Below are 144179 nucleotides of genomic sequence, written 5' to 3'. Positions count from 1 at the left end.
TAAAATAAAAATAAAAATAATTACTTTTGCTGCAAAGAAGGCCAGAGAGGAACGTTTGGCAATTTGAGGTAAAAATTTAATTACAATAAAAATAAACTCATACACACATAGAATATGGTTAAGAATTCATCAGGTTTACTTGCAGAGATGTTGAACACAGTGATCAGGTTGGGAGGTTACAGATTACATTAACATGGTAACAGTGATGTGATCACAGGAAAAGACACTTCTTCACCAAATCAACAAAACAAACATTGTCATTAGAATACAAACTGCTTCAAACAATGTTGGCTGATGCTGATTGTGTTTGAAATGATGTGAATGACAGTATTTCAAGTACAGCTCTGCAATAAAATGCTCTTTTACAGTAAATGATTATGCAAAGAAAACTGAGCCATTTTAACTGAAATTCTCCATGTTTTGTTCATGAGTATGAGCAATCCAGCTGATTTCTCTACAGCTGGATTCAATAATCACAACACACTCAGTGATGTCTAAACAGACAAAGCCTTCATTTCACAGATCCATTGGTTTTTGCGAGCACAGTTCCCAGCTATCCATCCCTTAGGTGACCTGTCCTGGACAGAAGCTGCACAGTCCTTGTTGTTATAAGGTTGGTGGATCCAGTAGCTGATGGAAGAACATGATGGTTAGAAAACTGTTGACAGATTTTATGACTCATGGTGTTTAGAAATGTGTCTTACTTTTCAGTCAGATCACTTCCATCAACCCACTTCCAGACCCCACTTGTTCTTCTCAAGCCAATCCAGTAGCCGTATAAATCACTGTCACTGATTTCATGGATGAATTCCTGGTGAATAATCAGAGATGTTTCAGTACCACATTCAAATGGACACATTGTGACTTTTGGACTCTTTTTTTTACTGTTTCAAGCTCAGTTTGTGACATCGACGCTCTTCTCTGTTCCTGTCATGTTCCCTTTACCTGCTCCTGACGGTTTTCTATCACAACCAAATCTGCATTCCTCTGCCTGCAGTCTTCTCCAGCTTCTTCCCAGGTTTTCTTTTCACGATAATAATTTGTTGTTCTAAGAAGATAACAGCTGGAATTGGACGGGGAGAGAAGCCAGCCCTCCTTACAAGGATTACACCGTCTCTCTGAGAGAAATAAGAGAGACAAATCAACAAACATGATTATTAATTTGTGATTTCAGTATTATCACTATAATCATAATATCATTTTTGTGACCATGCTGAAGTGGTTTTCAGATTACCTTCCTTGTCTCCTGTTTTGGGGCAGTAGGCATCAAGGATCCTCTGTGTCCGAGTCAAACTGAGCTCAGTCCTCTCTCTCCTCAGCTTCTCCACTTGTCCCTCTAAGGCGCTCTTCTCCTTCTTTAAGTCAGTGATTTCTGAGCTAAGATTGTTGATGATGTTGGTCAGGTTGTTTTCTTTCAACTGTTGCAGCACTTTTGCATCACTGTCATTTCTTTTTGCAGGAACTGCAACACCAAAATCAGTGAGATAAAGTCTAACATTGGTTTACTTTGTCAGTCACTGTTAATGCTCATGAAACATAAAACCCCCTGATCTACTTTAGTTTACTGCAGGTTCACTTAACCTCCTGCAAGTTTGGCTTTTCTCATTAAATCTCTGTTAAAATTAACTCAGAGACCCACCACTGCTTTGAGTAGCTTTAATGTTTTCTAAATCTAAAATATAAACCAAAAATACACTAATCATGTTCCACTTATGAATATATATTCATAAAGGACAAACAAAGAGCTAGAAATCAAAAATTGGTTTGAAGGAGTGGAGGGAAAACCCCATTCATTTCTCCTGTAGACTGTTTTTGATCTGTAAGTCTTGAAAATCCAAATAACTAAATGGATTCTGTGGTCTATTGTGTGCACTGTACAGTCACAGAAAAATAGACCTCATTAAACTCAATAAGTAGTGCTGTGAATAAAATATTTTGGGACAAACTAGACTACTTGCACATAGGCATTACTGGTGATAGGAAAAAAAAAATCACTTTATAAATCATACATTAGGCTCTACCTCCAAATAAATTAGCTTAAACATCAGAGAATGGCAGTTTCTTTTATCATGTGTGTGTATTCTTACGGTAGAAACAGAGCATTACGATGGCCGTGACCAAGATAACACAAAGAATCCCCAAACAGCACGCTACCAGCTGAACACCGTGACGTCCTCTCACTGGCTTCTTGCCTAAAAATCCTGTTGGTGGCAAACATCAGTGAACAGAAACAGCTTCAGGATATTTTTTAAGGCATTTCTGATTATTTGGCAGTTTATTATGAAGAGAGAAGGGAATGATGTGGGGCTGGGTGGGCTGATTTTAAATCTTTAGTTGCAGTGCACTGAGCTCTCAGTGCCACTGGACTTTGCGTCTTCATTGCCCAATTTAAACCATTTGTTAGAAAAGTATGACTGATTCTTGGGAATTTGGATAAAACAGGTTTTAATTTTGAAAAAAAAAAGTGCGTTAAATTACAAAATCTGAAGGTATATCATTATAGGCCAAGGTCTTGGCTGTTCAGCAATGTACCGGTGCAATCTCCTCATTTTGCATTTTTTTCATAAAATAGGTTTTTCCAGTTATTAGGCTACTTTGTTTTTGTCAACACCGTCACCGTAATGTTTTTTTTAAATTTGAAAAACATATTTTTGTATTAAAGAGACTATTACTTTAATAACTCAACAGCACCAAAGAAACATATTGTAAGCATATTCATTTAAAACCAATATAACTGCCTCTGACGGTGGTGACACTAATCTGACGGTGGTGACAGTGGCCTCATTAAAACATACATTTCCAAAATTTATGCCACTCAAGTCAATGGCTTCTTGCTTAACAACTTTATTTATCTATTTGGTACAAAAAATAAGAATCCTGAGCACTGTTATAAGCATTTTTCAGACTTCAGTCATCACCATCAGACAGAAAACCTGACGGTGGTGACGTCTGACGGTGGTGACAAAAACCTGCTCTTTCACATGATCAGCATGAGTTGTTCACATTAGCCAGCTTGTTTTCGTCCTGTTGCTACCTGCATCAGATCTCTTCTTAAAAAGTATACATTTATTCCATAATCTAATCTAATATTTTTTATACAGAAGTGACGGTGTTGACAATTTATGGTTGTGACAGTAGCAGTGTCCAAAAATATGAAGAGATTTAAGAGAAAATAGAAAACTTCCAGGAGCCTGAGCGGTCTTGAAGCATGTAGTAGAGCTGAAGGTTTGAAAAAGGCTCCTCAGGAATGTAATTGACCTTGTAGTTTTTTTTATTATTATTTTTTAAATAAATATCTGACGGTGGTGACGAATATCTGGGACACATTTTGAGCAGCCACAAAATAATAGTAAATATTGTTCAAAACCCATCGTTTGTAGTTTTTAATACATATTATGATGTACTCTTTCATGTGGTAAAGATATTATTCAATGAAATTATTACTTTTTGTTGTTTTAATCAAGTTGAAATGATTATCTCCTATCCGAGGACAACTGGTTTTGTAGGCCATGGGCCAACATATAATCATTAGATTAATACAAATTAAAAATAAACCTATAAAAGAACCTTACAAATGTGCAAAGGACCCCCTGATTATGGCCTTGATTCTTTTTATTCATTAAAATGTTGTAAATTTCCAACAGAAATAGCATTTTTCTTAGTGGGACATGATTTATCCAAATTCTCAAGAATCAGTGGTATTTAATGTAATAAGTTGCATTACTTTGATGAAGTAATTAAAATAGTTACATTACGTGTTAAATTCTTACCAGGGTAACTAGTAATCTGTAACCTGTTACATTTCAAAAGTGACCTTCCTAACACTGACACTGATCATGAAGCTTTTCCATTGCCTGTTCTCAAAGCTCAGGGTGTGATCGCCCCCTCTGCTACTCAGGAAGTGAAGCGTTTCATGTTTGTGGTTTGTTTGCAATAAACAGAAGTAGAACTGGGCACTCAGCATCATCAGCTGAACAGACAATGAAAAGAGCCTGTCTCTGACTCTGATGGCCAGCTGCTCAATACGAGCCTGAAAATGTCCTGGACGTGGTCGTGTCACTAGTTTTTCTCCCTGTTTTTTCTTGTCCTGAACTTTGTGTTCAAGATTACATTTGCTCTCATGTTTGGAATCTAACCAAGTGTTTTTTCCCGTGCCATAGATTCACTGAAAAAGTCCTTTTTTACCACTTCAGCTGGTTAAGTCTGGATCCAGCATTTGGGTTGACCTTGTTGATTGTGACAGAAAAATTCTTTGGATCTTGAAAAATATGAACAATAACAGTAGTAGTACTTGTAACAGTAGTAAGAGTATTAGTACAACTGTAGTAAGAGCAGCAGTAGTAGTGGTAGCTGCAGTAGCATAACTACCAGAAATAGTAATAATAGCAGCAGCAGTAGTTGGGGAAGTAGCAACAGTAGTTGTACTTGCAGTAATAGTAGTAGTAATATGATTATTCCATTTGGAAAAAAGGAAAGAATTCTAATTATTGAATGAATTCCTTTATATGAACTCACCTTGTGTGTCTGTATTTAGATCTGCTGTGTTGCCCTGAACCTTCACGTCATTGTACACGGTTTCCTCCTCACGTTTAGCTGACAGATAGACAATAAGACAATAATATATTGCAACTGCATAAAAGAAGACATTCGATCCGTATGAAGAGTGGACTCAGTCTTTGTGATCTGCCAAATGTCAAAAATGACTCTTACCTTTGGATGTGGAGGGCTTGTTAGCTTTGAAAACAATGGAAGCGTAATTAAGCTCTCCCTCCATCGCTCAGACTCGACAGCTTCTCTGTCTGTCCAGAAGCTGTGTGGCTTCTACTTGGAGAAGTCACACGTTGTAAAAAAAAAAAAAAAAAAAACAAGTTCCTGCCATGTGGCTTCCTGACTTCACTGCTGCATTAGCAAAATAAAAAGTCCTTTCTCTGATGCTGCTGAGAGGTGGTATTATGAGCCTTGTGAGCAGATAACTGTGCAAAGACACGCTGCTTTGTCTGTTAAAATACAGGAAAAACAAACCACTGTGACTGTGGTTTTGTCTACTGATGGTGCAAAGATGGTTCAACACTTGTCCACTCATCAGCATATTCACACTTTTAAAGTGGACAAATGCACCAGTATGAAGGGTGTGTGTGTGTGTGTGTGTGTGTGTGTGTGTGTGTGTGCTGCTCTCTTAGCCAGGTATCCACTGAAAAAGGACTTTTTTGTGAGGCAATGAGACCAAATGCTGAAATTAATAAGTAAACTAAATAAAATAAATTAGAGTTGGGTGGCCAATCCACCCTCAAGTAATGTCTGAGACAGAAGATGCTGAAGGGAGGATGGAGATGTGACAGGAGGGCCTATTTCAGTCCCAGGCCTTTTATACATCTAACACATTTCACACTGTTCAAAAGTAAAGCAGTTGGAATTTACCAGAAGGGAAGTGCAGCTGCAAAATACAAGACAAATTATAAATAAGAGACATGTGCAGAGCGGGGACACCAGGACTCAGTTTCACAATTTGTCCAATGAAGGTGAGAGATCACCTGGACCTTTAAAGAGCTCGTGAGTGGACTCTTACTGTCTTGATTTGATGTACTTCCTGTTGAAACAGGAAGTTTGGGCAGACATGGTGCAGGGAAGGATCACTCACACTTTCCAGCCACTAGTACAGGGTGTTGTCACTATATGAGATGCTCTGCTTTACAGGAAGTGGAGGTCATGTGAGGTCATTTCATGGAAACTTTAAGAGGCTCATGGAGAACACAGGTGGGTCAGCTTCATCCCTGCTCCTGTGAGTGCTCCTCATGCTGTTGGCAAGCCAAACCAACTTTTTATTGTGTGTTTTCAATCACATAAGGAGAGGAAATGTTTGCTGCACTGCCCTCTAGAGGCTGAAACTGTCAGTCACGTTGCACTGGTGGCTGCACCGAGTCAGTGATGCAGCAGCAGGGATTTTGAGCAGCTGTCAGTGGTTAAATACCTGCAGCTGTACCTTTTATGCCCTTATTCATGACCTTTACATTAGACCATTTTCATCCAAAAACACTGAGACACTAAAAGACAGACTAAGAAAATCTTTGGAGAGTTTGACCCCTCCACTCAGCAGTGGGGAAACTTTGGGACACTTCCTTTACATCAAGAAGTGATGTTAAATAATGAATAATTAAACACAGAAATAAAATGTATCAGTGTGCTGCCAAAAAAAAAAAAGACCACTGATATTGTCTGTCTTCCAAAATCAACAGTTATTGATCTATTATACATAAAAAGTGCAATTAACTGAAATTGTGCAGTGTTGGATATGTCTGCGTTTTCATCAAAGCTTCAGAGAGCTGAGCTGATGTCCTGCTGTGATCTGTCACTATCTGCTGCAGTGTGGAGAGACGGCCACCAGAGGGAGGCACTGAGGTCAAAATCCAACACTGCCTTGATGTAATCGAACCACCAATACTTTCAACAGTACAACTATAGAATATGGGAGGAGGGTTTGGGAATCCTGACTGAGATTTTGTTTATTATTATATGGTAAGGTAAGATATTGTAGTAAAGTTTCTTTTCTTTTCTTTTTTTCTTTAAAAAATGACTTTCTCTTCAGTGTGTGTTCTTTTCACTCTCCTGGTGTGTTGTTATGTGCATAGAGTTGATTTGTTTCTGGAACTGGTTTTAAAGAGCGTTCACTTCTCAAAGATCAGTTTTCACTCAATCAGACTGACGAAAATCAAAGACGCCAGAAAATGAAGATGAATTTACATGAAAACGACGAGGATCACTGAAGAACTTAACGTGGTTCTGTAATAGGAACCTGAACGTGAGAGTATTTTAAAGCCAAAGACTTGCCAGCAGTGCAAGTGTTAACCTCTGAAACTCACCTCACTGCCTTCGTCCTCCTTCCATCTTTTCCACCCCTCTATCTCCACTCCTCCTTCTCTCTCTCCATCTCTCTCTCTCTCTCTTTCTATCAGGCCTCCGTCCTTCAGTCTCCTCCCTCTTCCCTCCTCCCCTCTCGTCCGTCTGCCCAGCCCCTTCATTAACTCCACTATGAAAGGGGAGTCTCTTGCTGGCAGAGGCACAGAGCCTCACAGGAGCTCCACACCCACACCCACCCACACACACACACACATACACACACACCCTCACATACACACACATGCACTCACTCCCACACACACACATACATACACACACAGTGAGTCAGCCGTGGAGAGAGAGTTACAGTTGGCTCCTAAATCCTAATCAGCCCTCTTCTGAGTGAGGTGCCACTTTGCCAAATCTTCCTGTCTTTTTCCTGACATGGAGCTCCACAGCCTGCGTAAACCTTTCCACCACATCCACATGGGCGAAGAGAGGCACCAGATGCTGAACCTGAACCAACGCCTTGAGAGCTACCTGGGCCGGGTCAAACTCCTGGAGGAGGAGAACGTGCAGCTCCACAGGGAGATCCAGGCTCTGAGACACAGCAACCAGGGAACCCCATCGCTCAGGAAGGCCTTGGAGAAAGAGCTGCGGCAGGTCAGGATGGAGGTGGACACAGTCTGGAGGGAGAGGGACCAGACGGAGATGGAGGTTGGGATCCTGGCTGAGGAGCTCCAAGCTCTGGGCCTGCAGAGGCAGAGGGAGGTGGAGGCCACGATGGAGGCGAAGACCAAGCTGAACGAGAGCAGGAAGGAGATGGAGGAGGAGCGAAGGGCACAGATCTGGCTGAGGGAGAAGGTCAACCAGCTGGAGAAGGAGATCCAGCTCCAGACTGAGACCCATCAGCAGAATGTGGCCCACATGGAGGCCACGCTGGCCCACTCCAGACCCACAGTGCCGCCCACATCAGCCCGGATGAGCAACCAGATGCCGAACCTCGTCCAGCTGGGGCAGGAGTACACCCAGAGGGCCAGCAGGGCTTGGCAGGAGGCAACAGAGGCCTACCAGGGCCAGGTGGTACGGCTGGAGGAGTCGCTGAACCAGACCAGCAGCCACTTGAACCAGCTGGCCCAGGAGAAGAGCGAGAGCCAGCTGAAGCTCCAATCCCTGCAGAAAGAGATCAGTTCGGCCCAGAAAGTCAGAGTGCATCTGGAGAAGACCGCGGCCCAGCAGAGAGACAGACACAACCTGGAGATCCAGCAGCTGCAGGTAAGAGCGTGACTGAGACTCCATGATAGGATAGATCATACATACTTTTTTGTTTGGTGTTACTTTAACTACTAGAAACCATGGTTTCATGATTGGATTGGCTCCATGTTTCAGCATCATGTGGAGCAGTAAGCAGAACATGTATAGCTGAAGAACAGCTCTTTTTCCTCACCATGCTTTCATTAGTCTGAATTATTTTGCACATCTTCCTTAAAACATCCAAAGCATCTGACTCCATTGCTCCTCGCTGCTCACATGCTTCAACTTGTTGACTCTGCTTACTGGTTTGTGTGCTGTCGCATTTTAAAATTCACCCAACAAGGTCATCAACTATTGCTTGTGAAATGAGCAATCGGTCACAATGTTTGACAGCTTAGTCACAGCTTCATGTGACACAAATAGACAGTCAGAAATAACACATTGACAAAGCATGAGGTAATGTTGACACTTGATAATCAGATGCAATGCAGACTCAGGTCAGTGTGTCCAATTCAACACACCTAGACTCTGTTCTTATATCAGTCGAGGATCTTTTTCTCCCATTTTAGCTATGCAAGGCCCTTAACAGCACATCTAAATTTCCTCCCTCACTCATTTCATATTCTGATGCAATGAAAACATTTGAGTCTTAAAAGGATTGGAGGACTACATATTTATAGGCTGGGGGCTGATGGAATTAGCTCTGGGTCAGCGTGAGGTCTGGAAGGTCAACCAGCCACATAAAGCGCTTTGAGGGACAATGCTGGTCGCTCTGGTGTGGTCCTGCATGACTTGCAACAAGTTTCCAGCAACTGCTGAGTAATTTGCAAGTCTAATATTCACCCACTGGAGGATTGTGGCGGTACCAGGCAGCTCTAAAGAATGAAGTTGCATGGGAAAGCGGGGCAGAAATTAGAAAACAGTGTATCCTTCTTGAGGTAAAATCAGAACCTAATTCTCTTCAAAAGACCCAGCACTCAGCCATGTGTATTGTTTTCCTATCCATGGCAACGGTTATATTTATCCAACCTCCGGTGCCAAATGCAAACAGGCTCACACTGTTTGTTTCATTAACTGTTGCTCTTAAACCTTTTCCTCTTCCTGTTTCCTGTTTGGCAGGAGCTCTTGCAGGGCCTGGAGGTGCAGAGGGACGAGCTGGGCCAGCAGATTGACCGGCTCGTCCTGGACAACCGGAGCCTGGTGCAGCTGAAGATGTCTCTGGGCCTGGAGGTTGCCACATACAGGTACAGTATTGTTTTATAACAAACCAAACTGATTTACAGAGTACCTTTAATTTAAAAAAATGAAAAAAAAAAAAAAAAAAAAAAAAAAAAAAAAAACACAGACAAAAGCAAGCGAGATATGAGGCCGGTCACCATCTATGCCCTGCCAACATTTACAGTGACAGTTGTTCATATGGATGAGAAAATCATAGGTCACCAATTAATATAGCCAAATATCTGAAATGCCAAAAAAAAAAATCTATTCTTTTTTGGACAATGTTATCCACAGAAAAGAGCCATGTTGTAGGCGAATATTGAAATATCAGCCCATAAAAAATATTATTTTAGAGTAGGTGTCAGGGTTTTTTCTCTGCCAAGGGAGACAAATGATGAAGCTTGATTAATTCAGATATATACTGTATACTGCATAGTACAATATTGCTCAAATTATCTTGTGATTAAGTAATGAGAAAGAATTAGCATTGACGCAGGCCTATTTGTCCATTGTTAGATATATAGAAGTTTACAGAACCAACATTTATCAATATAAAATAAATCTAAGAACAATACAGAGAGAAGTTTTATCTTCTCAGCAGTGTCAGTTTAAACCTTTAATGTCAGGTTGCTGTCGAAAAGGAGAAGTTGTAGTTTCAAAGAGTGAAGTAAAAGTCCTGAGACTTTTCCAGCACAATCTAAGGAAGTAGCCTGTTTTTATGTTAGACAGCTAAGGGATAAAAATTTACTTGGATGCTTTTTTTAGTTTAGTATTTTCCTAATCTAGTCATCAAACATCCTTTTCATTGTTGTCGTTCTTGAGAAAATGAACCAAAATTATAAGGTCAGTTTACTTTATGGCTATACTCACACTGCTTGGTTTCAAGGTCAAATCTGGACTCACATCACATCTGTTTCTACATCCTCACTGCTCTCAGTTATTTCAAACACAGTGGAGTTACATTATATGGCTTCAAGTTTTGACTGAATTTAGAGGTCCCTCTCCTGTCAGCACCCATCTGGTCAGCTACTTTACAGTGTTTCTGCTGTTGAGGCATCAAACACATGACAGTTGTCTCAGGTGAGTAATGTAAGAACAACATACCGTCATGGCGGCTGTGTTCAAATACAAGTCACATGCAGGTTTCATCCCTCAGGATCCAGTTTTCCACATGTATCCAGCTTTGAATTGAAAAAACAAACAAACAAACAAATAAAAAAAACATCCACAGTTTTTTGTTGTCCGCACTGATCAGAAAAGATAAAAAAATTGACTTTTTGGGCCCTTCAAGACACTTAGATATTTTGGATACTTTTATGTGAATGCAGTGCACGAGAATATTCTCTAAAAGCAAATGAAAAGCTGGGTGAAACACCAACTGAGCTATCATTACAGCCATGTCAACACTGATTTATACGATTAGTTTAACCCATTCAAACACGGCTTCTCACTAGCAGCCCAGACGTCCAACTTTGCCCCGTGAGGCAGGCTGACAAAGCAGAGCGGCCCGCGGTCTCCGTTCAACAGGGCACAGCCGTCTGGACTAAAGGTCATCGCATTGAAAATACAGCCCCCTCTGTCTTGGGCAGAGTAACTGATCCATTATGAAGCTCAATGGTGGCGTCTTCTTTCTCCCTCTGCCCCCTCCTCAAAATATTGACCCTCACTCTTCAGCGAGAAGCCACCGATTTATGAGCTATGGGAGTCTAGAGTAACAGGGGCAGGGGGCGGGTGGGGAAAGGGAAAACCTAAAGGACAAATTTCAATGTCATTCACTACACATCATGTTGCTTTTATGCCTTGATGGATATATTGTATTTTATTTTAACTAAACAGGATCCTACAAGCAAATGCAGATATAAAAAAGTGCTAAATGTGCAGCTAATTTTATATATGTGTGTGTGTGTGTGTGTGTGCATTAGAGTAGATGGTGATGTCCACATCTGTGAAAGAAAACAGTGGCATTAGTGCTGCCTGGGCTATTCATAATATCTGTTGTCACTGTGTGTGCATGCATGCGTGTGCGTGTGTGTGCGTGTGTGAGAGAGGAATTGATGGCATAGGTTTGTGCCCTGCAGATGGCTCCTCAATGGCAATGCCATTCCTCCATTACCATAACAAGAGGTCAGTCTGCTCCTGCTGTTCAAGAGCAACAAAAGTGGCTCCTCGCTCCTCTCCCCGCCCACTGCTCTGTGTGCAGCATCATGTCGGCATTCCCCCATTCACAGCTCTTCAAAATCCTAAACTTCACAATATCCATCGTGCTGTGCCACAACTGTGCAACTTCAAATAATAATAATAATACTAAAAAAACTGCGTCTCTTGTCATCTTTCTTTGTAGGGCTTTACTGGACAACGAAAGCTTCAGGGGAGACATATCCTCAGTGAATCAGCCAAGAAAAATCTACATCACAGGTAATTAGGCTAAACAACATGAATCAACATCATATCACGGTGAATTCACTGCTTGTGTTCAGGTTTGCTTTAAGTCACATACATGCTCTGACTTATTATCATTCTTCCTGCTATATTATTAATTCCCATTTCTAACTGTGTAATTTCACAAATAACTTCAAGCCCCTCAATGTGGGGTCTTGTCTTTGTACAGTTTGTAATAATCACATCAGTCTAAGTGGGGAGGGGAGTTCTTGGCTAAGGGGGCTGAGCTAGGCACTTTGCGTATGGTAATTCAAGCTACCTAAGATGGTCCCCAAAGGATATTGAGCCATATGGCTGTGCTTTCCGGTAATTTAGACCACTGGGAGAGGAAATGTTGATCAATATCTCCCCATTAGTGTCTAACCTCCATTGAGGTATTCTAATACTCCATGTATGTTAATAATTCCTTTGGGAGGCAGTGTGCAGTATCTTTGTCATGCTAAAGTAACTGGAGGTGCTTTGAACAGTACTCAGGGCTCTGTGAAGGCAATATGAACTTAATACAATTTAGGAGTATTTATGAGAGATCAGTGGAGTTTTTTTTTTTTTTTTTTATCTGTACAGTAGCTGGGCTTATTGCATATTCATGAACTCTCTCCATGTCACCCACAGATGCATTTTCAAGTCCTCGAGGGGTTAAGGAGAATTACCAGACCCAGCTGTCTATTAGCCGCAAGACTGCTCCCCTGTCATCCGTCCTCAGTGTGAAAGGCAGATCCAAACCAGCAGTAATAACTACACCATCAATCTGGACAAGACAACCTGCAACCCTCAGTGAAACTCCACTGAATCCTTGGAAAACTGTTCAGAATCAAACTGATGAGGACACAGCAAAAACTACAAAGTCAGCAACTGAGTCAACACCTTACCCAAAAGTGCTGCAGAACGGAGCAGTTGAACATTTCAGACCACAGGAGGTTCATGAGGAAGTCACGTATGCCGAGCCTCTCTCTCCTCCCAATGAGCTAGAGTCTCCTGCTGAACCTCTGGTTGCATCGAGCCATAAGGAAACAACTGCAGTGGATAAGGAAGGTAAGGAGGATTGGGGCATTCTAGATGCTAGACCTCCTGAGGAACCGCTAGTTGTGGAGTCAGCTCTCAGTTATCAGGTTGAGTCTGTACTCAGCAGCAAACCACCTTTCAACAATGAAGTTAGGCGGAATCAGCATACCACAGGGAACCTGACACCATACCATGTCCTAATGGCAGAGGAGTCCCTTGGTGTCTCAGATGAATCAGATGAAAATGTGCCTTCTGAAGTGCCTGCTGAAAAAGAAGACATGCCTGAGCCACGTACTCCAGTCGAGGCATGGGTGGAGAAGGAATTTATAACTATGGGCAAAGAAGCCGAGCATGTGCAAGAAGAGAGTTCAGATTCTGAAACCGAGGCAGTGCTTGAACCAACGCCTGGGTCCACCACAGGCAGTCCAGTTTCTGAACATGAGCCTGACGAAAGTATGTTTAACCAAGAGTCAGAGGTACGCCAAGAGGAAAATATCCCAAATGATGATGCAGGGCTGGTAAGCCAACAAACAGGGGGTTCCATGGTGAGAGCAATTGAGAGAGAGTTTGAGGATAAGTTGTACCCTGATGGGGAAGATATGGATACGTGGGACAGTGTGATGGAAAGAAAGGCTGATATGAAGGAAGACAATGGCAGAAAAAATGATCAAACTGAAACCCAACATGCTGAACCAGAGGAGGACATATCAGCAAGAGAACCAGAGCGTGAAGTGAAAGAAATGAAGGAAGAAAGCGCCTCCATTGTTCAGCATGATAACAACATGGCCTTTTTACTGATGGACACAAAATTAGATGACAACAGAGAGCATGCTGTTTCAGATCAAGAGCATGCACAGCTTCCTGGTGAAGGTGAAGACAACGATGAAGAGGAGGAAGATTCTCAAAATGTCTCAGTGTCATGGAGGACCGAGCTGGAAAGTGATAGCTATGCACAAGATAATACACTTGCTGACACTCGACCTCTGATTCGATACAAGAGTGATGAAACTGACGCCAACACTCAGGCATCACACATGGATGAGAGTGAGTCCAGCGATGGTGAAGACGACAAGAAGGTTGGAGGTACAGGAACTGGAACCTGGAGTGAAAACAAGTCAAAGAGATCTGGAACCATGGAGGATCTGTGTGAAGAGGCTGAAGGGGAAGCATTGGATGAGGAATATGATCTAGGATATACTCATATTGAGGACAGGGATGTTGGCCATGATGTGGCTAGGAGTGAGCATGCTACGTTGGAGAATGACGAGAAAAGTGAAGTTGAAATGATTGAGAAGGTCACCGAAGGGAATTCTGAGGAAGAAACAGAACTTACAAAACCAGTGGAACCCACGGTACTCTTGGATGTAGATGACAATGATGAGTTGGAGAGGGTGGACAGGCTTGTGGAACTAGAATTAGAAAGCTTATCCACATTTACCTACAGTGCACACTTTGCACAGCAACAGGCTGATGAGAGAGAGGCGGTGCTAAATCAGCAGGCCATGTCTGCTGAGGAACTGCCAGAGCAAGAAGAAGCAGGCACAACAAGAATAAGAGAGGGCACATTGTCCTGTGCAGAGCCTGAGGTGGCAGTGCACCACAAACTTACATCTTCCTATACAGATTCTGATCAGCCACATGAGCACCCATATGTCAGTGATACTTCAGTAGCCATGCCTCATGCAGAGGATTTAGCTGAAGAAGAGGTCCAGCAAAAAGAACAAGAAACTGTAGATGCTGCAGAGAAGAAGGAGGGAGAAGATGAACACAATCTGTCAATGGTGACTCATGTTGACATGACAGATGATCATTCAGTCTGTAGTGACCTGAACAGCAGGCCTGAGAGTCAGATCACCATGAATAATTCAGACATAGAAGAATCCAACATCTCCGAGGACGAGTCACCAAATGCTAGTCTGTGCTCCGCAGTGCATTTAGCAGCAGATATGGAAAACTTGTTGGATGTGGCTGAGCGAGACAAGGTTAAAGAGGCTGTGGAAGAATCCAGTGCTGCACTACAACATACCGTGGAGGAAGTGACAGAGTGTCAGGCATTTCCTGAAATGCCAGAAACAACTGAATGGGAAGTTCTAGACAACCCAAATGAAGACCTGGAAAGCAGAGGTCAGAATGAAGATGGCCAAACATGGGATAACACACCTCAGTCAACTCAAAGTTTTCATGATGAAGGCAGCACTCATCAAGGTGCTGTAACAAAGAGGGAGGAGTCTCCTGAGATTTCCCCTGACAGCATCCCGGCCGAGGAAGACATATTTCTGGTGAAGGATTCAACAGAACCTTTGAACACCAATGGCAAAGACAAGGGCCTCCATGGCTTCTTCACATCTGGTGTAAGCAGTGACCTCTGGGCCTCCTCCTTGGACACAGGTGCCACTTACCTACCAGACGATTCCTACAATGAGGCAGCTGAGAAATCCAATCAGAATCTAGGCTTTGGTGACAGCCTCGTCTGGGGGAATCTGGAAAACTCAAATGCAGCAAATGGTAACTCCAGGATGGCTACTGACTCCTTAGTCGGTAAGGAAGAGGAGGAACAGAGGCCTTCAGAGGTGAAGCAGTTTTTACATCAAAAGATCAATGATGGGGACTCAGTCCATTCTGAGGACTCTGAAAATGAGAGAGAATCCTGGTCATCTGGAGAGGAATAGATATACAGAATAGTGAGAAATGAATGTTTAGAATTAAAGAGAAAAAACAGACATCGTCAGTATTAGTGAAAGGAAAATGAATAATGCATTTGTTCTAAAAACCAAAGTTGTGCCTTGGTGTGCACCCCAGTGCCGCTACACACCAGTATGCCAATTCTATCTAAAGACACTGAGCACTTGCCCTGTTCCCTTACACTGGCATATTTGACTAACCCGGTCTTTTTCTTGTGTTCTAATTATTCTAAGTGTTCAATCTTGGTGTGCACATTACAGAGGAAAGTTTGAAATTGCTGCATGTGGGGAATAGCATGATGACAGAACAAAGGGTGACATTTGAAAGTCAAAGCATTCATTGATCGTTGGCTAATCTGATTGTACTGATTGTTGGAAATCAATGAAACCTAGTATTCCCTGTAGGAGCTGCTATTTCACAGTGCATAAAAAAGACAGGTAGTTGTTCTAGTAGCTCAGTTAGCCCATATCACTGGACGACAGTTGACTCACTGTGCATGTTGTACGTGTGTGTGTAGAAATAACAGTTTTAAAGGGTGTTATTTATGTTAAATAAAGATAACATGTAGTCAGTGTGATTTGCAAACCATGTTATGTTTATATTTGTTTTGTAGGAACTGATTTTACTTTTTTGCCCAATGCCTTTTCATCAAGTTTAATTCTGCCTTGGTACCATTTTGGTTCAGAATAAACTGTAGATGCAGCATATACTCTGTGTCTCCTTGTTTGAACATTTCTTCTTTGCATGCACAGTGAACCTGTTTTTTTTTGTTTGTTTTGTTTTTTTTAATATCACAGCCCCCACAATAGAGACAGAATTAATGTAGGTGCAAAAAGATTGCTAAGGATTCCCTATGGTCAGCATAAAATACATCATTATAACTGTGAATGAAACCATTGCACTTTGTATTTTCTGGAGAAAAGTTGGATAAGCGTGAGGCCCTATTGATCACTAATCAAACCCCCGTTCCAGTACATAACGTTTTCAGGCCAGAGTTTTTGTCTCGCACAAATTGGCACTGGTCCTCCTGGTAGCATTTGTTAGCAATGGAATCTGCTGGCAAGTCAGTGAGGTATGAAGCCATTACTCTCTCATTACACTGGAGTCACACAAGACCTTTCATGTAGTTGTGCAATTACTGTAGGACAACTGTAGATGTTTGTGGATTGCATTGTACAATAGCAGTGTTAGCTAATACGAGGAGAAGACTGGTGCCACTTTGTCACTGTCAAAGCTGCAGTGTTGGAAATTTTTAAACGTCCTGCAGAAAAGGTCTGATTGAGTTTAGTTAGTGGTAAAGAGATCAGCTTGGTTAGAGATGTGATCAATGCGGCCGTCCTCTACAATCTAGAACGTTCTCTTTAAGAAGGGGCTTTGTTAGTAATCAATAAAACAGGCTTCAAAAACCTTTGAACCCCTCCTTTAGCTCAGAAAACAGTTGCGTCCTTAAGACAAGGTCAAGAAACCAGCTGCTTGCTGCCTTCCAGCAACATCCATCTCTCTTTCCTCCGGGGTTTGCACTGAGGAAGACCCACAGCCTCAGAGTGTGTGTGTGTGTGTGTGTGTGTGTAGGAGGGATTGGCCTGCCTGGACTTGGCAGCATCCCAGTTTCGCTGCCCTCAAAGCAGCAAGCTAACAAAGCAGCACAGGGGCCCTGCACAGCAAATAAGCATCCCATGGGAAGGCCGAGGAAAAAGTCCGAAGCAGCGAACAATGGGTGACCTCACCTCCTCCTCTCCTCCTCGTCCCGCTTCACGGCCGTCCCCTCCCCCTCCCCTCCTTTCATTTTGTCATTCATTAGTCAGTTTGCTGAACAATGACGGCTATTTTAGTAGGCGCTCGCCTCCTCGCTGCCCAAATCTGCCCACTAAGAGATTAAGTGAGGAAGGAAACCGCAGACGCTTGTATTCACTGAGAAGGCCTGAGTGCTGGAATGGCATTACGGCAGCTGTCTGGCATGCTCTTGTTCTCTGCCCGCCAAGACTCTCACTAGATAACCACTCTAGCTGTGTTACGATAAATTTTTACTTAAATAGGATATTGATTAAAAAAGAAATACATCGAATTTAATTTTGAAGATGCTGCATCCTCATTGTGTGAGGAAAGATTCATCTTTAGTGCATCTGTAAGTCCAGCATTCTGGAAAGACCTGATCTACAGGAAATAAGTTCCTTGTTGGCCTATGAATGATCTGTTCAATACAGTAAAGACAACAAATTCTATGAAATATTTGTTTTTTCTCTTTTATTGCTCTCACTGGAACATGTCATTTCAAAGTGTTTCTGTGTCTATTTTGGAACAACAGACATTTGTAATAATAATGAACCCAACATGTATGTAATATTTTGTACTAATAAAATTCAGTTCATATTAACATACACTAAACAGTAAAACAAACTTGTGTGGCCCCAATCGTGTATTTAGTGAATATGGACTTGCACTGGCCCTTTACATGCTTTTGATTGTGTTTCAGTTCATGCACAGTCTGGGGTTCATCTTCTGATGCACCAATAATTTAATTTTCCTTTGTAATGTAATAAACCCCCTGCATTTATTTACAAACCAAACTGAACACTGCAGAAGTCAAGTAAACCACCTCGAGTGTGTTTGGTGTGAAGATGCTCTCATGGTTCAGCAGTGACTAATGACTTCATTATCTCTATGCTCTTATCATGGCATATTGCATGCTTTTATACACCGTTACACTTGTCAACAAATTCTGCATCTCGTGTGCAGGCTCTGTTTACCCCACAATGCAATGCATGACGACACACAGCAAGAAACACCTCCAGAGTCTCGGGTTCATCTGGTAAAGAGAACAATGAACCGTCTCGGGGCTGAAACGAGTCTTTGCATCATCGTACGATCTGAGATGTGCAGAGTATTGACACGGGTAATGGTGTGTACAGGCTCGCCATACAAGGGCAAATACATGAGATAATTTAGAAAATGAGGGAAGTGGTTGTTTAACATGGGAGGAGCTGTGTGTGTGTGTATGTGTGTGTGTGTGTGTGTGTGTGTGTGTTTGTGTGTGAAGGGATGTAAACCTCTTCCAGCTCTTTGTGGGAGTGTGTGCGCTCTCCTCCAACAGCCATCTGTCATCCATTATCCTGTCGCCATTGATTTACTCCTCTTGTCACTGCGGTGAGTGATGGAGGAGCGGAGGAAGGAGGAAGAGGAGGAGGAGGAGGAGGAGGAAGAGGAGGAGGAGGAGGAAGAGGAGGAGGTATCTGATCAGATCAGTTTTCCTACTTCCTCCATTTTTATCTCACACCGGGTCTCCCCTGCAAACAGAAAGAGCATACAGTTACAGATGGAGCATTGGAGAAGCTATAACATGGTGTCATTAATACCCCGATTCTCTTTCTCTCTCTCTCTCTTTTTTTTTTTTTTTTTTTGGTTCATATCCGGATTGGCTGTATCCATGTACAAATGGATAAATGCTCTTAAGATGCATACAAGATACTTCAAATCTGGCCTCATTTCACACACCTTATGTGTGGATTGTATCTGGATACTCTGGTATTCACTTTATTTATTTTTTTATTTTCTCCGTCTCTTGGAGAGCAAATCGTAGCCACGTCCAACAAGTTTAAGTTTTAATTGCTTTAAAGTTCAGGTGAAATCCTCAGCGGTCCAGACTGAGCTCGCTGCCGTGGTCGATCTGATCCAACATCCTCTGCTGGACTTTCTCTGCCAAAAACACCATTTTCCTGTTTGGCGCTTTTTGCTTTTTTAGTGCAATTTTGGAAGCAAATAAAAAGATGGTTGACAGGAAGTGGGCTGTCCTTATTTTTAAATTGAAAATAGCAATCAGACTACAAGAGAAGTTGCATGAAATGACTGGGGGGAAATACTGTCTCGGTTAAAAAACAACAACAACAACTAAACAAAATAAAAGAATATAAAAACCAGACCTGAGCAGCTCTATCATAACCTCATGAAACCCCTCCTAAACATTATTTTTAAACCTTTTTTTCCCCGGTTCTTCATGTATCACATCTTCATAGGTGGTGTTAGGTCACAGAGAGGTTCGTCACATCTGCTGACACCTTGACCTTTGACCTCTGTTAATCTGTTAATGCTGGTAATCTAGGAACTGAGGCTGATTCCACTGTTGCACTCAGAGAGAGAGAGAGAGAGAGTCGCTCGGGTTAAAAGCATTAGCTGGATGTTTCAAATGTAAATGCAAACACACACACACACACACACACACACACACGCTTGTACATCAGATGCCATTCAGGCCGGCAGCTTTGAGAAGTGACAAATGGCGAAGCGAATGACGAGCGAGCGCCGGGAAGTCATGAGTCCATCTGGCAGATCTGGTGCCTCCGGTGCTCGCCCGTGAAATCTGAACGTCTGAGTCATTCCCTCGTGACGCCGGCGTGGGAGTGACAAACCACCTTTACTCTCATCACTGTAACAGAGGAGTCCTTTTGTGCACTTCTCCTCTACTTTTTATTATTATTATTATTGTTATTTTGAACACAGTCATTTTACTTTTTTATTTTGATTTACGTGTCTTCTTTTGCTGCATTTTATGTCACATCCATATTTATTTTGCTTTGCAGGCATGCGGTCAGAAACTGCCTGGTCATAATGTGTTGATTCATTCTTTACTTTGTTGATGCTCTTTACATTGTGAAGATTTTATATTTTGTTTCATTTTTAGTTTGAACTCTCTAACTTCCTGTCCGGTTTGTTTTGAATGAGAAAAATTATGAGCAGCAAAGTGACTTTCACTTTCAGCACAACTCAGACTTTCTGCTTAGATTTCTTCAGCTGTGCTTCTGCTTTTGCATCGAGGCTATTATTAGTGAATGAGAGCTGATGAAATAACAAAAATTAGGTATGAAAAAGCATTTTCATCAGCTGAAATAAAAATAAAACTGAGGCTTTAGAAAAAAAAACTGTACTGTGTGTTTACAACGCTAACTAAAATAAAATAAAATCATAGAGAAAATGTCAGGTTATTTGGCTGTTCATCTGTCCTGAGTGATTTTATTTATTTTTTTTTAATGGTATATGATGTCTTGTTGGGTTTTTTTTTTACACAATACTTTTTCTGACTTTTTTGAATCATGACCTTGACAAATCCACATATTACAATAAAAGACGAAAAATGGCACTGAAACTAATAAAAAACTAAACTCAAACTAAGCCTTTTCCAAAAAATAAAAGCTAAACTACACTCACAATCCCACTTTAAAAACCAAAACTGAAGTTGTAAACAGAAATAAAATACAAACTGATGAAAAAAGTGTAACAGAAGTGTAACAGCCCCGGTGTGCACGAGGCGGCTGCCTGCATCCTGATGCCGTCAGGGCTCATCTTTAGCCACAACCGACCAGCAGCCGCCTGTTAAAATAGAGCGGAAGTTGCAGCGCGATGTGCAATCTGCTCATGACAGTGCAAGGTGGGTAAAGTGATCTGGGATCAGCGAGGTCTCTGGAATGATTTGTGAGTGGAAATGAATAACAAATAAATAAAAAATAAACCCCTAATCCTCCATGACAAGAATATCTGGAAGGTCACAACCCGGATGTTTGAGCTCACACTCATCCATCAGAATAGAGACAGGAAGTGTGTCTGTCTCATCTCTATCAATATGCCATATTCACATGGTAATGCTACACTCTCAGAAACCAGGGTTCTCTCTCGGGGTTCCCTCTCGGGGATCCTCTGGGAGCGTCAGAGCCATTCCAGTCAGAGGAACACCTTCTCTTCTGAAAAGGTTCCACACGGCGTCTTCTGTCAGAAAAACAGATATGTTAAGAAACGTTCTCACGTGAGGGGTCGTTTTTGGACGAGACAGTTTCAGCAGGATCCTCCGGAGCAGGGCCGGATCCACCGTGGTGCCCTGGGCCGGCAGCTGCCACCCTGAAAACAGGCCTCACCCCCCCCAGTTTGGGCAACCTGATAGAAACATTTTTTACAAGACTGAAAATCATCAGTGAACGCAGCGTAAGACGACATGGCGGCAGGAAGCACTGCTCTCGTTTTCCTGTCTGGATTTCACCAGAGACAGAAGGAGAACCGCTGATCCAACCAGAAAAAGCTCTTATTTTATTTTATTTTATTTTTTCAGCTCTGAAGAACCAGGCCTTGTTCAGACTGCCAACCCAAAACCGTTTTTTTGTCAGTTCCAAACCACATGTGGAGGTTTGAAATGCAACTCCAGTCTGATTTCTACAGACGTGCACTGAACCACACAAATCTGATCTGATCACTTGCAAATAAACAGTGTGGATGGTCTGTCTTAAAGATCAGATTTGAGAAATAAATCCGGTTTGCCTGCAGTCTGAATGTGACCTCAGAATGAGTTGAGAATATTGTATATTGAGTTGAAAATATTGTAAAATTTCCATTCCACCTTTATCCCTCCCATGAATATTTCTCTGGAGCCACCCCTGCTCTGGTTTTTGATAGAACCCTCTGAGAAGTCAAGGTCGGTAAAACCCTGTAAAGGTTTTCTCTGGAACCTCCGGGGATCCATCTTGTTAAATATATCTTCTGTAACTTTATAGTTTTTATATCTTATTATTTATAGTACACTTTGTGCATCTTGTCATTGTCACCTTTTACTTGAACTGGAAAGCACGTTTTAAAGCACATTTTTAAACTTGCTTAAACTTAAAATGCTGCACAAACACAATTAGAGATGCATCAAAATGCTTTTTTTCTCTTCTTTAGTATGATACCTGATATCATCACATCCATACCAGCCAATACTGATATGCATTTTTGAAAGAATCACAAATGATTCATTAGAAATCAGGTTAAAAAAGCAATATAATAAATATTGGGTCAGTAACGTCTTGTACTCTGCAGCTACAAGCTAATTTGACACTTAAAGAAATAAACATAAGTCAACAAAATGGTAATTCCACAAAAAGCCAAAATAATGTTGGACTGATACCAAAATGACTTTTTAAAACTAATATCAGCTGATACCAGCAGTCTGAAAAATGTTCTTGTTGTTAGAACCTGAGGAACATGTGAGGTTCTTTTTTTTCTGCAGATCCTTCGATAGGGGGCGCCACACGCCACCGCTCAGGAAAACCCAAACCGGTCTGCCTGGACCTTTTCTTTCTAACAGCGTAGGTGTGTGAAGTGATTCAGAGCAAATGAGATTCTAGGAACGACAAGAATAATAATAATTAAAAAAATAAATCAGAGGCTAATCCTCCGTCAGAGGCATGTTTGGAGGAAAGGTCGCGACCCGGATGTTTGTGCTCACCGGCGTCCATTTGAATAATGACGCTCATCCATGTCAGCATGACATGTTGACATGTAAGCAGGGCTAAACAAGAGGTGGATTAGAGTCCTTCTGCTGCCGGTGTGTGTGTGTGTGTGTGTGTGTGTGTGTGTGTGTGTGGGAGGGGGGGCGGTCATCCACCAGATGCCCACACAGTAATCTAATCCTCAACTGGAAACTGAGTTAGTGCGGCGCTGGCAGAGCGGCCACGCCCGTCCTGCCCGGCTGCACAGGAAAGACACACACACTGCAAAACACACAGGAAGTGAGGGGGCATGTTTACCACACACACACACACACACACACACACTTAAAATCTGAGAGAGAGAATGACACAGAGAGGCAAAGATCGCCAAAATTTTTAAAGCCGATCTTTCTCACGTTTGCATTATTACACTTGTGTGAACTAATTTCCAGTCCATCTCCATTCCACACTGATTATTAACCCTCTGGTTATCTATATCTATATCTATATCTATCTATCTATATCTATATCTGTATCTATCTATATCTATATCTATATCTATATTTTTTTTGATTTTATATATTTAAAGATTTTTGTTTGCTATGTCTGTTTTATTTGACAGAGACAGAGGAGAGAGGGGCTGACATGCAGTGAGGGGCACTGAGGACTCAGCCTCGATGTACCAGCTGAGCCACCGGGAAACCCCAGCTCTTTATGTTTACTGAAATACTTGTACAAGTTTAATACACAAAAAAAAAAAAAAAAAAAACAGAAAAAAATGCAACAGTAAGCCTTCCAATAGCACCTCAGTCACAGGAGAAGTAAAGAAACCTTAAATGTTTCTGTCCAGTTGATGAAACGTTGATTTTAAGGTAACTACCTGCTCTTTCAATTCATATTTTTTTTTGCCAATGATAACATGAGATTGTGCATGCGTTTATGAGTCCCAGTGAACCTTCATCAGAGGGTTAAAAGCTCCGTAACCGTCTGATGAAGGTCGGCTGGGAGTGACTCATGTGTGAGCAAATGTCTTTCTTTGAGGCGTTCACGTCCCGCTGTCCTCCACAGCCGCCAGCAAGACAAAAATCTGCATGTGTGAGTGTAAATTTAGAAATACCAGCGGGCCGGTCACTTTGTCTTCAACTGTGAAGAAGTCCATCTCGAAGGGCAGGAGTCCATGAAGGAGACGGTAAAGGGCCGGGACAGTTTAATTCTAGAGGTTTAATTCTAACTTTATATTTTAAATGTAAAACTAAGCTCTTTAAGAAGTGGGGAGTGGCAAAATATGCTGCTTTCCTGTGGCTTTGTGCTCGCATGAGGATGTTGAGCCTCAGAAATGCAAGAACACACACACACACACATACACCCACACACACTGTTTGTGCGGCTCAGTGATCATCGCCCGGAAATGCAGCCGCCGCAGGCCGGACAACGCCTGGCCTGTCCAGCTGGAGGGCTGACTGACTGTCTGAGTGTCTGCCTGTTCATATCAGCGGCCTGTTGAGTCACAAGTGTGTGTGTCTGTGTGAGACGTGAGCTGAGCGGCTGCTGTGGACAAACCAGCTGACCGTCGCAGCTGACAGCCGGCACTCAGTCTGCCGGCCGCCGTCCGTCCCCTCCCACCGCGCCGTCCACCCTCTCTCCCTCAGAGCCGAGGAACAGACTCTGAACAAAACATTCACAGGGAAATGAAAACTCCTAATTATCTGCTAAAACTTAGAGACTGATAATGTCAGAAAACACTGAGGCGATGCACTGAGGCTTCAAATCAGGGCAGTGTGCATTCTGTCGTGTGTATTGTGTTTTCAGATTTTGATGTGTTTCCTGTGAGAATCATCAATCAATCAAATCAATTAATCAAAAGTGTAAAGGCAGTTTTATTGGATGAGAAGGGCAGGACTGTTTGAAAACGTGGCTTCACTGGCTGAAGGTTTTGTTGAGGATATAAGTCACCTGGTGCACCACGTGAATTTATGAGTTTTGTTTACATGAGCAGAAGAAGCTGCTACACATGCAGTCGTCTCATTTTTAGCAGAAATTAAAATAAAAAAAAAAAAAAAAAAAAAAGAAATTAAATTTTGGAACTCAGTGAATAAAACAGAAAACTGGAAGCTGCTTGTGTGTGTGTGTGTGTGTGTGGAGAAAACTGCAGGTCTTACAGTAAACTAATCATTGTTCAGCGTCTCCGGGATCGACTTTCCCCCCAACACTGTGTTTGTTTGCTTTTAATAAACAGTACAAAATACTACAACATATTTTATGAAGTGGACCATAGAATTGTTTTGACTTCTCTGAGTTTGAAAAGTATTTCCAAAAACTACAGACAGCACCTTTAATACGACAGAATATTAGTGCCAACTCAGAATTTCTGAGATTAAAATTGCAAATTTATGAGAAAAATTGTTTTCTTTTACTTTTTGGCCGAGGAGCCACGTGCACTTTGTAACTCAGGGATTCAGTAACGAGGAGATCCTGCTGATTTGAGCCCAGAATCACAAGATTGTTTTCTTCTGAATCGGCCCGAGTCACAGTGACGTCTCTTCAGAGTCCAGATGCCGAGGAGAAGATTGTGGTTCTGGGCTCAAACCAGCAGGATTTCCTTCTGACTGAATCCCACAGGAGGAAAACAGCAAGTTTTACCAGGTTTTTCCTCTTAATTTCACAAATTTATAACCTGTCAAAATAAAAGCCTGCCCGGCATCCTGCAGTTCAGATTAAAAAAGTGCCTTTGCTTACTGACTGGCTTGTTTTCTTACTCTGAGCTCATTTATACTCTTTTGGGGCGTATTAATTATTTGAATCCAGCAGCTCATCTGCCTGCCTGGCTGTTTGTAACACAGTGAAGGTTTCCAGTCTTACACCACAATACTAAACTGACCGCAGCGTCAACTAAATGCCATGAATATTAATATTGTGAACTTGATTTTTTTTTTTTACAATAATGTGAAACTCTCTTTTGAGCTGTCCATGTACATGATGAGCAGCGAGCATCACTTTATCCCCTTTTCTAGACTGAATGTGGTGGTGTTATTTATTGCTGTGCATCTTTCAACTTGTCAAATCATAATCACTTCTCATGATTTATTTATTTTTTTATTTTTTCCATGATTTGAGTTCTTCACTTTGATGTTCCTCTATGTGTTGAGGGATTTGGTGTCTCACCTCCCACTGCTAAAGGGAAAACAGGATTTTAACACTGAAGATGAAACAATATGACTTTTTGCAGCGAGGATGCTTTTCTTACTTCCTCAAAGCTAAAAAAAAAATAATAACTTTCAAATGACAATAAAAAAAACAATATATTGTTCAGTGTTGTGTGTAATTGTATATTTTCTGCTTTGCAAACTGGTTTTCCTCTGGATCATAACTGATATTGCATCCAGTTTCCCTGTTGGAAAACATTAGGGCGACATCTGGTGGTCAAACCGTGGCGGTGCATGTGACAGACAAAAAGCACACAAAGCAGAGCTGCGTGTAGGTCAACTTGTCTATTTAATATATAAAATACGGTAAAACATACGCAAAAAGGGGAGGGTAAGAGGGGACCAATGGATACTTTGGTACAATAACAAACACTTTTTTTTGTAAAAGCAGTATAGAATTTGTAATAACATATCAGTGCATACTTTATTTATGAAAATATACACAAATTGTATATCATTCTCCAAAAACAAGAAAAAAAATTATCTTTACAACAAAACAAAAAAAGCAGACTAGCCGAACACAATATATTAGCTATAATTTATTTTAAACTTTTTTCTTCAATTTCAGTTTTTTTTTCCTTTTCTTAAATTTATTTCTGTGTGATGTATATTTGTGTTGATATTATTTTATTTCCTATAACATGATTCATTCTTCGCTTGTTGTTGTTGTTTTTTTTTTTTGTTTTTTTTTTCGTAACGCCCATGCATTGACATCGTTGTGCCTGGTCAGAAATAAGTTAGACGTGTCACGCCGCCCCCCCCCCCCCCCCCCGCCCCGCCCCCCCGACGTCATCGTGTGTGGACTGAAGGTTTTTGTACACTGGACTAAAAACTGCAGCATTGAACTTGTCGCCGCCGCCGCCGCCGCGCCTCCGTCCACGGCCGCGTGTTCACTAATATCACTACGCTCGTGTTTGCTTCATAAAAATCGTGCAATATTAGTAACACCCTTTTTTTTGAAGAAAAAAGAAAACAAATCTCAAAAAAAGAAAAGAAAAAATATTTATAGAATTTCATGTCATAATAATATTAATAATAATAATAATAATAATAATAATGATAACAAAATTCCAAATAAAACAAGGTGCCTAACCTACACAAAAAACCGCAGAGAAAATAAAATAAAAATAAATTGCCATTTCTATATCATCGTAACAGTTGCCACCGTCGATGCAACGTGATGATGATAATAATAATAATTATAGTAATAATATCAATTATCAGAGAACAGTTAGAATAAAAACAGACAATAGAACTGTCACCAGCACAAATTAACACTGGAAAGTGAGTGAGACTTCTAAACATCATTATACATGAGGAAATATTTTTTTTCTGGGGGGGGGAGGGGTGGTTGTGTGTGTGTGCGTGTGTGTGTGTGTGCGTGTGTGTTGTTTTTGCTTCATTTAAGCCATTTCTCATGACGATTGTCTTTCGTGATTACAGCGACCCCTAGTGCTGCTCTGAGGAACGTGTCGGGGTTTTGTACAACACTTGGCTCGGCGTTATGGCGAACGCACCCACGCCACCCCCACCCCCACCCCCACCCCCCCGGAGCATCGCCAGCATACAAAACTACATTTCCCATGAGTCCTTGCACAACAGGTGGCATTTTTGTTACAATTTTTTTGATTCTGAAACCCGGCTGCCACGAGGAGAAGCCATCGGTGGGGGTCAAGTTTTATTTTATGAGTCGTTTTTTTGGAGCTCGGGGCACAACAGTCTAACAGTCTGGAGTGTGTGTGAGGTTACACACACGCGCACACACACACACACTCCGGGATTTTGACGCTCACTCTGTCACTCTCTCTCCGAAAAACAAGCCACACACTCCCAGGCTTGAGTTAGTAGATGTGTGTGAGGAAGAGAGAGCGAGACGGAGCGAAAGGAGAAGAGAAAACAGAGAGGAAGATGATGGCGGTGGTGTGTGATGAGGTGTGTGTGTGTGTGTGTGTGTGTGTGTGTGAGGCGAGGGCGGGGGCCATCTACACAGATATAAGAAAGCAAAATAAAACTCAGAGTACAGTGAACACCCGCTTGTCTGGACGGAGTAAAGAAAAAAACAAAAGCGCGTGTGTGTGATTTGAGCAATGTGTATATTTGTGTGTGTCACATTAAGATTAAACTGGTAAAAAAAAAAAAAAAAAAAAAAAAAAAAACGATGAAAAAGCAGACTGGCAGGGGTCGGCTGGAGGTGAAAATGCCGGCGCACGTGGCAGCGATGTGGTAAAAACCAAAAGTGGACGAGTCTGCGTTGGATTTGGGAGGTAGTCATTAAAAGATCAGACCGACTCTGAGTACGTCCGGCTTAAAACGACAAGCGATACCCAAACTCTGCCTCCAAAGCTTTTAACAAGCACACGGATAAAGACTGAGTGCTTTTAGAAAACAGGAAGGAGAAAAAAAAAAACATTAATTTGCACTCCTGACCTGTATTTTTTCCTTTTTTTTTTCTCTTTTTGAAATCCATCCGCTAGGCCCCGAATCACATTCCCCCCCCCCCCCCCCCCCCCCCCTTACATTTACAGAGTACAAAAAATGACATCCTTCATAGTTCACAAAATGCACAAAATGCACTAAAACCACTGATTGATCTTTATTGACCTCGCCGGGATATAAAACTGTAGCAGGGGAGGGAGAGGTCGTCTGGACACACACACATGGCTTCTGGAAAGGGAAAGGGGACAGGGGACATCCTTGGCTCGTTTTTATATATATATATATATATATATGTGTGTGTGTGTGTGTGTGTGTGTGTGTGTTAGGGTTGACGGAAATTGGGTTTTCGAGGCATGATGCTGAGATTTGTGCTGTGAAGCTGCCAGTACTCAATCGTTTCATGCCCCCCCCCCAAAAAAAAATACTTAATATTTTACAATTTACTGCTTCCAGGGTGAAAATGTCTTTGAAGCAGCTCTTACAACATTTTGAAATGTTTTAAATGTTAATTTAGCTCTTAAAACAACATTTTTTTTTAATGTTTTAGCAGCAGAGTGACCCACTCGCTGATCCAATAGTCAGTGGTGGGAAAACTCTGGGACACCTGAAACCTTCAAAGGAGTTAAATGACAATTACGTCAAAAAATAAATACATAAAAAATCTAATTACGTTTTTTTTTTTTTTTTAACAATTGCATGTCAGGGTTTCCGCTCTGTTGGTGGAAATAGAAAGTTGGTTGACTTTTCCGTAACGATCCATGATTATGATTTTTAACACCTCAGATTCAGGGGTGTCATTAAAAATTGATTTATTATTCTGATAATAATACATTCGTTTTTTTTTTTTTTTTTTTTTTTAAACATGAGCCTGAAAAAAATCACGTGGAATTACATGATTTGTCCGAAGAATTTTTTGATTTTCCACCTTCAAATCCCAATATCGGCCTCATGTATCGGTCTAACCCTGGTGTGTGTGTGTGTGTGTGTGTGTGTGTGTGTGTGTGTGTGAGGGGGGCGGGGGGGGGGGGGGGGTGTCAGGCGTTGAGCAGGGCTTGTCGGGGTTAAAGTGCGCTCCATCACTGACAGAGTACTAACCATTGCTCACTCGAAAAAACAGTCCAAGTCATCACGACTAACTCTACTGTACGTCTTCCCTTTCTGCCTCTAGAGCTCCCTCTCTTGGCTCGTCGACATATTACACTTTATATATACACACGCATAAATAAAAAAAAGACAGATCCACTGAGAATTGATGCGTTTGCTTTTTTTTTTTTTTTTTTTTTAAGGGATATCCTGCCGAATATATAGTTATCTTATGTACAATCCCTGTCGTCTGTTGTAGTTCTCCTGCCTCAGAGTCACTTGCTACCGCCTGAAGCTTTTTAAATATATATTTGTATACGATCTATTTTTACGTTTTTTTTTTTGTTTGTTTCTTTTTTTTTAAACCTTCAAAACACCTGTCACACAAAAGCCACAAAGAAAGGTTCGAGATTGCTTATATACATGGTACCTCACGTTTTATCCCCTTCGAACGGCGGCCGCTCGGCTCCGTTCGAAACGCGATTCGTCCGACAAAAATACGTGTGTGCACGGAGGAAACCCCGCATGAATTCGCCAAATTCACTTGGTTTGAAAGAGGAAAAAATAAGAGTAGTTGAGGTAATGAGCACGCATACACACACACACACAAACACACACGTGCACCGACACACCAACCGCTCACACACTCCTCAGCATCTGTGGTTGACACGATGTGGGCGAAAGCAAAGAGGACCTGTGTCATGTGTTGTTGAGCTGTCGCAGCCCGTCCCTGATTAAACAGAAAAATAGTCTTTTTACCTCGGCAAACAATTTATGTTCCTGGTTTTTACAGCTAGTCTGCGCCGTTCGGGTTGCACGAAGACCGCGGGCCGTCAGTCTTGAGCGGGGCGCGGCGCCGGGCTGCCAACGTGGCCGCCGGCTCGGCTCGGCTCGCCTCGGCTCACCTCGGGGATGAAGGTGTTGTTTTTTTTTCATTTAGTGTCTTCATATTCAAAAGTGAAACGAATCCAAACTCTAAAGATCAAGAAGGACAAAACTCCACGCATAAAAAGAGCAAAAGAGCCCAGTCTCTTAGAAAAAAACAAAAAAACAAAAACAAAACAAAAATAAAAAGAAACCTGGAGCTAGAGCGATGAAACCGCGGTCGGGCCGACTGTGGACAAAGACGTGGACTCATTTCGGTGAAACTGTCTCACAGCAGAGCAGCTGACTGAGACCTACTGTGGATCAACAGACAGACAGGCAGACAGACAGGACACCAGGGTGGGAGACCGCCACCGGCCGCCAACCACAGGCAGGGCATGCTGGGAAACCGAGGCTGGTTAAGTTTGTCTGCTCTGCCGGCCGCGTCGGACTCGTAGGTGCGGCGCTCAGAGCGGCGAAACGCTTTTTGCAGACGAACAAGTCGCCTTCCTGCCCCGCGGAGCTTTTGCGAGTCTGTCGTGAGAAGCGGCGTGTCGCACGGAGGCTGAAGAGCGACCCGGCGAACGCCACGGCACGCCGAGGGTCTCCTTCCATCTACGGCGAGGATTAAAAACTAACCCATTCACTTCAATTCAAATGCACTCAAGTCCAACCACAGAACTGTATCGACGAAATCCCTGGTTTCGTGGTTCAACCCCTCGGGGTTTTGTGTGTGTGTGTGTGTGTGTGTGTGTGTGTGAGAGAGTGAAAAGAGTACATTAGAGTACAAATGTGTATGCACATTGCCATATGATTGTGCATCGGTGTCCACACGTGCGGCATGAGAAGAGTGTGTGTCAGCATGCTTGTTATGTGTGTGTGTGTGTGTGTGTGTGTGCGTTTGGTGGATGAGATGGTGTGAGGTCAGCATTTCCTGTGTGGACAGTCGGTTACTAGGTAGATGGCAGGGATGTGTGTATGCACAGGGAAGGACAAAAAGGGGGGTTTCAGGGCTGGTGGGGGCATGTACACAAGCCACAAGTACACATCTCCGTCCTCCATCCGTCCGTCCGTCCGTCTGTCCATCCGTCCTTCCCTCTCCGGTCACCTCTCTATGTCACCCAGGTGTCCAGTCTCATTCTCTTGACGTTGGCCCCGTCCTGCTCCTGGGGCTCGGCCGACGAGGGCCGCAGCAGGAGCATGGTGGGCTGCCCGGCCCCGCCGCCGGCCTGATGGTGGAAGTCCGGGGCCCCCGCTCGGCCCTGGGCCCCGTCGTCCCGGTCGCTGCCCTCGTACGAGCTGCCGTTGCTGCTGAGGCTGTCGACGGGCGAGCGGCCCTGGGCTCCGGGCTCCAGGCGCAGGGTGCCGGGGTAGGCGGCGGACCCCAGGCCGGAGCCTGGACCCGGGCCTCCTCCGCCCGCCCCGGCGCAGCTGGTGGAGCTCGGGGTGCTGCGGTCACGGTTGGGAGACACGGGCTCGGACTTGATGTTGATGTTGGGGTTGGTGTTGACGGTCAGCGTGGCGCCCTGAGGTATGTGGCCCACCGGCCTGGAGGGACGGATGAAGAAAGAGAGAGATGCAGAGAGAGAGAGAAGAGGAACAAGGGGAGAGAAAAAGGCGAGGGTGAGACATCTACTGGAGAAACAAGGTAACTACAAACCTGTTTTGAACCTGATGGCCTTTAACATCATACATGATCAAGTCTTCATCATGTGACTCGGTGTAAAATGCTGGATGGCACATACATATCGCAAAAACCTAAAACAACAGCTGCTGGCGAACGGATGCTCCAGCGCCTCGATATGCAGATACACATCAGGCGTTTTCAAGGACACACAGCGCCGAGCCAAGCCACTCCGCGACCACGATGCCATTCACCAGAGCAGCGGGGGGGAGGAGGAGGACACACAAATACAGACGGGACCGCACGAACGACTGGTCACATCAAAGCACAGGGTTCATGAAGCCATGCAGCCCAAACCTCCACGCCGTGTTCACGTGTGTGTGTGTGTGTGTGTGGACACGGCCAGCAGCAGCGCTCCCCACGGCCCAAGACTGAGAAGCTGCTTGTCATCCTGCCAGGGTAACTTAAGCTCAGCATCATGGACTCTTCTCTGCTCTTTTGCTGTACAGTGGTCCCTCGTTTATCACGGGGGTTACGTTCTAAAAATAACCCGCAATAGGCGAAATCCGCCAAGTAGTCAGCTTTATTTTTTACAATTATTCTGGATGTTTTAAGGCTGTAAAACCCCTCACTACACACTTTATACACTTTTCTCAGACAGGCATTAACATTTTCTCACTTTTCTCTCTTGTTTAAACTCTCAAAGTTCAAACCTTCGTAGAAAAATAAGTCCAGTATGATAGAATGAACGCATTCTGTACTGTACAGGAGACACGGCACGGAGGAGATTGATTGACAGTGGTCTACAGTCCCTTAGCCAATCAAGACGCAGAACACGATGCACTGTTAAAAAAAAAAAAGCATGCAAAATTGCACTAAAAACAATCCGCGAAACTGCGAGGCTGCGAAAGGTGAACCGCGTTATAGCGAGGGACAACTGTAATTTACTTTCTGTTAAGGCGTAATTAAAGCGTGACATTAAGGCGTAGATGAATACACTGCAAAAACTCAAAATCTTACCAAGATTATTTTGTCTTATTTCAAGTCAAAAATGTCTTATTCCTAGTCAAAATATCTCATTACACTTAAAATAAGACATGATCACCTCAGAAGTAACTTGTTTTTAGACAGTTGTCTCTTGTTTCAAGTGAAAATTTGCTTGAAACAAGTGAAAATTTGCTTGTTTCATTGGCAAAATTTGTTTCTTGTTTCTAGCTAATTTTCACTTATTTCAAGTGAATTTTCACTTTTTCCACTGGCAAATTTTGCCAATGAAACAAGCAAATTTTCACTTGTTTCAAGTGAATTTTCACTTGAAACAAGTGAAAATTGTCTAAAAACAAGTTACTTCTGAGGTGATCATGTCTTATTTTAAGTGTAATGAGATATTTTGACTGGAAATAAGACATTTTTGACTTGAAATAAGACAAATAATCTTGGTAAGATTTTGCGTTTTTGCAGTGTACAGGCATCATCCAGACTGTAGTTTGGCCTTGGAATATAACCTAACCCTCTCCTTGATGGTGCCTTGTGTTCGGGTTTGCTTCCTGTATTTGCTCCAGATTCCAGTCTATTCCATATCAAATCTACTGGAAGAGGAACGACACTCGCACATTTTCAGCTGGCGAGGCTCTTTGATGCCACCCAGGTTCAGATGGCACCGCTCTCACCTTAAAAAAACGAACGGAGCTCCGGCCGTGACCGGCTCTCTCCTGATCAAACAAATCAAACCCTCGGGGGTGCTGCTGGTAACAGAGAGAGAGAGCGAGCGCTTTAAAGGCACAAGGAACATTACATCAATCTCGTTGCTATGCAACACGTCTGACAGCAACTTGCAAGCGGCCTAATTAGGTTATCTAGCTAACCTGAAGTAACGAAAAAAGAATGAGGGGAAGATGTGCACCTGCTGTGACCAGAGCAGCGACAGCAAATGAAGAAGAAGGTGCAGGTGTGTTCAGAAAGCTGTCCGCTGTGATTACGGACCCTGAGAGGAAATGATCCACGATTCAAGTAAATTGCGGAGACGCTGTGGACATCAGCCTAACTTGTGCCCGGCAGTTTCGATGTCTGCGTCTGCATCTCCGCCTCCTGAACCAGCTCCGTCACACGTCCATTAACTCATTAACCAACCCAACACCCATAATCCTGCAGCCCCCCGCCGCCGCCCCCTCGCCGGCCAGCCGCGGTCGGGCCTGTCACCGGGCCTGTCACCGGGTCGGCTTGCTCTTGATGATGTCGACAGGATTTTCGGGACGCCGCTCTCTCTCCCCCAGCCTGACATGCAGAGCGGGATCGATTTGAATTTGAAGCTCCCAATTAGTGCGTTTTCGCCCCTCGGGTGTGTTCTAATATGGCACATCATGAAGCAGCCGTAGCATCTCTAATATCCCCTCAATTACTGGCAGAGTCGGAGAGGGGAATCTAAGACAGGACTCCTCCAGGCAATTTGGCTCTGTGGCACGCAAATCTGCACGCCGTCTTCCTCTGTCTCTCACACACACACACACTAAAACTCATGCAGCGACACATATTGCACACATCCTCACACTCTCTTGTATTCTCTCTCTCTCTCTCACACACACACACACACACACACAATGTCAAATCCCCAGGCGGCGCGGCTCACTCCGTCCTGGTGTGCCCACTTCATCAAACCCTGCGCGTCGTGGCGGAGGCCGGCGCAGGTAGATGGATTGCGGTGCCACGGGGGCGCCGTGGCTGCGGCGGGGGGGGGGGGGGGGGGGGGGGGGGGGGGGGAACGGCTGAGTCAGCGGTGCCGGTGACAGTGATGAAGGCGAGAGCGGCAGGCTAGCCCCGAGCGCTAACACAGCGAGCGCAGCCAGAAGCAGCAACACTTGGTTACAGTGCGGTGTGTGTGTGTGTGTGTGTGTGTGTGTGTGTGTGGGGTGCAGCCGTGTTTCCCCAAAACACACTGCTCGCCTGAGCCAAAACCACTTCCTCTATTAAAACCAGGTGAGACGCATTGCGCTCTTGTAGGCTAATGCACATTATCATGGGTGTTCATCACTGTTTTCATCAAAACAGTGAGGAAAAACTGCATCATTTTAGTAATTTTTGATTAATTTAAGCAAGAAAACCCAAAATTCAGTTAAACATTTAAACTTGAAATATAATAAAACAGTGAGTTTTAACAGGGTATTTAAAGATACACAGCTAACAGGCTGTATATCCACATTGGAGGAAAACATCATCACCTCAAGTTCCTCATTTTGTAGATTTTTAGGCTCCAATATGTAAAAAATGTCTTTTTGCCAACTAAAAGACTTAAATGTTAATTTTTCATAAACGTATTTTGTTTTCATTTAAGCCATCAGTCATTTTCTATGAGGCAGGTGTCACTGACTTTAAGCGCATGTACGAGAAAAGATGGGTTTAACTTTAATTAACTTCTATTAACGTAATGTCTGATCAAAGACTTTATTGAAATCTGATTTTATTTCACAGGAAAAGCATCAACTGCTAATTAACTGCTCAGCTGCTTCCAATCAGGCCAGTTTGCAGCATCATAAGTAGAAAGCCGCTCATATTATATGATTATATGACCATCTTGATGTGCTCTTGCATTAAGACGCTGTTGGCTGTGCCCTGTTGTTGTTGTTTGCGGCTGCGGCGGCCAAGTTTTCTCACAGCGATCATTCAAGTTTCACTTTGTTTTTTTTTTAAATTCCAGACGCTGGGCATCTCAGCGTTGGTGGCTCGGTTTCTGAGTGAGATTTGGAGGCTGGTTTTCATCAGCAGCCTGGAAGCGTTGAGGCTCTTGGGTGCAGCAGATTTTTTTGGGGGGAAACAGGCTCGGCATACGTGTGTGTCTGAAGGAGGAGGAGTACAGTACCAGCAGAGGCCCTCCTCCCTGCCAAAGAGCAAGTTGGACTGAGAGGCCAAGCTGTGGAGGGAGGTGGGAAAAAAAAGACACAAGCAAGTTTAAAAACGAACACAGCAGGAGGAGGAGGAGGGGGTGGGGGGGGGACAGACATGTTTCCTACAGACATCAGGCTGCCTCGGTCACACTGGGGGCTGGAAACGTTCCCGATGCAAAAGCTGGAGCCGATACACATTCGATAACCGTCGTCACGCCATCCACGTTACGCCGGCTCGCTCGCCTCGATGAGATCAGAGCGCACCGAACTGACCTCCTCAGCGCTAATTATCAAACAGCTGGAATAACTCAAGTTCTCATTATTAAGAATCCAGCGTGTTGAGGCCTTCTGAGGAGACGCGTGTGTGTGTGTGTGTGTGTGTGTGTGGTATTTGCACGGTACACTGCAAAAAACATCCATTTCAACAGCTAATTTAGTCTCATATTCAGTCTTAAGATCTTTGTTTTTCTTAAATTAAGGTAGAAATCTGCCAGTGGGATGAGATAATCTCACTTGGTCTCGCTTGTTTCATGGCTTTTTTTTTTTTTAAGGAAAAAGTAAAACTACATTAAAACAAAGCAGAATGAGGCAGATCAGCCGACTAGGATCAGGAAAATGACACTTGATTTTCATGTTTAAAGATTTTCACACCGGTGACGAGACTAAACTAACTGCAAAAACTCAAAATCTTACCAAGAATATTTGTCTTATTTCAAGTCCAAAATGTCTTATTACTAGTCAAAATATCTCATTACACTTAAAATAAGACATGATCACCTCAGAAGTAACTTGTTTTTAGACAATTGTCTCTTGTATCAAGTGAAAATTTGCTTGTTTCATTGGCAAAATTTGTTTCTTGTTTCTAGCTAATTTTCACTTATTTCAAGTGAATTTTCACTTTTTCCACTGGCAAATTTTGCCAATGAAACAAGCAAATTTTCACTTGTTTCAAGTGAATTTTTACTTGAAACAAGTGAAAATTGTCTAAAAACAAGTTACTTCTGAGGTGATCATGTCTTATTTAAGTGTAATGAGATATTTTGACTAGAATAAGACATTTTTGACTTGAAATGAGACAAATAATCTTGGTAAGATTTTGAGTTTTGCAGTGAATTACTAGTAAAGACGGAGGTTGTTTGCGGAGCCCTGACTGTTTTAATCCCCGGCCCTTGCTCTGCTGTGAAACACGACATAAAGTACAGACATATAACCTTCTGCACACCTGCTGCACTAAATAAGACGACTCTTCATTCTTTACTGTAAGAAATGAAGTATCGTTTCCGTCCTCCAGGTAGGTAAACGCGGCACAGCCTAATGAAGTCGCTGCTTTGATTTGCACTGTGATTCTCCTCAATCTGTGCTCTGGGCAAACAGCAAGCCCTCCGGGGAGGCTTTTCACCGGCCGAGTGTGCATTTCGCCCTGCAGACAAACAGTGAAATAAGACTGTAAGCAATTTAGCGGTGTGTGCACTGTCTGCGCGTGGTTTTCCTCAACCACAACAGAGAGAGCTGGCAGAGAGAGAGAGAGAGAGAGAGAGACACACACACACAGATGGGCAGAAAGTTGTGTAATTGTGGGTGAGAAACACAAATAAAGACGAGGGAAAATAAAAAGTGAGACGGGGCGAGACGGAATCTGGTGCTGGAATCATTAAACCGGTTCTGTAAGCACCACATAGGTAAAAAAAAAAAAAAAAAAAAAAAACAGACAAAACAAGAGCACACGAGCTGCAGGGACGGACCAAAAGGCGGCGAGGACAATGACGCACAAGCAGACGAGGTCCCTGAAGCCGCTCTTTTAATTTCCTCCGAGCGCGTCCCGACTGGAGGCCGCGTCTGCCGATAACACGCCGCCTCGCCGCCAAAACAAACAATGGCAACGCATCCCCGCTCCGCCTGCGACAGGCAACTGGCATCCGGACAGAAACTCTATATAAACAAGGCCGAGGCAGAGCCGGAGAGCCGGAGGCAGGGTGGGGCAGCCGTGACATTAACATTTAGATTGGAGGAGGAGGAGGAGGAGGAGGAGGAGGAGGGGGGTCAAGAGGTGTGTGTGGAGTTAAAACAAGCTAAACACAAGAGCGACGAGTGATTGTCCACTCGGCGAGGAGGAGGGGGGGAAGTGAAGGAGGTGCGATTGCAGGTTGATGGACACAAAAGCGACACAAATCATTTCCTCGTTCTTCCTGTGGCGAGGGAACGAGCGGCCGGCGGCGAGCGGCGGGCCGTCGGTCGCCGTCTGATTGGAGGCGCCTGCTCGCGGTGCGGCGAGGCGAGGCGAGGCGGCGCCGCGATCAAACGAAAAACAAACCGACCGATGGGAGTCTGGACTTTGGTGAAGCTGCTGAGCTTCACACATTCATGTGGAACAAGCCCACTTTCAGTTGTTGCTGGCAGGGATGTTGTCATTAAGTTCCTCTCCCACACACACACACACACACACACACATAAAAAACTAAAAAAAAAAAAACAGCAAACCTGCTTGGCATTTCGAAGGCAAACCAAATGGTGCCGATTCGGTGCCACATCCAACAGTCAGGCTGCAGGATTACGGAGAAAACTAAAATCCTGATCATCAACAAAACACTGAAGACGGCCTGTGAGCTTTTTCCTTTATGGAATTGGCTGATGCACAGAGAAGTTTTGGCTTTACAGCACACACCTTCATCACGGTGATTAATGTGACACTAGAGAGGGGCCATTTCATTTGTAGTTTTAATGAAATGATCAAAGCCTCGGCGAAACACAAAGAAAACGTCTCAGATTTTCCAGCAGCACTGCAAAAAGTCAGAATCTTACCAAGATTATTTGTCTTATTTCAAGTCAAAATGTCTTATTTCTAGTCAAAATATCTCATTACACTGAAAATAAGACATGATCACCTCAGAATTTTTAGAGAATTTTCACTTGTTTCAAGTGAAAATTTACTTGAAACAAGAAAGAAATTCTGCCAAGTGAACAAGCAAAGTTTTACTTGTTCACTTGTGTCACAAGTAAAAATTTGCTTGTTCCAGTGGCAAAATTTGTTACTTGTTTCAAGTAAATTTTCACTTGTTTTAAGTGAAGATTTGCTTGAAACAAGTGAAAATTGTCTATAAACAAGTTACTTCTGAGCTGATCATGTCTTATTTTAAGTGTAATGAGATATTTTGACTTGAAATAAGACATTTTTACTTGAAATAAGACAAATAATCTTGGTAAGATTTTGACTTTTTGCAGTGTAAAGAGGGGCCATTTCATTTGTAGTTTTAATGAAATGATAAAAGCCTCGGCTAAACACAAAGAAAACATCTCAGATGTTCCAGCAGGAAAATCGGCCTGGACGGACCGAGCTCTCCACACGAGGCTTCACTGCGGTGAAGCAGCACTTCAGGGCAAATGGATCATTAAAGCAAATTCTCTTAAAGGGAAGGTGACCGCCGGCTGCTCAGTTTGAGTATCCGCTCGACGAAAGTCTGCACACACACACACACACACACACACACACACTCACACACACGCGGTCCACGCGGCCGCTCGTTCCATTGGCGAGGCGAGGCGAGACGAGGCGCTCTGCTGTGCGCCGCCTGGCTCGAGGGCTGATGGCGACGCTGCTAAACCCCCCTGCGGTCACCGTTACTGTAAACAATCTATTGTCATATTTTCATGGATCGTGTTTCCCTATGAATAATCACTTCTTTTTTTTTTTTTTTGGGCACTGAACGTGTTCAAAAAACTTGTGAATTTCTCAATCTGTTTTCTCTGTTTTTTTGTCGTCTTTAAAGCCTCCAGGCAGCTACCTCGCCTCTTCAGCTGACTTCATGGTAAAATACACTGACAGCTGAGGACATTGATATTCCATTAAGGGGAGCAACAACAGTTTTTAATAGTTAATTAAGGGCCAATTAATGTATATCAAAGCTGCATAATGGGCTCAGACCGCAGCATTTACATGATGATTAAACTCTTTCCAGCAGTTTAGGTATAAAATCACGCTCCTTAACGGCTAAGCAAGCTGACGCTAAATAATTCCTTTGAGTTTTGGTTGTTGTTTAGTCTTTTTTCAGTGCGATCGTGGCGCACCGCCACGGCAAAATAAAAGCCGCCACGCCTTTCGAATGATAGTTTGTTTTTTTTTTTCAGATGTTATAAAGAATTTAAAGTATATTGTATGAATGGATATACATACACATATATATAGCCTATATTTGTGCACATATACTTACTATAATCAGAGTTTGAAATGATAATTTAAATATCATGAAATGTTACACTACACTGCAATTAACTTTATTTTGAAAAATGAACACCGGAGTCATCACCCGCCTGTTTGATTCTGAGAGAAAGGGCAAGAGAAAGGTACCTAGGCAAGGTTAAATTTAATCTTTTTTTTTTTTTTGTTCAAGCCTGTGAAAATGACCCTAATGTTATCGTTGATATTAACATTGTAGGGCCCTATAATTTCAGCGATCACAGAATCGCGGAATTAGCCAAATAAAATGGAATCTATTTTTAACCCAGAATATCGTGGCTTTGACGCTGAAGCCCTTCCCCCACAGTTTCAAAAAGTCCTGGAGGAAACCCCGTGTCTGCTTCCATCTACACATGAACTCGGCTCCGGCTCAGCTTAACGGCTGCGACGTGAAATGGAAATGCACACACACACACACACACACACAAACACACACACACACACCGCGATACTGGTTTGGCGTTTATGATTGAAGAGACTCTGCCGCGATCACGTGGCAGAGTCTCCCGCTTGGTTCCCCACACCTGCAGTCAGATGTGAGCTTTAGGTGACAGGAAAACTCTCCCAGCCACGCAGACGATCTCGCCTCATCGGGAAAAACACGGCGTCCGCCTCCAGGGGAACAGGGAGAGCGACGAGGGACACACAGCCAAGCCACAACAGGCGTCAAGACCAACAGAGACGGAACGGGACGCTGCTTTGATGTCAGGATGCAGCTGCATTTAATGCACTCTCACACTTCTTGGACTGGTTCTGTCCTTTACACTCGAAACAAAACAAAAAAAAAAAAGCGTGTGGTGAAGCACGACAGCGTGACAGAGATGTGCGTGTGCGGCGGAGCGGCGTGGTGCTAAAGGCTAAAGTCATTCACCTCAGGTTAGCAGCGAAACTGGAGATGCAGTTAACCATCTCCCCATTCTGTTTCTCTGCACCCCACATGCTGTGGACAAAAAGAGGGAGGGCGGGGTGGGGTGGGGTGGGGTGGGGGGACAAAACAAGAGGCAGTTACAAGCCGCTCCCCGGTCGACAGGTTAGCCGAGCACAGCGTAACAATTACAACACCATAGACCCTGTGCTAGCCGCAGCGCTACACTGCAAAAAGTCAAAATCTTACCAAGATGATTTGTCTTATTTCAAGTAAAATGTCTTATTTCTAGTCAAAATATCTCATTACACTTAAAATAAGACGTGATCAGCTCAGAAATTAATTGTTTTTAGACGATTTTCACTTGAAACAAGAAGCAAATTTTGCCAATGGAACAAGCAAATTCTCACTTGTTCATTTGTGTCAAAAGTGAAGATTTGCTTGTTTCATTGGTTTCTTGTTTCAAGCATATTCTCACTTAAAACAAGTGAAAATCATCTAAAAATTTATTTCTGAGGTGATCATGTCTTATTTTAATTGTAATGAGATATTTTGACTAGAAATAAGACATTTTTACTTGAAATAAGACACATATTATTGGTAAGATTTGAACTTTTTGCAGTGTAATAAGACACGGTACAGTAATGTGGCCGCTAAGTGTCGTCGTGGGGGGGGGCATGCTGAGACGAGGACCAAAATCATCCCTGCCCATAAATCGTCCCATGTGATGTTAACTGCATGCATCTGTTTATATTAAACTGGTTTCATCCGCCCACAAAGGGTTAACTCACTCACATTGTCCAGGAATAAAAAATACATTTCTATACTTGCTCCCGCTGCCCTTTCATGCATATTTGGTGATAATGCATTTTACTCCGTCTCAAAGTGCTTCTGCTAATTGACTGTGTGATGTCAGCGGCTGCGGGAGCAGAGGGAGGCTGGGCACGGCTTCGCCCCGCCAGCCCATGAAAGAAAACGCTTGTGCAGGATGCTCTGTGTGTAATAATAAAAAGGCTGCAGCCTGCTCGGGCTGACTAACACACGCGACGCAAGGAAAAAAAAAAAAAAATCTTAAAAAAAGTGATTTCTTCTCATATTCAGTCTTCAAAAACTTGCTTTGTCTTTAAACAAGTGCCAGTGAGATGAGATAATCCCACCTGTTTCCAAAGCAGTTTTTATTCTTTTTTTTTTCCCAGAATATTATGGAAAACAGTTACAAATATATTGAATCAAAGTGGAATAAGGCATCAGCACAATAATATCAGGAAAATAACACTTAATTCAGTTGATTTGCACTGGAAACAAGTGGGATTATCTCATCCCACATCCCCCAAATCTTGTTTTAAGACAACAAGATTTAAAGCCTAAACATGCCTTGCTCACACGGGTCATTCTGCAGCGTCCCACAGCGGGACGTGTCCTGCTCGATGGGAAAAGCACGACTTCATTTGCAAGTCTGCTTAGCGGCGGACGCTAAACGAAGCCGAGTGCGCGCTCGGGGGGGGCGAATTTCCTCCAAGATGAGGATCATACTCCGGCCTTTATTGACTCGCTGGCCGAATAACGGCGGCATGAATTATTGCACGAGGTTGTGCGCACTTTCAAATCCCGCGTGCGTGGCTTCGCAGCGCCGCGAGCAGCCCGGCCTTGCTACAGGGAGCTGGAGGAGAGCGGGTTTCCAGTGGGAGCGAGGGGAAGGTATCTAGGTCACCGGGAAGATGAATCAACCGCTGTGAGGGCGATGCCGCCGCTCCGCTCCGTGTGAGAGCGAGCTGCTGCTTCAAGTGCTTTATTGTGCGTTTGTCACGGCGGGCTTATCGAGGGAGCGAGCGCAGCCGCGGCTTGTAAAGACACCGGCTGCACCGCTTTAATCAGGCGCCGCGGGTCACGCGTGTCACGGAGGAGGTCAGAGGTCGAGCCCGTCAGATCTCAGTCGACGCGGCGGAGAGGAAACGCCGCAATCGACCTCGCCGACACACTGATGAGGCGCTTGATTGAGGAAAAGGAGCTTACACCAAGTTACTGAGCGACGCCAAGCTCAGCTGCTGCGGCTGCTGCTGCTGCTGTTGTTGTTGCTGCTGCTGTTGTTGTTGTTGTTGTTGCTGTTGCTGGGATACTGCTGGTTGCTGTTGCTGTTGCCAGGCGGCCATGTTGCCAGGCACCAGCCCGGGCGGTGTGAAGGTCTGGAGCGCCGTGAGATCTGCACTCGTCAGCTGGTACTCTGAGATAAAGGGATGGAGCGAGAGAGAGAGAGAGAGAGAGAGAGATGGAGAGAGAGAGAGAGAGAGAGAGAGGGAGGAGGGAGGGGGATTGTTTTACATCACACAACTTTCTGGTGCATCAATATTAATCAGAGCTAATCCATATTAATGGAGACCTTTGAAGTGGAATCATTCCAGAAGGGCTTACACAACAAACAAAGTGAATATTCATAGCAGTTTGTGGTGTCACACTGCGAGGTTTCTTCAAGTTTTTTTTATTTATTCATTTATTTATTTATTTATTTATTTTCATTTCCTCCTCGGCAGTCGAGCTTTGATAACATAACGGCGTTTACCGTTTGTTTTGATGTTCCATCTTTTTCCCCCCGATTCCCCTCCTAAGACGCGGAGCCGGCGAGCGGAGAGCCGGCGCTCGCGGCTCGCGCCAGCCGACTCCGGTGATGTCATGTCGACAAAACCTGGTTTATGTGCGGGAGTTTTTTTTTTTTTTTTTTTTTTTTTATTTTACAAGCAAATGGCATTTTGTAACGTCTTACTTCTGAAATTCAACACATTTCCAGGAAACAGGAAGTTGGAGTCGGACATAAACGCCAAGAGACGATTCAAAAGTGAAGAGTGGACTACAACAAACAGGATTTGGTCTGTTTTCATTGGTTAATTGATTTTTCTGCACGCCTGCCGTTAGTAATAAACACAGCACTATGATAAGCCACTTCGAGGAAATGGAGAAAGAGGATTTTCACATAAAAATTGAAAGCATTGGGTTTTTTTTTTTTTTTTTTTAGTATTTACTGTTAAATATGTGTACCTTTTTTCCATGTAATTTTAACTTTAGCCAGCTGTAACTATCCAGGGTGTTTCTATTGTAAACAGCAGCTGGTCGGGTAAAAAAAAAAAAAAAAAAAAAAAAAGAGTAGCATTTTGAATTGGAAAGGCTGATTAGTGTTCAAACCGTTAAATCCAAAGTGAAAAAGATTTTGTTGTGTTTTGACATGAATATTGTCATGAGAAGGGACCTGTGCATCTTCCTTTGCAGTCTGGATGTTTTCTACAGTGTGCAGCCTAAATAATTGGAATCATATCATAGCATTTATCATTGTTATTGTAAGTACAAATTAATTGGTTTAAGACAGTATTTTGGGCATTAAAATCTTTAAAAGTGTTATGTTCAGTTTGGAAACACACAGCCTTACAGTGAGTGTGGCTGGGAGTGAGACGGTAAAAATGTTGTCAGTAACCATTTCTGCATTTTCATTTTGGGAAATAACCCTTTAAACGTGAGGCTGACACCTGGTTTGACCTGGAGGTAAGTCAAATAATATCAAGTATTTAACGAAAACATCTATTTAAGATCCTCATAAATTCAAATTCAAGACGATGAAGTGATTTTGAAGGTCTTTTTCAAAGAAAATAAAATAGTGAAATGCCCTGCCCCGACTCGGGCGGCTTACCGGTGTTGTAGGCCGTCTGCATGCCAGAGAAGGGTGCTAGGAGACTGGGCGTTGCCACGGAAACAACCGGCGTGGTGAGCGACTGTGCCACCTGGGAGCCGCCTAACCGCTGAGCATTCTGGGAAGACAGAGAGAGAGAGAGGAGAGGAGGCTGAACATCGGGGACGTTGCTGGAAGCGCGCCGACGGGGATCGGTGCCGCGGTTCCAGGAGGTCTCAAGAAGAAGAAAAAAAACAACAAAAAAACGAGGAATAATCTGATTTCACAATAATTTAATTCAGGATAATTCCTCCTTGGTAGAAAATGTATGAAGATGATTATTGGAAACATATGTCTGAGTCTCACCACTGGCCTTTCAACACTGTGGAGGATTCGATATTAAATAAACAACGACAAAAACCTCAACTCTGAGGGACAGAACCTGAACTAACGGCGGGCTGTGCCACTCTTTGGATTCTGTTTGGGGGCATGAAAATCCTCGGATACGAACCCCGCTGCTCTGAATTTACTGCTCTGGTGTGAGTCCTGCGGTTTGAAAAAAGGTCTGCGAGCGCCTCTTTGAGATTTATAAGCAAACTCCTCGCGGATGCTGTGCTGTGTTGTGGCTGGCTGGCGTGAGAAAAGCTCGGGCCGCTTCCACGACGAATCGAGCCTTTTTCTCCTTTTAAGGGCCGGCTGCAGGAGTTCACGGCACATGACTTCATCCATTTTCAACAGCAATAATGATAATGGCTAGCATGTGCTTCTCACTGTACAGAAACAGCAGATCCAGAGGGAGAAAAAAAAAAAAAAAAAAAAGCTTGTTTGTAATGTGACTGAGAACAATTAAATTACGCTATTACTATTTAACTATTTCCCTATGAAAAACAGCTTGCTCTGGATTTCAAAAGGATGCAAGTGATTTCAGATTTTGCTGCCACTTTTGAAGTTACTGTGAGGTTGTTTTCGAGGAATTAGACAGAGGAAAATATTTCAAAATAAAGCTACAAAAAACCCCAAAAAACAACAACAACCCAAAGAGTCATAAGCCAATAAATCCTACACTGCAAAAAGTCAAATCTTACCAAGATTATCTGTCTTATTTCAAGTCAAAATGTCTTATTTTTAGTCAAAATATCTCATTACACTTAAAATAAGACATGATCAGCTCAGAAATAACTTGTTTTTAGACAATTTTCACCTGTTTCAAGTTAAAATTTGCTTGAAACAAGAAACATATTCTGCCAATGGAACAAGCAAATTTTAACTTGTTTCAAGTAAATTTTCATTTGAAACAAGTGAAAATTGTCTAAAAACAAGTTACTTCTGAGGTGATCATGTCTTATTTTAAGTGTAATGAGATATTTAGACTAGAAATAAGACATTTTTACTTGAAATAAGACAAATAATCTTGGTAAGATTTGGACTTTTTGCAGTGTACTTTTTTTTTTTTTCTCACAGTCACAGCACTGTCACACTTTGTCTTTTCAGGCCGGTATAAATAGATATTTCCATTCATTGCACCTTAGACACTAAACTGTACTGTCTGCAGCGCTATGAATGAAACATCTGTTCCCCAACGATAAAAATCCAAACACTTCAGCTCCCGGTGAGGCGCTCAACTTTTCAGCGACACTGTAACATCGACGTGCAGGATGACAAGTGTCTCGCATCTCAAGGTGGCGTTGGCACGGCAACGCTGTCGCCGGCGCCGGGTGCCTGTGTTATGTGGCGTCTTGACGGAAGGTGTTATGAGAGGCATTAGTGGGTTGGAGAATCATGCTGACAGAAAGGCATGCATCAACAAGGCTCAGGGAGGCACAGGGAGGACGGGTGGGAATGAATGTGTGTGTGTGTGTGTGTGTGTGTGTGAGTGTGTGTGTGTGTGTGCATGTGACTATAGGGAGGTGTGCACTGGTGGAAGCAACTAATTTCATTTACTCGCTGTAACTGAGTGTTTTTTTTTTGTTGTTGTTGCTGAAACAGATTTAGCATCGGAAAGTGACGAACCGCGCCTCGAACATTTTGTCCGTCACCGTTATTTCGTCTTGTTTCTCATTTTTTTCCCACTTCAAAAGAATCTGCTCTGAACTCATTTTCACACCCAGGAGCTCATCTGCTTCGGCTCGAATCGGTGGAAGAGCTCGTACTTTGTTGCACTTTTTCATTCGGTTCTATTTGGTTTAAAAAAAAAAACAAAAAAAAAACCATTCAAACGAAGCAAAGCGCATCAACAGAAGCCACGAGGGAGCTGTCAGCTGATCAGACAAATACCACGAGGTTGAGGGGTGGAGAAAGGAAAAGCTCTCTCTATTTTTCTTTTATTTCTCTCTCTCTCGCTTTATAGGAGAAACACATTAAGCCAAAAACACACGGGCACGGAGCGCCATCACTAATTTTGGCATTTGTTCAATATTGAAATGGTAGTTTGGGCCAGATACCAAGAAGTCGATGTAAATCCACATCGCTCCGTGTCGGCCTTTGATTCAGAGCTGGTTTGTGGCTGGGCGGAGAGAGACCACCTCCTCGACACGGTCTGCCTATTTCAGGCTGCACCTGAGCTCGACCGCTGTTTTCACACCTGCCGAACCAAACGAACCGCGCCGCGTGGGCGAGCGAAGCCAAGCTCGAACAGAACGAGGCAGGTGTCAAAGCCCCCTTACATGGAGTTACATGAAAAAAAAAAAAAAAAAAATCACATTAACACTGTAAAAATGAGCCCGCTAACCTTTTCTCATTACATTTTTAAAAATCACACACGCTTTAGGTTTAGGAGCATTTACTTCCACTCAAGTAAAATATCAGCAGTGTGACATTAGTTTTAGTTGAGTGGGAGGTTTCAGTTCTCCTTCCACCACTGGAGGTGTACGGCGGCCTATTAGGGCCACTGTAGGGAGAAAAAAAATACAGAGCTGGGTGGGTGTAATAATTAGAAAAAAAAAAAAAAAAAAAACGTTAGAATTCACGAGATTACATTTGTAGATTTACGAGAAAAAAATGAGGAAAAAAATTTCTCTGAGATTAAAGTCATAAATTTATGAGAAGAAAACTCACAAATTTATGAGGAAAAAACTTGAATTTTATGAGATTATAAAGTCACAAATTCGTGAGAAAAAATTCAGAAACTGTGAGATTTTATGAGAATCTCACAGCTGAGAAAAAAACCCCAAATGCTGAGATTATATAGTCCAAAATTTATGAGAAAAAAAAAAAAAAAAACTCTGATAAAATATTTTTTCTTATACTTTCAGATTTAGTCGAGCCATTTAGTTCCTTGGCCAAAAAAACAAACAAACAAACAAACAAAAAAAAAACAATAAAATAAAATAAAAATAAAAATAAAATAAAATTTGTGACTTTAAAATCACATCACATTTTCCTCAAAAAATATTATGAGATTATAAAGTCATAAATTCGTGAGAAAAAATTCAGAAACTGTGAGATTTGATGAGAATCTCACAGATGAAAAAAAAAAAAAAACCCAAATGCTGAGATTATAAAGTCCAAAATTTATGAGAAAAAAAAAAAAAAAAAACTCTGATAAAATATTTTTTCTTATACTTTCAGATTTAGTCGAGCCATTTAGTTCCTTGGCCAAAAAAACAAACAAACAAACAAAAAAACAATAAAATAAAATAAAAATAAAAATAAAATTAAATTTGTGACTTTAAAATCACATCACATTTTCCTCAAAAAATTGTGTTTTTTTTTTTTCTCATGAATTTTCTATCTATCTCGGAAATTCAGATTTTTCCTCAGAGTATTACCCCCGTCCTCCCCCGGCTCCATAATTTCTTCCCCTACATCAGCCCTAACATGCCGTCATACGAGATGTGTGTGTGTGTGTTTAAAAAAAGAGTGTGTATGAATTAAGACGACTGTCTCTGCATGTGATGAGAGGTATGACAGCATGTCTATTTAGAGGCTGTGTGTGTGTGTGTGTGTGTGTGTGTGTCTGTGTGGGATGTGCGGTGAGATGTGCATGCACACATGTCGGCACACATGTGTGTATGTGTGTCAGATGCCAGCGGGCCTGGAGGTGTCGGCGTGGCATGATCCAACATGTCCGCCCGCTCCAGGTTGCGCTCCGCCTGTCGACATGACGGGCGACACTTCCTCACTCTGCTCCTCAAACCGGCGGCACCCATGTGACACCCAACCATGCACATGCCGAGGAGCGCTCACGATGCATTTACGGCACGACGGCGCCGTCACTTGGTTGCCTGGCTCCCGTGAACGGAAACCCGCTGCAGCCCGCTCTCTGCCGTGTGTGGCGGCGCACAACGGGGGCCGACCCTAAAATTTACGGCGGCATCTGAATGGCCACATGCCGTTTAATTTTAATCTTCACAGCCGCGGAAAAAAAGGAGTGATTGCACACAGATGTGGCCTTTCAGAAGAAAACATAAACGTTTATTCCATCATAAACGGCACAACGGCTGCACAGAGATGAGCGGCGCTTCGGCTCGTGGCCTTCTTCAGGGTGCAGGAGTTATTTTTAAGTAATTAATTGAGGCCAAAGGGCTTCAGTTAGCATTAGCAGGAGTGTTTTTATAGGTTATGTGCCTCCAATTATCCTGTGAACTCTAGAGCTTGATTAATTAATTGATTGATTGGTGGCCTCCTTCCCCATTACAGACACCACTTGTCTTGTGGGGAAAGAGACACACACACACACACATCATCGTGAAGAAAGCCACAAGGCAAAATGTCTACTATTTGTGTGCAGCCTCTGTGCTGTTTTTAGTGGAATAAATTTTGCAATTTGTTCTGAAACACTATTTGTGTGTGATTCTCCCTTTTTTGCTCCGGTTGTGTTTGCTCTCTGGATCAGGATGTCGAAATTTCCCCCCAAAAAAAGGCAATTTTCTTTATTTAATTTTGCAACTTTAACTATTTTTTGCCAATTTTGAAATGTTAAAATCACAAGGGAAACAGTGCGTCTTTCTCCTGTGATTAAACCAGTGCCAAAACGTTTGCGTGCATCCTGTTGTGCGGAGGAAAATGTCAACCAAAAAAAGGCATGAATTTGGTGTTTAATCTGAAGACAAATCAAACAGGATGGGACGCTCGCAGAACCCAGACGGTGAACTCTGCATGCTGCACTCGCGCGCTCCAAATCCTCCAGGAAACCGAGGCAACCACGTGACTTCCCAGCCGCGCCGCGTGCGCTCCGCTCCGCTCCGCTCCGATGCGCTAAATTCACCGTATGGCGTGACAGCTAACGGTGCTACCTCTAATTCTAGTCACGGCACCGGTGCCAGTGAGTCAGTCCATATGGGGATGGGTTTTGCCCGACGGCGTCACACTCATGCCTGGTGAAATCTCACAGAGTTCGACACCACATCCATGACGCTACAAGGCTAGAAGTCTATTCACCTCACTCACCAACTCCAGCTCTTCCTCTGTCTGCACGGCGGGAGGGGGGGAGGGAGGGGAGGGAGGAGGGAGGAGGGGGGGGCAGAGAAGAGGACTGTTACGTTTCTACAGCAACTAAATGAGGCTGGAAACATGTATGCAAAAAAAAAAAATGAACAAAATAAAAAAAAAAAAAAAACAAGCAAAGCATTGAGTCTACACTGTGATATGTAAAGCAGAGCAATGCTTACGATAATGACTGCACCTTTTTTGACTGCAGCGTGACCTGTGACCTGACAATTTTTTTGACATTTTCCGTGGGTCGATGGCTTCGGAAAAGTAACCGAATCCGGCTGTTTTGACGGTAAAATCGACTTTACAGTTGCACTGCTGCAGGCTGTGGCATTTAACCCTTTATCGGGCAAGTGACTATTTTTGGCAATTTCAAAAATTTTACATATCAGGCCCATCCCCTGTCTCAGTTAGTTCAATAATCATTTGGTCTTCACCCAGCAAATCAGCAAAGATCGCTCTACATCCCAGGTCACATGATTGTGGCATTTGACCAATCTCACTGGCTTTGATTTTCTATACACTGCAAAACCGCAAAATCTTAACAAGAATATTTGTCTTATTTCAAGTCAAAAATGTCTTATTTCAAGTCAAAATATCTCATTACACTTATAATAAGACATGATCACCTCAGAAGTAACTTGTTTATAGAATATTGGCAAAATTTGCCAGTGGAAAAAGTGAAAATTCACTTGAAACAAGTGAAAATTAGCTAGAAACAAGAAACAAATTTTGCCAATGAAACAAGCAAATTTTCACTTGTTTCAAGCAAATTTTCACTTGAAACAAGAGACAATTGTCTATAAACAAGTTACTTCTGAGGTGATCATGTCTTATTTTAAGTGTAATGAGATATTTTGACTAGGAATAAGACATTTTTGACTTGAAATAAGACAAATAATCTTGGTAAGATTTTGAGTTTTTGCAGTGTAGGAAAATGAAAATTTTGGAAAAATTTTTATAAAAGTAATAAAGTCATGTTCACTAATAACAGTCCAGGGTTGGTTTTCTTGAATTTCAAAGTATTTCAATAAGTGCCCTATAAAGGGTTAAAGAACAAGAGATGGTAGAAAATCTGTACTGTTTACATTTGAGGCAGTGATTTGTTCCATACCTCGTGGTTGCTGTATAACTTAATGCCTAAACTATGCAATATGAGGTGCATTTGATTTATATAAACCTGATATTTTCTGTCAAGACTAAGACAAATCTCCTGTCTCTCTCTGGGAATAACACAGCCGTAACACCCAGGAGGCCATGGCAGGATGACAGGAGCAGAATAGGTGCAAAGTACCGATAATCCCTGTAAACGCCGTCTTTTACACAACAGCTACCGATGTGCAGTTTTGTACATCGACTGATAGCTTTTCTCTAAAGCCAACAGTAAGAGAAAAAAAAAACAAAAAAAAAAAACAAGGTAAACTGCTATCTGGCTTCCAGGTTACCACAAAAGCTGGCACGGCAATCCACAGCGCCTGGTTAGATTGCTGGAATGACCACACCTGTGATTCAGAAACCGTATTATTGCACGATATCTGTGTCAGAACCTAAAGGCCTAAAGGTCTCTGGCCAATCAGAGTGCTGGGCTGAAACTGGAAACCACCTGTTGTACGCCGCAAACTGATGAATGCAAATTAAATCTCCAAGTAAGTCTAACCACAGAGAGACGTCTGAACTGCACTGCAAAAACTCAAAATCTTACCAAGATTATTTGTCTTATTTCAAGTCCAAAATGTCTTATTTCTAGTCAAAATATCTCATTACACTTAAAATAAGACATGATCACCTCAGAAGTAACTTGTTTTTAGACAATTGTCTCTTGTTTCAAGTGAAAATTTGCTTGAAACAAGTGAAAATTTGCTTGTTTCATTGGCAAAATTCGTTTCTTGTTTCTAGCTGATTTTCACTTATTTCAGTTATTTCAAGTGAATTTTCACTTTTTCCACTGGCAAATTTTGCAACTGCTATCTGCTATCTGCTATCACACACACACACACACAAATTGTCTAAAAACAAGTTACTTCTGAGGTGATCATGTCTTATTTTAAGTGTAATGAGATATTTTGACTAGGAATAAGACATTTTGACTAGAAATAAGACAAATAATCTTGGTAATATTTTGCGTTTTTGCAGTGTAAAATGCAAAATGACGTGTTAAATAACCAGACGAGGCTGTAAAATGTTTCTTAAAGTGCCTCACGCCTGATCTGATCTCTGCTAAAACACCGTGAGCGATCGTGTTAGGTTTATCTCCCGGCCCTGGTTATCTGCTGCGTCCTCCGGCTCGTCCCTGTGAGGTGGGACGGGGCGTTTGTCCCCGCGGGGCCGCCGTAGTCGTAGTTCTCACCAGCTGCATGAGGCTCTTGCCGCTCTGCGAGGTGATGACCCTCAGGTCCGGCTTGCGGCTGTTGACCATCTGAGGGCTGGGCGGAGGCGGAGACTTGGCCGGGACTACTTTCCCCAGGCTGTTGCCGTTGGCGACGGAAAGGAGGCCCGGGGAGGCCCTGGCACTGATGTAGCCGTTCGCTGAGAGGGAGAGAGAGAGAGAGAGAGAGAGAGAGAGGAGGGGTTTAGATAAGCAGGGTGTGTGTGTGTGTGTGTACCTGTCTATGTGTTTATGTCACCATGTCGGCTTGTGTGTGTGTGTGTGTGTGTGTTAATGTCTTTCCCTGTCTGTGTGCTTGCCTGGCTGTGTGTGTGTGTGTGTGTGTGTGTGTGTGTGTGTGTGGCTGCTTATGCATGTCTGCCTACTTGTGCTCCTTCTCCTGTGTGTGTGTGTGTGTGTGTGTGTGTGTGTGTGTGTTCTAATGAAAGCGTTCGATCGCTTCCCGCGGCTCCTGCTGCACCGACGCTCCCTCGCTCTCATTCTCTTTCTCTTTCTCTTTTTTTTTAACGTTTTCTCCTGCTTTTCATTTCGTGTGTCACAGTGTTTCAGTTGGCTCGGCGCTCGGAGAAAAACAAACACACTCATCCCAGGACCTCATCTCTTTCTCTCTTTCTTTCTTTCTTCCCTTCTTTCTTTCTTTTTTTTTTTCTTCCCCTCTCACGGCTGCTCTCCAGCGATGTGAGCGGCCGCATTTAAACTGCCGCCGCGCACCAGACAGAAACAAGAGTATGTCTTGTATCTTTGGCAAAAATGCACCTCGGTGTGTGTGTGTGTGTGTGTGTGTGTGTGTGTGTGTGTGTGTGTGTGGAGGACGGGGTGGGGGGCTCGGGGTGTCATGACAACAACATTCCAGCAGACAGCAGCCTGTCCACGCCGAGGTTAAAAGAAGAGCTCGACTCGCTCGCTCGCTCTCCGTGGCTAAAGGCGAGCAGCAGGGACTTTCCCAGCCCTGTCACACACACACACACACACACACACACACACACACAGTGCAGGGGCTGTATTCCCTAGGGACGGGCAGAGAGAGAGAGAGGGTGTGTGTGTGTGTGATAGCAGATAGCAGTTCTCCATGACGCTGCCTCCAGACGACAGCGGCATGTGACTCTGCTTCATCTCACACACACACACACACACACACACACACACACACACACACACACACACACACACACACACACACACGGCCTCTCTGTAATGTGAAAACCCCGTGCGCATGAGTGGAGTGAGCATGAACGTGAAACATGTCATGCCGACGCATAAATAATTACTAACTCGACACAGAAACTCCTGTAAACGACCACAACAACAAAACAACAAGCAAACAGAGGGAGAGAGAGAGAGAGAGAGAGAGAGAGAGAGGGAGGAAAAGAGAGAGAGAGAGGGAGAGGGAGAGGAAGAGGAGGGAGGAAAGGTCAAAGGGTGAGGAGGAAGGGAGAGGGGGTAAAGATGGAGGGAGGGAAAAGGGTGGAAGTGTAGAAGGAAGGAAAGAGAGGAGGGAAGAGAAGGAGAGAAGGAGAGAAGGAGAGAAGGAGAGAAGGAGAGAAGGGAGGAGAGAAAAAAAAGGAGAAGGAGAGGAGGAGGAGGTTTCCCAGCAGAGATCACCTCTGTGGACCCTGCACCAGGTGCTTCTGGGAAATTCTGCTACCTTAATGTGTGTGTGTGTGTGTGTGTGTGTGTGAGAGAGAGTGTGTGTGTTATTGTGCAACATGCAGTGAGCGAGAGTGTGTGTCACTGACTGACTGATGGGAATTTGTTGATGTTTGCGGTGTGTGTGTGTGTGTGTGTGTGTCTGTGCGTAAAAGGAGAGGGGTGGTGGCTTTGCGGTGACCCTGATTTATGAAATATGTTTACACACACACACACACACACACACGTGTATGAGGTTATAGAAGTATACGTCTATTCTGTACATTCTAAGAGAGAGAGGGAAACACATTTACATGTTTATGTGTGTGTGTGTGTGTGTGTGTGTGTGTGTGTGTGTGTGTGTGTGCGTGAGTGTGCTGTCTCCTATTACGCGAGGCCGGGCGTGGGAATGTGAGGAATGCCGGGTGACGTCAATGGTGACATTCCCTGAGCCTGAAGCCCTGAGTCCCCGAACAACAGCTGAGAACGACAGAACCGAAAGGAGAGGAGGAGAGGAGGATGAAGGAAAGAGGAGAGGGGGAAGGAGCTGGTGAAAGGAGGGAGAGGAGAAAGGGGGGGAAAGAGGGAGGGAGGAGAGCGGGGAGAGAGACAGGGTTGGAGAAGAGAGAGGAGGTGAGGAGAGGAGGGATGAGGTGAAGAAGAAAGGGAGGAGAGGAGGGGTGAAGGAGAGAAGGATGAAGAGGGGAGGGATGAAACGACAGGGAGAAAGGGAGGAGGAGGAGGAGGAGAAGAGGAACAAGAGGAGAAAGAAGAACGAGGTGCTGAGAAACAATCGAACTGGGAAAAGAGTGACAGAAAGAGACATAAAAAGAGAGAGAGAGAGAGAGAGAGAGAGAGAGAGAGGAGGAGGAGGGGGGGGGGGGGCAGCGTGCAAGGTCAGGACACTTGAGCCGCCTGTTGGGACGGTGAGGTTTCACGTTTCGAGCCATGAAGGAGCCGTGAGTCCGGTCCCCGTCCCACAGCATCGCCCCCCCCCCTCCTAACCCCACTTTCGTTTTTAAATCCCTATTTTCATTTTTTTAAACCCGTTTTCATTTTTTTTAAATCCCTGTTTTACACCACAAGCAGGACCTGCAGGCCCACCGCACCAAACAACACATCCACACATCACCGCGTGACAAAGTTCATTTAAACCCTTTTCCCCCATAACTGAATGTCACCCTCCATGTGAGATCTTATATTTTATCGGTGGTGAGACAATTAATCGATTAGGAAGCTCGTTGACTTACAGAAAATTTATCCATTAGCATTCTGATAATGAATAAAAAATACCAGTTGACATTTGGAGGCTATAGTTTCTCATTTTTGCTTGGTTTCTCTGTTTCTTATTTGAAAATGAAACTTTTTTTTTTTTTTTTTCTTTTTTTTGGGCAGCTGGTCAGAGTACCGAAGCAGTTTTATGACTTTATTTGGGCTCTGCTAACCAGTGATGGGTGTCATTATTTCTGACATTTTATAAAGAAAATTAGGAATAACTTAATCGAAACAACAATCGATAGATCGCTCAACAATCGCTCAACATTTTAATGTAATATGAGAAAACAAAAAAAAGCTTAGAAATGGAGTGAAGAGCACAAAATGATGAAAAAAAGGGATTTATCCATGCAGGAGGAAACATCTCAAAAATGAAGCTTGAAATGAAATGAAATGAAAATGAATGTTTGCATCTTTATTGAGGTCATCGGCAAACAGTGAAGGGTTTTTTTTTTGTTTGTTTGTTTGTTTGGTTGAATTTTTTGTTTATTTTTTCGATTAATGCTTCCAAAATGCTACCAAATGAGTGTCATATCCGGCTTGTCATAGTTTTGTTGATCTGTTTAGATGCACTGGGATCCTGTTTGAGATTTGGTGGACATTTTGGAGTTTTTTTTTTTTTTTTTTTTTTTCCGATGAATGCTACCAAATGAAGGCTTTGTTCGCTAACTTGTCAAAATGATGTCAGTCAGAAAAGTCACACTGCTCACAGTGTGAACGTGGGATTAAAAATAAATGCTGGCAGCACCGTGAAGCATGTGTTACTAATCACACTGTGATTCATGTTATGACTCCTGTTGTTTTCAGCAGAGAGTCGTCAGCGAGTTGGGCAAAAGTGCCTGATGCATCTCAACTGGAAGTGTGTCTGTGTGTGTGTGTGTGTGTGTGTGTGTGTGCGGCAAAGACGAGCGCCTTCATTGGTCATGAAACAGTGACAGGATGTGAAGCGATACAGTTCATCTTTCCCCAGAGATTTCTTTCTTTCAGCGAGATGCACCGCAGAATATGAGAGAAATGTGTTGCACGGGTTGTTTGAAGATGAATTTTTGGTCAAGATGATTTTTTTTTTTTTTTTTTTTCTTATCAAGTCCGGCCGCTGACCCGTCCTGGATGTGTGTCTGAGAATGTGGGCTGCGCGCTAAGCTGCCGGATAAATCATTTCGAAAAGCTGCGAGCTGCCAGGGAACTCCCAGAAAATGACTCTATCACGATTCCTCGAGCCGACTCCCGTTATTTCAACTTGGACGGCGAGACAATGTCACTGCAAGAGCGGTGATTTGACCGTGTGATGTACTTTGCCGCGCTTTACAACAAATCTGGTTTCCCTCTATTCAATAACAACAACAACAACAACAAAACAACAACATGGCGAGCACAAAAACGGAAAAAAATAGCCATTAAATCAGTCGCTATGAGGAAAAACACAGCTTTTATTAACTTTGCATGACTTTTCCACATTCTTTCAAGGCGATTTTAAAAAACTCTGATATTAAAAATACTGAAGCAGCAAACATGGCATCGGTGAATTCCTCTAACACAGCGGCTGGGAAGTTCTACGGATTGATTTTGCCCCACCGCCAGCCTTAAACAAAGCCATTATCAAGTGAATATAGGGGAGAAAAAAATAAAAAAATAAAAAATAAAAATAACCCTTCCCACAATATCTATTACTACGGCCTGGCAAGCAGTATCTGTGCTGGCTAATGGGATTTAAGGGGAGAGCTCTGGGCAGCGTCAAAGTCACCTCTGAGGAGAGTCCTGTGCCAAGACAAGGGACAGTTGGGCGAGGGGGGGGGGGGGGGGGGGAGAGGGGCGGGGGGGTAGATTAGTCCGGAGAGAAGACGAGGGGGAACAGCTGAGAGAGGCAGGATGAAAGAGGAGGGGGGTGTGGAGAGAGAGGAGGGGGAGCAGAGAGGAGCTGAGGAGTGTTGGAGGTGTTGAGCAGATCGTCGGGGGCGGAGCCGTCAGGAGCCCCGACTTTCACCGCAACGCCTCGTTTCATCGATCATGCAAAATGTCAAACAACAAACAACAACAACAACAACAAAATGATCAGCTTGATGGTGACATGAACGGAGAGAAGGGAGGCGATCTCAGCACGTTGAGCGGAGCTGGAATCAGACCGCGTTCAGCATTTTCACCTGACAATCAATTCAATGTTTCTGTCGATCGACTCATCGATTAATTGGCTAATCGTTTCAGCACCAAATCACACAAAAAAATGAACCGTTTAATCCACATCACACCCCACAGAGTGCAGTGTTAACAACAGCTGGTGAGTTAATGAATATGCTGACAGGATTTTGATATTTGTTTGGAATAGTTATAGATAGTTCAAATGGTCGATTAGTGTTGTTTCTGCAAATAAAACAAAATACTAAATAGAGAAGACTGGAAATGGAAATAGTTTTTTTTTTTTTACTCCTTAACCCTTTATAGGGCACTCGTTGAAATACTCTGAAATTCAAAAAAACAACCCTAGACTGTTATTAGTGAACATGACAGGACTTTATTACTTTTATAAAATTTTTCTAAAATTTTCATTTTCCTACAGAAAATCAAAGCCATTGAGATTGGTCAAATGCCACAATCATGTGACCTGGGATGTAAGAGCGATCTTTGCTGATTGGCTGGGTGAAGACCAAATGATTATTGAACTAACTGAGACAGGGGATGGGCCTGATATGTAAAATTTCTGAAATTACCAAAAATAGTCACTTGCCCGATAAAGGCTTAAAGTACAAAACAAATTGAAACCGAAACGAAATCGTGACCCAAAAACCACAAAGCAAACTGAACCGTGACACCAATGCTATTGACTGGGATTGGTGTGTGTGTGTGTGTGTGTGTGTGTGTGTTTTGTCATTTTTCTAAGAGAATTATTGTCATATTTGGCTTGTTGTAGCTTTGTTGACCTATTTAGGTGCAGTGGGGTCCTGTTTGAGGTTTGGGGGGGACACTTTGATGTTTTGGACTACAGCTGCAGCCCGGTGTGTTTCCCGTCTTTCCTCCTCTTCGTCTTCTTTTTTAACCCGCTCCCATCCATCCATCCACACACTTGCGCCGGCACTAAAAACGGAAATCTCAGCTTCCAGAACACGCCGGGGAGAAAGGACCGAACGCCGTTAGTAAAGTCAGTTCGACATTAAAAGGATTTGAGTCGAGCGGCGACAGTCCTGCTCCAAGTGAGGCGGCTGATGAGGCCGATGCCAGGAACAAAACACCGAACAAAGACAAGACACCCACCCGCACCAGCGCCACCGTCCAAATATTCAGATACTAAACTTACTGCTGGCATCCGAGTTATAATTCTGGTGTCGTGACAAGACTCGGGTGTCGTTTTCGGCTGCTTTCTGTCCCTCTTTTTCCGAATTCGGCCCCCCACACCCTGAAACCCGCCCCGCTCTTTGGCCCATTCACAGGGGGCTTGTGCTGCGACCCTCAGCTGTCGCCAGCCAACAGGTGTTTGCGTGTCTGCGAGTCAATCTGCGAATGTGTGTGAGTCAGTCTGTGTGCCTGTGTGTGTGTGTGTGCACGTGACTGTGGCCTGCCTGTTGCCATACACACACAATATCCCGCGACTCAAATCTTTCCACTTACGAGTCCAGCTGAACCGCGGAGAGCAGAAACTAAAAGGAAACGACAGGCTTTTGTCTCAGCCGGGGGACGACGCGCCGCTGTGTGTGTGTGTGTCAGTGTGTGTGTGTGTGTGTGTGTGTGTGTGTGTGTAAATGACAGCACAAAGTCACTTGTTGTCAAAAAGTTTGCACTGCAGAGAGGATTTAAAAAAAAAAAGAAAAAAAAAAAAAGGTAGTTTGCTTACCGACTGGACTCGGGCACGCTCCGTTGGAGTTCCCCAGATCTCCGACTAAAAGAGCACCTGGGGAGAAACACGGAGATGAAAAACCAAAAAAAAAAAAAAACAACTCCGCCCACACGGATGCCGCCGTCCTAACGACGCATCCCAAAAGTGCTATTCCAAAACGCTACACACCCAATTTAGGAAAATATCATTACGTCGAGTGGGTCATTAAAAAGCGCTGTAATTCTGTCAACCGCGGCTGAGGAGCGCTATCATTTTGTCAACCAAGGACACTTCACTTTATAAAGTGCCGTAATTGGTTTTAATTTTGCACTATCAGTTATTTTCGATGAGCTGGCTTCGGCATTTGTCAGAGGTAGGTGTACCAATTTGGAACAGAGCTCTTCATATCCATTTTAGATTAAAAAAAAAAAAAAAAAAAATAGAAATAAATAAATAAAAATAAGAGTAAGCAGTATGAATTCATTTCCAAATATATATATATATATATATATATATATATATATATATATATATCTATAAATAAAAAAAAACATGAAGGACTGCAGATAGGTATCAATTTAATTATTATTTTACACGATGTTACGCCGCTGTAGTTAGTTGTAGTTTCTTGTTTGTGATAATTTTCTCATATTTTTCCAGTGGCAGATGGCAGTTTTTGGGATGACTTTTTTTTTCTGTTTCCCAATCCTCATCTTCACGGTTCAAATCTTGTTTTTGACGCGATAATCGCACTTGTTTCCGATGCTGATGCAGAAATTTTCCTGAATGAAAAAGTCATTTTCTCGATCCTCCAGTGGCTCACAACATAACTACACACTTTAAAAAGTCTCAGAGAGAAAAACCGATGAATTATTATAGATATTATTGTGATTTTATTTTGGTTTCAGAATTTTTTTATTCTAATGCTGTATTATTATTATTTTTTTGTTTGTTTGTTTTCTATTGTTGCATATCTGTTTTGATTTTGTATTCATCATGGGCTACGTGTAGAGTTATTTTACTTGTTGCTGCTTGTTTTTGTCCTTCGGTGTTATTGATACAGTGTAATTTTAATTATCGCTTGTTTTTAATGTTTTTAGTTTTTCCTGTGGACACCAGGAAGATTGGCAAACGCTTTCTGGAAGCTAAAGAAGATCCGGGGGAAAAAAAAAAAAAAATGAAAGTGAAACTGCACCTGAAACAAGTGGGATTATCTCATCCCAGTGGCAGATTTTTTTTTTTTTTTTTTTTTTTTTATTTTCTTGAGGACTGAATATGTGACTTAATAAATGACTTGCGAACATCGATATTTTTTGCAGTGCAGGATTTGGGAGCGCTGGATGAACACATGGATAAATAAAAACACAGACACGATAAGCCCGACACAACTCCCCTTACACTGCATGTGTGTGTGTGTGTGTGTGTGTGTGTGTGTGTGTGTGAGGGGCAGTGCATGTCACGCTGCCGAGGTTGGGGGTTCAGTTACCGCTATGTAAAACCCTCCTGCCTCGGAGAACGGCATGTTATGAGAGACGCTGTAATGCATTTGTTGTGCGTTACATCACCTAATTCTGACTTACAATGAGATTATGCTGGTCGGAACAAAGCTCGATAAGTAACCTTGTCTGAGACGCAGAAATGGGGCACAAATCCTTTTAGTCAGACGGTGGAGGATTGGTTTGCCGCACAGGAGGAGGCGGAAGCTTACAGAGGTGCACCGGCCCGGGTCAAGGAAACGACCAATCTCTGTCGTCAAGTGCAAAGAGAATGTACAGTCTTTCATCCAGGCTGCACGCTCCAGCGGACATTACCACACAGCTCGCTTAGAATAAAAAAAAATATCTCTACAATCTCTCATTCTGACAGTCGGAGCCAGAAAATTCTCTCTTTTATTTTTTCCTGGTGAGATGTGACTGTATGACAACACATATTCTCCTGTTTTTTCACACTGTTACTGTACGTTAGTGCCTCTGTGTATTCATGTGTGTGATATGACCAGATCTTTAGGAGCAAATCGGTGGACATTTGTGATTTGCTGACAAATATCACGATATGTTTATTAAGCAAAATAAATGACAAATAAAATGACAGGAATTAAACGCCCCGTTAAATGCTTCTGTGAGGCTTTCACAAGCCGACCCAGCATCACTGACCTGTTTTTAAATATATCATTTTAAAAATTACAAATATAATTTTCTTGTAAGTGTAAAAAAAAAAATTATTATTATATATATTTTTGTATTTATTTACTTATTTATTTATTAGAAAGTTTATTTATTTAATTATTATTCCTGGTAATTGTTTTACAATTTTTCTGGTTATTTTCTTGTAATAGTTTTCTTTTTTTTTTTCACTTTTTTCCCCCCAATTTTTTTTTTTTTTTTTTTTTTGCTAATGTTTCAGTATTTTTTTGTCATTTGCTAATTGCCTTTTTTCCCCATTTCTTTTTTTTTTATATACTTTTTTTTGTTTTTGTGTGAACAGAGTGAGGTCTGGAGCACTGTTAAACAGCCGGTGCGGAATAAATAAAAAAAAATTAAAAAATAAATAAAAAAATCCTATGTTTTTGAACAAAATCAAAATCGTTGGAGGTTGTGTTTGCAAACAGATAATTCATGAATGTTTGCTTGCTCACAGCTGTCAATCAAACCGTGTGGGTGGGGTGTTTTAGAAGTGTTGTTGTCAGCTGAATATTGGTGAAATGATCCTTTAAGTTAAATCAAATCAGCAACGGAGAGCAGCAGAACGACATTAGGCAAACATTTTGCTTATTTATGTGAAAATGTCACAGAGTATTTCATTAATTTAAGTCAATAAGACACTGAAGTACAGTCAGGTGTTTTGGGTTCGTCCCCGCCCCGTGGCTCACCTGCGCTGGCCGGCCTCTGCGGTAACCCTGGCGACACGGTGTTCCTCTGCAGGGCGGGTTGCTGTGGCGACAGGAGGCGGGGGTCTGCGAGCGTGGAGGTGACAAAGGAGGTCGTGGTGACCAGGGCGCCGCCGGGGTTGTTGCTGAACTGGAGGGCCGCCGCCGCTGCCGCCGCCGCGTTCTGATTGGACACCGGCACCGTGACTGGCATGGAGAAGGTGGACTGTGGGACGGCAGACTGGCGGAGAGAAACAGGAAGAGGGCGGGGCTTAGAGGCGGTGACGCGCTGCCCTCCCCGACACACGGACGGACACGTGTTCGGTTAGTGATCTGCAGCCATGCAAACAAATGGAGGTTCACTCAAGCAAGCTCGCTGGTCACACACACACACACACACACACACTCAATCAATCACACAGAAGAGTCATTCCAAACGAGATCTATTTCATCATTGAACGCAGCTAAAAATCTTCATTTTAAATCATTTAATCTCATCTTCACTGCTGAAAAAAAAAAATCTGCCAGTGGGATGAGATAATCCCACTTTTTTCTTAGGCTAATCAACTTGTTTCCAGTATTTTCTTGAATTTTCTTGAACTGCATTGGGAAAAAAAATGGGATTATCTCGTCCAACAGGCAGATTTTTTCGACCTTGTTGGAGGAAAAACAACAAAAAAAAGTGCAGTCTATTCACTCAAGGTGCTATATATAGAGTTTTGGAAATTTACTCTTCAAATATATCCAAATACACACACACACACACACACACAGTCATCCACCAAATCTCTCTCTCTCACACACACACTCATACGTTTGCTCAGTATTAGCATGCAAGGTGACTTGGTGGAAAGGCCAAAAAGCTGCGTCGCCTTTCATATCCCATGCCAGGTTAAATCTCCATCGCAGCAGCAGGTTATTGCATCTGGTTATTGGTGATATTTCATACCGTGCACTTCACACTTCACATTACGACTACACACCCCCGCCCGCCCACCCACCCCCCACCTCTCCTGACCGAAGAGTCCCTCAGAGGGAGAAGTCATAAGAAAGAAGAAAAAAACTACGAGGGGGGAATAAATCCCGCGTCCTAGACTTTCTTTACTGCGTGTAAGCACATCTGAGATCCTCCTCCACCTCGAATATTGACGTGGGAGTTTGCCTGAAGAAAAGCACCTCGGCATCTGACGCTATCTCCACATCTAACACCACCTCGAGATCTGACGGTGTACATCTCGCACATGCGGAGGCCCCGAGGATAGCGACTTTAAAGGGTTCTCGAAGCGGGTTCTCAGAGGAGTCGACCTCCCGTAGTAAGAGACCAGACGTCCCGGGGTCCAGGAAAATCAAGAGCGAGGACCCTGGGCTGTCCGGCGATCTGCCTGCCTCTGACCCATTTCACCCTGTTCCGACTCAATCAGAAAGAAGGACTTCTATATATAGAATATGGGCCAGTGCTGCACTGTACTGCACTGTACTCTACTGCCTGGGACCCAGTTTAACGCAGAGGAGGACTAGGGCACCTCTCCGCCCTTGATCCCTGCCTCCTCTTCTCCGTCTATGATGTTTCCTAACTTTTGTTTTCGGCAGTGGGAGGGAGAGAGAGAGAGAGAGAGAGAGAGAGAGAGAGAGAGAGAGGAGGGGACGGACGGAGAAAACAAAAGGTGACGGGAGACATTAAAAGTGGCGCTGTTCTCGCTTGTTGTCGCATCCTCCTTTTTTTTTTTTTTTTTTTTGGGGACGGGGGAAATTTCATCACTTATTTTTTTCCCAAGGAGAAAGCAGAAGGTCTAACCAGCGAGGAACACGGCGTGTCCTTCACGGCTCCCTCGCAACTTTTCGGCGAATAAAATCCTGACTTCTCTAACTTTTTTGTGCGGGTATGTGTCTGTGTGCCCGAGATAGAAAATTGAGGTGGAAGAGCATAAAGAGAGGAGTGTAAGTGGGGGACCAGGGCAGGTGAAGATAGCAGCTAACAGCACTGCACCACTGCACACTGGCCAAGCAGAGAGGGAAATTAGGGGCTGGCTGAATGGATGGATGGAGGGATGGGTGGCGGGGGTTAGTGCAAAGGGATGGAGGTGTGAAAACATGGAGCATACAGCACTAGAAAGGCTCTACATCCTCACAGGGCTCAGGGGCGGCGGTGCTTTGGTGGGACCTAACACTTTATGCATTTTAGGTATTTAACCGGCGCTCTGACCCAGAGAGGACGACGGCGCCGGAGCAGGCAGGGATTCGGTGCCTTTAACCCAGGGTCCAAAGTTAACACCATTTTACGCGCAAAATCTGGGTAAATTTGGGGTTTGGTGAGTAAATAAACTGGGGTCACCAGCCAGGTGGCCGGTAAATAATTCATAATAATTCATAATCCCAGTTTACGATGATTTGGCGCTTTCTACCCCGTGTCTGTCTGCATTTTTGCCGTCACAAAACATCTGAGCTACGTGTTATTCGAGATGCGGTGACACGTTTCCGGTGTTAAACCTCCAAAACGAAAACTTGGAAAAGTCTGGGAGGTTCGTTCGTTCCTGGCGGTGATGGTGTCTGGCTAAATTTTGAAGCTAAAAAACACAGCATGTCAATAATGCACGATGCAGTTTTACGGCTGGTAACAAATTTATATTTTTGGCTGATAAAATGTATCAGTTTTAACTCTCTGCTTTAACTGAATATCAATACTGTGTCGATATTATAGGACTGACTATCTGTGTATTTAAACTGGGATTTTTAATAAATAATCATTAGTAATCGTTGTGTTTAAGAGAACATTAAAAGAACAGCTAGAGGAATCCCTTTACTGTAATGGAGCCTTAAAAGCACGGGAAAAAGCACTTTTGCCATATTACAATATTACATTTTTCAAAATCCCAGGCTATATCGAGTCTCCAATCACGATATCGATATAACATTTCCCTATCACGTCTGCCTTCAATGGCATTTCAATAGGTCACATGGAGACTTGATGCACAAATCATACCCAATATAAAACGCCTGAATTGCAGATGAGCTAAAAAAAAATGCTGCTGGCGACCTCCAATATCTAACTAATTCAAAAATCTAGTTTGTTCATGTTATCTGCTGTAATTCCTCTGCAGCTTCAACTCTAACCTACATTTGTAAACAAATCCACCTTAACTTTATCACATTTCCGGATGGACTGACATTCACGGCTTGACGGTGTTTTTCAGGAAATGTCTCCGTTGGACCTTCGAGATCAAGCCAAAACGAGGTTGCTAGGAGATCAGTGATGCACCAGCAAAAATTAGACACTTTTCAATGAATGTACATTTAAAATTTGTCCTTGGCCCTTTCTGCTCTGTGCTCCAGTGAGCAATAAGCCGCGTCTTTGGCAAATTACATGTGAATTTACAGAGACCCACTCAAACCCCATTTAACACAGATGCTCCTGATAGCAGACAGGAGGGTTAATTGCGCTCTGCCAATCATCCTGCCGACTTAACACCGAGGAGCAGAACCTTGAAAAGAACTGAGTTAAGTAAATAATTAACTAGGAGCTTTTCCTAAGGCAAAGCCGGGGCTCATTTGAGGCAGCTCAAGGCCTCTTCTGTGTGAGGATAACAAAAAGAGGGGAGAAAAAGCTAACCTATTTTCCCTTGGTGGAGCTCTCTCTACATGGGTGTGTTTCCTAGATGCAAGGGTATATCAGAATGAATTAAACTCATGGCCTAGTTTCCCTTCGCTCCCTCTTGTCCGGGAAGCCTTTGAAAGTGTGTTTTTTTTTTTTTTTCCCTTTTTCAACTTTAGGAATGTCTCATCCTATTTGTTAGCAGCTGTGGATCTGAACACAGATGCAACGCTGAAAAAGCATCGCGGTGACCTTTAGACGTCCACAGTACTTGACCATTAAATTAGTTTTAGCTGTTTCTGAATCTCGCCAGGGCTTTCTCCTCTGTATCTCCCTCGCTCTGTTTCCCTTGCTGCTTTACTTCCATGTGAATGTAGAGCAATAAAAAAAAAAAAAAAAAAAAAGGAGAGTGGCTCAATGAACTCGCTCTCCTCTACAGTGTGTTACTTTCGGTCATACTACTGAGGATTTAGGTCTGATTCAAATTACTGGTGTTTAGACAAAATATGCAGCTCCAAAAAGCAGTGGAAGCCAGGGAATGAAGCGAAGAATGCATATCTAACCAATGCTGTCCATATGTTATGAATTCATACAATGTGTTTTTAACACGCTTCACGGGTCTCAGGGTCATCCAACACACACACTCTCTCAATTCGAGTAAGAATAATAACAAAACTAGAGCTCCACCAGTAGCAATAGGCATTGTTACCATATGAGAAAATGAAGTGTAACTCCAAGGAAAATCTGACGGACAAATTGACATGTCATTAGCAAGACTGTTTGCATTTAGTGATAAAAACAGATTACAGCTATGTCGAAATGATGATATCAATTTACTTCTCATGCATGTGGCTAAGACTTCCAGTGACACTCCTCTACTTATTTTATTTTTTATACAGTGAAGGTTGACTGAGCTGTGTGCATCTTTTAGATCTGCACAATCACATCTGAAATGATAATCCCAAATAGATGTTGTGATGGTTATCAATCAAAATTACTAGTTTAAAAGACCTAAATACAATGATTTTATCAAACATCCTCCATCATCTATCAAAATCTCTGCAATGTTTTTCAAAGTAGTATTGTGAGTGGATTGTTTCACTACTGCTGGTGTGCAAATATTGAATAAATGTGAAAGCCCACATGATCAACTGTGCAGGATCACACCTGCTATGGGCCACGGAAGAAATCTACAGGAGAAACTGGGGGTTCAGTTCCTTGCTCAAGGGCATCCTGACACCATGAGGCCTCCTGGTAAAAGGGGTAGATCTTTCCTTATTCACTTTCCCTGCCCAGGATTTCACCGCCGGTCCGGATCAAACCACAGACCCTGCGGCGACGGGCGCCCTCGCTCCAGCCTACCTCACCGCCGCTGCAACAGGAGCACAGAGCGCTGACTGGAGCTCACCTTGCCAAGTGTCCTGCCCATCCTCTCCAGCCACTCTCTCCCTGCCTCAGGAGATATTTTAGTACAAGTGGGATTAAGCTTGTATATCCCGGCCCCTAGCTGTCATGCTGGGGATTATAATGCTGTGGGGAGGGGTGGTGGTAGTGGTGCTGTATGCTTCTGTTTGCTGTTGCCCTGTGAAAGGTGTGCTGGGCAAGCCTGGCCGGCTGAGGGACTGGGGGGGGGGGGTTGGGGTAGGGGAGGAGGGAGGACGGGGATACTAACAGCTAGCAGCGTTCGGCCGGCGTCCAATCGACGAGTGCCAAGAGCTGCGGCTCTCCAGGGGTGGTAGATTGAATTCTATTCTTCTTCTGCCACGGCTTTCTTCTCAGGAAAGCTTTTAAGAGCTATTTCAGCCCGCCACACACACGGCGCAGTGGGGCTGATAAGGCGCAGGTCAAACTCAGGATGAGCGATATTCACTGAATTGATTCAATTGAGAGGCAGCGCCTTTTCTCTGCAAGGGTTGCTTTGATGTAGGTGAGTGGTTGGCGCCTCGCTAATAATGTCAGTGTTTGATAATAAAAGCTTTTCTTCGGCCTTTGTGAGGCACTTTGTGTACGCTCTATTTTATAAGGTGTAGCACCGCAGGAGCGATTTTAGGAATGACCACTGTCTAACTCGCGTTTGTGTAGCAGCTCAACGTGACTGTATCACATCCCAAGTGACCAATCAGAGGAGCAGGGAGACAGGAAGTTGGGCTGTAAATTGAGTGCTACTCATTAAAGTGACATTAATGGTGTTATTGAGCACGGAGGAAAAAATGAATCACCGAGAAATTGGCACAGGAGAGGAGTGGTAAAAGGGGCCTGGCAGTGCGCCAGTCAGGAGGCAGACCTGGATAATGTCAGGAGTACATTCACTACTTTAAGCAAGGACTGTGCCGGGACCAAAACGGCCTCACTAACGGCACAATTGATAGCCAGTTAGCGGCTGCGTGTCAGCTTCCTCGGTGTTACCTGGATAATGTCAGGGAACACATTCACCGCCACCAGAGGAAGGAACCACAGCAACAACAGACACCGAGTCTGCAGTTGCATGCTTGTTTCTTCAATGTTGCTAAGTATTACACAATGGGTAAATTCAGCGGAGCGATGTGATCGCTCAAAGGCAAACTCCAAACGTGCTGATAATTTCCATAAAGCGTGACTTCTCATGATGCACCGGTTGCTATGCCAACTCTCGTGACAACCTGGGACCTAGTTAGCGACTCGCTTTCTCCTGTTGTTTATTCTTGCGCGCGTACAGCACTTTGAACTTTTTTCAGCCGGTGCACATCATGCATCAGTAACAGCGGCACAAAAGCCTTAATACTCTTGAGGATGTTCTTTTCCTGTGATTACGGCTGCTTTGGATGCATAATCCCTGTAAAGTACGCCCTCTGCGGTATTATATCGCACTTTTTTTTTTCAAGTTTTCACAATGATATGAAATCCCCGGCGAGGGTTTTAAAATCTTTTTACAATAAAATGCCCTCCAGTCAATCAACTCTGCCTCTTCGCCTTGCCTTCCTTGCCCAGGCACACACAATCACAGGGGCGGGTTGTGGGTAGTGATTTGGGAGGTGGAGGGTGGTGGTGATGGAGTGGAGGGGAGGGGGGGTTGTTGGTAAGAAGTGAAGCGAAGGAGGTAAGAGGTGGGGAATGGTGAAGGCAAGTGCTCTGTGAGTAGTCAGGCCGCCGTCAGCAGCCGGAAACCTCAGGTTGTCCGGTCAGCAGCAGGGTACCAACATGGGGGGCAAAGGGGGGTAATGGGGGTTACACAAGGGGGGGCGGGGCAGTACTCACTGACAGCCTATAGTTCTGCATCATTTTATCAAACTCCTCGTCAATTTTTTTGTATTTCTCCTCAGTGCGGGGGGTGAGGGAGAAGGGCTCCTCCGGGTCTGGGCTCTCAGAGTCCCGGTGCTCTTTCTTGTTCAGAGCCTTCGTTCCCCAACCAAAAGGAGAGAGGGCAAAGGGGTAGGGAGAGAGACAGGAAGAAGACAGAAAGAGAGAGAGAGGGAGAGAGAGAGAGAGAGAGAGAGAGAGAGGGAAAGGGTAGGTTAGATAAAGTGATAAAAGTGTGACGGTACTCACGCCGTAGCGTTTGAAGAGGATGTCCAGGTCCTCGGTCTTGCGGTACTTGTCTTCGTTTAGCGGGCTTTGGTCGATGGAGTCGTCGCCGTCGGGCTCGGGGCTGTTGCAGCCGTTAAAGCCTTTCTTTCGCAACGTCTGCGGCGGTTAGAGAGGGGTGGAGGAGGAGGAGAGGGAGGAGGCACGTTCACATGTTATTATTCATGGACAACAACACGAACTTGTCATTTGTTAGGACACAATCAGCGAGCCCTGTTCCATTTCTCGGACACATTCTGGCCCGGGTCGTCTTCGCTTGCTTGCGCTGCACTTTGGGGTATAAAAGCAGCGAAAACACAGGTATAACAGTTTGTTCCTGATCGTGACACACACACACAACGACTATTTTAGCAGCTTTATTCAAGGAGGACGGGAAAGAGCCCGGCAGAAAACGTGTCCTCTCAACCTCAGAGAAGCTTCCATTGATTTGTGAGGTCAACGTTCACGACACCTAGAGCCCACGTGAAAGCAACTTATCGCCGCGCAATCCGCAACGGCAGGTGCTCTCAGGAAAACGAGGATTAAAAGGGTGAAGCAACCTATTGACTCCAATTCGAAGTGGAAAAAGCTTTTCCACACTGGATGAAAGGATGCGGCTTGGGAAAAGCGAGCGCCGCCGCATTTACCAGCAACACGAGATCTGATGCACCTATCCGCGGCGCTATTTTAGGGCAAGTCACTATGTAGAGACCTGGCGTGGATGTTGGAAGGCACGTTGAGGCATCACACCTCCGCACACGCCGGCTAATCAACGGTGTTAGTAATTGGTGTGAAGCTTTGCGCGGAGGAAGGTGATTGAGCGAGGCAAAGGGTAAAGGGTGAGGTAAGAAGCGCAGGGTGGTGTTAGCGCCGCGGCTAACACCAGTCAGGTTGTCTCAGCGTTAGCACTCTTCCACAGGCACACACACAGAGAGAGAGAGAGAGAGAGGACACAGTGAGGCTCTTATTTTGAGAGGATTGTGCTAAACGAGATTTGCCGTTAAGTAGCTTTGCCTGGTGGGCCCTTGACCACACAGCCGACCAGTAAAATGGATCTTCAACTTGAGCTGGAGAGCTTTCGGTCGTCCACACGCACGCTTCAGACCCGGGCGGTGCCAACAAAACACATCACCGAGAGGAAATGGAGGGTATACACTGCAAAAAGTCAAAATCTTACCAAGATTATTTGTCTTATTTCAAGTAAAAATGTCCTATTTCTAGTCAAATTATCTCATTACACTTAAAATAAGACATGATCACCTCAGAAATAACTTGTTTTTAGACAATTTTCACTTGTTTCGAGTGAAAATTTGCTTGAAACAAGAAACAAATTCTGCCAATGGAACAACCAAATTTTTACTAGTGACACAAGTGAACAAGTAAAAATTTGCTTGTTCCATTGGCAGAATTTGTTTCTTGTTTCAAGCAAATTTTAACTTGTTTCAAGTAAATTTTCACTTGAAACAAGTGAAAATTGTCTAAAAACAAGTTATTTCTGAGGTGATCATGTCTTATTTTAAGTGTAATGAGATATTTTGACTAGAAATAAGACATTTTTACTTGAAATAAGACAAATAATCTTGTTAGTTAGTTTTTGCAGTGCAGTGCCATTTTATAGATCGTCCGTAGGGAACAAAATACGTGGGAGATAATATTCAATATTTAACACACCCTATATTTTCATCAATTAAGCATCACCTGCTGTATCAGGGATGGCGTGGCAGCCTTGCAGCGAGCGACTGCAGCCTAATGGCGCTCTGATTAAAACATAGGCACACGTTTCACGACTCCCGCTGCGTACGATCGCTGCTCAACGAGGATGACTCAACCGCGTGCAACTCGACCTCGAAACGAGACCCGGCGAGGACGCGCGCACCTGCAAGACCTGGTGGCGAAACCCCCGAGGAGGCTTGAGTGGGATTCTTTAAATTTGGATGAATTACTTTTTTTTTTTTTTCAAGATTCGAGATTTATTCGTCACGTGCATGAATGTACAGGTACAGCAGCAGTGAAATGTAATTGCAACAACTCCAGCACTGTGCAAGTAAAAAATAAAAATAAAAAATAATAATAATAATAATAATAATAATAATTAAAATAAAATAAAATAAAAATAAATGTAATTGCAACAACTCCAGCACTGTGCAAGTAAAAAATAAAAATAAAAAAAATAATAATAATAACGATAATAATAAAAATAATAAATAAAATAAAATAAAAATAAATGTAATTGCAACAACTCCAGCACTGTGCAAGTAAAAAATAAAAATAAAAATAATAATAATAATAACGATAATAATAAAAATAATAAATAAAATAAAATAAAAATAAATGTAATTGCAACAACTCCAGCACTGTGCAAGTAAAAAATAAAAATAAAAAATAAAAAAATAATAATAACGATGATGATAATAATAAATAAATCAAATAAAATAAAATAAAATAAAAATAAAGATAAAATAGAAAGAATATATGACATTCCTATATACAATGAACAACCTGTATACAATATACAACCATATACAAAAAGTACAAATAATTAGCCTTTAATCCTGAGAAAAAAAAAAAAAAAAAAAAAAAAAAAAACAGGTGAGGGCAAGAGAATAATGATGTCATTTTGATGTCAGGGTAAAGAGACTTTCCGTTTTAATAACGGCGGCGCTCTCGGATACGGATCTCATTAAAGCGCGACGCCGTTGTTATCACGGTGTCAAGGCGGTATTTTATCTACCCACAGAACGGGGTTATTAAACAGATTTGTTCCAACATGCTGACAGTCGCCTGATTCAGCTGTTCAGCCGCACCAACACAAATCAGCGCACTGATCTGCGGGTTAATGCAAATTTAATGCACAGGAGCCGCCTCGCCATGCATGTTCAGCGACCGCACGCTTTGATGTCCAGAGAAAACACACACACAACACACCCTCTGGTACAAGGGGGTCGGTTTGTGTGTGTGTGTGTGTGTGTGTTTGAATTTGAGTTTGTGCTTCGACTGGAGAAAAAAAAAAAAAAAAAAAAAAAAAAAGAAAAAGAAATCAGTTCAAAATGACAATGGCAGCATGTGACAAAGGGCTGTGCAGAGGACGTGATCGAGGCATGGACTTCCTGCCCCGGACTGTCAAGACACAAAGAGAGAAACAGCTTGCATACAAAGCTGTCCTGACAATAAGGCCACACACACACACACACACACACACACACACACACACACGCGCGCACACACGCATGCACTCCCACCTAACATTTTGCAGATGATTCAAACACACACACACAGAAACAAACAAGCAGTTGATATTTTGTGAACACTGCACACAGTACAAGTACATATTTATTTCTGTTACTCTCTCTCTCTCACACACACACACACACACACACACGGATGGCATTTAACTTGCACTCTAATTCTGTCTTTATTTCACACACTCTCATTCCGCTGATCCTTTCTGGACATGACATGCAGAGGCCTTTTCCTCCGTGAATAAATGGGAAGAGAAGGCCTTATTTTTGGATCGATGACTCAAACAAACAAACAAACAAACAAACAAACACGTATGACATCACGACACGAGGTCGGAAAACATATAATAATCCAATTTAAATAAATAAATACGTGAAAATGCCCAAAATTGGAAATAGAAGGTTTTCAGCCGACAGTGATGACACACTTCTCTCTCTCTCTCTCTCTCTCGCTGTCTCTCTTGCTGTCTCTCTCTCATGTACACACACACACACACACACACACACACACACACACAAGATTTAGCGAAGATGGCACTACAAACGTGGGTTTCTTCGTTCTCTGACTCACACACAGATATTTTTTGTTACATTACAGTACGTGCATCGACTTCTCTCTCTCTCTCTCTCTCTCTAAAACACACACACACACGCACACACACACCCTCTGTGGCTCTGTCAACTGATCAGCTTGTCTCTCAGTCAGGTCCATCTGTTCACCTGTCAGACCCCCCCCTCTTCATCCCTCGCTCTCTTTTTCAAGTGAAGCCAGTTGCTCCATTGTGTTGCCAGGGTAAGATTCACCCTGCAGAGGGCCACGCCGGCCTCTGACTGGCTGGGGCTGCTGACAAGCCCCGCCCCCTTCCCCTCTGGCTCGCTCGCTTACTCACTCACTCGCTCGCTCGCTCGCTCGCTTGCCCTCTCCTTCCAGCTCCTCTCTCTCTCTCTCTCTCTCTCTCTCTCTCTCTCATCTCTCAACCCACTGCTTTCCTCCTCTCACTCTCGCTCTCTTTCTCGGAAAACCGCACCATCTTGCACTCGTCTTGCTGGGTTTCTCGCCCTCTCCGTCTCCCTCTCTCTCCCTCTCCATTTATCTTGTAATCCCTCCATGCGAGCGGCTCCCCGGTCACCCATTTTCTCTCTTCCTCCTCCTCCTCCTCCTCCTCTCCTGTCTTTTTCATTTGTTTTCACATCACTCAGTCTCTCTCTCTGTCCTCTTTTGCCCTGCTCTCTTGACCTATTCCCAGAGTTTTCCCATCATAATTTCTCTCTCTCTCTCTCTGGTTCTGTCTCTCTCTCTGTTTCTGTCTCTCTCTCTCTGTCTCTCCTCCTCCTCCCTTCCTCTTTGCATTCCCTGTCTCTCCTTCCTGTCTTTCACTCATTCTCCTCAACAGGAAGAGGTGTATGTGTGTGTTTCTGTCTACTTGAATGCTTCAGAGACTGAGGCTGTGTGATTGTGTGTATGTGTGTGCACATGAGCGTGTGTGTGTGTGTGTGCACATGAGTGTGTGTACGTGTGTGTGTGTGTGTGTGTGTGTGTGTGCAAATGTCTCTTCCTCCCGAATGTGTAAACATCCTTATATGTGGAGTTGTGAGTGTGTTTGCATGCCTGCATTGACCATATCTCTTTTTGTGTAACTGCAAGTTGTGTGTGTGTGTGTGTGTGTGTGTGTGTGTGTGTGTATAATGCATGTGTGTATCTGAGGCTGTAAATGTGTGCATCCATGAGTGTGGGTTTGCATGAGTGTGTGTGTGTGTATAAGCATATCAGAGAGTGTGTGCATGTTTGTGTCCCTGTGTATTTTATAAGCTTGTGTGTGTGTGTGTGTGTGTGTGTGTGCTGATGTGTACACACAGACGCAGGGGAAGGACCGGGGTGGCAGTCAGCGGCTCTGGTCAATACGAAGCACAATGTACTGTCACGTCTCATTTGTGGCGCGTTGCGTTCAGGAACCGCAGAAGCGACTCGGCAAAGCGCCCCGGGCCGTCATGTGGGAGACCGTGTCCAACCTCTGTCTCGCCCCTCTGCTTCGCCGCAGCCCCGGCTGCCGAGACACACACATGGCAGCCGCGCTCCTCAGACGCTGCATTATAGATCAGTGGTTCCCACACTGGGGGCCGGGGACCATCACAGGTCCTTGTGAAGACTGCAGGGGGTCCCACGCAAAAGAGGAGGCAGATTCATTTTCACTACATTTTCTGGCTACAAGGAAATGACCTAGTTGATCCTAGTTCGACTATTTTAACCATCCTTCATGACAACAAAGGGAATTTCTCAGTCACTGTCTTCTAAAATGGGGCTCTGTGGTCTTTTTTCCATTTATTTTGGGGGTCCTTGGCATAAAAAAGCTTGGGAACCCCTGCTACATCCGACTGCGACAGATCGGCTCAGATCACATGTCAGTTTTGTTGCTATAAAGTCATCGAATGAATAGAACGTGCAACATTTTTGTGAAAACGAATTTCCCTTTGGGACAATAAAGGCGATCTCTCTAAAATAGACAGATAAAGGCTATCTATCTATTTTTCATCAATATACACTACTCACAAAAAGTTAGGGATATTTGGCTTTTGGGTGAAATTTATGGAAAATATAAAAAGTTCACGCTACAGTGATATTATATCATGAAAGTAGGGCATTTAAGTAGAAGCATACACTGGTGATTTCCTCATCTCAAAACATTTCTTGAAACAAAAGCCAACAACAGTGGTGGATATACCACAACAAAAAATGTCAGTGTCAATAACTTGTCATGTGCCCTTGAGCATCAATTACAGCTTGACAACGACGTCTCATGCTGTTCACAAGTCGACTTATTGTCTGCTGAGGCATGGCATCCCACTCTTCTTGAAGGGCGGCCCTCAGGACATTGAGGTTCTGGGGTACAGAGCTCCGAGCCTCTACACGGCCACTCAGCTGATCCCATAGGTTTTCTATGGGATTCAGGTCTGGAGAAAGTGCAGGCCACTCCATTTGAGGTACCCCAGTCTCCAGCAGCCGTTCCCTAATGATACGACCTCGATGAGCTGGAGCATTGTCGTCCGTGAAGATGAAATTAGGCCTGTGTTGTTCATGCAGGGGCACAATGACTGGATTAATGATGTTATTCATGTAGTATGGGCTTGTCACTGTACCATTCACAAAGTGTAGGGCACTTCTGTGCTGACGTGTCGTCTTGGTCTCATGATGTCAAGATGTGAACAGCATGATGAGGAGGACTGTTTAAATACCAATTCTAATTGAACCAGGAAATTTATTGGTCGATTGATGGATCAAACACCTGATGTGAATTTTGCCGTTAAACTCCTTGTTAGAGAACAGCAACTTGTGCAAAAAGTACTGAAACATTGAACAGTTGGACATGTGCATTCAAAAGTTTACAGAAGGTCACATTAAGTTCACCTGTAAAGGTTATAATGCATTTTAGGTTCATCCTGAAATTTCACCCGAAAGCCGAATATCCCTAACTTTTTGCGAGTTAGTGTATGCCGCACTCTATGTTCAGTGCTTTTTCATGCACTGAATCCTGGATGTGATCAGTGACCCGTCCCACAGCTGAATCCAACCCCAGTCTGTTTAGTAAAACAGTAAACTGGGAGGTCTGCTTGTGCTTTTTGCCGACAGAGACCTCTTCACTGTGAAACACCCCGTCTTGGGTTCGCTGGTGTCGTATCACCTTATAATCATCTCACACAACGCTCTTTTACGGACCTGCTTTTAAGTAATAAACATACAGTCGGCGCATCTCCTCACATAACCTTCCTGGTTGGGTGCCGTGCCAAGAACTACACACTGGCTGTCAATGAATCAATGAGAAATACACATGGTAAAGGCAGCACTCCAAAAAACAGATCTGATAGACGTTCAGGCTGAAACACGTCGGTCTGACACTGCCTATTAACAAAAACACGATTAAAAAAAATCCTATTTTTTGGCATTTTTAAGGGAACCAACATTCCTGTTTTATCATGGAATTATTGCTATTTGCTAACTGTGTTTAATTTTGCAAACTTTTGGATTTTCTTCTTCCTTCATATCATACTCAGTTCATTATAAGTGCTATTAAAAGAGGCAGCGGTCTTGTTAACTAACACGACACACGGCCGACAAAGGTCTCTCTGCCTCTTTTTTCCACTCTCATTCATTATGCACAGCAGTCATACACTCCCATGTTGCTCACACACACCCAGGCCGCCACACAGCAGACGGAGTATATATCAATGTTAGCTAAACAGTGTTTGAGCAGGCAGTGGTCGTGTGGTCTTTGTTTTGTTACGGATAATACATTTTCAATTATAGCTTTCTGGTAGGCTGCAGGGTAAGAACTTATCGTGGTGCTTCGTCTAGTAAAAACATCACTTCTAAACATTTGGGCGCCCTCTCTCACATTCTTAAAAATTTAGCTAAAGCGTATGATAATGTCGCTTTAAATGCTTTAATGGTGGTGCCACCGCGACCAAATGAATCCAGATCAAATTCTAGGCGGTGCATCGCTCACTGGGGAGGAGAGGGGAGCCTCTTTGCAGCCATTACCCCACCAGCTCTGACTGGGATTATTTATCCATGAGGTTAATGGACCTCTGCAAGCGCCGGCTCTCAGGAGGCTGGGAGCGACTTGCATAGTTACAGAGGAAGCCGACCATGCAGCCCCTCCCTTCTTGGCTTTGGATGGCCTGGAAACCTGTCAGGCAGAACAGATAAAGTCTCATCCCGGATTGGTATAAATTCCCTGCGTTGATGGGGGCTGAATGAAGGGTATAACCGAGAGGGCGGCAGGCGCTCCGGATAGGCGCTGAAATGATCCGTGACGAGATCATCTCTGAAACACTACGGGATATTTTCATTTGGGGGGAGGAAAAAAAAAATGTTCATGAGTCTGTTTAAGTCACCAGTTTGCCAACCGAGGGCTTGAGTTAGCTCTTTTGGAAGGAGCCATGATTTGCTTTAATAATGTACCACTACACTGCAAAAACGCAAAATCTTACCAAGATTATTTGTCTTATTTCAAGTCAAAATATCTCATTACACTTGCCAATGAAACAAGCAATTTTCACTTGTTTCAAGCAACTTTTCACTTGAAACAAGAGGACAATTGTCTAAAAACAAGTTCCTTCTGAGGTGGATCATGTCTTATTTTAAGTGTAATGAGATATTTTGACTAGAAATAAGACATTTGGACTTGAAATAGACAAATAATCTCGGTAAGATTTTGAGTTTTTGCAGTGTAATTTTTTTTTTTGTACGATAGTCATGAAGTGGGTTATTCATTTGGGTCAAAGAGCTCTTAAAACAATCAGAATTGATTCAGGATGCTTACGAAACACTTAAACTGGCAAGTCCGTTTTGACTTCCCTGTTCTTTTTTGAAGAAAGAGAAGGAAAGTCATCAACCACCGCCAACCCAGGAACGACAAACCCGATGTGTAAAAACCAAAAGACATCTGCTGGATCGCCGAGATGCCAAAGTGGGATCCAGAGCCTGATCCCCACAGTCCTGCTGTGGAACGCATCGGATATCGAACGGACCTGGACCGGAGAAGAGTGTCATGGACCCACCCGCGCCGGCCGAGCCGCCCCTGCGGTGACGCTCGTCCGCCCAGATTAGACCCTCAGGATGTGGCAGTCTTAGGAGAGGAGTCCGCAGAGCGTTGGTCGATGGTGAGGCTGATTAGCCGGAAGAGCATCACCGTGGTACGGGGGGGGGTTTAAGATATTGTGGCGGCTAATTGGAGCCCGTCACTCGCGGGGGAATCTTGTGAAGTGGCGTTTTGCGGTGAGCAGAGCGTGAGCCCCCCCCCCCCCCCCCCCCCACCCCCACCCCCCCCCCCCTCGCTGAGGCCCAGGACCGGGGCGGGGACAGAGCCCTTAAGCCCCCCACAGAGAGCCTCGCCGATCAGATCTTCCTTCCTTGAGCCGCTTAAGGAAAAGGGCATCCCCCCCACCACCTCCCCCCACCCCGTGTCACCCACCAACCCGCCTCCGCCCATCTTCCTTTCTCTCCCGTTTCGCTCGTTCTCGTCGGCTATTCATCCCCTCTTTCAGCACTCGCTCACTCGCTCGCTCGCTCGCTGCTCCCTCCCTCTCTCACTCTCTTCCTTCCCTTGCCCTGATTGGGATCTGCAGTCAAGCGGATTAACACATTCTGGCAGGAGAGGCAAGCTGCCCACACACACACACTCATATACTCTCTCTCTCTCACACACACACACACACACACACTCAGGCAGCACGTGCATCTCCGAGAAGCTGCTGTGTGTGTGTGTGTGTGTGTGTGTGTGTGCATATGCATCGCCTTTCAGCCTTGCACCAGAGTGAAGGAATGTCTAACAGTGTGATGAATACCGAGTGCGAGCTTACATGCGCACACACACATACACACTCACACACGCACAAACACACACATGCACACACACACACACACACACACACACACACACCTCTCAGTGTGGGTTTAAGTGCTTCTGAGCATACAGGGACATGGTGGTGTGCATGTCCTGTACATTCGGGGTTACATACAGAGAGCATGACAGTGTGTGTGTGTGTGTGTGTGTGTGTATGTGTGTGTGTATGTGTGTGTGTGTGTGTGTGTGTGTGTGTGTGTGCCTGCGTGACTGTATCCACACTTCATAATTTATACTCAAAAGCACTTGCTTGGAGAGACACGCGGAGGTAGAGCAGCAAATGGGCACATTCTGTGACTATCCGATTATCCTCTCTCTCTCTCTCTCTCTCTTTCTTTCTCTCTCTCTCATTCTCTTTCTCTCTCTCTCTCTCAGACCAGCAGTGTTCAGCCATGTGTCATCCTGCAGATCTTTATCCCGACCAAACCCCACAGCAGCTGATTTCTCTGATGACTTCCTCCTCTCTGAGTTAAGGTGAGAGCTAATCAGAGGAATTAACCCGCCTAATTGGACCACATATTTAATCACACATAATTACACACTGCGATTTTAAGTTCTGACTGGGGCAAATCATATTAATCATATATATCAATCACACTGTATCAAATCTTGATGAAAATGAAATGTAATGAGACACAATGATCGTTCACACTAATACAGCCAATCTAACGGCAGTATCTTTTAAATCTAGCTTTGATGTGTAATTTGGCAATATTTTTTTTTTTAATCACCTGCCAGTCTTGATGTGGTGACCCATCGCAGCCTTCGAATGTGCAGTATGTGTGTGTGTGTGTGTGCACCACATGACACCATGTGACGAGTAAATAAGGACGACAGAGAGAGTAACCGCGAGCCTCTGAAGCTGCTGCAACTTCACGACGTCCTGCGCGGGGAAAAGGCGGAAAAAAAGTGAAAATAACAATAATAATAATAATGAATAGCGCAGTAAATTGTTTCCTGACACTGAAACAAATGATCATGATTGATTCTGATTGCAACATTTAGCAAAAATAACGGGGATTATTGTGCGTGCCTGGATCGTGCGGTCGTGATGCAGGTGTGCTTCGCGGCGCATCTGGCAAAGAGGACAGCTGAGGACAAGAGCTGGAGAAAACTGCTGAATGCCTTGTGGACTAAAGAGTGTGTGTGTGTGTGCATGTGTGTATGCGTAGGCAGGGGATGGGGGTGGGGGTGGGGAGGGGGGGGCTCTGGGGTGGATTATGGGGGTATGGGAGGGCAGTGTGAGAGCTGGTATAGGAGGGAAGGACACACGGGCAGACAGACACACAAATCAAGACGCTCACCAGGCCTGAATATTGTATGAGGCAAGCTGCAGAGCGTGCGAGCACAGTGAGACACAGGGAGAGAGGGAGAGAGAGAGAGAGGGAGAGAGAGAGAGGGAGAGAGAGAGAGGGAGAGAGAGAGAGACACTTGAAAACACAAACACATGTACGCACAACAAGCAGGGCCAGTGAAGCTTGGGCTGATGCGGCCTGGAGCAGCCCGACGCCCTGGCACACACACACACACACACACACACACACACACACACACACACACACACACACACACACACACACACACACACACACACACTCTCTCTCTCTCAAGAGCCATCTGCAGATGGAAATACAGCCTATACAAAGGCTTTACCTCTGACACTGAGACAGTGAGGGAGAGAGAGAGAGAGAGAGAGAGAGAGAGAGGACGGAGTGAGTGAATTAGGAGATTATGATTATGCAGAGGGAGAGACAGGTGGAGGTGTGGAGGAAACAGAGAGAGAGAGAGAGAGAGAGAGAGAGAGAGAGAGAGAGAGAGATGTTATGTTTATGTTATATGTATATGTTTGGTAAGAATGATAAGTTATGATCAAAAATGGTTCTGTTGTGCCGCCGTGTTCCTGGTGGCATGACGACTGAAAAACGTTTACATTGTTACATTGTTTCTATCTGTTTTTACTGTGTACATTGTATCACTAGTCCATTATCCATTTATTTATTTATTTTATTTTTACTAATATTATTGTCATTATCACTGCTATTTGCTTTGGCAATATAAGCACTGCCTTGTCATGCCAATAAAGCTATTGAAATTGAAATTGAAATTGAGAGAGAGAGAGAGAGAGAGAGAGAGAGAGAGAGGCTCAAAGTGCTACCTCAGTCTTCCCTTCAGCCCCTGACAGCCAAACCTGCTTCACCAACACTTTCACTCAGACTTGATTCATTACGGGACCATTCGCCCGCCCCCCCCGGCTGCAATGAATTCACATGTTTGTGGAAAGACTCTGGGTGATAAAGGTGGGCTTGTAAGACGAGACAATGAGCGCCCGCCCGCCCCGCCGAAGCTGCTGCCGGTGCCTCCTTTTACAACGGCGGCGTGAAATTAGTGACGCTGAGATTCACCGGTGCGTCTCGAGGCATTCGTTTTGGCGTCGACTCCCCGCCGCCGCCGCTGTTGTTGTTTTCACATCGCGTGTTTGTCTCCTGCTTGTGCGAAGGTTCACATCAGGTCACATGACCCTGCTCGCCTCGCTCGAAGAGAACAAGCGCTCCCCGGCCTCTCCATTTCCTCGCAGATGTTGACCAACAGTTATGAAATTTCAAATATTCATCAAACGCAAGCGAGGAATAAATTTAGGTTTTAGAAATATCGAACTATGACTATAATATCCCACTGCATCTTACTGTATTGCATTGAATTGCACTGTGTTGAATGAAATTGACCGAATATCGTATCGTATTGTATTGCACTGGTAGTTGTTTCAAATGCATCTTTAATGTATCGGATCATTGGCAATTCATCCAGATGTGCAAAAAAAAAAATCCTCATTTCACATAGAACTTCGTCATTTTGATTCTTCAATCTTCCAACATTTGGGCTCAAATAAGGTATCGCTTGTTTTTTTATAGGGGGCTGTGAGGCAGAACAGGTTGATGAGCAACTCATGGTGCAAGATTTTCACTTTTTAGCATTCAAACCTCCAGGAGTTTAGGACCTTTTGACATATGAAATATGAAATCTGTTCTGATGGTCCACTCATCCCAGATTTAAGGAGAACCGATCACTGCAAACGGACAGAGATGGGAATGAAGGATTCACGGCCATTTTGACAAAATGTTTAGCAGAAAAACTATGAACAGATTTTTTTTTTTTTAGTCTTTAATTGATTCAGAATTTTAGTGCAACAGATAAAGTTTTCAGTTTTTATGCAGAATCATTTTGCCTCTATCAGTTTAGTCTTTTGGAAATAGAGCTCTTTGTCTGTTTTGGGTTTTCAAAATCTTCCAAAAATCTTTGAGCTGAAAACAATGTGGGAAAAGGTGCTGCCTTGAATGAAATGAGTGGAAATCCATTTTAGAATTCAAATGTGGGACGCTCTCCATTTTAAAAGCAAAACTTTTAATACTCAACATTGGAAAAAAAGTGACGTTTCGGTCTAAAGAGACCAAAATTCACCGAGCCCGTGTGTGAGCGCGGCTCGCTGTGGGCCTCCGGAGCGGCCCGTGTTTGTGTTTGACAGATCATGAACTCCTCTTGTTGTTTGCTCGCTAACAAGTGAAAATATTCCAGCAAAACTGCGATACCGCTTTAAGCCGCCGCTCCATATGAAGCCTAAGTGCTGCGCCGCGGTGTACACGGCTCGCTGAATCATACCTAACCATCTCGTGTTCAATTCATGAGTGGGCCATTATGTATAAAAGGGTCAGCAAGGCATATGAATGTGCTCCGCGTTCGCCTGGCGGTCTCCTGCAAAGCTTTTTCCTGCAGGGAGGAAATAATAATAATAAAAAAAGTATTTCCATTCCGTTCCACATAAAAAAAAAAGGAATGTGTCCCCAAGGATTTGTCCTCACACCTTCTCTCGTCACCTCCTATCTAACCCCTCTAGTCAGTATGCTAATGAAGACGCTGTTTTTTGTTTTTTTTTTTCCAGCCCCATCGCTGGGTCCCTCCTGTATCTGGCGGCCATTTCGTGCCGAGATGGATTCCAGTTGGTTCCAGGCTTGTTCCTTTGGCTTGTCGTCGTTGTTGTTGTTGTTGTTGTTGTGGGATATGTCCCTGGTTGTCGGTGGGGCCGGTGCCAGAGGGGGAAGGGTTAGGCCCAGCTGTCCCTACCTCTGCCCTCCCTGCATGCCACCAGGCATCAGGCCAGAGTCCGGCCACGAGCACACAGGCCGGCACTGGACTGGAATACAGCACGCTGGACTGGCTGGACTGGCTGGACTGGACTGAACGAACCAAGGAAATTCAGACCAGACTGGACTGGACTCACTTAGACTCAATAAAACCAGACGGAGCTGCACCGGATTACACCGGGCTGATTTTTTTTTCAAGGTCATTTATGAGGTGGGCTGTCCGAACAACCACTCAACTCGTCAGTCTGAGGAGAAGCCTGGACCTTTAGTGAGGCCAAACTGTGGTTGGGTTTATGAATTGGATGCTTCAATTCTTAACCCTTTATAGGGCAAGTGACTATTTTTGGTAATTTCAGAAATTTTACATATCAGGCCCATCCCCTGTCTCAGTTAGTTCAATAATCATTTGGTCTTCACCCAGCCAATCAGCAAAGATCGCTCTACATCCCAGGTCACATGATTGTGGCATTTGACCAATCTCATTGGCTTTGATTTTCTATAGGAAAATGAAAATTTTAGAAAAATGTTATAAAAGTAATAAAGTCCTGTCATGTTCACTAATAACAGTCTAGGGTTGTTTTTTTGAATTTCAAAGTATTTCAATGAGTGCCCTATAAAGGGTTAAAGTAAGAAAAAGCGCATAAAGAAATGTAAAAGATCTTTTTCGTCTGTTTCTGCCTCGTGTCAGAAACAGAAGCAGACACTTGTCCAACCGGTGGGATTAGGAAAGTTTGGCATCAGCACATTAAATAATTTACAGCACGTTACGGGGACGCCGGCATGGTCAGCTGTTGACCCGTTAGTCGACTATTTGACCGTTCTGGCAATCATCTGGTCAGGATTGGACTGGATTAGAAGAAATTCCTGTTGGATTAGACTTGACTTTGATAAACTGGACTTTTGCTAATTCAGAGCGTGGCCTGGACTAGATTAGGTGAGTTTAGGTGAACCATTCATGATCCTCGTGAGGAAAATGGACCAGTGCAGCGTTAGAAAGTGGTAAATGGGATAAATACACAAAGAAAAAGAATGTAGCAAACTGAACAGTAAAAAAAAAAAACTTTTTTTCCAGCAATATGTCACATTATGTGCAAAAAAAAAAAAAAAAAAAAAAAAAAACATTGATTAGGGAAAGCCAATAAACCTTGTTTCCATTCGGACAGCTGCCTGCACTGTCACAGTCACACTCTCTGACATTCATAATTCATAATTCAACCTCCTCGTGGTGCGTTCAGGCTCTCGCTGCCCGCCGCTCTACATGACCCTCGTCCCCCTCCCCCCGCCCCCCTCCTCCCCCCTTCCCACGCTTTACCTCGATGATGTCGGCGTTGGTCCGGCTCTCGTGCGGCTCGTTGTACTCGGTGTACTTGAGCAGGACCTTGTCCATGTCGGTGCTGGCGTACTGGAACAGCTTGTTCGAGTGGTTGAAGATGATGAGGGCGATCTCGCAGTCGCACAGCACGCTCAGCTCGTACGCCTTCTTCATCAGGCCAAACTTCCGCTTGGTGAACGTCACCTGGAGGGAGCGAGGAGGACGCAGGTGAGAAGGACAGAGGAGAAGATGGAGGAAGCAAAGCGTCGGGAAGCTCTCAGCGATGCGTTTTACATTCCTGCTTTGTTTGTGATAAGAACTGGGCAGTAGAGCTGAAAAGTAAATATTCTCAAAATCACAATACGGCCAAGTGCAACATGTAAATCGCAGGAGCTGCAGTTTATCTGATAAAGGTAAAATGTGGGACAAAATATTGTTGTAAGAAAAGTATTATGGTGCTGAAGAGACGCCTAGCTTACAAATCAAATTTTCCAGATGTAAGAAAGCATGTTTGTTTGGTACATTCTGACAGATTTTTCAGTAAAAATTAAAAATGTGATGCAAAAATAACCATTCCTACTACCATTTTGAGTCATATCGCAAACACAATATATATATATATATATATATACGCACACACTGTGAGCAGAAGTGGTGATCGCCATCATGACCAAACAGACAAAGACAAAAGTGCCGCCCACAGAAATTCCCAAGAAAGTCCCACTCGCAGTTTGATTGACAGGTGATCACCATAGTGATGCGTGCAAAGATCAAAGGAGGTAAACTTTTTTTAAAAAATGAACAAGAACCTCAAGGATTGATGTTTTAAATTTAAAAAAAATATTATAAAAATTAGTGAATCTTCCCATTAGCAGTGCAGTTGTTTTACATCAGTTACTCGATGTAGTTAATCTTCATTATAGTGACATATTGTCTATTATTAACTGTGTCACATATGTATCAGCTATATTTGAGTTTAATTTAAAAAAAAAAAATGTAAGAAGTCAAAGGTGATGATTTCAGTGAGTGTGTGTCAGTTGTGTCATGGGGACGATGTGTTTGGTCATGGAGAAAATATTTAGGTAAGTGACAGAATGATCACTGAGGAGCTGTTTTTAATCTCACCTGCACACATTTGCTTTTTTTTTTTTTTTTTTTTTGCCTCTGCTGACTTGTGTCTGTAATCAGTGCATCTTATCACTCCGCTTGTGTGTGTTCGCCGTGCGCCCGGTAAACAAAAACAAACAAACTGGAAAACAAAATGCAGGTGAAACTGTGCTGGAAGGACAGAGAACGCAGAAAGAAAGAGGCGATGGAAACTTCTTAGCATCTCAAAAACACTCTGTCTCGATTCTGCACCGTCTCTACTTTCTCTCTCTCTCTCTCCCCACTATTCTTTTACACACACACACACACACACACTCTGACACACACACACCTTGTGTAAGCCCCCACAGTTTCGTACTAATGGCGGCTCCCTCGCTGTTGGCTGGCTGGTTTTCGTTGTGTTTTCTGGCTATACTGCCTGCTATTTACATTGCAGGCAGATCTGGCTTTGTTTGGATTAGACAGACAGGATCACACACTCGCAAACAAACACAGAGGGAGACACATGCAGGGGGAGATAAAGAAACAAATAAAGAGGAAGACAGCGTTCAGGTACTGCTAAAAAAAAAAAAAAAAAAAAAAAAAAAAAAAACTGTAAATGAGCCATAAATGTTTGGAAATAAATCTCAGCTGACACGGAGTCAAAATAAAACACAGTGCCCTCCCTCCATATCGACACAGAGGACATTTTAATTAATGGCGCAGAAAAGCCGAGTGGATTCGCTCTTCGTCTAAAAAAGGTGCACAGGCACGGCTTTTCTTCTTTCAAAATTAAGACCTTGTTCACCATAAACCGTTACTTCCTGTCACAAAGAGGATGTCGCCCCCTCCTCCTCCTCCTCCACGTGTTTGCTTTGAAGAGCGACACTGACAAAAGTGAAAGCAGCCTCTGGTGACAGCCGGCACACACTCTGGCCAGGTGAACCACCATCGAGCTGGAGGTGCTGCACAGCTACACTGACGTAAAAACAGTTCTCTGACTTATTAAAAATGAACCTTTGCGATTAGGATTTGGGCTAAAAACAACATATGTTTCTTAATAAACTTTACAAATAGAGTTATGTGTCTCAGTTGTTTTATTATATGGAAGGTGCCGTTTCTCACCATGTTGAAATGTGTGCTTTTAATCTGCGAGGTGGAAGATAAACACACTGTGAGGCTGAGGACGGTAAAACCCCCAAACACAGACAGCAAACAGAATTACCTATACACCTGCAAGATGTGAGTACACACAGATCTGGATGCTGCACAGTGTGTGTGTGTGTGTGTGTGTGTGTGTGTGTGTGTGTGTGTGTGTGTGTGTGTGTGTGTGTGTGTGAAGTGTTTCTTACATTTGGGCACGAGCCACACCCGTGACAGGAAGTTTCTGACTCATTTTTAGACCACCCCAGGTCACTAAACGCCTGTCTCTAGCATCCAGAGACATTACAGTATGTATGTGTGTGTATGTGTGTGTGTGTGTGTGTGTGTGTGTGTGTGTGTGTGATCATTCTCCATCAGTTTATTAAACAAGCATAACATCCTTCACATCAAACTAAACTGAGTTTTATCAGACGGACTTCTCTGGCAGATTAGTCCTTGAAACTGAATGTGAGTGAGAGTCTTGCAAGTTTTCTTTTTGTAGCAAAAACAGTCGTGTTATAGAGTGAGTACAACACGTGCACACTCTGCAGAGTCAATGCTGAAACGACACATCGTGCAGAAATCATTTTATTCAACTTTTTATGCTGCAATGCTAGCACAACCGCCATCTGTAAACTACGCATCCTGTGAAGGGTTTCAGGCTCGTGCTTTCCAGCTACCATCACTAAACTGTTCACTAACGGTGTCTCAAATCGCGCACTTCCGTTAGTGCACCGTCTGTAAGTACACTTAGCTGACAGTACACTTAAGGCCCATTCATTACCCTACGTAAAAGACGGAAACGGAGACGAACGGAGCTTTTCGTCCGTCCTGTCCGATCATTTCGTCCGTCATTTTGCACGAAGCGGGGGAGCTTACGATTACGGACGAAACGGAGCAATACCAACGGAAATCGTGGGGGCAGTATTGAGTTTATAGTCCAGATTGTCACCAAATCACCAGAGTCACGAAGAAGATCTGCAAAGGCATTTAAAAATGGAGCGCGGTGTTGCAACTTGTCAAAAGTTTGTTTTTTTTGTTTTTTTTTTAACTTGTTGAAAGTTGACTTGTCGTCATCCATTTCCCGCATTGGCAGCACCAAACACCAAAACTCCCCATTGAAGGGGCGGCTGAGGTTTAGTGGCCTCACGTTCCACCGAAATGTGTTTTTTTTTTTTTTTTTACCTTTGCGGGGCAAATACAATAAAAGAACTTCTTCCACGGTCGCCGTGTTTTATTAATGCTGTTTTATTGGCGCTCGGCACTGCCATCTAGAGGAAGTGTTGTGCTAACGCGCATCCCAACACAAAAGATGTACGGAGGTATGAAGGGTATACATGTAGAGGACGGACGGACGGACGAAAAAAGGGTATGAATGGGCCTTTACCGGCACAGTGCCCGACCGGGTGGGCGCGGTCCCGACCGGAGCCGCAGCCGGCCCGCCTGATGCCGACCGGAGCCGCGGCCGGCGTTGGTTTTCGGTGGTAAAGTTATCCAGAAGTAGACGTGTACACATCCCATCTTCAAAATAAAAGCATCACCACTGCTTCTAAGGTAATAGAGTTTTATTTTTGTGAACAACCGGAAGTGACTGTACTTTGCACAATCGCTAGCTTGAGAGTTATCCGAAAACGTCGAAGCAATTTTCAAAACAGACGTTATTTGGACAAACTGACCACATATTTGGAATCTACGTAGTTACTTTCCCGCCTGAAAAAAAAATAAAACTTAATAAAGTGACATATTAACAGTCGTAAAACGAAAAGTCAACTCTTTTTTTTTTTTTTTTTTAGCTTTTTTAGGTAGCTCCTTCCGGTCAGTGGTGCCGTGAGGGTGAGAAGTGTCCATCGCTCCACACTCAACTTTTTGACCGTTTTGAGTGTACATCCGGGTATTTGCAGTGCACTGCATTTTGTTAGTATTTTCAGTGTGAACGCACTTATGCACTCAAAATACTAAGAGTAAGTGCAGAAGTGTGCGATTTGAGATGCACTATAATTCAAACCTGTGACCGCGGGCGAAGGGGCGGAAATCAGCACGAGTCAGGACGTGAGGAGGAATCGGCTCTTTTGAGTGTCAGATCACCGGCCGGGGATCCGAATCCTCTGGGTGAACATCATGGCGTCATTTTAAAACACACCACCTTTTGAAATGACTGACACAGTAGCTGGGTTTCCATCCACCTATTTTTATTCGCATTTTCAGAAATTGCGAAAAAAAAAAAAAAAAAAACTTGGATGGAAACGCCAGAAATTCGAAAAATACGCCGAAAATTCGCAAAAAAGTTTTTACGCTTGGAGGGGGGTGGATTTCTCAGCGTATCGATAAAAAGAAAATGCGACTTTTTGCTGTGGAAACAGGGTTTTTGCGAATAAACGATGACTGGACCGGATACCACGTCACACTTCTACGCTACAGTCTTATTATTAGTTATTATTATTATTATTATTATTAGTCTCTTATTCCTCATTTAGGATGGTTGGGTACGAAGTTAGCGCTGCCAAAATAGTAAGCAGACTTCTCCCAAGAGCCGACAAGTTCAGCAGGAGTCTGTCCCTGATCAGCTGTTGAGTGTCAGCTGAGTGTTTGTTGTTGTTCATTCGACACACAGACGCTATCTTATGACATCATCTCACGGCGCACTCTTCTCCCAATAACCGCAAAACAAAACTAATGGAAACAGGCATAAATTCGCATTTTACTTTGCGCATTTTGACAAAATTCGCTCAAACATTTCGATGTATTTGGATGGAAACCCAGCTACTGAATGAGTCCAGATTCCTCCTTAATCCAGGAGCTTAAACCTTGTGATGGCGTCTGAGGCCGGGCGAATTTCTTCTGCTGACGCGTTCGGTTTCTTCTGTCTGTGGATGTGATGTTCAGTGCAGAGGGATGATCTGTTTACTTACATCTAAAAACTAATATGATGATAAGTGACGCTCTAATGATACATGTGGCCGAATCTTTACTTCCCACCGGTCGTCTGACAGAACAGGTTTCTGTCCTTGTCATCCTTCAATCTCTTCATCTCTCTTTCATTTGCTCTTTTTCTAATTGCTCAGGCACCCGCCATGTTACGCCTATGCCTCTCTCTCTCTCTCTCTCTCTCTCCTTCCACCGTCTCTTATTTTCTCGCCCTCGTTTTCTCTTCCTCTCTCTCTCGCGCTTTTTTCCACATCCTCCCTCCCTCCCTCCCTCCCCTCGCTCGCTCTCGCTCACTCATTGCTTCCTGCTGCCACAAATCAAATTATATCGGGGTCGTATCCATGGGCAACCGACTACCCCACCAACCCCGCCCCCAACCCCCCCCCCCCACCCCATCCACCCCCAACTTCCCACCTCATCATACTCTGCTGCCATCATCTTACCTCCCTCCCCTTCTCTCTCCGTCTTCCCCATCTTTATCTCTCTATCTGCATATCACTCCCTCTCCTCTCTCTCCCTCTTTCTCTCTCTCTCTCTCTCTCACACACACACACACACACACGCACACACAGAGCGAACAGGGAGCAGATGAACTATGTGTCGGTGTTGGAAAGACAGGAAATGACAAATTACGGCTGTGGAGGTTGAGGAGAGTAAAGACTGGCGGTGACGGCGAGGCAAGCCGCTGCAAACAACAACAATTATCCTGCTAACCAGTTATTAGGTTGTTTATCCTCCAAGTAAACAAAGAAATGACCCCAAACGACCCGCACAGACCTTTTTTTTTTTAATTAAAAAAAAAAAAAAAAAAAAAATTCAGGGAAAGTGGGTGTCCAGATAATAAATTTGGGTGATAAGTCTCCATCCTGGAGTTTGCCATGAAGGATAAACAAGCTGGAGGTAATTGACATTAAGAATAGAGTTGCCAGGTAACCAATGGCAACAGAAGAATAAGACATCCTTGGTAGAGAGAGAAAGGAAGAAAGGGGGCGAGCTGTTTCATCCGTGTGTGTGTGTGTGTGTGTGTGTTTGTGAGTGAGCGTGTGTGTGTGTGTGTACTTGGCGTGGTTGTGGTTGTGTGGCAGATGGATGAGGAAACCACCACTGACAACCGCAACCTCCTCTCTTGCTGTTTTCTGTAGCCAAACCTCTCTCTCTCTTTCATTTGGTAGTTCACAGTCTCTCACAATCAGGGCTGAGCATTCAAAACAACAATAATTCAAAAAAAAAAAAAAAAAAAAAAAGATACTTCAGTCCTGCACCAATTTGGGGCTTTTCAATATCCATTCTGCAGGACCAACAGTGAGGAAGCGTGATTAAAAATCATTAAAAATGCTGCAATCTTTATCTTGTCTCTTTGTAAATGGGCTTTGTTTTTTGTTTTTTTGTTTGTTTTGTTGAGGAAACCAATGCAGTACTGTACTGCAAGACGAAACCTGCAGCTGAACTTGAAAATAATACATGCAAAAAAAAAAAGGTTTAGAGCCTCAATCCGCATCCACTTGGCCGGGCAAAGAATTACAGTCTCCCTAAAAAATGTGTTACCTCAAATGCCCTTGTATTCCAGGTCAGGGCCCACACTCTGCATGCTGCTCGCTGCATGGAGCGTGCACGGCTGTGTTTCAGCGTTAACATGTGGGACGCTCATGGCCTGCATGTATTCCAAAAAAAAAATCATTTGATTGCCTTTCAGACGTTTGCACTGCTCATTAGCTGAGGCAAGCTCGAGCACGCATGTAAAAAAAAAAAAAAAAAAAAAAAAAAAAGGTTTCTCTACTGTTTTCTTTTCAGGGTCATTTTTGTTCAGTAAGTAGGTTTGCACATTCAGAGAATTTCACTTACTGGACTTACTTCACCATGAAATATAAAAAAATAAAAAGTAGCATATAAAAAGATATTTAGGGATAGGCAGTGTGTAAAAGTTTTAAAAATGTGTACAGTATGCAGATGGCTCTCTGTTGGAAGCTGATTGCATTGATGGGAAGACAAAAAAAGAAAATACAAAAAAATATATATTGTCTGCATCTGTCTTTACCTAACATCTCTGATACACATTATATACTTGGGACAGGGGAAAATTTATTATGTCTCTTGTCAGGACGTTTTAGATTTGGTTGTGCTGCGCTGAGTGTAAAAAAAAAAAAAAAAAAAAAAGATTGATAAAGATTGGTAACTATCAGTCAAGTAGGTGATTTGTTAATTGACAGAAAATGTGTTAATTAAAATTTAAGAACTTTATTTATCAGTCTAAAACTGTTAATCTATTGATTGTTTTAGTCATTTATCAATTTATTTAGTAATTTTTACAATCACTAATATACTAAGATAACAGTGGTTGTACATTTCTCCACTCATATCATTATTAAATTAATACTTTGGGAGTTTTTTTTTTTTTTTTTGGCTGCTGGTCAGACGAAAGGAAAAAATTTGAAGGCATCGCTTTGGGCTCTGATCACTTCCAATGAGACTTTGGCTTTATTTATCACACCTTATAAATAAGATGATTTATCCAAAAAACAGCCAATAGACTACTCGACGATAAAAAATAATCATCAGTTGCGACTCAAATGTGAACACTAGGTGCTGTTTTGTTTCAAAATAAAGGTCAAATCCCATCCAATAAGTTTGAGAAACCATTCACTTGGTGTCGGATCGCAGTCAGCCAGTAACTGTTGATCCTGACAAAACGAGTGTGTAAAACCAGCGAAACACAACCATATCATGTCACTGACAAACTGTCCGACACCTGATATTAGTGCCGGCTCCATTAACCAGAACCTGCTCCGACCAGAAATCCCTCCACACACACACACACACACACACACCTGATTGTATACCGCTGAATAACAAACCACCAAACTTGGCCGACCCCCTGCAGGCGTTGTTTCCTCCTCTCTATGGAAATGGCATCGGCTAAGATTGATGAGGAGAAAACTGAGGATGATTTTTCAGACCCTGCGGCCACCTAGTTTCTAAATTGCTCAGGTCTTACTCAGCCCGCCACCTTGTTCCTCTCTCTCTCTCTCTCTCTCTCTCTCTCTCTCTCTCTCTCTCTCTCCGTTTTCTTTTGCTTCTCTCTCTTTTTTGAAGGCGGGCACGTCAAATCCATTACTCAATCTGCTCAATGGAGCGAAGCCCATTTACCAGTTGACTCATTTTAGATGGATCATTTACCCTTTCATCCTCCTCTGACAATGCCACTGATGTAACCAGAGCAACTGAAGATTTGTTTTTTGGAGGGGACGGAAGAGGGAGGGGGGGGGGATTCATGTTTGTTTTTGTTTTTTTTTTTTTCTTTGCTCTTTTTCCTGTAGGCGGTGCAGGCGGAGGGGTGGAGGTGGTGGGGGGGGGGGGGGGCTGAGAAACCCCATGATGGCCGTGGTCATATGAGCTCAATAAAGGATGATGTTGTTGTGCAGACGCCATGTTGGTCATGTGACACTTCAAACGGCACAGAAGCGGCACACGTCCCGGAGGAAATTATGACGATTTCACACGCTCACTCGCTCGGGACTGAACCCGTCAGGTTTTCTTGCAGCCGATCACTGATTTGATCATCGACCGAGACGCTGAATCTCTCTCTTTCCCGAACTCTCCACACACACACGGCGCATCAGGTAAACACACACAACAGTGAAATTACAATAGAGCACTGTGTTCAATGGATTGTTTATACAGCAGCGTGACACTGGTGGCTCATCCATGTGCAAATAAATCAGTTTTTTTTTTTTTTTTTTTTAATCTACACAGATAAATGACATGTTAGTGCGTGCTTACTCACCTATTGGCACTGGCAGCACAGAAGTTTTTCACTGTGCCAGCCTCCTTTCCAGCTTTCTTTACAAAGTGTCAGCCAGATGGACGACATACCTCCAACACTAACTTTGTGCTGCGGCTGCACGCCGGCCTCCGACTTTCTACAGGGAGAGTCTGAACTCCTGATCAGCAACTGCAACTTCTCTCTCCCCTTTTGGTGATCGGCAAGATACGATCACCACCCGATTGATCATTGCATCTCTCATGCTTACTGGGGCCGCAGTGATTGATGATTATTTCCCCCGTGGATGAACCTATTAATTATTCCAGATTAATCATTTTGTGCAGTAAGGGTAGAAATGGATGACGAATGTTCATGGGAAGTCAGCAGAGCCCAAAGTGATGTCTTTAAATTGCTTCCTCAGTCTGGAAAACCCAAACTATTCATTTTATAAATGATGTTCATGGGTTTAATGGAGAAAAGCCGCCTCAAAACTTAACCTTAGCGTCTTCGTGATCTTAGTGAAGCTAGAATCAGACAGTATTTGGTGTTTTGACTTGATCAATGACTGCAACGACTAACGATTAACAATTAAGCAGCTATCAAAATGATGCTGTCGATCGATTCATCAATTAATCTACTAGCATCCGGCCCGCCGACCTCCTATTTGTGGCCCCTGAACTGTAATTCTTTAAGTACATGTGGGTCAACACCGCATGGCGGGAATGGACTGAAAAATTGATGATTCTTGAGATCTTGATGTGTTTGTTTGCCAAAAGACTGGAGGTGCTTTATATTTTGTTGTTGATGGCTAAAACTGAAATTTTGTTTTTGCTTGTTGCATTCACATATTTATTTTAATTTTTATCAAAATGGAAATTATATTTTATCTAAGAGCATATTTTTGTTGTTCTGAACAAAGAGGTTTGCATATCACAGCATCACGTGTGTCCTGATCGACCCTCAATAAATGGACCTTTGGCTCATTGAAAAACATTATTTTTGGCCCTTCAAGATTTGTATTTGAGTACCCCTGTACTAACGGTTTCACCACCAATGCTCACACACACACACACACACACACACACACACACGCAGTCTAACCTGTCTGTTGCGCTCATCGGTGATCCTCTGAATCTGAATCTTTTTCCTCCCCATGGTTCCGGTGTGGCGGTGGGAGGGGCAGGGGGCGTGGCGAGGTCAGAGGTCACGGCTGTCCTGAGCGGTGGCTGCTCGGGGTTGTCACTCTCTCTCTTCCTCGAGGTCTCTTATCCCTCTCTCCTCTCTATTTCTCTCTCTCTCTGTGTGTGTGGTGCTGACCCTGTCCCACAGCAGCTGGGACCGGGGAGTTGGTCTTTCCCCCGTGGGTTAAAAAAAAAAAAAGAAGAAAAAAAAAGGTGAGAAGGAGGAAAGGAAGAGTGGGGTTCGGCGTGCAGCGCCGTTCAGATCATGGTCCTGTGCAGGGGGCAGGTCATCCGCTCGCTGGCTGATCTGGGATCCTCTACCCTCCCCTTCACTTCACTTCACACTCAGCTCCTGGAAAACAGAGCGGAGGCATTCATCAGATTCAGACAGACATTCGGAAAGGAGGTGGGAGGATGTGTGTGTGTGTGAGTGTGGTGTATGTGTATGTGTGTGTGAGGGGGGGGCATTGTTTTGTATAATGTGACCCACTTCAGCATCTATAAACAATTGTTTAGGCCTTAACCCCCTCGGGCACAGCGAGGAGAGAAACAAATGATGCAGCTCTGGGTTGGAAGCAGAGTTCAGCGCATGAATCAGAAGCACATTGCGGGGGAAAAAACTGAGATGGTGGTGGTGGGGGGGGCGGAGGAGGGGGGGGGCACTTCTCATGAGGTTAGTGTTTCCTGTGAGGATGGGGGGTGAAGGGGGAGGAGGGGGGGAAGCGCGAGGCCCTCAGGGTCCTGCGAGGAGGGAGGCTGTGCTGTGTCAGCTTCATTAGAGGCATCACCGCCACATCACTGATCTGCTGGTCGCCCAGGGCGGGGCAACCGGCTGGCCCCGGGCCCCGGCGGCCTGCACATGACGAATGTTGATTTCCCCAATCGAAGGCAGAGCGGAGAGGAGAGCGGCGCTGAGCGGGGCCTGTTGGTCTATACATATTCGCCATTTCAGGCAGCTCGTCCCGTTTGCGTGTAATCACCGACGCGATTTGAGGATCGGGAGTCGGTGTTTAATACGATCGACGGCGGATGGAGAGCATCACCAAACGGCTAAAAATCACCCTGCATTCAGCTGTGTGAAATGTCTAGTCATACTGTATGTGCACTCAACGGCAAATTCCCAGACTTTCCCAGACGTTCAGCGCGATTCCCAAACTGAACCACAGCTGGAGATTTTCCAGGCTCTCCGGCCCGGGAAGGGACCCTGTGAGCCAGACGTGTGACATCGCCGTAATGACGGGCGTGCGTGGGGCGGAACCCGAGCCCGCGCCGTTGACTCTTGCGGGATCCGGTTTCCAGCGTTTTCACAGAGGCTCTCAGACGCTTGGCCGTGTGTCCGGTAATAACGTTACCATCATGCCTTATTAGCTTAACGGAAGCCGGCCCTAATTCACACGACACTGGGAAGATGAAGAGCGCACGAAGTGTGTCTAATTCAGCTGTTTATTTACATTCCCATCGGATAACAGGGGTGCACAATATGCTACAATACCTGATCAAACAGAGAACGGCTACGTTAGAAAGACGGGATTTTAAAAGGGGGTGTGCACAAACGTATGCAAACTTATGAATGAGCAAGCAGGCGGCAGCAACCCAGGGAATGGCAACAGAAGGCACGGACATTTTAAGCCCTGTTACTACTATTTGTGGTTCAGCCTTAAAATAGCGCTCTATATATACATACAGACTGTGTGTACACAAAGCACACACACACACACACAACACACCGCACGCATGACAGCGGGAGCCGAGTCAGAGCATTAGAGCTGGACCATCTGGAAAACCTTGAGCGCAGACGCCACACCAGCTCTCCCGCATTGTTTGCATTCCCCCTACCTGGGAGAGCAGCAGCAGAAGCACGCCTCCTATTTATACTCATTCTGCTGAAACAAAGAATGTGCAATAGTCTGTCATGAGACTGACATTTCTTTTGTGCCGCTGTGGGCACGGACAGCACGCTTGTTTTCAGGAGACGCAATTGGCTTAGCTTGGCGACGAGCCGCCTATGAATTATGCACTGGCTGTTTGGCTTAGAGGCGGGGCGAGCTGGAGAGAGGGGGGGGGGGGGGGGGGGGGGGGGGTGTTATGCGTGTCATAATTGTTTTGATAAAAGCCGTGATGAGGAACTGGAGGCAGCCTGAGCTCTGTTTTTACATGGAAAATCTACAGCGGGGTTTATAAAAGCCAAGATGCTCTCTGGAGGAAAAAGGAAACCGCTGGATGTAGAAAAATATCAGGGTCGTTTTCCTGATAATGAGTCGCAGCCCCTTTACACAATCCACATCTTGATTGTCTCAAAGCTTAAACGTCTCCCTCCGACTCATCTGCTTCTCTTTATCTACATCTCCTTCGTGACTGGTTACAGATTTAATTTGGGTAATGAATAAGGGATAATGGCTTTTTGTCAATTCAGCGGCATACCTCTGTGAAGAGTATGCCCCTCGTATTTTTTTTTTTTTTTTTTTGTTTTTTCATTCAGAGAGAAGTTTAATTTATCTTCAACACACATGGAATACAGCGGTGGCGGTTATATCTTAATAAAATAATAACGAGGTGTACGCTTGTGTGCTCTCACATCCTGCAGCCCTTGTTAAGCGCCGAGCGGAGGGACTCGCTCCGGTCGCGAGGAGGCATTGGTCTGAAGTTCAAAGGCAGCGCACGGAGGGATTTGTCTTTAGGCTGTGGGCTGATCACACATGAAAAGGCTGCTTTATCTGCCCAGGGTTGGTCAAGGTCTCGGACCTTTTACCCTTCATGCTGCTGGAGCTCGCTTTCCATGTCTGATGTCAGGCAGAATCTCTGCTCTTACACGGAAAGTGGAAGGCCTGGAGTGTGTCTGCTGCCTCAGCGAGCAGGCCGGAGCGACACGGAGGCTCTGGACGACCAACAGATAAATGCTGATAACTGAGATTCTGCAGTGGACCCAGACAAGAACCCTGGGGAACGCCTTCAACTTTAGGAAGGGGGGGTTATTAGTGTGCCCTTTTTTACTAAAAAAAAAAGCAGATAGATTCAGAGAATATAATCTCTAAAACAAACATAAAAACCTTGGAATTGATAGCTTTATGGCGTAATAGTAAAAAGAATGGTGAACTGTGCACCATGGAAGCAGAGGTAAGTTTGAAACTACAGAAATATAAAACTGGATTGGTGCTATAAAGCCGTTTTTAAGTGCACAGATGCCCGAATATAAGACGACATGAAAATGGGCTCTAAACTCCACGCTCATCTTACACATTTCATGCAGCTCACTGTTGCTTTTTTCCTCTGAAGATATTACAGTGGATGGTTTGTATTACAGTAGTAAAAAGAACAGCCTTTAAGGCACTTGCTGCATACTTCCACGTCATTTCAGTCTGTCTGTGTCATGAACCCTAGTTTGACCTGGTTGTTTTGGATTGGCTCCAGTGTTTTTTGAGAAATGCAATAGCTTGTATCGGTTGCCTAGACAATGAGAACAAGGGCAAGTCTGACAAGCTCGAAATCAGCTTGAAAATATCAGCATCCACAATACCAGTAATTGCTGATATAAACTAAATAATGAAAAACAAACATGTATATTGATTGTAATCTGCGGGCTGATTCAGACAAATAACTGTTTCAGCACAGCAGTTTCTATGTAGAGATAACAGCCTGAGTTTGGGTTGGGGGGGTAAAACAGAACAAAATAAACCCGCTTTCACAGAGCCTTAGGAATGGTAAAAAATGCTATTGCTGTTACAAATGTGGCAGCTAAGCATTAGAGAGTGCATTGCCAGGTCACAGCCTCAGAGCAGCCTCCAACAAAGATTAGTCCATAAAAGAAACAGTAGAAAGTGTTGCATCGCATCATTATCCCCGACATCTGTTGCTGGGCCTGTTAAGCATTTTCAAAGCTTCAATCTCCTATTCCAGTGATGTGGGGTGGAGAGCCACTAGCTGCAAAGGCTATATTATTTTTTAACCTTTATTATCCAGGGACATCTGACGGGGCACGCACATGTTTTTCAGCAACAACCCGCCTCACAACACTGCAATTAGTTGCGCCGCTGCAGCCGCGGTTTTCCCACGCCGACTAGCGGAAGCGGCTCGGCGCGGCCGCGGCCACCGAGCGGCTCATCTCGGGCGATGGGAGGTTAAGTGCCTTGCTCGGAGGCACGTCACCCGGATTTTCTCAGCTAGTCCAAATGTGTCACAACCTGCAGGGAAGGGGAACAGGGGTCGTGACTGAGTCATGACATATAGGAAATAAACCGCTCTTATGTGACACACTGAGACTGGTGTGTTCGTGTCAGAGGGGATTTGCGTCTGTTCGCCTGCATCATTCTGCTCGTTTCCACGAGCGCAGATGTGTGATGTGATCAAGTAAGCGTGTAGCTATCTGTGCATGTATATGAAGGACTGACTGATATATAATTTAGGGGCAGATACTAATTAGTGATATTTAGGGTGAAACAACAAGTATTTTCTCCCTCACAGGCAGTCTGTCACCAGAGCGGCACTAGAACTGTGAAGCATAATCTAAATGTTTTTCTTTTTTTTATGTTTTATATCATATTTTGCTTACTCTTTGCCATTATTTTTTTGGTACAGTAAATGCCACAAATATTTAAGTCTGTGTCTGCCCACATGATAACATTTCTCAAATGCCAATATTGACCAATAGCACTGATGCATCAATGTACTGGTCAGGCCTTAGCACATGCTCTCTGTTTGTGTGATTTGCATGTGTGTGAGCGGTTTCCTCCCGCCGTGTCCATCTTTTATTGTCCTAGTGTGGAAGTGGCAGCAGAGCAGCCTGGAGCAGAGAGATAACGGTCGGTGGTAGGGGCTAGCAGGGGGTGGGGGTGGATGATGGGGGCCCTCTTGGTTGCTGGAGCCATGCCAGAGGACTGCTAAGAAATCCATCACTTCTCCCACTCAGCACCGGCGTCTTCCAAGGCTGATTTGCAGCCCAGCTCCACTGCAAACCCCCGCCACATCATCCATAGCAGCCCACACTGTGCTTACTCCAACAGAGACTGACACAGGTGCTGCGTGGTTCAATAGGTGGAGCCGGGTGCAATCGCTGCAGGGGTGGGGGCTGATTGGTGACAAATATCTTGTTTAACAAACACATGAAAGAAAAAAAAAAAAAAAAAGATAATCTACCCAAAACATCTCTGCTATGCCAAATAAACGCTTTAAATGTGCATCAGGCCATGTCACACACAGGCAGCTCCAAATGGCAGCAAATGGAAAAAGAAAATGTTGACATCCAGTAAGATAACATCAGAAAATGTACACAACAGGCTCGTGTTTGCTTGCCTGGCTGGTCTGTGATGTTTCATACCTAAAGATACCAGAGGAATGAGAGAGTCAAAAGATCTAACAGAGGTGGGTCCAGATTTCTCTGGACTGAACGCTGGCTTGGCGCTGCTGTCCTGACACAGTTTATATTTCAATCTTAAATTTCAATTTGTCACTTTGTGGGGGTGGATAGGTATTCATGCCCAATACCAGGATTTCATGTGTGAACACAGGGCAAATACACAGCATCTGAATTAACTGGGATGGGACACTCTTCTCTGTTGCTGCCTCCCTTTGTGATTCCAGCCGATTAGACATATTTCAACATAAAAATCTTGCTTACTGCAGCTTAAATGAGGAGAACATACCAGCAAACTTTTGGCTGTGTAACAGATGTTGATATTAAATCAATTTTAATACTAAAAATATACACAACCATGGCACTTTATGGGGCTTCGGATTCAAGTATCAACAGAAGAGCATATGTTGTATAACAACCTCACAAATCAAGTTACTTGTTGGCAGTCTAGCAAAGCATGCCAAATGAAAAATGCCATTTTTTTTTGTTCGGTCCCAGCGAATGACAGAAGTGACCAACTCCATTGTGTGCTATTGGCAGAGCTGCCCAATAGCACAGCATTCACCTAGGATTTGCAGGAGGGTTTCAGGTTTCATGTAGCGCAATCTGGCCTCATCTGCCGGTGTCACGGCCTCTGGAGCGGGCTATCAAAAAGACAGATCTGTCCCCTGCTTTGAGGTCTGGGCAGATCAATATTTCAACAATATTCATTGTCTCAACGTTCGCCAAGATCAGAGAGATGGAGCACGAAACTCTGACATGATGGACGAAACACGAGATGACAAATGACGCTGTCAGATGTTTCACAGAAACAGAATTATGACTGGGAATCGAACAAAATCGAATCAGCGGCAGGTGAGTTAAGCCGCGGCGTGAATAACAATCACCACCTGAGGTTTTTTGTTGAACGGGGAACAGCGCAGGGCTCGAGATCTGAGAGCAGGGTGCAGTGGCATGCAAGCCGTCAACATGACTTAATTGCGACTGCACTGCAAAAATGCAAAATCTTACCAAGATTATTTGTCTTATTTCAAGTCAAAAATGTCTTATTTCTAGTCAAAATATCTCATTACACTTAAAATAAGACATGATCACCTCAGAAGTAACTTGTTTTTAGACAATTTTCACTTGTTTCAAGTGAAAATTTGCTTGAAACAAGTGAAAATTTGCTTGTTTCATTGGCAAAATTTGCCAGTGGAAAAAGTGAAAATTCACTTGAAATAAGTGAAAATTAGCTAGAACAAGAAACAAATTTTGCCAATGAAACAAGCAAATTTCACTTGAAACAAGAGACAATTGTCTAAAAACAATTTATTTCTGAGGTGATCATGTCTTATTTTAAGTGTAATGAGATATTTTGACTAGAAATAAGACATTTTTGACTTAAAATAAGACAAATAATCTTGGTAAGATTTTGAGTTTTTGCAGTGTGAAGTGACAGCAACAGTTGGGACGCATTAGAGCCGCGCACCACCTGAAACGTCTAAACTGCACAGGCGGCACTGGAGTCACACACACGAGCCTCAAGCATCGAGAACGGGCTTAACAAAGAAACTGGAACCACTGTCTGACTGCGGTGGAGTTTGATTTTCTTGCTGGGGGATTTGAATCGCTGGATTTTCACGCGGCGCCGCAAAAGCGCTGGAGTTTTCAGCCGCGCTGTCATCGAGAAAGCATGAATGCCAAGGTTCATATGCAGCTCGTGGGCGCGGAGCCACGCAGAAAGCCCTAGCCAGGCGTTAGAGGAGAAGGAGCTAGTCTGAAGGCTTAGTCCCTCGCTGGAGAAGACAGAACCACCAACGGGGGGGTGGAGGGGGTGTTTAACTGGGCCGCTGAATTCCCTCATCTGACCCGGTGAGACTCGGTTTGCGGCCCAACCTTGGGGGTGTTCTGCCAGCACCAGCTGTGGGATATTTACAGCCTGTTGCCTCATGTTCCCGGGCAGCCATCGGTCACAGCTCTCGCCGCGCTCTGCCCGGTGACCGACTGTCGCTGCAGTCAGGCAACCCGCGTCTTCGGTTGTATCGACAGAGCCGCGCGGCAGACGTTTAGTCAGCGGCGTCGGCAGGTGAGGGCGGGGCGTCGGAGCGATCCGAGAGCGCCGGGGGAAGGGGAGAAGAAGAGGAGTGGGGAGGGAGCGGAGGCGAGGAGGGGGCTGCTGGCCCCGTATCTGAAGCTCGGCTTGTGACTGTGATTGTGCCTGTGCGTCTCCGCTGCCAAGCCTGGCAGTGGAATATGATCTCCCCTTCCCCCCCTCCTCTTCTTAACCAATCATGGGTGGGTCTTTGGAGAGGTGGTGGGGAAGAGGGGAGGGCTGATGCAGTGCAAGGGCAGCACTTCTGAGAGGGTGGGGAGCGGAGGGGCGAGGTGGGATTGGGGGAAGGGGACGGGATGGGAGGGGCGGCGAAGAGATCTGTACCTCTCGGCTCGTGAATCAACGCCCCCGCTGCCGGGCTGCTGTCAATACTGCAGTCTGCCCGAGCACTACACTCGCTCTCAAACACATACATAAAAAACAAACACACACATTCCCACACACACACACACACACACAGAAACCACAAGCCTACGCACTTAAAACAGGGCACCCTAACTGTCACTGATCTAAGGTTTAGCCTCCGGCACGAATGTAGCAAAAAGAAAACACTCATAAAATGTCTATCCACAACAAACACACACACACACACACACACACACAGAGAGAGAGAGAGAGAGGGAGAGAGAGAGAGAGACAATGATGCCTTTTGTCCACCAGGTCTTTCTTAAACAGAAAGCATGTGGACCAGAGAGGACTTGGCTGGCAGTTCACACAATACTTCAGTGTAGTTTGTTGTTGACGCGGAGACTTTGGCCCAACGCATCACCGAGATGGACTATGTGGTTTGACCTGTCAGGTTACACACTACAAACCAGGAGACACACCCAACCCGGCAAGGTGTGATATGATTGGATGATCTGATGGAACAATGGGAACGAGAGCGCTCGCTGCTGGGAACGGATTTTCCATTGTGTCAATTGTACTGGCACCAAGACACACGGAGGGTTTGATTCCCACACGGGCCACCTATGCTTAAAAAAAAAAAAAAAATGGGTACTGTGACACGTTGCACTTTGGATGAAAGCTGCTACCAAAACGGCACTCGCGGTGAAAAGAGTGTAACACAAAACAGAAATGACCAGAGGTAAGAGAGGATTTACAAAGAAAACGAGAAAACTCTGCTCAAGAGCGAGGATCTGCTTTCAGAAAGTGGAAACTGGAGTGGCACCGTCTTCCAATGCCTTTGTGTTAACGACTGAAAAAAACACTGGAAAAAACGGTCCCAATAACAAAAAGCACACCGTATTAAGACTTTACATAAATACAGACGGCGTTCATTGGGGCTCTATGTGATTTTTTATACAAAAGGGTTACCACTGGTCACAGTGGAAGGTCACAGGTTTGATCCCTGCAAAGCCGCAAGTCCTGCCTGAGTGTCATTGAGCCAATGAGCCAACACACTGACCCATTAACTTGCTTAATCATTATAAGTGGCTCCAAACAGCAGCACGACCTGAAAGGCTCAAATGCAGATGATGGGTTTCACTGCAAAATAAGATGTGCTGTATTTACAATTTGGAAAAAAAAAAAAAAAAAAAAAAAAAAAGTAACAGCTGCTCGCTAAGTCAATAAGATTGTTTTTAAAAGGATTATAGGTTACTGAGGTTTTTGTTTAACCAAATGGCAATATGTTTACAATTTAAATTATTTACGAGATACATGATACACGTCTTGTTGTCTTCCAAAATGGATATATGTTTTGAAATGTAATCGATAACACTGCAAAAACGCAAAATCTTACCAAGATTATTTGTCTTATTTCAAGTCAAAAATGTCTTATTTCTAGTCAAAATATCTCTTTACACTTAAAATAAGACATGATCACCTCAGAAGGAACTTGTTTTTAGACAACTGTCTCTTGTTTCACGTGAAAATTTGCTTGTTCATGGCAAATTTGCCAGTGGAAAAAGTGAAAATTCACTTGAAATAAGTGAAAATTAGCTAGAAACAAGAAACAAATTTTGCCAATGAAACAAGAAAAAGTCAAATCTTACCAAGATTATTTGTCTTATTTCTAGTCAAATTCTGCCAATGGAACAAGCAAATTTTTACTTGTGACACAAGTGAACAAGTAAAAATGTGCTTGTTCCATTGGCAGAAAGTCTTTCTTGTTTCTAGCAAATTTTCACTTGTTTCAAGCAAATTTTCACTTGAAACAAGAGACAATTGTCTAAAAACAAGTTTTTATAGTGTAATGAGATATTTTGACTAGAAATAAGACATTTTGGACTTGAAATAAGACAAATATTCTTGGTAAGATTTTGAGTTTTTGCAGTGAAATAACTTGCAACCCTTAAGATAGAGCGTACTGTACACTACAAGAGAGGCCGTGCATTATAGACGTTCCTCTTTAAACTGCGTTTCCCATCATCTCAGATCTGGTGTGAAGCAACAACAAAGGCCTGCGAGAGCGCGAGAGAAAAAATGCCCTCCAGACAAAACACTGATGACAGCAATGTGACACTCGAGGATGGAGGGTGTGCACGCCGGAGTCTGCTTGAGTGCAAATGCTGCCGTCACCAGTCGAACACGTCTCATCAATGAGGCTCACAAAGAGCCAGACAGGCGAGATCAAGATAGCCAACTGGCACTTAAATCCAGCCGTTTATCACCACTGCTGTCATGTTCATGTTTACTTTTACAAGCACAGGTGAGTGGGAGTAGAATTTTACTGGTTCGGGTTAAGCGAACATGTCTATTTATAATGTTAAACCGATAAGGTTTTGTTGGTCGTTAACTATGAAATGGGGTAAAAGTGTGTGGAATGTCAGCCGCAAGTTTCAGGGAAGGCACTCAGCAAAAATAAACTCTCAGAGGTGAATCAGGTACACAATGCGCCTGTCTGCTCCTTCCACGGTTTGCAAAGTGCATGGCGTGTGTTTGAAGCAGATTAGCCCTCGCAAAAGAGACAAACAGTCTTTCGGATGGAGAGCCAAAATAAACAAAGCGTAGACAGCGTCATGTGTGTGATCGTCGGAGGCGTTGGGGTTACGCTGCTGAGGGAGACGTCTTTCAACGCTGGCGCACACAGCTAAAGGAGTCAGCTGGAGCGGCTCCGTTGTCAGATACCCTCCAACCAAAAAAAAACGAGCGTCTAAACACCTGCCTGAAGACCCACGAGGCCCTCCTCTGCTCTTCCTCTGCCATTTCCTCAAACAAGAAAAGGCCATGAAGTATGCATTCAGTCAATAAACTTGTAAAAGGGAACTGTGTAATAATATTAAGAACACGTTGAGCGATTGGCTTGCCTTGAAAAACTCATTTTTCTGTCATCATCTCAAAATTAAACGCCGGCTTACAGGGAGCAGCCAATTGCACCGAGGGGACTTGGGAGAGTTGTCTGAACATCTTTCACAGATCGGTAGTTTGGGAGAGTAATCCTTTACCGTTCTGAGACTTGTGACAGAGGTTATGGAGGAAGACAGGCCATTTTTCATGTTTAAAAAAAAAAAAAAAAAAAAAAAAAAAAAAAGATGAGGCTGCTATCTCCAGAGCTCCTAAATAATACCTTGAGGCTACTCAATGTAGATAAACATCGCCCCTCCATTTGCCTTAGATTTGATAATGATTTGTCTGTGCCAAGCTATAGAGTACACACTGCAAAAAGTCAAAATCTTACCGAGTATTTGTCTTATTTCAAGTAAAAATGTCTTATTTCTAGTCAAAATATCTCATTACACTTAAAATAAGACATGATCAGCTAAAAAATAACTTGTCTTTAGACAATTTTCACTTGTTTCAAGTGAAAATTTACTTGAAACAAGTTAAAATTTGCTAGAAACAAGAAAGACTTTCTGCCAATGGAACAAGCAAATTTTTACTTGTTCACTTGTGTCACAAGTAAAAATTTGCTTGTTCCATTGGCAGAATTTGACTAGAAATAAGACATTTTGACTGAAATAAGACAAATAATCTTGGTAAGATTTGACTTTTTGCAGTGCAACACTACTGTCGCACAAAAGCCCATGGATTTTGTTCCTCCCTGTGACTCCTCTATTTTGGAAGGGTATATGACATGTTTTTAATAGGTGTCACAGGTCCAAGGATCATGAAGCTCCCTCCAAAGCTAAACCACATAACCACAACATAACTTTCAATTCAACCCGGAAAAAGAGGAGAACCGGCCTGTGACGCAACAAGAACATGACAAGGTATCAACAATCGATCCTCACAAAGATCGACCTCTGCTGCTGCCCTCCCCTCGGCAGATTTCTGAGCTCGGAAGGTGTCGGCTCCACGGCTGACGACGGAGAACGGCCACAAGCGAGTCACCTCGCACCCCTCGCTATCTACCTCATAAAGTCCTCGGAGGCGCCAGCCGTCCGACCCACTGATAGCTTCCCTGGCCCGACTGGAGAGCCGCTACAGCACAGCCACCTCAAACTTTAACATCTCTTCGACCACCTATTGCGTTCCAGCTACAATCCAAAGTGTGAATGTTTTTGAAATCTCAGCTTTAGCCAAAAGAGCCAGAAACACTCACCAATCACCGAGTGCAAACAAATGTAGTTCAAACAGCGGTCGAGCAGGGCGCTTCTCTGTTGAAGTAATTATAATTTTAGCCAAAGAAGCTTTCATGTCAACACAAACAAATGAAGCAAGAGGAAACGCACTCTCACAGACGTAAAGCCCTGACTGGCCGCTCTTACCGTCACAGATTAAAAGATGCTGAAAGGTGCTAAGAAGGAACGGCTCTGACACGAAACAGAAAACACCCAGTCTTCTGGGTGCTTTCTGAGTCCAGATGAGTTAAAAACAACAAAAAACAAAAAAAAAGAGGCTCCAAGAACAAGTAGTCCAAGCCAGAGATCACAGCAGCGTATAGTCCTGAGGAGAAGGGGGGCGGGGGGGGGCGACTCAGCCGAGCACATGTGCCATCTTACCATCAACTGGTAGAAATGACAACTGCTAGAGGAACGCCTCACTCTGGAGACCCCCCTCCCCGGATCACCCCTCTCTTTGGACACCGCCCCTCCCACCCTTTCCTCTGCTCCTTGTCACCCCCCCACACACCACACCACACACACACACACACTCTACATGCATCTCCACCCCCCGACCCGCAACTCAAACCCCTCCCAGGGTCACCCTTTGCCCTAATATGCCTTCAACAACTGCTGCCAATCCATCAGTGTCCATGCCTGCAATTGAGGTACTTGTTGGTTGGTGTGTGTGAAGGTGTGGGAATCTATATGTGTGTTTGTGTGTGTGTGTATAGAGAGAGTATGTCCGATCGTCATTAAGGCCAAACACCCCAACCCCGTCCCTCGTGCACATGTGTGTACATTCTCCATTTGGATCACGAGCTGCTGCTGCGAGCGGGACGGCAGCTGCGTACATACCTTTTGCGCCGATGGACCCTCGCAGCAACCCTCTTGCCCCCCGTCCCGAAAGCTACACACACTCCACCGCCACACACACACAAACACACACACATATACAGTCGAATGCTCAGCTGTCGGAAGGTTCAACACACCGGTATTGTCCCGCGACACTCGGGCCAAAATCTGCGCTCTTGATTTCAAACGAGCCCTTTGCTGTCAAACTTCAACGGCGGCACGGCCACATCTCTCCTCCCTGTCAGGTCCAATGACGACGGCCGGTGACACCGTCGACGCCGCCACGTCCGAAGCTGTGCAAATCAAAAGTTCACAGATCCAAACTCGCGGAGATACAGCGGGCGACCGGGGAGGACTGTAAAAGGAGACTGTCATCGCTGTGTCCCCTTTCGACAGTGGCTCCGCTTCCCAAGGAGGGAATCTCAGGCTGTGCCCTTTCCTGACCTTGAAATCTCTGAGGGGGCCGGGAGGGTGTGGGAAATGGGAGGCCAGGAGTCTTGCTGAACAGTTGTGTCATTGAGTTCCACACAACACAGCGAATGTATGCATGGGGAAGGCAAGCCTGTGCCCAGAGTCGATGGGTTAAACGGGGGGCAAAATTCCTGGGGCCGATCTTGTCTCGAAGCAATAACTTATATGGGTAAATGTGCGGGGGGAGGGCGGAAACGAGCCGTCTCCCATCGTCTATCGGAGCAGGAAATCTGCCCATGGATGGAGAAAAATATAACAAATCCCTCAATGCAAGCTTTATGTCAAAAACACTGAGGACACAATTACATGCACAACAAACACAGTGACTGGTAAGCCTCGCCTCGCTGCCCCTTCTCCAGGTTTTTTCCCGGCTTGCCGTTGCTTTTTTGTCGTCTGTGTGGCGAGGACAGCCTGGGGCCCTCCATGTTGAACACTGTGTTTGGCCCGAAGCCTATATGGGGGATCTATGTGCCTACCTCCTCTCTTCCTGCGACAAATGTGAACGCTGCCCAAGACTGTGTGGTGCTGGCTACAGTGGCGGGGATCAGGCGTCGAGGAGAGGGGAGGTGGAGTCAGGAACACAGATAGAGGTTTATCATTCTTTTCCATTTGATAGACTGGTGAGAACAAGACGAAGCAGCTCCTGCACCCAGAGGCAAGAAGGAAGCGTGAACACAAAAGCATGTCAGCTACACGGCTGCGCTTCGAAATAAACATTCCCTCCACGGCAGCCAACACGGAGGAACCGTGTGCAAAAATGCTGAGCAAAACACTTTTATAATCCATGAAAGGTGTGCCACACTGAGTGATGTCCCCGTTGTATGATCACAATGGAAACCTCAAGGTTTGTTCGACACGAGCTTATTTGGTACTTGGTCTTTGTACCAAATGACTAATAGGTTGTGAATAAACATGAATGCTTTCAAGTGTTTGACACTGAATACCCTGATTATGCAAATCTGCCTCCCTCTCGAGGATGGGGTATATTTAAAAAAAATAAAAAAATAAAAATAAATAAAATGGCAAGCTTTTTTTCTCTGGTGGGGACCGGTGTAAGCTTTTTCTGTACTGTTTGACCTACATCGCTGAGGGATTCTCCAATTTTTGTCACACTATTGACAAACTTTGCTCCAAAAAAAAAACGGAGCTCAGCGGAGGAACATTTCCAAAGAAGAAAGCACACACCAGCCAGCCAAGATATCTCATTACTCCACAATATTTAAGCACCCAGAGCGAATCTGAACCCCGAACAAGGGTGTTGTTTAAACATGCCCGGGGCTTTTCATTAATCAACCACTTGTGCAGCAATAAATTTAATACCACCAGTGCTGAAACAGTGATACAAATGAATGTATACTTGCACCTGAAACGAGGCTTATGGGGAATTCAAACCATTCAGCAGTTTTGAGCCCTCTGTGGTAACAGCTGTCACAAAGCTCCTTTAGTAGTTCGAGGCCAATTCACAGTTCACTTGCAGCCAGTCATTTCCTTTTCGATGCCGCACTCTTAAAAAATGATGTTACAAACTGTTTTTAACAGTGCGTTTCTACGAAGGCTTGGCTTTCATGAAGCTTTCTGCTGAAAACACAATGTTTTATGTACCAAGACGTTTTTTTTTTGTTTTTTTTTTACACATCGATTGTCTCCAATTCATGTACTTTTACTTGTAAAGTGGGGACAGTTTTGTTTATCTCATAAAAAAAATAATAAAATAAAATCATTGGGGCTGCACAATGTACTTTTTAGTCCAATGTGTTCATAACGCAAACAACGGCGCGATGTTGTGGCTATTAAGTGGGCATTTGTGCCCAACATTTTAGTTTAGCATGCCAGAATTTTGATTTTGAACTTTGATTGAAATGATGATGAAATTTGATGCCGGCAAACTGACGACTCATGTTTACCAAGCCAGCTGGTCTGTAATTTTACTTTTACTGCAGAGGGACAACCGAGGCAAAAAGATTTTCACTGCTGAGTCCGGCTTTCTGTGGACAGCCTGCATGTCTGCCGCTGTTTGGACGCAGTTTCTACTTCAACCTTTAGTTTCAATTTGTCACTTCCTGTGGGTGAAGAATCTATATCAACACCAGAAATTCATTTGTAGGGGAAAAGGGCAAATGTGCAGAGTCTGAGGCAGGAGAACAGGGATGCTCAGCTGCAGCCCCTGTTTGTGATTTAGGCCAGTGAGATGGGGGGATTTCCATATGGAAAATATTGCCTGATAAATCTTTAACACACATTAAATGCATGTTCAGTCTAGACCCATGGATCTTTTAATGACTTTTATAGTTCACTATAAGTCAGGGCCACTTGTCTTTAGAATTTATATTTTTTAAAGGGGTCAAACTATTCCCTAAAATATGATTTCGTAGCCAGCAATAGATAAATCCAATGAAACAACATAAATATTCCTAATGAGCTTCCCACATTTTTTTTTTTTTTTCAGACAAATAAGAAAGATCTGACCCGCTTAAAAAACAGTAAGGCATTACACTTTCCACGTGACGGCCCACATTCTTTGTGCAGGAGTGCTGGCCAACAGCGTGCATCTGTGTCTCATCTAGCCCAGCCTGGCTCTCCTAATCCAGGGAAATTTGGTATCGCCCAGCCCCCCGGAGCTGTCACAGCTAAGGTTTAAAGGTCAAGAGTGGCAAGACGAGCCCTAACAGACGCAGCAACCTGTTCCCTTCAACTGTCTGCCTCGCTCAGCTGCCCACCACAAAGGCTCCAACACCCTCCGAGCGAGTCTCGCCAGCCCCGCGTCTTGTGCTTTTCCATGCAGTCACCCTCCACTCTGATACAACAGACTTTTAAGAAAGTTTCTTTATGTTGAGTTGCACCCGCTTTTTTTTTTTTTTTTCATGTCCCTCATTTTAAACTGTGTTTTGTGTTTATTTACAGCACTCCTTTGGGAAAGAAAGTTGTTTACTAGGTGAAATCAATTAAAGGGGCCCATAGTTTCACTTGGATGCACTGCAAAAACTCAAAATCTTACCAAGATTATTTGTCTTATTTCAAGTCAAAATGTCTTATTACTAGTCAAAATATCTCATTACACTTAAAATAAGACATGATCACCTCAGAAGTAACTTTTCAAGTGAAAATTTGCTTGAAACAAGTGAAAATTTGCTTGTTTCATTGGCAAAATTTGTTTCTTGTTTCTAGCTAATTTTCACTTATTTCAAGTGGAATTTTAAATTTTTCCACTGGCAATTTTGCCAATGAAACAAGCAAATTTTCACTTGAAACAACGTGAAAATTGTCTAAAACAATTTTACTTCTGAGGTGATCATGTCTTATTTTATGTGTAATTAGATATTTTGACTAGGAATAAGACATTTTTGACTTGAAATAAGACAAATAATCGTGGTAAGATTTTGCATTTTTGCAGTGTGCAGTCTGTTTTATGGAGGACAAAATAAGTTTCTAATGTTTTGCACACCCAGAGGATGCAGAGTGTTGAGTGTGCGGTGTTGGGTGTATCAGTGAGCCTCTTCTGCCTGCCAAATGACTTTAGGGTAACGGGACCTTGCTGTGTTATCCTGATGGTTATAAAAGCTGCATCCTTGTTGGTACATTACATTTTAATCAAGTAAATTAAACCAATAAATCACTTGACCCCTGTGACTCCCACGCAGGCATGACCAACTGGAGAGATGGCAGACGTTTAGCTTACGCCCAGAAAACTGAGACCAAACGACGGGAATCAAAAGGTTTCTCGGTGTGATCTTCAAATTGCTGTTTTGGTCGAGAAGCAGCTTTTGAATGCAGATCTTCTTTATTCACCCTCGCACTCCTCGCTCGCGAGTGCATCCCACCGCCATCGCGGGAATATTTACTTCTCCGTCACGGCGCCGCGGCTCCGACTCTCGCAATCTATACTTGCCTGAAATGTTTGTGATCTAGGGAATCCAAGCTTAATGCGCTCACTGTAAATTGCTCAGCCTCAGTGCCTAAAATATAAAATGTGCCTGTAAAAGGAAGAGCAGTGTGTCTCTTTCATCTTTTGATCGTTCAATTTGTTCAAAGGGCTACTGGGGGAAATCTGAACAAACTTTCTGTGAGCAAAACCGATTGTTACTTTTCCAGCGATTATGAATTTTTAAGCAGAATCGAGAACTGTGGATACAAACAGGGGCCCCCCTCTGCACTCTGGTTGTAGTTGAAAGCCAAAAAGAACAAAGGAAATCACTCATCCGTGTCGTCATGACAACTTCGATTTCACTGTGAAATGTCGAATTCAATGGCAGGCGTGGTGTGAATCAAACGGCAGAAAACATGACAACAGCATCAAACGGTCCGCCGAGGGTTTTTAACTTAGATCGCCGTCCGCCCCTAAACTGTTTGACAAAACTGGTTGTCAGGAGCAGCTGAACTATGAAATCGTTTCCCCCCGCGGAGCCGACAAAAAAAAAAAAAAAAAAAACGGACACCCAGCTGACATCAAAGCCCCCTGCAAAAGCTGGCAACACCTTGCTTCATGTTTTGCCAGGGCATTGTACCTCTGTCACATTTTCAAATATCAAACTCACCACAGAAAATCCTGGTGGTGATATAACCTTCATTTCTGAAACAATCGGCTCAAACAACTATCAGCTCAAATCAAATAGCCTTTACTGTCATCGCACAATGAGATTGGTTTATTAGTCAATTAGTCGATCAACAGAAAATTATAAATATGACAATTAAGTCACTGTTATAGTCATTTCTCTGGTAAAATTTCCCTGGTAAAACCTTCACTGGTTACAGCTTCACAAATGGCTAAATTTAGATTTCTCTGTTATCATAAAATGAAACCATTGTGTTTTTTTTTTTTTTTTTTTTTTTTTTTCTCTTTGGATGCTGGTCAAACTAAATTTGCAATTTCAAGACATCATTTTGGGCTCGGCTACCTTGTGGTGGGCGTTTGTCATTGTTTTTGACATTTGGTAGACAAAATGATTAACCACTAAATTGAAAAAAAAAAAAATAAATAAATAAAAAATCAACAGACTAATCAGCAGCGAACACAACCGTGACGTTTCTCTTCAGTTTTAAAAGGGTCATTTTTTTGCCCCTCATAGAAAGTGCAGTGGGTCTGACTTTTAAAGTTCTTTGACACAAGCTACAGTGCAGCTACAGTGTGTGTGTGTGTGTGTGTGTGTGTGTGTGTGTGTGGGAGGGGTGGGGGGGCTGTCATGGCGCACAGCGCAGGCACAAGGCGCAGTGTTGTGCACAAACAAATCCCCAAAGGCGACGAGGCGTTTGATGTGCAATGGGGCAGGGAGGGACACACGGTCCCCCTCCCCCATCCTCCACTGGTTCCCTGACATTGACTAATGTACACACACACACACACACACACACACACACACACACACACACACACACACACACACTTCTCAGAAACAGCTGACGTTTTAACAGGCTTACAACAGCTGACAGGCTACAGGTGGGGCAGAGGGGACCCTTCATAACCCCGTTCACCCCCCCTTTTAGTCCCCTGCTCATAATTCCCCTCAGCCATCCAAGCACACACACACACACACACACACACACACACACACACACACACACACACACACACACCTGTTGTGACTCCAGAGGAATTGTCCTCTGTGAAAAGCCTCCCTTCATCAGCAACCACATATCAACCCCCCCATCCAGACACCTAAACACACACACACACACACACACACACACACACACACACACACACACACACACACACACACACCACCTAGCTCTGCCATCTCCTCCCTCTAAAACAGGGCTTTATAACCAAACAGCATGTGTTGGAGTGGCTCGGGTGTGTGTGTGTGCCGTGTCCGAGTGTAACAACAGATGCTGCCGTACAGCACGACGACGGGCTGAGAGCCCTAAGCTCCTTTGCTTTGCCTCACTCGTGTCCTCGGCGCTGGTATTACACGGCGCCGGATACCGACCGCAGGCTGTCATATTAATCCATAATCATTTTAACCCACAATGGCCAGGTTTTCACTTCAATCACGGCAGCGCGCCAACATAATGACAGACTCATAGAGACCATATGATGTGTGCCGACTAATCCCCTGGTCATGCTCAACGACGAGGAGCGATCGATTGGCGAGAAGTCCGGCGCCGAATCATTTTAATATCAAAACGTTCCCTCCAACTCCAACTGTTGAAAAGTGCAAAGTTTTAGGTGTCAAACGTCGCACCAAACAGTGCGATAATTCTTTTGATGCTCGGCAAGATAGATAGATACACTGCAAAAAGTCAAAATCTTACCAAGATTATTTGCCTTATTTCAAGTAAAAATGTCTTATTTCTAGTCAAAATATCTCATTACACTTAAAATAAGACATGATCACCTCAGAAATAACTTGTCTATAGACAATTTTCACCTGTTTCAAGTGAAAATTTACTTGAAATTTTGCCAATGGAACAAGCAAATTTTTACTTGTTCACTTGTGTCACAAGTAAAAATTTGCTTGTTCCATTGGCAGAATATGTTTCTTGTTTCAAGCTAATTTTAACTTGTTTCAAGTAAATTTTCACTTGAAACAGGTGAAAATTGTCTATAGACAAGTTACTTCTGAGGTGATCATGTCTTATTTTAAGTGTAATGAGATATTTTGACTAGAAATAAGACATTTTGACTTGAAATAAGACAAATAATCTTGGTAAGATTTGACTTTTTGCAGTGTAGATAGATAGATATACTTTATTGATCCCAACCAGGGAAATTGTGGTGTTCCAGCAGCAACAGTAGAACATACAATAAAGTTAAATAAAAAAGGATAAAGGCTAAATACATACAATAAAGACTATAAAGACTAAAAACTAAAATATACAATAAGGGCTAACCTAAGAAAAAGAGATATGAGATGTGAAATATACAGATGGTAATGAATATGACAATATACAGATGGAATTGAAGTATATACATGATTGTATAGATAAGGAGAGTTAGCATGAAACCACAAAACCAAGAACCAAGTGGCAGAACCCGACGCCCGGTACTGGGATTCAGGAACTAACCGACTTGATTCGGCCTCTTAAGGAATCATCGCTTCCCCTCTTTATGCCTCCAAAAAGAGGCATAAAGGCGAACTTAGATGAAGGCCTATTCAGAAATATGGATATGCCGCCTCTCGTGCCCACAAAACCCTCTCCGAGCGCTTTTGTCGGAGAAACTTTCCCTGCGAAGTGGATTGTGACGGGGTGCAGCCGGGATATTTAGGACAAGTATCGGTTTGTAAAGGCGTAAAGCTCGAACAGAGAGGGGGATTTGAAAGCGCAGCACTTCTTTGGATTGGATGAGAAAACCACCGGGTGAAAGAAAGAAAGACAGAAAGAAAGAAAGAAAGAAAGAAAAAAAAAAAACATCTTTGGATTTAGGTTATTCTTGCTGTGTGTGCAAAAACACAGCAAAAAACTTTTTTTTTTTTCATAGATTTTCTTGTGCAGAGTTTTTAAACCACCAAATCTGTCTTTTTCCTCTCCTCTTGTCTCACACACACACACACACACACACACACACACACACACACGGTCTAGTAAGTTGCCACCAAATTGCAGCATACTGTGTCAAAGGAGATGATTAATCAACGTTCATTTACATTTTGTAGCTCAACAGGCAGAGCGAGCTGAACTCCTCTCAGCCGGTTGTTTTATGCATCGCTACAAGTCCGGGTCACGGGTTCAATTCCATGGTTAACTCCTTGAATAGAGCAAGGCATTACCAACTCCCACTCAGACTCATGCTTTTGCACCGCGGCGTTTTTCAGACGGCTGCGCCTCCAAATTGGACCTTCATTTCGCCGCAGACCTCCGTTTGAAGCCGTTTTGCCCTTAAAACCCTGATATGAAAAGGCCGTTTGATTTAGGTATTAAATTATTGAGACGTCAACATGAACAAAGGGATTCAAAGTGGTGACTAATCGCTCATAATTTTCTTTTTTCACACTGTAACAAATCCTCGAAATTAAATTACATTAAAATTAAACGATGCCTCTTTCTCTAACCTGGGAGTCCTTCAACCCTACTTTGAAAAAATAAAAAAATAAAATAAAATACTGCTTTGGACTACAGCATCCACCTAAAAGGCATTCATCACAATTCGTCAGGCCTCAAATATCCACGCAGGCCGACAGTGCGGCTTTGTTCAGACGGCAGGCACATCGGATTCTTTCTCAGATCTGATCCTGCAGGCTGACTGTTCACATTGTATAATAATCATTTGCTGTCACGCTGACTAAAGGTGCTCGCAGACGGCGGGCGGTTACCGAAAGGTCGTCGACTCTCTTCGATCGGCGAGCGTTTCTGTTTCCATGCCAGCCACGCCGGAGGAAAACCGCCGAGAGGCGGGTGTCTCTTTTCCACCAAAAAAAAAAAGGTCCAGGGCCAGAGTTCACCAAGAGGGTTCAAAGCGAGCATCCTCACGTTTGCGTTTGTTGGTGTTTTTCCACCCCGAAAAACAGCGAGTTTCATGCAAACGAGGAGGAAGTATCCAGTCACTCTGCAAGCGACTGACGAAACAAACAGCAAAACAGCAAAATATGGAAGCTGGGTTTGACTGTTTACCTCCACGCTGCTGACCAAGAGACATCAGAAGGTTGAAAATGAGATTGAAGACACTAGAAACGCAAGAGCGGAGGAAAGCTGCAACATGGCGTGCAGTCGCAAACAAACGGGACGATTTTCCAACAATTGCCAGCCGAACAATCAAGTTATTGACAGAATGATCTTTTAATCATTTGTGTTTCTTCAGCGAGGGCGATCATTTAGCACCGTTTGTGCCCTAAAACTCCACAAGAGCTGGCATGCCCGATGAAAACACAGGTAAGAGTTTGTGGTTCCTCAAAATCAAACACCTGGGCGGTCATTTTGTTGGCTGAATGTGGCCGCGTCTCTTTATTTTACACTGCAAAAACTCAAAATCTTACCAAGATTATTTGTCTTATTTCAAGTCCAAAATGTCTTATTTCTAGTCAAAATATCTCATTACACTTAAAATAAGACATGATCACATCAGAAGTAACTTGTTTTTAGACAATTGTCTCTTGTTTCAAGTGAAAATTTGCTTGTTTCATTGGCAAAATTTGTTTCTTGTTTCTAGCTAATTTTCACTTTTTCCACTGGCAAATTTTGCCAATGAAACAAGCAAATTTTCACTTGTTTCAAGCAAATTTTCACTTGAAACAAGTGAAAATTGTCTAAAAACAAGTTACTTCTGAGGTGATCATGTCTTATTTTAAGTGTAATGAGATATTTTGACTAGTAATAAGAATTTTTGACTTGAAATAAGACGAATAATCTTGGTAAGATTTTGCGTTTTTTGTAGTTTTGTTCCTGAGATGCCAAGGTGGTATCGCAAAGTCGCACCTTCTGTGCCTCCAAATGAAAACCGAGTCTATACCATCACTGAGACTATGATGTGATTTTTGCTTTGGAGAATCTGAATCTGAACGCCGGGGCATCTGGTGTTCACATGGGATTCAGACATCGCACTTGGCCATATTGCCATTTCAATAATGTTTTGATTAATTGCTGGTGGAGGTTTTGCCTTTGATCCTGACGGGTGCGGCGATGCCATACACGACTCGTGGAATACATTTGTCTTATGAGGCGACGTCAGCGTCAACGTTTCATCCGTGCTCTCTCGCCGGCTCATCGCTCTCGTTGTCATCGGCCCTGCTCGTCGCCACGTGTGACGTCAGGCACGCTGTCGAGAGCGGAGCGTCAGAAAAAAAAATAAATAAAAAAATAAAAATAACCCTCAAAATCCAATTTGAGAGGTCAGACCGAGCCGCATTTCCAACAACTCAAGAATGTGGTTTAAATTTGATCAGGGAAGATTGCACGCCACGTGTCTCTTTGCTTTTCAGACGTTAGAAAACACATCTGACTTGTGGCAGATACGTAGAGGGTGCGTGTGTGTGTGTGTGTGTGTGTGTGTGTGTGTGTGTGTAATGTTGATGAGCGTCCTACAAGCTGCTTTAATATCGCGTTATCTGGTCTTCCCTGTGCTCTAATTTTCTCTCCCGTTCCCCGTATTGTTATTTCTTTCCTTGAGAGAGGAGGAGGAGGACTCTCTCTGTGCGAGCCTGGTGGAGCTCCAGCTGTAATGTGATAACCAGTTCAATAACATAAACAACTGCCAGAATCCTCCAGAGGAAGGATGCAGAGAGAGAGAGAGAGAGAGAGAGAGGAGGAAAGAGAGTGTGTTTATGCCTGTGTGTGTGTGTGTGTGTGTGTGAGTCAGTGGGTGGATGTCTATGTGCGTTCGGTCTTACATGGGAGCGTGTGTGGGCTGGAGAGCATGAGAGGCCTGGGCGAGAGGTGAGGACGAGTCAGCCATTGAACACCATCAAATAAAACGTTATCTAATACTTGCGCTGACACGGCCCGGCAGAAAACAAGTGCGCTCTCTCTCTCTCTCTTTCTATCTCTCTCTCTCTCTCTCTATCGACCGAAAACAAGGCTGCGCTTCTGCCCGCGAACACACTCCCTGTTGACAGCCTGCATTTTTTTTTTTTTTTGCACGGAGAGACGAGGGCTGGAACCGATTTCGGCAACACTTTAACCAGCTTTGTCCCGACGTGTTAACGTCACAAAACGCCGCGGAGAAACCTGGAATCCACGCTTTCGCCGCGCCGCCGTGTCGACCTGCGCGCCGTCGCCTTTTCACAGTAAAACGCCGCAAATCTCCGGTGTAAGGATGAAATAATAAAAATGGAAATGCAATAACCCTGAACGCGTTGCACTTGTAATGCACTGTTACCCCCCCGTGCCGGTGCATTATGTATTAAGTAGATTTGTGTTAAGCACTAACACGGCGGTATTGTGTACTTTACTAATACTTCACCCATAGGTTAATGCACACGCTGATACACACACACACACACATCTACAATACATCCATGCACACACACAAAGCTGTGTTTACGGCCTCGCACACATGAACGGATGTATGTGTTCAAGCATGAATGCGCATACACACGCCCGGAGTCATGAGTACAATTGCGCGCACACACACACACACACACACACACACACACACACACACAAACACAAGGAAGCGCGTCACTTTGGAAGGGTGGAAAGGGGATTTTTCCCTCCATCCCTCCTCCTCCTCCTCCTCCTCTTCTTCTTCTTCTCTCCCTGGAACCATTCCCAGCTCTGGGTAATGGTTGCTCTACAACAGAGGAGGAATACGCCACCCCCCCCCCTCCATCCCGTACACCCTCCCACCCCTCCACCCCACCCCCCCTTTTCTCTCCATGTTAGCGGCTAGTTCAGTGAGCCCCGTGCAGATGGTCCCTTTGCACAGCCACAGCTGCACGGCCGTAAAAAAACGACGCCACGCCCCGGCGAGGAAGAGGTTGATACACATTCAAATGAGGCCGTAACCTTCTTCTCCGCCGCCGTGGGAAGCGGAGGAGACGCGGCGAGGTGTGGAGGGAGGGATGAGGGGGCGATAAGGATGGAGGACGGAGGATGGAGGCTGAGGCGGGGCCGGAGAGATGGAGGTTAGATGATGACGAGCGAGAAATGCCAGGCCCTCAGATCAAGAGAGCCAGGGGGAGCGAGAGAGGCGAGAAAGAGAGGGGAGAGAGAGATGGGAGAGGATCAGAGAGGGGAGAGAAGTGGAGAGAGAGAGAGAGGAGTGTGAGAAGCCTCGGTGTAGTGTTTCAGCTCCTGGCTCTGGCTCTTGCTATTTCAGCTGTGCCGGAGCGATGGCCAGCAGCCCCTGCTCTCACGCCACGGTAACCCCGTCAGCACGGTGGCACGGCACTCGGGCAGCGTTCACACCGCAGCCCAAAGTGACTCACTTCTGATTTTCCTCACGTGTGACAAAAGATCTGATTGGTTTTCGAGTCAGCGCGAACAACAAAAAAAAAACCTGCGCGGAGTCGCATTCGTTCCAATTCCCATCTGCTCCAAAAATCAGATCCCGGGGGACGCGGCTGACATGCAACTTGGATTTGCGATGCTCAAAAAGGAATTTGTCAGCACTGCCATGACCAAAAAAAAAAAGAAAGAAAGAAAAAAAAAAAGAAAGAGTAAATCTTACATCATTCAGCTGAGATAAATGTCATAATTTTGGCACGGTGGCAGCTTAGCTGAGCCAGCGCTGGCATGGAGGAAACAAGACACAACAATGGAAAGAAAGCCAAGCGCCCGACTTGATTGGTATTTAGGGAGACGCCTCGACTCAGTCAAAGCTAAAAAGCCCGTAATGTAACCGACACGATTCACAAACAAGGAGTAAAAGTGTAGAAAGTGTGGAGAGGGATGTTTTTTATTCTGACCCTGTACTGTACATGTGTGTTTTCATCGCTGCTGATAACCAAAGGAAGAAGAAAAAAAATTGGAAATGAAATAGCATGCACGCCCTTTGAACATTTTGGCACCCACCATGTAACAAAATGCTTTCTTGCATGAAAATACAGAACCTCATGAGCCACTATGACTGTAACTGTAAGACCTCTAAGGTCGGTACATTTTTCTAAAATGGATGTATAGTGTTTTGGATTATGACCTTTGCTTCTATTTCTATACATCTTCCTCTCCTTTTTCTGTTCTCTTGTAGCTTCTCTGCTCATGGATCTTTCTGTAGGTGTGCAGTTTGTTCCTCTTCCCAACTTCTTTTTTTTTTTTTTGTTTCCTTTCCGGCTCACTTCTTCCTTTTTAATCTTTTCCAAGGCATTGTTCTCGGTGCTCCCTGGCAACAACACCAGACCTCCGGTGAACCCGTAGTGTGCACGTTGGAGACTGCAAGCTTGAGTCATTGGACAAAGAAGCGGCGATCGAAGCCAAATATAATGCAGTCGATCGCTGGCTGCTGCTGCTGATTCGGATTCTCAGTGATCCTCATCGTTCCTGCTGCTCGCACTGTTTCTCCGGCTCCGTCAGGAACCTTTGAGTCCAGCTGCGTTATGAAATGTCGAGTTTGGAGTTACGAAATGCGTTATACATACAGCGCGGTTTATGCAATGACATATGGACGGGTGTTATGTGTTTCCGACATCACACGCAGCATCGAAAACTTCAACCTCAAGAACCGGATTCAAGTCCCGTATCGACTTCAGTGACTTTGACCGAGACGCTGAAGCCCCACCGGCTCCAGGGCGGCTGCTCTGAATCTGACCTTGACCTCTGACCTCCGCAGGGAAGCAAGCACAGGCTCTCCCCATTGGGATCAATAACATATCACATTAGAGGTACTGATGTAAAAAACAATAAAATAAAATAGTACATGGATTTATATCAAAATCAGCCAAGGGAGCAGAAACTATATCTCTTCTGGTTCACTCAGAACATTTTTTGTCTCACTTCCAATCTATAAATTTAAAGGTGCATTACGCAAAATTGCAGAGGGTCGACGGAGGCGAGGGCCCTTGAGACTCAACAGTCTAAAATACAGGAAAAACATGGAATCTATGAGTACAGTGAATATCAGTATTTGTACAAATCTGCACCGGTTGTTATGTATGCATGTCAGTCTCTGTATATTGTCCATGTTGTATTTATTGCACAAACTTTTCATGCCGCCCTCTTGGCCAGGTCTCACTTGAAAGAGAGATTCTTGATCTCAAAGAGGCTCAGCTGGTTAAATAAAATAAACAACAAAACCATCAACTATCAAAGGTCCTCAGGTCGATCAACCCTCAGCACGGTGCACCTTTAGGTTTCCAAAGGGTTTGAACAAATATCAGCTAATAAGGTTCCTCATTTATTAATTTGCTTCTTTAAAACCTCTCAACCCCCCTGACAGCATGTTTGTCTTCTCAACACACACTGCATATACCACTTTTGCGATAATTTGTTGACTGTTTTCCTCTTGTTCTTCACCTAATCGATTATCTGAAAGTCAATATTCCAAATCAATTGGCCGGGTTATTAAATAAATGTTTTCAACCAGTTTACTCACAGTGCAGCAAGAATAATGTTCTTTAGCATTTCCTGGTTATGCTTCTGCTCCACCGAACGTATCGTTCTTTTACAGTTTCTGTTCCCACCCCTGATCAGAAGTTTACTGTTTACAGGACAGTTTTGAGAGTTGATATCTGAAGTTTAAGAAAGAGAACATGAGTACTGAAGTCAGAGAAATATGCACAGACAGGCCAGTTTCTGATGGCGCTTCTGCTTTTTGCTTTTAACTCTGTTCATTTGGTTTATCACTTCCTCCTTTCACACTCTTTAAAAGCTCCAAGACTTTTTGAGAGCGTAATGGAATTTTAAATAAAAAAGGCCTTATTGCTGAAGGTTGCCAGAAGCTGAACTAAATGGATTCAAATTGAATTTAAGCGGATTTTGACACCACAGACACCAGTCAAGGTCAAGCCTGCCCCGCTGGTTGTGCTGCGCCGCAACCCTGACAGCGCCGTGACTCCGCTCAGCTCTCGTTAGTTAGGGTTAATCCTGCAAATGTGTACGGTTAAGTTGCGTTTAACCTACATAGGTTGTGATGTCTTGATCCCGGCCTACTGGCCCCTGATCCCACCAGCGACCCCGTGCACTGTCCATTTGGATAGATGACCTTTCGACTGGTAATATGTAAAGGGAGGGGAAAATGCAACATAATCTGGATAAAGTGCCACAGTGAAACCGAATGACTGGAAATGGGGAAGAAAATGAGACCACAAAACAGCCCAGACTCCGGTAATGAAATGTAATGAGAGAGCCACAATGACTTTTAATATACTCCTACAGATTCCATAATCCCTGATCAAAATAAATGTTACGTGCACTCTCTGTTTTCATTATTCATCTGTTTCTACCTCTAGTAGCCAAAACGAGGTCAGCAGAGATTTCCATTTCTGCTCCAAAGCTGGTTATTTCAAGCAATTTCTTCGGAGGCGGAATGGATAATTTAGTGCCCTGAACAGGGTATTTTTAGTGAAAAGAAACAAGAGTAGGGATTTACCAGGCGTTTTTTTTTTTTTTTTTTTCCTTCCTTCCTCGTTTCCGCTTCATTTTTATGTAACAGATCTTCATAGAATGATTGCAGCAAACAGTGCGAACAGACCTGCTGAGACGGCCGTCCATATTCAAGCATGACTAATGTTGCTCTACAAACAAAATGGAAATTATTCTACAATTAGATCATCACGGCACTGCAAGTACTACAGGATTTTGGCTTTTTTTTTTTTTTTTAAGCCAATCAGTGTCGACGCTCTTATCCAGAGTGATATCCAGTGAGTGAGCAGGGTTAAGAGTGTTGCTCAAGGGCACTTGGACAGGACACACAGATAGGACGTGTGACCTTTCAGCTCACAAGACAGCCTCGAATGCCGAGGCCGCCCTGCTGCCCTACTTCTCCCAAACTCCATCGTCTAAAGGCAGAGCGCAGGAATTCTCGGCTGTAGTGTAAACTGCGAGATGAATGGAAAGTCCGTGGCGAACCGCAGAGGGTTGATTATAATTTGGTGACAGTAAAGACTCGAACAAACAGTTATTTTGGAAGCCGGCTTCCCCTTTAAGAGGCCAGCAGGCTGCAACACTTGTGCTGAAAGCTGAGACCGGTGGTCACCGCTCGTCCAAGAAGCCACAGCCTGTCAGGGTGGCACCGACAACTTCCTGATTTTCTCTCCGTCAAAACTGATTTTCTGGACATTTCACTTAACAAGTTCAAGTGAACATACGATTAATGTGTTTGTGTGTGTGTGTGTGTGGGTGAACGGACCATAACGGGGCTCCAGCACGCTTAGTCAAAGGTTAAAGGTCAAGGCCAAGCAGGGCTCCCTGAGGGGCTTTCAGCAAAACAAAGAAGACACAAATCCTTTGAATGTCATTTAATGTAACATCAAGTTTTAATCTCACCATTTTGAATTTAAAACTTAACACAAACCAAAATATATTTGCATATCTGGATCCAAAGGTAAAAAACTAACTTAAAATGAGTGTCTGTGTTTTCCTGAAAGTCAATTTAGGCATTACATACAAGAGAGGTTTGATAAATAATCATTAGTAATGTGGATATTATGGTCAAGCGGGTAGAGGTCAATAATAGAATAGCTATTAGAGTCTAATAAGTTCAGAAAATGGCATCCCTTTATTGTAATGCAGCTTTTAAAAACAGGAAAACACTTATGTCATATACATATATCACAAAATAACAATTTCCAGACTAACCCTATATGATAGCTAGTTTCCCGTCACAATATTGATATAATTTCAATACATCGCCCAACCTCTGCATCCATTTAGAGGCAGTGAATTCCATTTTTAGCTCCCATAGCACAAAGCGACAGCAGGGGTTAACAGAGTTGTTCAATTCAGTGATTACTTTGCCAGATGCTCAAACTTCTGCTTTTCAAATGTTATTTTCCAACTCAGTCTGGAAAATAACTAACGGCTCAGAAACAACGGATGGTGCTACAAGCAAGTGGCTGGAATCACCCCCCACCACCCATACACACACACACACACACACACAATCACCCCTCCGAACCCCATCCCATCCCCTCATTTCCACATTTAGGAAATCACCTAAATCTTAGAATAACCACAAAGCTCAAGCTGTCAAAACAAATCTATCTCTGTTGTGTCTGACCTAAAGGATGTTTTACAGTTTGTCGAGATAAAACAACTCCCCGATAAATACTTTTCTGCGTTCAGAGAGACGCCGAGCTTGAAATTCAGGGGTTAAAGACCTCGGATTCCATCTTTTAATTGGCTCCTGGCTTTTCATTCAGCGAGCGTAATTGAAGAGTTTCATTCCAAAATGAGATATCCCCCGTTTGAAAGAGTCGACGCTGGACCGTTACTAAACGAGCGCTGACATAAAAGTAAAGCACATTTTGGGTTTCTATTAAAGTTATGAGTCATCTTAAGAGCTTCGCCTATGAAATAGTCATGTGTTTAAGCACAGAATCGCCTGTGTTTGCTGAATATTGGATGATCAAATTTGACGTCGCAAAAAAAAATGTTCAAAATGGATTTGCAGGCTTCTGGAGTGAAACCCTTCAAGTGACTTCAACGCTTACTGACCATCTAGCATTTCTCCACTTATTAAACTCAAATGAAGAAAAAGAGTGATTTCAACGTTTTGCAGCATCAAAACCCCAAATTATCTCAAATAATTAGTAATGGTAATATTATTATATGGTGGCTCCAACTACCACAACAAAAACATACCAGGGGCTTTCGGGTAAATCCCTTTGCAATCTTCCCTGACTGTTGTTTAAATAAATCAGCATAACAGACTGGATTCTCAAACACGTCTCTTTTTGGAGCCAAGTGTGACTCTACAACACAACTTTAAATTAATTTTTTTTTTTTTAAACACATGATGATTAATTTTGACAAAAGCTTCGGGCAAATATAAATGCTGAAAAGCCAAAGTCAGAGCGGTAATCTGTGAGATCCATGTGGGTTATTATTATTATTATTATTATTATTTATTTTAATTCTCTCCATTTTTAGTGTTTCTTGCACATTGCTGGGGTCTGTCAGTCAAACGGCGTGGGCGGTGCCGTAACGTCTTTCTTCCTTTTGATTTGTGTCTTCTTGCGTGTTCTTATCCGCTCTCTGATGTGACTTACAGATCTAACCCAAAGAAGAACAACGCCAAGACACAAGAACGCGAGGACAGAGGACAAAGGATAAAGTTTGGATTAGATGGAGACTCAACCGGGGAGAACGAATCGGACGCCTCGGAGATTCACTGTGAAAACGATGAGTCACATCCAAGCAATGCTGTAGCGTACAGTAGCCCGCCGAGCCGGCCCAAACAGCTGGGAAACTGAACAGCTGTGCTTCTTAATTGACTGCACGCGCAACAGCAAGCAGACCAGTCCACCTCAGACTCTACAGAAACGTCTCCATGCTTTTTTTTTTGTTTTGTTTTCCCATGAGAGGACCGTTCTCTCTGAAACGACTTGGGAAGAACTAAGACACGACTCTCTGCTTGGTTGGTCTTACTGCGTTTTGATCATCAGCCTCTGAGTTCCTCTGAGTTCCTGTAGGTGGCTGTGGGAAACATTAAATGCATCACTTCCTGTGTGCCAGATGACTTTTCCTGGGAAAGCCCAACCAGGCACTCTGAACAGAAACTGGAAAACTGACCGGGCTGAGGGATGTGCATAAAAGTAACATCATGACAACCACATATCTTCTAAAATATGCAAAAAAAAAAAACAAAAACACATTAAATAATTAAATTCATGTTCATTGCAATTAACAAAATTCTCTCATTTCCAAAAAAAAAAAAAAAAAAAAAAAAAAAAAAAAAAAATCACAATTTGTTTCACATTTTAATTGGGATATTAAATGGCTCTTTACTTTAGATGGCAGTAACAATAATGCTTAATTATAGCATTAAATAAAGATTCAGTGACTACTGTGTTATGATATAGAGTAGCAAAACGGGCATTTATTTATTTATTTATGTGAAACTGCAGTAAATTGTTATTTTATATTTTTGTGGGGCGGTATAATCAGTACACGATCAGCTGATGTGCCTGTGAAATGTCACTATGTGCTGATAATTGTTGCTCTGATATGCTAGATTTGTGTTTGATAGAAAATGATCCAGCCGCTGCAGCCTGCTGAGTCTGACCAGCAGCAGCTCAGGAGATTGATCAGACAACAAGCCGGCCGATACCAACATGATTTCAACGAACAACAAAACACTAGCGGGCTGCTCGGAGCGGCTTCCAGCGCCACCACAATCAACACGCTCCACTCCACGGCTCCGAAATCACTCTGCTGCCACTTCACAGCTCCACCCGCCCTTCAGCATCCTCCAGCAACCCCTCCCCCCTCCTCATCCTCCTCCACCGCCTCCTCATCCTCCCCTGGACCTTTGGGCCGGCTTCACCTCCCCTGCCCTCTGGGCTGCCCACCCCTCCATCCCAGATATACACACACACACTTCACACGCCCCTTCCCTCCGCTCTATCTGCTCATTACCTTAATTGATGTTTAACCCGTAGATCAGCAGCTGATGATGGCTCAATTAAGAGCTTGCTGGAGGGGAGAGATTAGTCCTGTGTAACTAAGGAGGTTTGTTACCCTGTGGCCGTGGCTTTCCTGGACCCTAATCCTTCACTACAGCCGGACAGGTCAAACGAGAGAGGCCATGTCGGCAAACGGCTCCGAATAGAGGACAAAAACGGCTACGCGTGTTTCAATCAAAGGTTTAAATCAAACTCTGCGGCGTTTACTTTAGTTCGGTTCGGTCAGCCAGGTGAGAAAAATACTATTTGAACTCGGTTATGCACCAAACCAAAGACGCCTAAAATGAGTCTCGAGTGAGCTAGGCCTTATTCACAAGGAGTGAGAATATAATATAAAAAAAAGTAACCCCAGAACTACGGTTTTCATGCCTTTTTGCACCAGATGGATGTTGACATGATGGCCAGCAGTTCTAGTGCCTGGAAAGCCGAGCCTAACAAAATGAAGTGAGGGCAAAACGCACTCTGGTCGCCAGCTATTTCTTCAAGTTACCAGATGTGAGCACCAGAGACGGGAAATTACAGGAACGAGCAAAGGCAAGCCCATCATGGGAAGGTTAAAGGGACCGGCTGCCAAAAACTCTACCTCGGCGGACGGCGGGTTACCAAAACTATTTGTAAGTCCATGTGACTTTTGTTTACAAGCCCCGGTTCACTTGTAATTGGGAGCTATGAACCTACAGTGAAAAAAAAAAAAGAACATTTCCACTACAGTCTGGACCAAAGAAAACAAACTTGCACCCTATGAGGCAAATTTCGCCTGGTCTAGTTGCCATATTATAGCCCACTATGGCTTCGCCCTGCGTGCTCAACCTCTGGCTGCAAGCTCTGGATGAGGCACTGAAAGGTGGCCATTTTGAAATCACAGCAGGGGGAAAGTGGATTGTGAGTTCAGGCTTTCTGGTGCTACTTCCCACATTTAGTGACTGAATGATGGTCTCTTCTGTGTAAAGAAAAAAAAAAAAAACACACCTTTGGCTTCAAGTTCCATTAACCGAGAGCAAGTGAGACATTTCTTTCCCTGCTACAGTGTGCTGTGGTAAAGCGAGGACCTGCGCTGATTGAATCATGGCCATAATAGCAGAAGGCAGAGGCCTGCTGTGCGGCGGAGTTCTTCCTGTTCTCCTCGCTCAGCGTGGGAACAGCAGTGGACAAAATCTGCCCTGGAATCGGCGCACAAAAGAGGCCACGGAAGCAACATGACCGCGAGCGCAGATGCAGGTAGTAAGTGCTCCTTTCTGCTGAAACTCTCCGTCTCTCTGAAAAGGTGCCTGACTTGCCATGTGGGGCTTTCACTTTGGCAGCGCGGAAAGGGCAGACTTATTGAGCCGAGCTTGTGCGAGGGGGTTTTCTGTCGGCGTGGAGCGGGACCGCGGGTCGGCTGGAGGCTGCCGCGCTGAACACACACACATCCAGCACTGAGGTGTTCTGCTGCAGAGGGCTGAGTCAAGGTTGAAAAGGTAAACAACCCAATCAACAGACCGACATGGGACTCACCCTCTTAAACACAGCGGCTACCACAGCTCGCCTCCTTTTAACACGGCATTTCATGAGCTTTTTTTTTTTTTTTTTTTTGTCTAGCTTCTGTTCAGTTTCCTCAGTGTTCGAATAAAAACAAATTAATTCCAGCTTCCACAGTGCAACAATGTCGTTTTCCTCCTCCTAGTTGCCTAACGCTGCCGTGTCTTTGCCAGTGATTAAACCCCATCGATAAAAACTGATTAGTGAAAAATCAGATGCTAGTTAAAATTACATCGCATACCAAACGGTCGGGCTCCACTGTGGACGTCGAGGGGGCTTTGACTAATGGAGTGTCCTGGAAAATCTGTCAGGGAATTAGTGCTGCGCTGATCACTTGCTCTTTAGGCTAATCCATGGTCAGCTTGAACCTTACTCTCCTCTCCATCCACCAGCCCTGCTCTAGCCTCTCCCTGATCAATACCAAAATCAGAATCAGATTCATGTAACTGGCAAACGACACTGAACATGTTTGCCTGTAAATACACTCCATCAGAAGCACACACACACACACATGGCACCTGAAAATCTGACGGTCCATGTGCAGTTCTACACAAGTCACTGGACGGTCATGCACTTTAGCACGCGCAGTGGCTTCATCATAAATGTAGTCATGCATTTCACAGGGGCTGACGCTCTCGGTGCTGTCTGGAGAGCGGCATGGCTGACTGCCTTGTGTTTGCAATTCAGCAGGAAGCTGCAGCAGGAGAGAATGATTGTACTTCCTCAAATTAGCGAGGCAGCGAGGGGGCTTTTTTTCCGCCTCTGTTTTGACTGGAGCCAGCAGAGCACACGGCGAGGCACATGGCTGCGCTTCGTAAAACCAGCTCCTCCGTCCGGGAAACTCTGCATAGTAGGCTTGTCAAAAGCATCAATATTTAATATTTTAATATCAATACCGAATATCTGAAACAGTTCCAGTGCTTCATTACAACAACATCGATAGCAGTTTTTTTTTTTTTTTCTAAATAGAAAGTAAACCTTTCCTGCTCCACCTCTGCCTGCTGTACACACAAACAGAGAGAGAGAGAGAGAAAGAGACCGCACTGCTGCCCAAGTCAAACCAAAAACTTACTACTTTTACTTTCAGGTGTGCACTTCTCAGTAGAAATCGCTAGCTAGATATGGCAGGAGCAGCGGAGCCTCTCTGATGAGTTTTGGTTGAAAAAGAAAGCAGCAGAAGAGCTGTGTGTGTGTGTGTGTGAGGCAAAAGATCATGGAAAGAAAATGATGTCAATAAGTCAAACCAATATGCAAACAAAAGTATAAAGTGGTGCCGATGAAGGGCCGTCCCCATGTCTACATAAAGAATTTGAAGAGTTCCTGTTTCTGCATCATTATGCAGCGCATTAGCCCACTGTGGTTTAGCTAACTTACCTAAAACCACCCTAAGTAACAGTTGAGTTTGAGTCGAGTCTTAATTGGGAAAATCTAAACAGAGTGAGATGCTCTGGTTGGCCACATCTCTATATTAAAATAAAACACAAGCATGAATAGTCTTAAAAATCCATTTTTATGCCCCTTTAAATGAATGTGGTATCAGAAATAGTAGTGAATATCTATATTTTCCTGAGTGTTTTATCAAAGTAACACGTTCCAGTATCGTGACAAACCCTGCGCTCAGTGGGACCGCATTATCCCAACTGGTATTAAACTGTAATAAAGTCAAGTGTCACTATAAAAACTGATTAGAAAACTATGTGTCCTGAGTTGTGCCCTCGCACGAGGCTTCACTCTGTTAAGGAGAGTGCATGCAGCTTTGCCTGCAGTCACGGTTCTCAGGCACACAAAAGCCCATTACTGTAGCTGAGCCCATAAGTTATCTGGAGCTTAAGCCCTTCACTGTGAACCAGTCCAGTTACATTATTTCGTCCAATTTACGGATTGTGTGTGTGTGTGTTTGTGTGCATGTGAGTGAGTGAATGAGTGAGTGAGTGAGGCAGGGTGACTCTTCCAGAGGCCGAGCGAGTAACAGAAATAATGTAAGTCTGTGTAGCAAATCTCAAACAAAAGTGCACCATCAACACCTCTGTCACCGTCCTCGCATACGCATGAGGGCATGACAACCATTTGATGGAGATGGATGAAGATGACAACGATGGCGATGGTGATGGTGATGACGATGACGGCGGAAGCCTCTAATGATATCAGAATCGAGGCCAGAGTTCAGGAGAGTCGGGAGGGTGATGTCTCCCGGGGAGAGCAGAGATAAGATAAAGCGGTGGTGGTGGTGGTGGTGGTTGGGTCGGGGTGGGGTGGGGTGGGGGGGGGTGTATGGTTCCCATTAGCTTTGACATCTTGACAGCGTCAGACACAGCACAGCATTTGTTTTCACTTGTCAGCCAAACCGATCCTGCTCACATGTCAGGGAAAAAAAATGGTGCTGACATAAACCTACTGTCTCCATTGCAAAGTTTGACAAAAAAAAATGAGGATTTATTGTGTTTTAATGGGAGTTAGCCCGCTATAATACTGTTAACCATGCACTATTCACATATTGGCAGTTCCTAATGGCATCAAACTTTCCAGGTAACTTTCCAGGTAACAGGTAAATGTTTAAGAATATCAACACCCAGGAATCCTGTAACGTGACGTCACACACACACACACACACACGCTGCTTACCAACCTGGCCAGTCTGTGATGTTTCACACCAAAGAAAAGCAACAAAAAAACGAGAGAGAAAAAAGATCTAATGCTGGTGAATCCGCACTGGATTTCATGAGATTCATCGCATCCCGTGGGAGGACAAGTTTCCATACCCGACTAGAAATTCATTCTGGAATTTACAACATCTCAATTAAGGGAGTGAGACGATCTTCTCTGTTGCAGCCTAAATGTGTAATTTAGGCTCATAAAATTAGTGGCTCTCTCACATACAAATCTCCCAGAGCACAGCTTTAATTATTTCGTCCACAGATCTTTGGTCTTTCCGGTCCCATGCAACTGAGAAAGCCAGTGGGGACCGTGTTGATGGATATTTTGCGAGGATGAATCCTGTGACCTTTAGAGGTACACGGCGGCCTCTCTAACCTCTGGGACGTCCTGAACGTGCTCCTCTCCAAACGCACGGAGGCCGAGTGACACCTCGCCCCTGTTGGCCGGTCCGCTCCTGCGTCTCTGTATTTGTGTCTCGGTGGCGTTCCCCTGTCTCACCTGAAAAACACTCATCTGGGGTTCTGGGAAGACTACGAGGCCGACACGTCCTTCTGGCGACAGCTCAGAACCAGTAATCTGCTCTACTCTGATGCTTCCCAGCGCCGCTCAGCAGCACCCTTATCTGGACTGTCTCCCTTGGGATCCTGTCTCCGCCATGTGACACCTCACTGGGAATCACAACACAGACTTTACCTGCCGAGATACTCAACCTGCCTGTGTCGAATCACGTCTCTCTGCATGAGAATATGATACAATATGTGTTTTTTTTTTTTTTCTTCCCCTTGTCTGCCACATGATAGTATTCACTAGTGACACATCCTCTCTGTCTAGCTGCCCTCTAATCCAAGTCACCCGGCTTTCTAAGATCCTGCAAAGCCTGTGTGCTGGGATGTGGAAAAACTGACTGAAGGGCATTTCTCCCTCCAAAAATCTTGGATTGAATAGAGCTGGCATGACAGGGGCTTTATTCGGCTTTATTGATGCCATCATTACTAGGCTGCTTCCACGGGCAAAATGGGTTCCGGGTTTTGAGGAGGAAATTAGAAGTTTGATGACACTCTCTCCCGGGAGAAAAGCAATTACGCACAGCAATGAGAGCACAATTGTCGGAAATAGGCTCATGAACGCGACATAAAATTATGTGGCACGCACAATAGCTTTAAGGATATGGCAAAAGCAGCCGACGCCGTATTACTACATCAAAACAATTTCACCAGTCATTTCACTGTTTTTCTAAGGCGAGCGGCGCTCCGTCCACTCCGCCTGCAATGTAAACCTGTCAGTTAACGCGTAAACGGAATGGATGGCGTGATGAAAGTTTACAAGAAACTAGACGTGTCATTCATCGAAATGAAATCCATTCGCAGAAATGAAGAGAAATCGCGTCTAAAGCCGGCTGACACTTGTCATAAATCGTTTTGACAGCTCCTAACGAACTGTTAGGACTGTTGCGCACATGAAAGCAGCCACAACGCACGATCCCGCTGGCGACGAGGCGTTTGCACAAAGTCTCCCGGGCGCAGCGAAAACAAGAGAGGCAAAAGAAAGCCTCTGGTTGCAACAGCGATGCAACTTAGAAAAGTCTAGGAATCACCGCGTACCCTTGACACGAAACACGGAGGGGAGACGAAGCCTTACAGCGGGCACCGTGCACAACCCGGGGCTGCCCGGAGTTCCCACTATCACAACAGGAATGCCATTTACCAACTCCGCGGCTAACATGTCAGTGTTTTCATGACACGGCCACGCTGCTCGGCCACATAGTTGTCAGAAGTCTCCCAACACATGAAGAGGCAAAAAATGTGGCAAACGTGAATTGCGAACATAAGCTGATGAAGAGTGACTTACCCTCGCAGTGTATCCACATCTGTTTGGTGACACTGGAGATTCAGAGGTTACACTTCTCAGTATACAAAATGTACGGCGGGCGAATAGTAACTCTGTACCGACGTCGGTGGGCTACCAATTAAAAAAATCTCCCTACTTGATGTACAAGGTAACTATTTAGTTATGGCAAATGGTGCCTAATCTATCCTGAGTGGCACTGCTTCGTGATTGACAGGCGCCCGGCCAATAGTCGCGCGCCGTCCGCATCGCCCCGGCCAATCAGGTTGCGAGCGCAGAGTTGGTGGAAGGTGAACGGTGAAGTAGGAAGGACTGGCGGCGGCATCATGTGTTAAGGGTGTATATCCCTCCGCTTCTCATGTTTTGAGAGCGATGCCTCCACTTTCACTGATGTTGCAATGTTCACCAATTGCAAATCAAGTTTTACACTCGTCGGCCTTGGCGTACATTTCATCCTGGAAGTAGGCCTACTGTTACATTTATCTGTGCAGCTTATTTTTTTAATATTATAACAATTAATGAGTCATATATTTTTAGAGGGTGAACGGAAAAATATTACATTATACACCAAATCAAGCTCTAACCTCACTTTGCCATGGGATATGAGACCCCTGCCGCATGAGCGACATTTCATATGGACTGTGTAGTGTACACTAACTGGCACAACACTGCCTCGTTTGGGTATTTAACCTCTGAAAACACATTACAACATGGTTTATGTTCTTACCATTGTAGCAGAGCAGGTTAAAGTAGCCCATATGAATAAATGGACAAATCTCGCTCGTACTTTCACGTGATATGATGATGTGCGAGTCCTCTCCGGACTACTTTGTCTGGTGTCGGCGGAGGAACACGGTGTTTACACTGAGGAATAGGGTGATGTTACAGTGACAGAGATGAGCGCGTGTCATGGAACGCCGTGTATCAATCTGCTCGTGGTTACGCACCCGCACGAGCGCACGCGACGGCTGCGAGGGGGCCGGTGCGTCGCGCGGGCACGGCGATGCGTTGACGCACCGATTCTGTTTTTATTATTTTATAGTTTTCCAGGTTGTGTGCGCTACGTCACGTTACGTCAGCCCGGAGCGGATGGTTTGGCTGGGAGATTTAAAGTCATAAGGCTCGCTCGAGATGATTTTCGGCTCTCGCGGAAACACACGAGAGCAGCCGAATGGAGTCAGGGGGAGTTTATTAGGAAAAGTCAAATACTGCAGAGTTTAATATCAAAAGCCAGAATAATGTAGTTGACTCACAGTTGCAGTTGAAATCCCTCCTCATAACACAGTGACTCAAACCAATTAGATTACGCGTGATTCACCTAATCTCATGCAACAATGTGACTCTATAATCCCAGTTTCTGACTCTAAAGATGTTATTTTGTAACTGTGTAACAAGCCATGATTGCTTTGTAACTGCTTGATTCATGGGAATATCCTTGCAGAAATATGAAATCATCCAGTGCACTTGTAGAAATGTTAATTTATCCTGTGCACTTTTACAAAAATACACCACATTTAGATGGAGAAGACTGCATATAGTGTGGCTGAAAAGCTTTAGTGCAAAATATTTTTACACAGCAGTAAAAGAGCTGAATATAATATGAATAAAATGGCACCTTAGTAATTTTAGGTCAAACAGCAGTTAGAATTTCTAGACCATCATTAAACAGAGCAGTGATGTTTTGCAGGGTAATTTTTTCTTTGGCCTTCACACGAGGGCGGCCTGTATATGAATTGTGCTAATTTTCATCAGTAATTGGAGACGAGCAGGTTAACCATGCAGACCGTGACATTACTTCCCAGTTTAGTGAGATTTTATTTCATGTTGCTCTCTTATCCCATTTTATTTTGGCATAAGCGTGGCACAGCAGAAAGGTGCCATTTGTGGAAAACGCATAGCAAAATTATATTTACTATGTTTGGATTTGGTTGCTGCTTGACAGCTCACGCATCAGATGACTTTTTTTTTTTCAATGGCAGAGTTTTAGACAAGCCTAAAATTAGTTTTCACAGGGAATCCCAAACTTTTTTTTCATGCCAAACACCCCCAAATAGATCTACACCGCATCACCAGCTACAGTTTGTAAGATTTGTCCTGACTTTTGTCCTCATGTACAAGCCGAGTAGAGCGGAAAGCACGAGACTAATGTGATTAGCCAACATACTACGAGGGAGAAAAACACTTTAACGAAGCACAAATCACATAAATATCTAACAATATCTTCCATCCACCAGAATTTGGACATCCAACAGTGGCAGTGTTAGTTATATGTTCTTCCCATTTGGCATTTGAATTAAAAGCTGCAAGACAAAACACTAACATATCGATTATAAGTTTTTTTTTTTTTTTTCTCTCTCTGTGTTCTTTTTTTCCTACCCCTCAACTGTATTGCTAAACTAAATTAAAGCTAACAGCACTAAATCTTGTCAGGTAGAAACCCTTACTCCATTTAGTTGACTGACAGTGAATGCATCAGTGGCATTTTTTCCAGTTCAATTACCAATAATTTCTGTGCAAATAACCAAAATAATGGATTTTTATTGAATGGTGATGTGCGGTCCAACGCTGCAGGATCTCTTTAAAAAAAAAAAAAAAAAAAAACATGCATCAGACTTTAATTAGACAACAAAGTGAAGGGCAACACTGAGAAAGCTTTATCAAGAGTGGCTTTATCCAACAATACATCAGTGGTTACCTAGGTTACGGCCATAGCAAAAGGCTATGCATTACATTTAAAGGGCCACTTCACTGAAAAACAAGGCTGATTCATTCTGCAGATACTGTCACGAGCCCTAAAACTTCAAACAGTTTTTTTTTTTTTTTACTGCAGTTATTTAAGTTTTAGGAGATTGAAGTTGGATGCAGCCCAGTAAAATAATTCTAAAAGAGCATGGCTGGAAGCTTTATGGAGGAATACTGTTGTAAAAAAAAAAAACAAAAAAAAAAACATAGCCTCTAAACAGTGGCCATATTTTTTTATAACTTTAAAACAAATTGCTATTAGGCTAAGTATTTGATGAATTAAAGACCTCAGTGAGAATCTCTATGGTAGGTGAAATGTCCCTTTAAGTTTTTACTACCCTTATCTCCACTAGTGCTAATAATTTAGTCACCATTATTTCCGTATATACGCCTTCACATTCAAATACTGGGGTTACGGCAGGTGTGTGTGTGTGTGTGTGTGTGTGTGTGTGACTGCTGTCAGCTGCAGTCACACAGAGGGACTACAGTGTGTGGTGTCATTATTTTGAAGCCGAGCAACACATGTTTAAAGAAGGCAGGGCAGTGACTGGACCGCTGACTTGGCTTGACACATTTTAAAGCTGCTATACGCAACTTTTATGAACACTGGGAACTTACCCAGCTGAGTAGGAGGAGGAGGAGGAGGAGGAGGAGGAGGAGGAGGGGGAGGAAGGTCGAAGAAGACACTCCCTGCCTCACAAGGAGAAAAGTTGCACATTGTGGCTTTCGTCCACATCTCTGTAAACAAATACCGGAGCTCCTGTGATTTGTCAATGAAGCCAGCCGATGAAGAATGAGGGAGAAATGGGGGTAATCAAGAAACTGTGGCAGTGGGAGGCAGGCACAGAGAGAGAGAGAGAGAAAGAGAGAGAGAGAGAGAGAGAGAGGGAGATTACACGGTGTTTTATGCTTTACGTAAGAAGCTTATGCGGTGGGGTTTTGCAGAGGAGAATTGCTGCAAACAGATGGACGGCCTGTTGCCTTCCTCTCACACCGGCCCGCTCTTACAGCTGCCTGGTCCAGCGGTCAACCACTTGGCCCCGGGGTCAGGGAACTGCCACGGGAAATAACGACAACACACCCGCACGGCCAGACCGGAGTTTGGACTGAGAGCCTACAGGAAATGGAGCTTTCTGTCTTTCTCTGTCTTATAGTATTAGTGCCATTCTCCACCTAATGAATTATTAAAGCGCCGTCCTTCCTGCTGAGTTCCTTATGAAGGGTATTATCATTTAAGTTTGGTGCATGACTGGAATAACTCATAAGCATTACTATAAAACCCAAGATTCCTCTGAGTTAACGTTGTTAGGCACTGGCTTTGTATTCAACAGAATGACAGCCAGCTGGATATTTCATTCAGTCCTATCAATTACTGCATTTTGGCGCCCCCTGTTGAAACAGTGATGCCCCCGTTAGGTGATGTGCTTTGTTTACAGAGTCACTCCAAATGATCCGTCCAAGGTTTTAATTAATACAAGGGTTGAAAGCGTGTGACAGCAGCTAAATGTGTTTTAATTAAATCAGTTATTCCTGTTAATTCATGAAGCTCAAAGGGGGGTAAAGAGTTAGTTCACATTCACTGTCTTTATCTGAGACTGATGTGTGTGTGTGGAGTTGTGCTGGGTTAAGAAGGCATGAAAAAAACTTTGTATTTGTTAATTCACGCTCTTCTAAAGATTCTGGGGATTTATCCATTTTTTGGTCAGGTCAAAATTAGATTGGTTGTATGTCTGGACTGAACCTGAATTTCAGCGTCCAAAGGCGTCTGATAATGAGTTCATTCCAAATACTCATGTATTTTACATCTGAAATTTGTCACCATCATCTCCACACAGTCTGACTTACAGGAAATTGGCTGTTAGAAAAAGGCCTTATTCCTTTAAAACTCTTATGACACTTATTTCTAACTTTCTCATCCATTTTCACAGCACCTCACCTCTCCTGGAAATCCCTGAGCCATTATTTTGAAAGGGAGCCGCTGCACTACGTTGGCTTAAGCGCCGCCCCAATAATATGAGTATAAATATAAATGGTTTAAAAGATGCAAACAAGCCAGAGTGCTTTTCCTCTTTTATCCCACAAGTATAATCTGTCAAATGTTTTTTTTTTTTTTTTTTTTTTTTTTTTTTTTTTTCTTTTCTGCACTGGTACAGAACGGTGGGAAAGTTCAAAGCAAGTTCAAAGCAAGCGAACACCCCAGGCCATCCATGGAAATAAAAAAAGGTACTCTTTTTAAAGATACATTAAGTAATCTAATACTTTTATCAGCCTTTATTCATAACCAGTAGCTGGAACAGAAATTGATCTGTTTGGACTCTAGGATATAATTCACATTTAAGTTTTCTGGGTTTTTTTTTTTTTTTTTTTTTTTCCCTCATTGACACTGAGCTCAGGTAGTGTCCTGTTCTGTCTGTTGTAAACCTGCTGAGACTGTAAAAACACTGCTTTGGGGCTCTAAATAAGCTTTAACTTGATCCTGAACTCTTATTGCACACATGTGGATGCATTCCTGCAGCTGAGAACTATTTAAAATCTAAACCACTACTTCTTCTCGCTTTTAAATCTGACCCTAAAACCTGTTTTTAAATAATTCTGATTCCAAATTCTTTATTTTTTCTTTATTAATCAGTGATATGGGGCAATAAAAAAGTAATTGCCCCTTGAAACAATCTCTGAGATCCATGAAACAAGTTTAATATATGTGAGTTTGTTTGTTTTTTTTTCTTTTTCTTCAGGCCGTGTGTGGCTGTGATTTCCACTACATCTCACAACGATCCTATTTGGCCAAATGACACAGGGAAACAAGAACTCGGTAACCCCACTATTTCCCTTCAACATGCATATTCCGCTCACAGCAGACTCCCATTTGTATTCGCTTTGCACGGGGGGCGAAAGGCCATGATGGCTGGAGAACATTGCAAAATTACACGTACTTATGCAATCAAGTGGTTCTGCAGAGATGCATTTTGATTGATTTGCTGACATGAAAAATACTTAAGACCGCTCCATTCCATATTTGTGTAATAACTCAAAACCCTGTAATGGAGTTGGTAGGCTGCGTGGCATGAAGACAAAAGCATGTTTCATGTTGCTGATGTTCTGTATACCACTAACTGAAAACATGTATATATATGCATGTAATAAAAAAAGCAAAACAAAACAAAAAACAAAAAGCATAAGCATTGCATGAAGGCATTTATATAAAATAAATCAAAAAGATAAAACAAACAAGCGAATAAAACAACAACCAGTGGTAATGATATTCCAAATCAAAAGAGTGTTTTTTCCCCAGCGTGTTCAGTTCATAATTCTTCCAGATCTGAGACGTTTGTTGGGACAGATAAATAAAACACACGGCAACATCAGATCTGTTGCTTCTGTCATGTCTTTGATATCCTTTGGCGCGACGCGATCACTGACCGGCGGCGTGGTAGACATGAGCACGCCGTGTGTTGGTGGCATGATTTCTACAAAGTCAAGCCCTTAAAGGCACATTACGTAATTTTACAGCGCTTTAGTACCATCTAGTGACTATTCACAATCTGCGTTTGTATGCAGACTAAAGAGTATGGGAGTTATGGCATGAATAGTATTTTGTTTATCGTATTTACAGGCAGTATTTGTGCAGCACAACATGTGTATGTATAAAGTTTGGAATTTTAAAGTGAGCAAAAAGCTAATTACTCCAAAAAAAAAAAAAATAATAATAATAATAATCGAGTGCATGCTAATGTCCGTTCTGTGTAGGGTCTATGGTTGCTGCTACATGTGCTTTAGAGTCAGATATGTGCTTTTATTGTAGGTGTGTTTGTTCTGCTGTAGTGTGTTAGTGTGTGTGTCTGCTGTTGTATGTTACATGTGTGTTGTTTTGACTGCTTGTCATTGGGCCTTTTATCTGTTATTGTATCTCTTGAGTTACTTATGTTGTGTTTAATTTCTGTAACACATGCATTTTCATTTTTGTAATTTCAGGCTGCCCTTTTAAAGTTCTGGTCAAGAACAGTGGATGAAAACCAGCCTCTGACTCATTTACAGTTTAATTGTTGATTAGTGTGTATTGTCCCTGAAAAATAAACCAATAAATAGAAAGAGAAACAGCTGAATCAGCGTGGTGATTTTAAAAGTTCAAAATTTCAGCAAGCAGTATTGTTCAGCAACACTTGTGAACACTCACTGCTGTTTTATGATCATTTGCACTTTTGACCCAGTAGACTACGACATATTGTACCCTTAAATTTCCAACTGATTTATCTCATAGTCATTTGGGGCTGCCAGCATGTAAAACTGCCTGATGGAGCTTTAACTTAAAGGTTCACTGTGCAATCAGATCCTAAAAACAGCTCTCATATTTTAAATAAATCAATATAGATTCACTTGAATAAGTTTTAACCATATCAGAAGTAGCTTCAATGTTAAGAAATATATATATATATATATATTTTTTTTTTTTTTTTTTTTCCGTATTGTATGATAATGGCACATACATGTTGTGCATCTGCTGGTGGCAATGCTCCACTGAAGCTACATCACACTGCTATTGGGTGAAATATTCAAGATGACGTTGTTTTATGGCTGCAGGGTTACATCAAATAGGAAATATCTGAATGACTGCATCACTTTATGCACATTTCCCTGTCAGCAGCACGTATTTGGGATCTTTGGAAACACTGGGATCTCGGCTGGAATTAAACTCAAAGCATTGTGGGTTTGGACACGGGGTGACTAAACCCACCAACAGGACTGGCAGAGTTGAAGAAGGGAAATTATGTGCAGCTAACATGAGGTAAGGATTCAGAGTGTTTTGTAGGTTTATAATGAGCCAATGTGCCATTTTCATGCGGCAGGTCGCTTGCCATGCTGTGCAAAAGAAGAGGAGCATCGCTGGTGGCAGTGACAGATGACATGTTTGTTGTTACAGAGCAGAGAAGAATAAATGTGTCTGTTGTTGTGAGTGTCTTGGTGAAAAGGGGTGAACGTACAACCCCAACCTTCATCGCTTCATATTGTCCTTACGCCAAAAAGATTCATGCATTATCCTTTTTAACATCCAGTTTTTTATATAGTGTAGGTATTAGACACTTGACATCATGGATTGCAAACGATTTATTTAAATGGCGTGAGTGCCACATTTTGCTTTATGTATGTTGGAATCAAACGGCCTTCTTCAACCAAAATCTGCTACTTTCATTTTTCTGAAACGAGGCGTGAAAACCAGTCACAAATACGTCGGTAACGTGTAAGCAAACCACAAAAATGTTAGGAGTCTTGATGGAATGGAATCACTTATCATTCATCATTCGTCCTTGCCTGGTTGCAAATGACAAATGGTGGTTTTGCTTGTGGGAAAAAAAAAAAAAAAAAAAAAAAAGTCGGACGTACGAGAACAATAAATCAAACACACCCTTCCAAGCAGTGTGTGTGTGCCGAGTCACAGAACAGCCCGTGGAGGTTGCATTGATTGTTTGCGCTGGTGTCTGTGTTGTTGGAGCAAAACCCAACACCATGAAACATCAGGATTTTTTTTTTTTTTTTTTTTTACTTGGCAGATTTTTGCAAGAAACCTGCCGCAGACCCACAACACTCGACGGTCAGCCGCAGCAGAACTTGACGTTAGCCAGCAACTAAACAGTTTTGGAAAGGCAGCCGGTTCCCTCCAGCGTGGATTAAAGGCCCACAGGTCTGGACACACACACACACACTGTAACAATTTATAAGCAGTTTATAAGAAGACAAAGTGCTGTTTATGTTGACTTGACGTTAGCAGATGTGTTTTCTCATTGGAAATGCGATCATGACGGGTTGTATGTGGGCTTTGGCAGGCAGCTGCTGCTCCCTCTTCCTTTTACTGAGAACTGGCACCGAGTCTTTAAGTGGTGCAGAGTATCAAACGATCACATTCACCACTACACTTACATCTGATTCTCTCATATCTTGAGAATCAAAGATGACGAGATGAGAAGTGCGCCTGGTCCTACAGACCTGGCGAGGGCAGCACTGAGGCTCCCGCGAGGTGAGCAGGTAGAACTCAAGGGAGAAACTTGGTTGTGGAAACATTCAGTTCTCCTTTAAACTGCGAATCCTCACACCTCGGCTGAGAGTTTTCACACGACTCCCACAATCCTCCTCTCGTGTTGGGATACCTCATCTGTCTCACCTGCTGTTACAGAAACAAAATGCGCTGATATTTACTTGAGCCTGACCCTTTCTCAGCGAGATCCTCCTGCTCGTACTGACTGTAGCAGTGCACCTGTCTCTAATGGACTCAGTTTATGCAATAGCTGCTTATCCTGAACACAAACTTCCGTCCCTGGCAGGGTTAACGCGGGCTGTCTCTCCTCCTGCCTTTATTTCCTCTTTGTAAATGTTAGAAATGTTCTCGTCTCAGCGGTGCATGTCTCTGCAGAGCTGGCTAAGCCTATCCATGCTATCTCCAGTGTTAGAGGAGCCTGCCAGCCCACTGAGGAATCCTCCCAAGCTTGTCAATTTATAACAATCCCCTCGAGTTTTGTTAATCATACCGACTCTGTGTCATTTGGCTTAGTGGAAGTGAGATTTCTGGCAAACAAAGCCTTTATCTGTCATGATTTTATTATGTCAAACAAGCCCCACTTTTTTACGATTATGAAATCCTGGCCGGGCTTAGACAATGTCGCGACCCCCTCAAATTTTCAGCGCTTAAATCCGCCAAGACTGACAGGCTGTGTTGGGGGGTTAGCAGCTCTGTGCAGGGCTTGTTCGACATGCCCCCATGTTACTCACGGGTGGAAAAGTCCACAGACGACATGCGGTATTATTTTCACAAAGAGTGTCCATAACGGTAAAGATTTACACGACCAGCCCGGTCCTATTTTGACTTGTTGTCAACAGTCGTGATCGTTTCTGTCCATCACAACTCTCGGTTGCATAAGTGTGAGCAGAATATGCTTCCGTAGCCGAGGATAGAGGCGAACTTACCTCCAGTCACTCCCAAACTTGACAGCTGCCACACACAGCTGATCCCATCCCAGGACCAATATGGCCCTTTAAATTCCTTATTCTCAATCTCAGGCGGTATGCACTAATTTGTAAACTGTCTGTCACTGATAAACATTAGGGCAGCTTCTTCCTGAGTAAGAACCTGATTAAAATAAAACCAGATACACTCATCCGTGTTGCAGAAGGCCTGCAGGCTACGGAGGTGCAAGCTTCAACTTTTATTAGTTCAATAAAATGTCTCTCGTGATATTGACAAGGCAGCTTGTCAGCTCATGTCTGAAAGATGACTTAATTTTTTAAAAATAACTTGTTAACACGAGAAAACACATTTTTGTTCTCTGTAGATAGCAGTTACTGTTTTCTGGAGATTGATAGGAGTATCTTGAGAAAACAGTGTTATCTTCAAAAAAACAACATATCACTACACTACAGGACTAAAAAAAAAAAATAATGAAAATAAAAATAAAACAACACATGTCCTCTGTCGTTTTCTATACTGAGGATCTTCATTTCCCTTCAATTATTTTCTTTACTTTTTCAGCACAACCTACAGATTTTATGCGTCCCGATCGAAAGACCTATAAATCTTTTAAATATCAAGATTTCTGGAGAGAATTTTCTGGACGGTTATTCATTATTATTCCTCAGTATGATAAGATATTGATCCTATGTGAATTTAATATCCATATCTTTTGATTGCCTGGACAGTGTTTTGGAGTCTGACGTTTTTTTTTAATATCATTAAAGCGCTCAGTCCCACAAGCCATCATTGGGCCCACTCATGTAAAATTCATTCTTGACCTGGGTTTATCTCACAATTTGGTTTTATGATTCGTACACAAACAGGTCACCACTTTTGACCCTGTTTCCCATCCACGCTGATACCAGACATCACCCAGGGTGCTCTCGCATTTTAGATTCCACCTCTGCTACCACACTCGCTGCAGACTTCATCTCCTCTTGCCCTCAGGAAATGGCAGAGAAAATGTTGAACCGTTTCAATAAAACCTGCATTTCTTCACTGCAGCCTATCTTTCCCTCTAGAAAAAGAAGAAACACTTAAACTTTCCTTGACATGGCTTACTGATGACTTGAGATGTCGAAAGGCTCGGTGTAAATGGAAAGCTTCCAACCTTGCTGTTCACCACAATATAGGCCTCGAGGAATTTTAATGCAGAGGTCAAGAATGGTGGAGTTCAGTTATTGAAAGGAATCTTATCTTATTTCCATAGTTCTTCTCGGTGTAATCACTTGTACCGCAGACGCTCTACCTCGGAAATCTTTAACCCTCTCCTGGGAAGTGTCAGAGATTCCCACCACTCTCTTAGGTGTTTAATTTCTCATTTAAATTGCCCCACCAGCTCAGGCTGTAACAATCCCTGCGAATACTTTTGGCCTGTTTCTGTTTCTCTCAAGTCCAGGTATTCTCATAGTGAGGCTTGTGAGCCCTCGGAAACATTTCTGATGGCCTGCGATAGTTAAGGTGACGTGATGAAAGGCAGACATTATATTTGGTCCTGTTCCAAAACAGCCTTAAACCACAATAAACACAATACTTTACTTGAAGAATGGTAAAACTACACCTCCAGGGCTAAGATAAGACAAAAACTCCTGTATATATGCTCCTATAATCCATATTTTGTCGTCATTGCAGGTACATTAGCCGGTTAGCGGGAACCAAGGTCATCACTCCATTATCTTACCAAACATGTATTCAACAAGTTCCCGTGTGAATTTCAAACAGTTTTCACAAACCTGATCAAACTTCATTAACCTCAAATTATTATTATTATTATTATTATTATTTATTTTTTTTTTTTTTATGTTACTGGCTGCAAACCATTTTCAAATCATAAACTGTAGACATGCCCCTTTGTCATTAAAATATCTACAAATGGACAATGAGAACACAACATACATTTCTCACATGATTCATGAATGTCATGACCTTTAATCCAGAATAGGCTGTTAAAGATTAGTTTTAAAATTATTTTGTGTTCAGTTTCCTCTTGGGCTTCCCTCAGTCCAGTGTTGGGTCCCTAAATTAGCCCTCAGTCATCAAATCT

General features: G+C 43.7%; 2 protein-coding genes across 7 annotated transcripts; one reads left to right on the top strand and one right to left on the bottom strand.

Annotated features, from left to right (window-relative positions):
* The first annotated feature begins 7124 nt into the window (after positions 1 to 7124).
* nes (nestin) lies at positions 7125 to 16136 on the top strand. Its single transcript, XM_030072941.1, has 4 exons — positions 7125 to 8109; positions 9208 to 9332; positions 11648 to 11721; positions 12358 to 16136. Exons 1-4 carry the CDS (start codon positions 7279 to 7281, stop codon positions 15414 to 15416), a joined length of 4089 nt encoding a protein of 1362 aa, XP_029928801.1. The 5' UTR covers positions 7125 to 7278; the 3' UTR covers positions 15417 to 16136.
* A 10062-nt stretch (positions 16137 to 26198) lies between these two features.
* mef2d (myocyte enhancer factor 2d) lies at positions 26199 to 132597 on the bottom strand. Of its 6 annotated transcripts, none has more exons than XM_030072226.1 (12): positions 132400 to 132597; positions 94112 to 94543; positions 84097 to 84300; positions 68994 to 69128; positions 61883 to 62120; positions 59032 to 59088; positions 52269 to 52447; positions 49871 to 49900; positions 44513 to 44630; positions 42853 to 43060; positions 40846 to 40914; positions 26199 to 31789 (listed from the first exon to the last, which is right to left on the bottom strand). In XM_030072226.1, exons 2-12 carry the CDS (start codon positions 94163 to 94165, stop codon positions 31354 to 31356), a joined length of 1728 nt encoding a protein of 575 aa, XP_029928086.1. In that variant the 5' UTR covers positions 94166 to 94543; positions 132400 to 132597; the 3' UTR covers positions 26199 to 31353. The 6 variants fall into 6 exon arrangements, with proteins under 6 accessions (XP_029928086.1, XP_029928087.1, XP_029928091.1 ...); XM_030072227.1 differs by having other exon boundaries at positions 49880 to 49900; XM_030072231.1 differs by lacking the exon at positions 40846 to 40914.
* Between the last annotated feature and the right edge of the window lie 11582 nt (positions 132598 to 144179).

The sequence above is a fragment of the Myripristis murdjan genome, chromosome 16 (genome assembly GCF_902150065.1).
Source record: "Myripristis murdjan chromosome 16, fMyrMur1.1, whole genome shotgun sequence".
Classification (NCBI taxonomy): Eukaryota; Metazoa; Chordata; class Actinopteri; order Holocentriformes; family Holocentridae; genus Myripristis; species Myripristis murdjan.
This window is presented reverse-complemented; position numbering and strand designations above follow the sequence as displayed.

Coding starts and splice junctions, on each gene's coding strand:
- nes (XM_030072941.1), top strand. CDS start 7,279: ATGGAGCTCCACAGCCTGCGTAAACCTTTCCACCACATCCACATGGGC. Junction 8,110..9,207: donor TGGAGATCCAGCAGCTGCAG/GTAAGAGCGTGA, acceptor CCTGTTTGGCAG/GAGCTCTTGCAGGGCCTGGA. Junction 11,722..12,357: donor AAGAAAAATCTACATCACAG/GTAATTAGGCTA, acceptor TGTCACCCACAG/ATGCATTTTCAAGTCCTCGA.
- mef2d (XM_030072226.1), bottom strand. CDS start 94,165: ATGGGGAGGAAAAAGATTCAGATTCAGAGGATCACCGATGAGCGCAAC. Junction 69,129..84,096: donor CCAACGCCGACATCATCGAG/GTAAAGCGTGGG, acceptor TAACCGCCGCAG/ACGTTGCGAAAGAAAGGCTT. Junction 44,631..49,870: donor AGCTGGAGTTGGTGAGTGAG/GTGAATAGACTT, acceptor CTGTCTTCCCAG/AATGCTCAGCGGTTAGGCGG.